Source organism: Lissotriton helveticus, chromosome 10 (assembly GCF_964261635.1).
Source record: "Lissotriton helveticus chromosome 10, aLisHel1.1, whole genome shotgun sequence".
NCBI lineage: Eukaryota > Metazoa > Chordata > Amphibia > Caudata > Salamandridae > Lissotriton > Lissotriton helveticus.
Window position 1 is genome coordinate 302,321,250 of NC_136071.1, and position 144,179 is coordinate 302,465,428.

A 144,179-nucleotide genomic window follows, 5' to 3' on the forward strand; every position below is an offset into this window, starting at 1 on the left:
AGTTCATGCTAGGGCACCCTCTCACATAAAACCAAGCACTCTGCTTCCAGGATTGATAAGGCCTGCCATAGGAGTGACTGATAGGTTACTATGTGCCTATATATAAGGTAGATATAGGTATACTATATCTAAGTAAGGGGTGATTACACCACCTTACTTAGGCTGTGTGAACAGACCTGTGGTGTCAGTTTGGAGGGCCAGCCAGGGATGGCGTAATACATGCTGCAGCCCCTAGTAGGCCTTGGATGCACCTATGCCCTGGGTACCTATGGTACACTATACAGGGACTCACAAAGGTGACCCAATACCCAATCAGGTATGTACCTAAAGTACATGGTATCAATTTAGAGAAAGAACCGCTAGGCTGTGGTCCTGATTAGCAGGGCCACAGCCAGTCTAAAGTCGAAAAGTCAGAGTATCACAGTAAAAAGCGGGGGTGACCATAGGAAGCAGACCCTACTCTCCTACACAATGGAACTGTTCCGTGTCTGATTAAAACATGTGCACTTTTTATTGTTTACAAGGCAGACAAATACATCCCTCTTCTTTGGGCTCACCATACTTGTGATCTTTACGCACTGCTAACAGTGAAACAAGACCATCGATAAAACCCTTCTCCGTCTCTTTCACTTGCCATAAATAACCTTTTAAGAGTGCCACACTTATATGTTGATCTCAGTGCTGCACGTAGTAGACATTTCTATGTGCATCCCTCGCACTCCACACGTGTGTCTAACAGTGTGATGGCTGTCCAGCAATGCCCACCCCCAACCCCATAAATGGTTTCTTTTACAAAGATGTGCTTCATCATATTCAAAAAGTTGAAGATACATTGCCAACATCTTCACTTTTCTACAACATTCATCATTTGATTTCTGTCCATGTTTTCTATTTTTTAATGTTAACCCCACTTTTATGCCTTCCCCTTAAAAACATCACTTCTCTGTAAAAAGCAGGTTCTTTGTTAGACATGCGCTGCAGTCGCTGAATTTGTGCCTGAGAAATGTCGGATTTTTGTCCACCACCCACCTCCTCTCCCCTGCCTCTCACCGACCATTCACCAAATATAACTTCGAGCACGTTCAGTTAATGTGTTTTATTTTGTCTTCCTTGACAAGTACCATCTACGGCTTAACAATAAAGAAAGAGGAGACGTAAACAATTCCCTGTGTGGGAGGAGTTGCGCTTCAGTGATTAAGTTGTTTACTGTGAAACATGGAAACCAGACTTGTAATCCCATGTTCCCACTCGAAAACATTGAGTGATCCTGGGCAAGTTACTTTATCCTCTTTTGCTCATCAGCCTTCTCCCCATTTCCCGTTATTTGATGTACCTAAATATTTAAGATTAACTTACAAACATCCTGAGTTATAATAGCATGCTAAAACCATTTCCTAAGAATGGGTAGAACAGTCTACCAGTGGGTACATAACCCTGTCTTATTGTGGTTTCAAAGGTGTAGTCTGCTGTCTTGCCTTGCTTTATTTGTCTAGTACCACATACCTTGTTAATAGCTTTGGGACCATACTTTTCTAACCACTATACCTCTTTGTAGGTGGAGCTTGTGCTGGCTGCTTTGCGAAGGACTTTTTGGGTTAATTCTAAAAGCCTCCTTCGGAATGCATTCTGCCCATTACTTACAGTTTGCTTCATGTTTTGTAATTCACAGTTGCTTGCTTTCTGTTTGCTGGCTTTATTTATTTTAGGCTGTCCAGCATCTAGCATCTCTTTGTCCCACCCTTGGCTGCTTAACTAAACACTTATAAGGTCCCAAAGAAGAGACCTATTGGCTATGCCAATGCTTGTTTTAAACTTGTTTCACCACCTTTTCATGAACTGGATTCTCACCTAGCAGCATGGCGTTTTTGTTAATTTCTTCCAACTGACTGAATGTCCTGCCCTAGACCGAGGCAGGAGGAGGCCCACCACATGCAGTAAGAGCACAGAGTGGCCCATTGTCATTCTGTATGTGGCAATCAACCGCAGACAGAATGACAATGGGCGGGTTGGGCTGCTCTTGTGCTCACAAGAGTGCGAGGCGGCCCCATCAAGGCACTGAGGCTTCTGGCAGGGGAACAGTGATGTTCCCCAATCACCAAAAATTATGGACCAAAGGCGTCTGTAAAAGGTATTGTCATGGACAACGAACGTGAGATCCAAATTATGGACGGTCCGTGAAATTTACAGATGGTTGGTCACCCTAGCTGGGATGACCAACCGAGGCACGGGCGAGGTCCAAACCAGCGAACTTTGGTTTACAAGACTGATTCAATGAGAAAAGAAAGGACCCCCTGAAAATCCCAGAAGTTCCTAGTACAGGGAAATAATTCTAACTGGAGTAACATTCCTAAGCAACTAGGGACCATGCGGAAATCAATTCCTATACATTACAAGCTGGTGTCTACATAAGCTCAGTGTACTACAAAAATCAGTTAAAAATATATCATTTTATTAATATAAAATGTAAAATTCTGACATAAACAGCAATGATGAGACATACATAGCATGACAGACAATGCAACAATAGACACATTGAAATAATCAATTTGAGCACAACCATAAAACAGATAACTAACAATATCAGGGACAAAATGATTATTCAAGTGGTGTAAACCACGTGTGGCTGGACTTTGTAGATGTTTGTAATTTTCTCTATGCGCGTTTCGGCGTACAGGACGCCTTGTTCAGGAAGAGCCACATAGATATCAATTCAAAGGAAGACCAGAAGCTAAACGATGGATATGGATTGTCAAAAACAGACGATTCTGCAGGCAGCACTAAGTCCAAGTGATATGTAGACAGCTTGTAGATAATGAACAGAAAACAGAACTGATGAAAGGATCTGAAAATATTGCACAGAGTCTCATGGAAATGGAGCACGGTACTGTGGTGATACTTGAGCCCAATTCGCCTGACCGACAGAGTTTCAGGAAGAAACTTCATATTACGAGTGTCTTTGGAAGTTAGGTATATATCTCATTCCATAGGTAAAGTATAATTATCAAGGGAGTCGAATGACGATGTAGTCAAAACAGAAAACCGTTTGCGCTTCGCGTCTTTAGGCAGTGTCCAGGATAGCGTCTGCATGGAGTCCTTCCGATGTGAGACATTTACAAGACTGATGCCTTACGACTGCCCCCGTCTGCTGCTAGTCACAAAGCCAGCTGAGGTCAGTGGGGAAGCGGGTGGGGGAGAGAAGGTTTTCATGAAAATGTAATTGTGCATGAAAGCACCTGGTTAGCCCAGTCTCCCCACCCTGACCGCCCATGTACCCCTGATGTCACCTACAATACAGGACAGGAGACGGCACGGTTTACCCCCTAAGAGCCCGACTCACCTTGTAAACCGACGACCACCGTAATGCACCACAACCGGACAGGTGTACAGAGGGAGACCAAAGAGATCGGCACCTGGGTTGGGCAGGTATAAGTACCTGTACCCCCCCCCCCCCCATGTGTTGTAAATTAAGTTGAAGAGCGCTGGAAGGGAGGGACTCCCTGGTGGGGGTGCTCCAAATGACATTCATCCACATAAACGGTCTTTCTATTTGTGAGGAGAGCTAGAATTACAGAAGAAAATTAATATTTTTTTTAACAGGGAATATGTGGGTAAGGAAAATATAAAATAGCAGTATGATGATACCTGTTTCCAAACTCGCTCTGAAGCCCTTCTTCCCTTCCTCATATGATGAGACTCCGATATTTGGGTTTTATCACCCTGTTCTCTGAAACAAACTTAGGCTAAACTTCATTCACCAGTCAAGGTAACAAAATACTTTCATAAAGAGCTGACAATAGAGCACAAGTCAACTAGTTATACATTGTAGAGGCTGCAACCTGCACCTGCACCTGCCTCAAAAGGCAGCCTGAGCTTTGAGGAACTGGCTTAAATTTAACTAATGACCTCACTTGTCTCAGATGGCTGCCCTGCAGCAAGTAATAGTTCTCTTATTTTTTTTGGTTTTTTTTCGCTCAGTTTAGCCCCACCTCACTGCACCTGTCACAGTTCATCTGCCAAATCACCTTGTTGCATTTTCTTGCCTAATCGTTGCAGTTTTACCACTAAACACATTGACTGTTCAATACTCAGGGCCCATTTCACAAAGGTAAACTAAACCTGAAGTCTAAGTTTAAACCTGAGATCTAAGGACCCGATTCAGAAAGATAAACTTAGCCTTCAGGTTTAAGCTTACATTTGTGATTTGGGACCTTGGTGCTTCTGCTTTATTTCTACGCTATCTTTGACCTAATAAATTAGAAAGCCAAATATTAACACAGAAATGCCACAATTTACACATAGATGTTTATGGCGTAGTTGTTGTCAAGTAAGTTGCTTGTTACTCTGAATTGTTGCATGTTTCGGTAACGTTGCAAATAAGCCAAGCAATGGCCATTTTGGCTGGCATGAGGGCCGTAGATGTTGTGTTAAATGAGGTTTCTATCAGTTTATTCAACTCTGCAATAAAATCTTCTCCTTTGCCATCTTTGTATCCATTGACACTGATCTGTATGCTTGTCTTTAGAGGCAGTGACTGTGGAAAAAAAACAGTCATTGCTCAAATCAATGTGACAGTATGCATTGCACCAACAAATACTGATGTTGCAGGTCTCCTATGTGCTGGCAGTTGGATGATTAACAGAAGTTCAAGTCACAAGTCTTACTTTATTCGATTGGAAACATTAACAATAAATTTACAGGTCAAAACAATACAAATTAATTCATTTACACAATCCTAAAATACATGTATACAACTAAGTAATCATAAAAACATGAGAATCAGTTCAACAGTTTCTGCAATTTGATGACACACAGTAGATATTTCACCACAGCCCAACAGATGTGCAACAAGGGTAGCGACTGAATATAAAACATGGCTTCTTTACAATGCTTAAGATTCGAATCTTCAGATAGGCAGCAAGAAGTGATGTCTAAGAAAGGCATAGTAAGTAAAAAAAAAAAAATTGCAATGTGCATTGTGTAAAATGATCATCACTGGGGCATAATGGTAAAATCACATAACATGAAGTCGGCGACAGAAAGGCCACAATAACGTGCAGAGTGGCATATTCTATTGTGCAGAGAGTTGAATCTCAGACACGTCAACAAGTGCCATGGAAACTATTTGGAAACCCAAACCAAATATGAGTCAACCAAGGGGCTGGTAACGTGCTGAGATTAGTTACTCATGGAGACCTTCCTAAATTCCTTGTGCATTCCTGGTGAATGGCATAAATCAAATAATCTCTCTTTTAGGAAATGCCCCAAAGAGAAAGGCAAACCACTGGGATGATCAAAAGGGTCATGGTATGGTGCAACTTAATTCCTTGATATACACCTGCCAGGGAATTTTATTTGCCAAGTCCGAGTGTAGACAATCTTCTACTACTTGATGAATAAAGTTGTATGAGGGGTTGGAATAACAAAAGTTACCACTTACCAACCTCACCAGGAAAAACGAATTGAAAGACTTGGGGGTTTACCAAAGCAATAACCAGTGCCATGTCTTCCCTGGACCAGAAACAAGCATCCTGGCACTGGTTTTGGCATAACACTCTTCATCTGCCAGGAATGGTTGCATTATTCAGCATTCAGACCATCATTTATTCCTTTTGCATTTGTTGCCCTAAGTGGGAAAAGGTATTCCCAGACATAGGTCCAATGCTCACTACGCCACTGGATACTAGCTAGCCTGGCTGATGAGCGGTGTTACCCGAAACCGATCCCATGATGCTTGTTTCTGGACCAGGGAAGATCTTGTCTGGCAGTTCGGGCTGGATTGTTCCCATAGGGAACAGGGTCAAGACTGATTTGCATATGGCTAGGTCTAATCTGGAAAGGTGTGGCATACACAAAATGATTGATTTAACCGGGATCTGTGACTGGGGTGAATGTTTGAATAATTCAGCCCTCCGTCCGTCATCTGTTCTTTTTGGACTTTGCAACACGGCAGATTGGGAAAGAGAATTGAGAGCTGGGGGCTTCCAATTCCACACCGAGTGATAGAGTGGGCCATTCAAGAGCATGTATCTGACCACCTGGAGCCCTGACTGAGCTTGAAGCTTCAAATGAGCCCACTTTGGGACTTTCAGTGCAGCTTGGAATTCTCAACACTGAGTCAAGGAAGATACATGTTTTGTTTATTTTAAGTATAAAACATCACCAGTGACATTGGCATGGCAAATTTTGCACCACTCATGTACACGTAGTAAATGTCTCACAGGCATAATTTCACACACCCGATTAGTTTTGCACAGCCCCAGTTCTATTCCAGATGCCATGACTACTCAGGCAGTTAGGTGTGCTGATTCGCCCTTGGTGTGGGATATTTGCCTTTTTAGGCAAAGTAGAAATGTTGTTGCACGTGGCCTCTGCAGTGACATGGGTCATACGAGCGAGGCTGTTCATATTTTGTAGACTATTGCAAGGCTGTTAGGACCGCTGTATGTTGACAGATCAGAGTCTTTCAGTTAATAAACAGGGATGGAGAGGAATGGCAGGCTGGCAACCACATGAGAGTCAAGGAAGTGCTACAGGAAGGATCAGATGAGAATTCATGGGGTTAAAAGAACTGGAGCACCATATTTTGAAAGTAAGCAAAACTCTAAATAAAACTCTGGGGAAATGAAGGACGTCAGCATTTTCTGGGATTGCAGGAGGCCTTTAAGAGGGAAATTACTTTTTGCTTGGGGATGAGGTTAGTGAGGGGTTCTATCTCAGCCCCTCCTTGGTGAACAGCAAAAAAGAGGAGAGCTGTTTACAGTCTGCAACAATCTGCACCGGATGCAGGCTGGTTCTTAGGGCAGCATGCATAGCAGTGCATGTTGATTGGGAAGACAGGTAGACAGGTAGGCTCCTGGGTCACCCTCTGAAGAAAGAGAAATGGCAGCTTCCACACCACCATTACAGGAATGTGCAGCTGTTCCCATATAGCCTTCAGGCATCTTAACAAGCAGTATGATACAGACTCCTATAGATGCCTACAAGGAAGCAGCTCAGAAACATAATCCTCCCCTCTTCTGGGGTGTTTCCACAATTCTGTGAATTATTCTTTACCGAGGGGTGAAAGACATCCCCGGCGCATCCCCTTTGCAACACCCGTAGGTGACTATAAAATTGTGGGCTGTAGGCCCACATACTTGAGTAATGACTCACGCAGACACAGCAGTGATGCTTGCTTAACTGGCCACGAGTACGTGCACTTGGGCCCTTTTATTAACAGGCCCAAGTCACTTGTGACACCTGTGGGGGATGGGTGTGGGGTGTGTGTGGAGCTAGCCCTCAAATGAGTGGCTGGTAAAACTGATAACTGCTGAGACAATTGTCCAGCAGCACAGAACATTCCTCCCAAACTTTAATAAAAAACAAAGGGCCAGATGTAGGTGGCCGTTTCAGGCCATTTACCGACCGGTAACGGCCGATTTTGGCCGTTACCGATCGGTAAATGGGTGACAGGTATGTAGGGGGCATTTTTTTACCGAATCAGTAAAATTACCGATTCGGTAATTTTACCGATTCGGTAAAATAAAAATTCGGTAAATTTACCGAATCTGAGGCACCCAGATGTAGGTGGGACTCTTCTGAGTCCCAGAGGCCGTACCGAATCGGTATTTTACCATCAAATCCAATTTGATGGTAAAATACCGATTCCGGTGTGCATGCACATGTGTGCATGCACACCTATGCCATGTGACAGGCAGACCTGCCCTTAGGGCATGTATGCCTGCCACATGGCACCCGAGCCTGTTTTGGGGGGGCCAGACGGTGTCAAAGTGACACCCCCTGCACCCTTGTGAAAATCGGTATTTACTGATTCGGTAAATACCGAATCGGTAATGCCCATTCATTCCTATGGGCTTCAAAGCCCATAGGAATGAATGGGCATTACCGAATCGGTATTTACCGAATCGGTAAATACCGATTTTTTTCCGATTAGTTATTCCAGCACATCTGGAATACCTACATATCCACCCCTCAGAATTACCGAATCGGTAAAATTCGGTAATTTTCGGTAATTAAGAATCAGTAAATCTATTCTACCTACATCTGGCCCAAAGTTCTTACCGTGGGAAATGAATGAAAACAACTAAAACAACACACCCTCACAGCCTCAAAAGGCAGTCTGCAAGACAGCGGTGGACAAGTGCATCTGGGAGCACCCTCACATTTTGGGACGCATTCACCGTTTAACCAGAATACCTCTGGACACGAACGCTATGCTGATGAAATCTGGATCCCTCGGCTTCACATTAGTTGGGTGACAGTCCCCCTATGTGATGTTGATCAGTCTGGTGTGCTCTTGCTGTGATGCATTTAGTGCTAAAAGTTTAAATGTGGGTCACCACAAGCGTAATGGTACCTGCTGTGGAGCTTTCTCCTGTGTGTGTCTTGGTGGTTTGCAGGGTTTAGGCTCCACTTAGGTGTTTTTGGTGATGCCCATGGCACTGATGGATATATTTGCCACATGGATGACCTTGACGACAGGTGCTGATGACTCACCTGGAGTAAGGATGGCTGGAAGGACTTCGCAGCCATGGAGCTCGGTGTCTTTGCTGGTGCTGTTCTTCTCCTATGGTACAAAAGGGGGTGGTGATGGATGGAGCATCTGAACCAATCAAACACTCACACCCAGTCAACAGATCTGGGTTTAATCCATCACCGTTCTTTAGCCCACTCTGCCACCCCAGTTCAGACATGGCCATATGCAAATCAGTCTGATCCTGTGCCTCATGGGAACAGTGCAGCCCGAACTGCCAAGCCATGCCTTCCCTGGACTGGAAACAAGCTTCCGAGGACCGGTTTCTGGCATTTCAGCTGTCTTCAGCCCGGCTTGCTTGAATCCAGTGGCAAAGTGAGCAAGGGACTCACGTCTGAGCTTACCCTGCCAACTTATGGCAAACAAAGTGGTACAAAAGGGAGTGGTGATGGACAGAGCATCTGAACCAATCAAACACTCACACCCAGTCAACTGATCTGGGTTTAATCCATCACCGTTCTTTAGCCCACTCTGCCACCCCAGTTCAGACATAGCCATATGCAAATCAGTCTGACCCTGTGCCTCATGGGAACAGTCCAGCCCGAACTGCCAAGGCGAACAAAGTGGTACAAAAGGGGGTGGTGATGGACGCTTCACCGCCCCCTTTTGTACCATGTTCTTCTCCTATGGCATGTGCGGTCACGAGCAGGGATGCCATCTGACTCAAACAGCCGATGCTCTAGAACTGACGGTCACACTGAGAAGTGCAGGGGGAGAGATGAGGTCTGCGCTTGCTGGCGGCTTACATGTGGTTCTCCAATTGAACTGTCTCCAGGGTCGTGCTCCACCTCAGTGGCAGGTTTGTCACTTGGGGATGTGTGGCTCACCTCATGCCTGCCATGGGACCATGTGTAACACAATCTTAAGGCAGTGTGGTGGGGGCACTACCTGCATAGTCTCTTGCCCACTGTGGGGCTGTGTTATTGCAGTTAAGGTGTGTAGATGCTCTCTTTCTGCATTTGGGCCATGCTAGGCATTACCTCTTCTCTTGTCTCTGTGGAGCATGCAGCTGGCTCTCTGTATTCCTGTTTCTTATCTTTCGAAGTGATAGCGTCCTGCCACCAGGGACACACAATGCTCCCCTCCCCCTTCAGGGAAGGAGTCAGTCAGTTTCTTTTCTCTTGCTAACATAGTTGAGTTGGTGGCCGTTCACTACAAGGGGTGCGCAGCGCTGCCTTCTCGAGCCTGGAGGTGGCAGACAGTGGCTAGGAGGCCCGCAATGAAGTTGCCATGCTGGACTCACCTTCTGCCCAGCCGTTGCTCCTCATGTGGCTTGCTCCTCTCTGTTTGTTAGCGAATTAGCACAGCCTTGCAGTGCTCTGTGTCTTTGCACAAGGCTGGAGTGTTTGTTCCTTTCCATTGGCACTCTTCCTCGGTCAGTATTTCTGAGCGGAGGCATGAGCTACAAACTAGCAGGAAATGCTTAACTGCGTTGGCTCCTTGTGTGGGTTAAACCTTCTTTCACCCCTTGCTGTAACATTGGCCAGTCTCTTTATTCACCGCGTGCCAGTGGGGCAGGCCGCCTTGTATTCTCCAATACTGCAGCACCTGCTTGCGATCTTACGTCTTGGCTTTTGTTGATGGCAGCCTGCCACCAGGGGGCGCACAGCATCAGGCAGCCGCTCTGGAAAACGGTGTGTACGGTGGCACACTTGACACTTCTCACCGCGTTGCTACACTCCACAGGCGAAAGTATGTTATGCGTCACTGCAGGCTATTTACACATGCCAAGTAGCAAGTTCATTTGAAAGTCTTAGCTCCGTCAGGGCTGCTTCTTAAACAGTTTCTGTTGCCAGGTGTGTAGCAAATCGGCCGCTATGTGGCATTGCAGCGGCTTCCTGTGGCCGTGGCAGCTTTCCTCAGGCTGCAGGACTTATTGGGACCGTTGAAGTGCGAGTCCTGTTGCCAGGTGCGGTGCTGCAGGCGACCGCTTGGTGGCGTTCCTGCTACACTTCTACTCAGGCCTCACTCTTGGGTGGTGCCTTCCATGCAGGGACTCAGGCACAGCATGTGAAGGAACATCACTCGGCACAACCAAAACTAATCTCTGAGGGAGTCGACCCTCGGGCACTTCAGTGAAAGGTGCAAAGAGCAACCGCACTCGCAGTGGTATGGCAGTGTTCCTCTGACTGTCAGCAGCATTCTCATGCTGGGCCGCAGCATCTCTTCACACCAGCAGTCCTCCCTCCGTAACTAGAAGTGAGTGATAATGGGGGCAGGGGAATGTTCACAGCTGCGCCAGAGCTTCTCGTGTACCTCACCCTCAGGCTCCTCATGCTGGCAGAAATGCTGTGACCCACATTTCTCTTGCTCAGTGGGGCTGCCTTCCAAGATGCTGCGGGTCACGCCCACCCACTCAGGCAATGCAGGGCATTCAGTGGGTAGGTGGCAGTCACTAAGTGAGGGGGTACAGAATGGGCCGTCTGCAATCTCACCTGCTTGTGCAGAAGAGCTTCGCTGACAGGTGGGCAATGCTGCATGGTTAACTTTCATATCCACATGTGAGTGAGTGTATCTGTACACAGAACAATTTCACAAACTCTAGGCAATGAATGCTAAATATTCAGAAATGCCTTCTAGATACAGATATTCTACAATCCAAACACCTCCTTTAGCAGCCCTTCTGTACACTTAAGTAGAAACCCTGAGTGTGCTTAGTTTTTCAATCAGCAACTCTCAAATTTGAGCTTCAAGGATAAACTAAAGACAGCAACCCTTTAAATGTGGCTTCATCAATGACTCAAATCGTTGAAAGATGTTCAGCCCAACACATATGTGTTTTTTACCACTTCATCCATCTTTCTCGTCATTGTTCTTGCTCGACAAAGGTGAGACCTCCACCAAATAATTTGCTACGTTCGAAAGAAAAGCAGTTTACCATAAAACACCGATATCCTTCGCAATTTTTTATTTTTGTTCCTTCCTTCATATCTGAATAAGAAACTTCATAATTAAATCCAACATTCCTATGTGTCTGTTCAGTGGATGTGCACAGTTTTTGCATTTTCCCCTCTCCAGTCCCTCTACATTGTTTATATAATTATATATGCTTCTGCTGTGTGATGTCTCCCTTGCTTTAAGGACCATGATACAGGTTACTTGTAATTACGATGTGGCGCATCATTCTGGTATCCGCTGTGCTGTATTTACCAGATTCTATTACAGGACAGGAGGCTCCGATTATTGCTTCTCTTTCTTTACTGTCAAATTCACAGCAGCCAATGAAAACATTTCAACATGTAAATAAACGACATCTCCCATGATGCTTTACAACCAATCATGTCCCATCAAACCCTTTAAGAGCAACCATCTCCTTCCCACGAACTTCTTTCTTTGCTGCTCACGGCGGAGATAAGTGCGATTTCATTATATTATTACTCAAACTGTACTATTATGATAATTGGTTTTCAGCTGTTTCCCACACTCATTTGCGCCTGAGGGAACGACCTGCTGGGGAGTGCAATAAGTATTAAATTTATTGATGAACATATCCGCATGGTTGTTTTTTGCTACTTGGTCAATTATGGGAGAGCAGCGCAATACTAGCGAGTGACTCGTGAGCCTCCTGTAACTGGAGAGCATCGATATACACCGGGGTAAGTGGTGTCAATCCAGTGTAATTAGTTCACAGACTCCCTGTGACATTATTGGAGCTTCCCCTCATAAGGTCCGATACCAGGGAAAGGAGCCTTTCCGTGGCCAGACATGCGTAGCCAATTGGGCTATATTTGGGCGGATTTGGGTTACGCACGTCTCATGCTTCATCCAACTGCCGCTGGGGCTCAGAAAGCCCGGAGTTTGGTTGGAAAGTGTTTGTTTTATGAACGCCTGACCGGCTGCCATAATAGTCGGCCCCAGGAGTGAGTGCAAGCTCCAGAAATTCAGTTACACAGCTCTTGATGTCTTGTTGATGGGGGCTGCAATTATTAGAGACTACATCACTGCTGAGGAACTAAGTTCTTTCCTGATATTTTGAGTGCACATGGGTTGGCTCCCCCTTGACTCCTCCACTAAATAGTCTTTGTAAATATATTTTTTCATCCTTAATTGAAACATTTAAATACAAAATGGACGATTGGGTCAGATTTGAGGATGAAGGGGATGAACCCTTTTATTAGGAACTGCAAAACTCTGTATTGGAGGATAACATTGTTGATGCTTTGGATGCCTCAGTCCAGCACTCTGTCAACAGGGCCATTGAGAATACTGTACCCAATACTGAACAACAGGGGCAAGAAGCAGCGCTCAATCCTATCACTAAACAGTTGGAGAGCTTCGCAAAACGTCACAGGTTTCAGAACCCTCCTGCACTTGAACCTCAAACCGATGCCTCATGATACATTAAAGACAAGTCTAAAGCAGTAGCGTGGCCTCATGCAGGTGCCCTAGTTAATTTACCCCAAGGTCCCTCAGACAAGCATGGTTACCCTACTCCAGCTTCCACCGGTGGGGGAAAGGCGAAATGTAAACAGAAAGTGTACATTGACACTGACTCTACCAAGTCAGATGATGACGGACCACCTAAAAAGAAGAAAATGGTCATTCTAGTGCCTGATACAGCACCCCACAATCCAATCACTCCATTTACCATTAATCCTGCAGAAATTATACACCCACACCCTTCAGACTGGGCTCCAGTGCCAGAGGCAGGGGATTACCTGCATGAGAACCTCAGGAAAGGATTCAATAAAGAGATCTGTAACCGGCTGTGGTCGTAGTTCCCTAGACCAGACATTCCAGATAAAGTGGTGGAAACGACAGACATTCAAGGGGACGCTCGCTAGGCTGCCCCTATTATCAAGGTCCCCCCAGAGGAGACTATGGACGAGGTAGAGGTAGAGGTGATTGGGACTCTACAAGAGGCAGCACCTTCTACTCCACACGACAAATATTCAACAAACGCCGCTTCAATAAAGGTGGAAATAGAGCGGGATTCCAATCTCAGAATTCCACAGTTAAGACTAATCGATATCTCACAGTTAACTTTGGTTGGTCGTACCCAGTTCATCCTGCACAATTGGGGGTCGCTGTCACAGGATGCATGGATATTGCAGATAATACAAAGTTTTCATCTTGAATTTTATCAGACACCTCAGGATTTTTATCCAAGGCAACTCAGGTTTTCCCAACAAGAATGTGCTTTTATATGTTCAGAAATAGAGGAATTGTTGCAAAAATGTGCGACAACGAGCCTTGCGGATTTTGCAGCAATATCTTCTTGGTTCAGAAGAAGGATGGTGGAAACAGATTGGCGTTAATTCTAAGAGACTTCAATCACTTCATGGTATACAAGCATTTCAAGATGAAGGGTATCCATCTTTTAACAGATCTACTCAAGAACGGAGATTGGATGGTCCGTTTGGACCTAAAGGATGCATATCTGACAATCCCTATCTTTCCTCCTCATCGGCGTTTCCTGCAGTTCCATTGGAGGAACCAGTGGTTGGAATATTTGGCCCCTCCTTTCGGGCTTTCATTGGCTCAATGGTGTTTCTCCAAAGAGATGAAGCAGGTAATAGCCCTTCTGCAGGAACAGGGCATTCACATGATAGTGTACCTAGACGATATACTTAGCATGGCTCAGACACAAGCCTTAGCCAACTTGCACTTACAAATGACAGTGTCACTCTTGCAGAAATTGGGATTTGTCATCAACGAATCCAAGCCTGTCCTCTGCCCATCTCAGATGATAGACTTCCTAGGTTTCGTCATAGACTCCCAGACAGCTCCACGAGTCTTCCCAGATCAAAATTACGAGATCTCAAAAAAGAACTGACATCAGTGTTAGCCAAACAGAGGGTCTCCATCAGGACAATAGCCAGAATAGTGGAGTTACTGGTGTCTTCAAAACAAGCTATCTTTCCGGGCCCACTTCACTATCGGGCTCTTCAGAGATTGAAAATCCAACACCTCCAGAAAGGTTTGTCGTACACAGATCTGGTCCCGTTGACACAGGAAGTGAAGGAGGAGATTCAATGGTGGTTGGGCTACATAGAAGCGTGGACCGGCAGAGCTATCTTCGGCTCCCAACCAGAGGTCATAATAGAGTCAGATGCCAGCCGATGGGGCTGGGGAGCATGTTGAGGTGATATCTCCACTGGAGGAAGGTTGTCACTCCAAGAACTATCTCTACTCATCAACTGTCTGGAGTTGTTGGCAGGGTTGTTTGCAATACGAACACTCTCCCCCAAACAAGTCTCTTGTTGCATCCTACTTAAGATGGACAATATCTCAGCAATGAGATATATCAACAAGTTGGGAAGGATTGAGGTCATCCCTTCTGGTGGAGATAGCCAAGGATTTTTGGCACAAATGCCTGAATCATCAGGTATCGGTTGTAGTGGAATACATCCCGGGTCAATGCAATACACTTGCGGATTGGAATTCTAGATATCTGAAGGATTACAGCGACTGGCAACTCCAACCTCGTTTGTTCCAATGGTTACAGGCAGTGTGGGGCCCTTGCAAAATAGACCTCTTTTTCTCCAGATTGAATCGAGAACTACAAGCGTTCTTCAGTTGGAGGCCGGACCCATTAGCAAGAGCAACAGACACTTTCTCCCAAGATTGGTCAGTGAATCTGAACATGCATTTCCTCCATTCATTCTAATTCCCAGAGTGACAACCCAGATAGCCCGACAACAGGTGGAGGTGATTTTTGGTGACACCTCTGTGGAAGTCGCAACCCTGGTTCCCGATATTGTTGGAAATGAGCTGCGAGTATCCCAGGATGCTCTCTTGGTCTCGGACGATGCTCCATGTCCCTCACGGAGAACTGCATCCAATGATAATATCAGGGCAGCTGTCCCTGATGGCATGGAGGCTTTCCAGCAACAATGGGAAATGCCAGGCATTTTGGACAAAGCTTTCAAATTTATTCAGCAAGCCTGGGCCCCTTCCACGAGAAAGACATATTCATCAGCTTGGAAATGCTGGGTACATTGGTGCCTAGAGAGGCACCTGGATCCTGTGGGGGCGGAGCTATCCCATGTTGTGAATTTTCTATCAGACAATGCTTCTGAGAGTTTGCCTTATCGATCAGTAAATAATTTCTGATCGGTAATGTGAGCAGGCCATAGCCAGGTGGACGGAAAACCGGTAGGTATGCACCCAGTGGTGTGCAAGTTGCTTAAGGGAATCGGAGTGGCTAACCCTCCTCAGCTAAGTGTTCATATTTATTGGACGTCTCTTTGGTCCTATCCCTCTTTGACAGATGGCCGGATAATGCACATTTATCCAGGCAAGAATTGTCTTCCAAGCTAGCCATGTTTTTGTGTTTATCTGCCTGCAGACGTTCTTTGGATGTGAGAGTTCTGGATCTTACAGGTAGAGTGTTCACTCCAGAAGTCGTTTCTTTTACCATTACTGGCAGGACAAAAACTTTTTTACGTAGCATAGAGTATAATGCTTTTCCCAGTAATGTTAAGTTGGGTGTAGTTCAATGTCTAAAAGCCTACGAAGAATGCTCACCGTCCTTGCAACCAGAGGGCTCAACACAACTGTTAATTGCATTGCAAAAAAACGTTTGAACCAGTATCAGCGGGTACAATAGCCAGAATGTTTAAATCAGTAATGAAGGAAGCAGGTATTGATACCCAGCTTTTGGTGCTTATTCTGTACATGGAGCCATGGCATCCAGCACTTTTATGCTGGGTTCATCCATTCAGGACATTATGAAATCTGCTGATTGATCATCAGAATCTATATTTAAGCAATTTTATTATAAAGCAGTGGGTGATATAACTACTGTGGTATTTGATAAGCATCAAACAAGCAATAATCGGAGCCTCCGGTCCTGTACTAGAATACAAATTTTGCTAGCATTCGCGCCAAGAATTTTCAATTCTATTAAGGACACGGAGGCAAGGATTATCCCACCCGATTGTATTTCAATTTGAAATTGTACTTGTAATAAAAAATGACTCACCCGCATGTAGTATGCATTTGTCCACAGGTATTACGGGTTTCTTCTTTTTGATCTTTTGCAGGTTCAAAAAAGAAAGGAGAGTGATTTTTTCCTCTGGTCGACAATGTTGTACGTCGTTCCAATTCTACGTTAAGAAGTTCTTTTCATGTTGAAGGATCAACGACATTGGTTTTATTTGATGACTAGTTAGGCACTTGGACTAAAAGACTATCGAGCAAAGAAAGAGGCTCTTGGGAAGGAGATGGTGGCTCTTATAGGTTGTGAAGCATCACAGAAAATGCAGCTTATTTACCTGTTGAAACGTTTTCATTGGCTGCTGTGAATTTGACAGTAAAGAAAGAGAAGTAATAATCTGTGCCTCCGTGTCCTTAATTGAATGGAAAATTGTTGGTGCGAATGCTAGCAAATCTTTTATTCTGATTTCTATACTTTTGTGTGGCAGGTATTGAATGCTCAGTATATTACATCAGCGGGAAGTGTAGGGTCGCTGTTTGGCTGGATGAGGTTTATTTGATTACTAGTGGTTCCCAGAAGCTGGTGCTCTCCAGACTCTGCGGATTATCGGCGACCGGGTTTACTAGTGGCATAAGCCAATCAGGAAATGTATTCCTGCCAAGATGCAATGGGCCGTGCTATTGAGATTTTTGGAGCACTGTTGGTACTACAATAACCATGATAATATCCATCTCTTTTAAGAGTATTTATTCTCAACAAGGGATCAATAAATAATTGATAACTATATGATTTGGTCCTGATCGTCTCTGCCATATTATTACTATTACCAAAAATATTATTTTCTGCTTACTAAATGACCCTGTCTGGACGTATGTGCAATTTTCTAAGATGAAAAATTATCACGTCAATTTATTATCCTATAAATCCTAAAATCTTAAACAGCACGGCCTACAGGTTATTATATTATTTGCTGGCCGATATACGCCTTAGCAGTATACAAAATGTTAAGCTATCTAAAAGGTATGGCTACAGTAGCATTAGCAGCAATCTAATTTCATCATGATAAAAACCTGTTGAAATCAAAGTTACCTACACAGGTGTCCCTGAACTATAAAATAACTATGACTAAATTAGCGAGACAGTGGCAGTCCATCTGGATTTTAAAGCAGCATTTAGAAAAGACGCTATCACAAAACATATAAACTGTGATTCCAATTGTTGTAGTACTGCAAGAGCTAATCTATGAGAGCGTAAGGTCAGTTTTTGCAGTATTGGAACAATGAACCTTTTCCTCTCTGTTGTATAGAGAGAACAAACAAGGAAAACGTGAAAAATAGATTAATTTGAATTATCGTCACAAGGACAACAGGAAAGCTGATTTAATGAATATATGTTAAATGGATATCTCAGCATCAAGGGGATATAATTTCGGTGGAATCTTATTAATAGAAAGCGGTAGTGAGTGTTATCTACAAAGGAAAGATAAGAAGAGTGCCCGGACTGGGAGGGGGGCATCGCCTGATACATTATTACTGAACCTTTTCTTTCGTTTTTATTCCATATGTCTAGGTTGGCTTTAGTTATAAAAAGGTCTTTTACTTTAGATTTGGAAACAGTTGCACACTGTGTGGGCGTTTCATAACGGTCCGCCAAACCCAAGGCACAAAAAGACTGTCTTACATAAGTTAGCCAGGGAATGGATGTGGCATGCTCAAGGAACATAATATATTTTATAATAATCTGATTTAGTGGGACCGAAATCCTTTACCTCATAGTTATCCATGAAAATAAAGGGGCCATTTTGATGGTATCCGTGGTATAGGGCAAAGCCAGTTCTTTATGAAAGATAAAATTAGAGCATGACCCAGGCATAGGTAGTAATCTTTTTGTAAATGTATCTTCTATGATTTGCAGTAACTCAACTTGTTCTATGCCTCAAATTGCTGCCCCTTACGTAGCCACAGAGATCGTTTTTGCTAGATAGATCTTTATCATTTCTTAGATTGGTATATTTCCCAGGTTTTTGGCAAACTTAAAAATAGCAGCTATGCTTTTAGACATAAGATTTGCTCTGTTTCTTACCACCTCATTCCAATTTAACTTAGTGTCAAAAAGTATGCCTCAGTACATAAAGCTATCTACTCTTTCCAGCTTTCTTCCATCCAATTGGAATCTCAGTGATTTATACTCCTCACTACCCGCAGCAATAACAAAGGACTTTGAATTATTGACACAAAGACCTAAGTCCGCCATATAGGCCAAGTAAGTCCCTATAGAAGGTTGAAGAGCCATAGGGGTTCTAGCCAATAAGACTGCGTCATCTGCATGAAGCATAATAGGCAAAGGTAACGAATCAGCAGATTTACATTTCCCAGTTAAAACCTCATTGAGCTTCAGCGATTATAAGAAAGGGGCAAGGACACAGCCCTGTCTTATGCTTTTTTCAATTTTGAATGGTTTGGAGTATTCTCCTAGTTTACCATAATGAATCACTGCCCCTGCCTCCGAGTAAAGCTGTTTTAGGAATATAATTATAGCAGGTTCCACACCCATTGTCTCCATGCTCGATCACAGTTTACTGTGGGAGACACAATTGAAGTCTGCTGAAAGATCCATAAAGACCATGTGAAATTGGCCTTTCTGGGCGATGGCATTTTAAGATGTTATTAGGGCTTTCTTGAGTCATTGATCCAGTGTTCCCCTTCCCTTTCTGAAGCCATATTGTGCACAAGCAAGAATATTATTTTCTATCGCCCTTTCCTCCATCCTATTAAGTAAAAGTATGCCTATTAGTTTGGCTGTGCTGTTTATTAGGGCAATTGGACTGTAGTTTGCAGGGTTTGATCCGTCGCCCTTTTTATCAATAGGGAATATTAGAGAATTCTTCCAAGATGACAGAAGGCCTACATTAACTATTGCATTAAAGACTATAGTCAGAAGGGGAACCCACAATGGCTTGTTAGATAGGAAAATGTCCAGTGGGTCACCATCTAGGCCTGCAGCTTTAAGAATAGAAAATTGTGATGGGGAACCCTCAATTTCATCCATATTAAACACCAATGCAAGGATGTTGTTAGTTGTCGCTTCCAAAGCCACCCAAAACGTTTTTCCCTGGGTTTCAAATATGTTCTGAAAATGTGTTAGGCATGTATCTTCATCTATATGAAGGTCCATAGATGGGCCTTCCCCTCCTGCAGGAAAGGAGAGTATACCACTTTCCAGAAGGCTTTACTATTATTACAATTTGAGGCTTGCCTCAGATTCTCCTAGGCCTCTGCTCCAAGCTGCCTTTTCCTAAGTTCTCTTGTTGATTTGTATACGGCCCTAAGGTTTCTAATAAGGTCTGTGTCTCTAGGTTGCATTTTTAATGCTTTTCGGAGGTTCGCTGAGGCTTGCGTACAATTCTTCCCAAACCAACGAGGTGGATGGAGATTGAGTTTTGTCAATGGGCGGATTAGTTGGGATCGTGAATTAGATAGGATTTTACTAAAATCCTCGCTTACCTTATTATCATCAGTTTGCAGGTCTAAGCATAGGCAAAACTCTAAATAATTGGAAGACACAATCTTTGTAAGTAGTGTGTTTGAGTCAACTCTCTCCCATTTTAAAACATAACCATTTTTCCTGGCTAAAATCTGTTTAGGTGCAAACTTATTGCAAACTTTCTTAGGGGCTCGCCATTTAAAAGTATATATGATTATACTATGATCGCTGAACTCCGTTAACTTAACCTTAAACGTCTTATGGCTGCGAGTAGTGTTGAGAAATGTACTGTATTAATAAGTTCTAAACCAAAGGTCTTCAATAAGGTGTTTAGAGTGTTACCATAAGATAAATGGTTAAATTGAATGATTTGTTCACCACTGCAATTTGTTACTCCACATACACGTATGTCAGTTCTTGCACATCTAAGTGTATTAAAATCACCTACCCAAACAATATATAAGGGTTTGGGGTGGTGATGTATCAAGTCTTCCTTGGTTTTGCCTAGGTCTTCTACCACCAGGGCTGGATTATTAAAACTATTATTGTAATAATTTATTATCATTAGATCTTCCCTGTTAAGTCCCTTTACCACTAAAATATGGAAATAGGGTGAATTATTTAAAAAAGATACCTTCTCAAATACAATAGTATTAGCTAACAATGTTAAAATCACTCCTCATGCTTTGCCAATTCTGGAATGAAGTGACAAGGTTAAAAAGGAACAATATTGCCATTTCAGTGAATGCGGCCCACCTCCCTGGTTTCTTGTACGCATATAATTTCATAATTTGACGACTCCCTATGCCAGACAGAACTATTCTTTTTATTCTTATAGCCTGCTATATTCCATGAAATTAGTATATGCTCATCATCGCCAATCATCGGTAAGCTTTCCCTTGATTGAATAACCACCAATTCATCCCGCAAATTGTCAGCACTGCAAGTTATGTGGTCTATTTCATTTGTACCTGCTATGTTATTACCCGAATTATAACAGCGACCATCCGTGTTATTTAAAGAGTTCAATGACTTGCTAGGGGAAGAGAGTCAGTCACAGCTTTCCATGTTCTCCAATAGAGAGAACCTATTCGAGGTGAGTATGACTACATTTTCCCTCCAGATACACAATTAATGTTTCTATTTTCCCTGTGTGAAGTCCCTTGCTTATTAATTATACACGGGAAGGAAGGATTGTAGAAAAAACCCAATGGGACGGCATGTATTTGGGAAGTTGGCAAAGATGATGATGGTAATTGGGATAGGCAATCCCCAACTAATCTTGAATTATAAAAATTCAATAGAATACAGTCCTTATCAGTCATCTTAGGAGCTGGTCTGACACAGGGAAGTTTTCTAGCCATGATCAAATAGTTTTGAATAAAGCCACCTGCTCTAGCTTGTGTCGGTAACCAGTGCCAGGCTTTATCCATCAATTGGCACCTAGATTCTTGTTGGTCTGTTCTTAACACTGGAACATTTACCAGTGTTAGAACAAACGGGCATGCTGCTGGTGGTGGATTCAGATAACATGGCTTTTTTTCCGTCTCAGGAATAGATGTTTGTTGCTGTATATACGGAGCTTAGTTGAATCACTCACAGGGGGATTATTTTTTGAAGACCCCTCCGCTACATTCTAAGATTTGCGCTGCTGTCTGGGGGCAATGAGACCAAAGCGCTTGACAGATACCCATTTTGTAACCATTGTATAGAAGAGAGAAGATTAAAACTACTTTGGGATCTGTTATTTTGTACACCAACATTATCACTGTGAGTTACAATAATTGTGGGTTGTGAGATGGTGTCATTGTCAGGTCCTCTTGCTCCTTCTGGCAGTGAGTTATTAGCTATCAGTCCTTGTTAGAAATGGGATCTCTGATTGGCTAAGGCTTGTGCCAAAGCCAGGCAGAAACCACCACTTTAGTTAGGGCAAGGGGGTTACACTCTGCTCACCCCCTTGGTAGCTTGGCACAAGCAGTCAGGCTTATCCCAGAGGCCATGTGTAAAGCATTTGCGCACGCACACAACAGCAACAACATCCCAGGAACACTAAAAAAGGAACTCCACACAAGGTTATATCAAAAATAGCCTTTGTATTCTCAAAACACATTAGAATAGTAATCACATCATGTACACTGTGGCAACTGGCACGGGGCAATATTTACAAGGGATTATGTACACCTGACAGGACCACATGGAACACTGTCAGAACCATCACAAAGCGAACTTGGTAAAAGTAAAATAGATTCATAAAACGTACAACCAGTAAACACTGGTAATCACTGTACTTTGCAACAGTCTGTGCCATAAACTACATTATGCACAGTATCCCACAAGTCTAAATACAATAGACCCTAACCACCTAAGGATAACTCACACTAGGGGCATAAATCACACAGTGAAGTATAATCTCACTAACACAAACCAAAATAGGCAAACCAACCTCATAATCATAAACCATATTTTAGAGGTATCAAATAGGGTGCCCAAAACATACTATACACAATATATTCCCTAGCACCAAAAGCATTAGCACATAAATCACATTAGGGCCTGGCGCCCTATAAATGGAATAATCCCCCTGGCCAACTGGCCATCTCAGAAAGGGGGCTCAAACGCCGTATGTCCCAAAGTCAGGGCTGCTGCCTAGGCAGCAAAGGTCAAGGGTGCGCCACTGAGCAAAACCTAAACGTTGCAGCTGCCCACTACTTGCTGGGCAGCTGAGAACAATAACTGGGAGGCCTAAACGATGCAGCTGGCACTAAGTGCTGCTCAGCAGTGTAAGGCCTGGCACCACGGTGCCACTTCTGTCCCTCTCAGGGACTCTCACTTGAATTGCGCCTAAACGGTGCAGCTGCCCACTACTTGCTGGGCAGCTGTGAAAGTTAAAATGTGGCCTGGGCTCTCAAAGGCCCTTTAAACAGATTGCGCCACACGTTGGAGCCCTCTAGGCTCTGGAATCCACTAGGCCCCAGGGAGCACACTGGCTCCATAAATAATGAGGCCCTTTACGGGAAAGAACTTGCCCTTGGGCAATAAAGCAGGGGCCCCTCAGGGCCCGGGTACACAAGTAAACAATGGTGGGAGCCACTCGGGCTCTAAAAATCAACTATGCGGGACGTTGGAACCATCTGGTCCTGGGACTAACTCTGCCCCCGTGGAGCACACTGGCTCCCTAGATATTCAGGCCCCCAAATAATGAAGACGCACTTGCCCCCACACTGGGGAATGGAACAAGGGGTCACGGGCCCCTCTGGCCCTCTGTAATAGAAGCTGCCCCCCCCCCCCCGGGCCCTCGATGTGCCACTAGTAGCAAAGGTAGGGCGGCCTGCTCTCTGGAGGGACCGCTCGGGGTCAGGGCCTCGACATGCACCTCCCCGCCCCCTGCGAGCTCTCACTCAATGGCTCTGGGGGCAGGACTCGGGTCTTCTCCTTCTGGATGCGGCGTGGGCAGGCACCAGCAATGTGCCTCGGGCCCCCACCGCCGGATTCCTCAATGGTGACAGCATGCGCCCCGCTTCACCCGCTCCCCCATCTCGGGACTGGGACTTCAAGGGAGGAGCCAGCTCCAGACTGCCGCCTCCTCACTCCACTCCATATGCCCCTCGGACCCCCTACCACGCCATCACCATACTTACGGGGCTCTCCCAGCTCACGGGAGCCCCACGGTCATTTCCGGCCGCACTCCGCTTCCGTCCGGTGGTTCCGCCCACAACCAGGCGGGCCGCTGGCGTGCCATCAACTCCGGCTTGGCAATGAGAGGTAGGCTCCCTCCAGCGTTAAAACAGAGCGGGGTGGGCACCCGCGAGTGCAAATCACGGCCAAGTTGCGGAGTGGGCACCCGCTGGGATCCAAACAGCAACTACAGGCAAAATCATGGGGTGGGCACCCGTGCACTAAAATACAAAGGCGGGCAAGCAAAGATGCAGGGTGGGAACCTGCGCACTATCATCAAAATAAGCGGGGTGGGCACACGCCAGGCTGGCAACAGAGGGGAATCCCCAAGGTGGGGGGGTTCCCTCCCAAAAAGGGGGGTGCTGCAGCTCTGCGCTGCTCAGCCCCAGGCTCTCCCTTTCCTGGGGAAAAGCACAGCGTGCCCAGGGTGCAGAAAGGCTGGAGAAAGTCCTGGAATCAAAATGGAGCAAGGAATTGGAGCAACCAGCTCCTCAGTAAAGGAAAATTCTACAGGCATCCAGGGTCTGGACAGGGCTCAGGAAGTCAAGCCTTTCCCTGAGCCCCAGCAGCAGCACACCCCTGGTAGATTCAAGTAGCAAAACAAGAACATTTTCATGGGGTCACAGCCCCTTATTTATACACCATTTTCCCTTTGTGACACAGCACAGGGCTAGGAGAGAACCAGATACAGCTGGTTCAGGAGCACTTGAGCACTTTGTTTTGCTCAGCTCCTCTCCTCTATTCACGGGACAGGCCAGGGACATCAGACGTACCACAGGGGGTGGAGCCAGCATTGTGGAGGGGAGACCCAGCCCTATTCAGGTCCCAGGTGCCACTCCTCCCTTCCATCTACATGCAGATCTCCCCATTCACCACCGGGCAGACCCATCCTGGCTCCTGGAGCCAAGCACACCAGCCAGCCCCTGTCAATCACAAGCCAGTCATACAATTCAAATTAGGCAGGCAGACACTGCACACAGAAATGCCCACTTATAAAATTCAATCAATAGTTTAAGAAACCCAATATACTCTTGGAGGGTTGGGCAGTGCAATAAAAGGTAAAAGGTGCCTACAAGGGAATTGATTTGAAACAAACTTATATTGGTATACAATTACTTGGAGGGTTAGTCCTTTCAGAATAAACACCAAAGTGTCATTAGACAACACCAATCAATGAAATTTGTTAGCATAGAAAATACGGGAAGACCTAATAGTTTGAAAGTATAAATTTTTATGTATAGTAAGCAATGAAAAAGGAGTACAAACAAATGAAATCATAGAGCAGAATGTCATGGATAAAAGTGGCACTTCTCCACTAGACACAATAAATCTGCGCACACCATTCCACAGCATTTAATCTCACGAGTTCGCACATACCAAACTCGCCCTTGCACTCCTCTCACAACAGGAATTACCATGGACACACATATGCCCCTTGCATTGCTATGGGAGGGTAAGCCAATCTCACCACACGCACTCAGAGAGCTCATGCACTTTACACTGGGCCACTGTGCCAAAGTTTGCAGAGACCTGAAATCACTACCACTATGTCATATTAAAAAGCAAAAAGTTCAGGCGTGAACCTGCCAAAAGGACCAAGTCCAACAGTCCTTTAATTGCAAAGTCAATGGCATCTAGATGTGCTAAAATGAGTTGGAAAAGCAATGTTAATTTGTCATGCGGATCAGCCCAATCCAAAGTCATTGTCACGGAACCCTGCGGTGGACTTCTGTGCTCGGGTTTATCTTGCCCTTTCTGGGCCGTTTACTGGTATTAGGTGGAAGATCTTTTGAAGGCCCTCTTTTCCTTTTGCCAGAAGAGTCAATTGTGGGACCCAAGGTTGGCTGAGAGGGAGCCCCTCAGGGGCGGAAACTTGGCAGACAGCCGCTTCAGTTGGTAATATATGTAACTCATACCCAGCAGACAATAATGACCCGTTTTCGCCTCCCGTGGGACCCAAAGAGAGTCTCCTTTCTGTAAGGGCAATCTCCTTAGATATGGTTGTGGTCACTTTTGCTAGGAAAGAGTCAAGGGATGTTAAGGGTACCTCTTCAGATGCCACATGACTCAACTTCTTCTTCCCCATATTTCTTTTTAATGCCCGATAAGTAGACATTAGAGGGAGGCCCGCCCTTGGCCTGGGTTTTTCCCGGGTGCGTCCCATGCCGTGCTTAAGAGCGCACGGGGGGCGTGTCCTTCCTGACTGCCTGGCTGCTGGGAGTTAGAGTCGTCTCCCCTGGAGCTGGGGTTGGCAGTTACACATACCTCGGGACCACGCCTCGCTTAAGAGTTCATGGGGGCATTTCCTTCCTCATTGGTTGGCTGCTGGGAGTTAAAGTCCTCCCCCCTGGAGCTGGCATTGGCCGTTACACAGACGGTGGGACCATGCCACGCTTAAGAGTGTGTGTCCTTCCTGGCTGCTGGCTGCTGGGAGTTAGAGTCCTTTCCCCTGGAGCTGGCGTTGGCGGTTACACAGACTGCAGGACTACGCCATGCTTAACAGCACGTGGGGGGCGTCTCCTTCCTGGCTGGCTGACTGCACGGAGCAGAACACTCCTCTCAGTGCTGGTCGCTGAAGCCGCAAGGGAAGCCATTGCCCAGCACCAATGGCAGTCTGAGACAATCTAACTGAATTCATTCAGCTGCAGTAGCTGTCAGAGAAGTAATCCAGCCAACTATTCCATTTGGAAACCTCTTACAAGGAATTTGCAGCTATATCATGCTTGGAGATATGCCATACACCTTATGGAGGTGCTTGTTGTTTTGTTTTTTTGCTGCTGCTTTTGGCTATTAAATTTGAGGACTTTTGAAGATATATTCCATTATAGGCTAAGGTTAAGCCACTTTGTCCTTTATATTTTACAGACTGCATTTAACACTCACAACCCTGGCCCCATTGTTGGAGTCAGCAGATACAGCTGTGCAGGTTTGAGGATTTTTTGTATAGAAGATGGGGCTGCTTAATTTTCTTTAAATAATTGCTGGAAATATCCAGGGAGCTGTGTTTGGCAAAGAAGAACACAAAATATGCCTTTTTGCTGACGATCTCCTAATAACGCTAACAGACCCAGTCTGCACTCTCCCGCTCCTCCTAGAGGAATTGTCCAAATTCAGCTGTGTGGCTGGTGCCAAAATGAATCCTCAAAAGTCCCAACTCGTGAATTTATCTCTTCCACAAAATCTTGAAGGGCCTGTACTGGCACAATACCCCTAGCTTGGGCTGAGAAATATATCACTTGTCTAGGGATCAAGATCCATCCCTCCCTGGAATATACAGCCTGCATCAACTATCTGGATTTACTGCAGTCTATGTGGTATTGCCAACTATATGTTGCCTTTGTGGACCTACGCACCGCATTCGACCTGGCACCGAGAGCTAAGTTGTAGAGGGTGCTGGCAGAGAAGGGTAAACCTCATAACCTCCTAGAAATTTAAATTCAGGTGCACTCTTCAAATTCAGCACAAGTTAGGTGGGTGGATAATAATTAACTCACTGAGAAATTTCCTGTTGAATGTGGAGTGCAACAAGGGTGTGTCCTAGGCCCCACATTGTTTTCTCTTTTTTAAAATGGGATGATTGACTACCTAGATAGAGATGGATGTGACGCACCAGAGGTGGGGGAGAGAAGAGCACCAGCCCTACTCTTCGCGGATAACACCCTACTAATCTCTAAATCCCCCCATGGTGCAACAACTGTTGTATAATTGTATGAAATTCTGCAATGAGTATGGCTTGGTACTAAATGAGTCTCAAACTAAAAATATAATCTTCTGGAAGGGGAATTCCAAACCTCAAAAAAAGCAAATGTATGTAGGAATTAGTCCCCTAGAGGAAGTCTATGCCTTTGACTATCTGGGCATCCACCTAACCTCAAAGCTAAACTGGGTCCCACATATCATAAAGGCCGAAATATCACTAGTACAACAAGGGCCACCTAAGCAAAATTCACAAAAAAACAGTCACAAGGAAAATGGCTCCAGCATTAGAAATGTATACCACCAAAATACTGGGGGGAGCCCTCTATGGTGCTGAATTGTGGGGTATTGGAAATACAAACTCACTCACTGTAGTAGAGAATCGGTTCATTCGCTCAGTGTTAAACCTTCCCTCTAGTACCTCCTTGGTTCCCATGTTCCTGGACCTGGGCCAAAAATTGCTATTGCACTAGTTGGGCTATAAGCAGCTAATGTTTTGGCACCACCTGTGGTTGGTAAATTAGCTCACTCCATATAGATCAGAGGTGATGGATCTCCTGAAGCGACCCCAGGTTAACTCTATCCAGTGGTTCAGCTCTGTGAAGAATTTACTGAAGAGCCTTGGGATGGAGGAATATTGGTACACGCCTGAAAGATTGTGTTTTATCCTAAAATGTAGGGTCAAAGAGATATACTGGGATACTATTATGGTGAAGGTGATGGCCAATCCGGTGGGCACCCTGAGCCAGGATTTTATCAATTTTAAATTCGGCCCATTGTACGAGGATTCAATTGACAAAATTGTACCACCACTGGCATGTAAATTGTTTATCCAATTTCGCTTCAAAACCCTACCCACCAAACTGTTTTTCAAAAAATAAAGTAACAAGCCCACCACAGATGATCAGTGTCCTGCATGTAAGATATGCCTAGAATCAATAGTCCACTTGCTATTTTTTTGCCCTCAATGTAGAAGATTGCAGGGCAAATGGATTGTGCCGTTGTGTAAACTGATTGGAATGGAGAATCTTAGCTACCGACACTCGCAGGGTGGTTGTCTTTGGTCTGGCCAAATTTTGGCATGAATTATGGATCCAACGTTTTAAATGTATGACATTGTTTTTACTTTCTGAATATTAAACTTTGGGCCATTTTATGGAAAATGTTTTTTAACCTTCAATTGTTTTAATCATTGTTTTATATTGCAGTTTGTAAATCGTCTCTTTCATTGCTTGTACTGTTTTTTATATTGTATAGCACCTTGCACTTTATAAGATCCGTGTGATCAAAAATAAGGTTGATGGTGATGATGATGATGGTATGACCTACAAGAGTTTCGTAATGAGGTCCATAGTGACTTTGCCACATAGCAGCAGTTAAATTGACGCCTTTATCTAAATTTCTCTAGCTGGCCCAGTGCTTTCCACTGCAAGCACTGAACAGGGCTTTAAAGGGTATTTAAAGTACAATTTTCTCTGGGTGGCAAGAAAGGCAGATTACCCATTTGAGGGGACGCCTGGGAGTCCCACACATAAGCAAGCACTATCACGCAGGCCCTGTCCAATATATGGTGGAGTGGGGAGGACGGCTACAGAAAATACCTGGTGTTTTATGGACCAAGCGATAGCAGTTGACCATATTTGGAAAATCCCTTGGCTGCCCAGATGTTCCCGCTCATGGTGTCTTCACTCCTCCCCAGCTACACAGCCCACATTGCTTCATGGGGCACAGTCAAGCTCAGGAAGGGACTCTCCACTTACCCATCATCCTTCATCCCGAGTAAATGGAATCTAGATTTGTTTCCAGGGACGGCTCATACTAATTTCTAGAATGGCAGAAAACAAAATGCAAGCGTGTAGATGGCTCGTTTGACCTCCAGGTAATTAACCCATTAGTCCAAATTAAAAGGGATTATGGCCTCCCTGAAACAGAGAAGGTGTAATATTTCCAGGTGTGACACTGGACTACTCATAAAGTAGAGAGGTCAGGAGCCTTTCGACTCATGAACCTCTTTGAGAAATGGATCTTCCTCAAGATCAACGACTGATCTCTGACATATACAAGGCCCTTCACTCTGATCACTCCTTTATGCGGCCAGCTGGGGAATTTCTGTTGGAGGCTGAAGTAGAAAGAATGCCCACACACAAAGAGAAGACAGACATGCTAGCAACACTTTGATTAAATGCCACTAGCACATCAATGAGAGAGACGCTTACAAAGATTACAAACTACTCGTATTACACTTCCAGTAGAGTGCATAGCTACGCCCCCCCTCAGAAAGAGTGACCTTTGCTGGAGGAATTGCTGCAATACTCGGACATTACTCCACCTACTCTGGCTTTGCCCTAAACTCCAGAGATATTGCAAAGAAGTTATAGATGACGTAGCTCAAATGTATGGGGATAAAATAATAACATTCCCAGCATATATCATACTGAGGGTGGTGGATCAACTCTTCTATCCACTGAGGCCGCACACAGGCAGCCAAATCACCCTATTGTTGGGAGCAGCTAAACAAGCTGTCTTGAGTCAATGGAGTAAAGAGAATACGACTATATAACCTGACTGTACTGGGTATGGGACATGTTGAGGATGGAAAAGATCTCCTTGGGATTGTTAGGTAGAAGAGACTGATTTGATTGGCTTTGGAAAGCCTGCTTAACCACACTTTCAACTGAATTTACAAAGGTCACTTGTCCCAGATACCTACCAGTTTTTAATATCATCCCTGTGACACGTAGGAGCCCTCACATTCATGAGTCATAGATGCCCATAAATCACCTTAGATGTGTATCATAGTTGGCATTTTCGGATTCTATTGGTCAATATTACCCCTGAGGGTTCCCCTGGTTGTTGGGGGGTTAAGAGTGTCTTCATAGTTCTTGTTATGTTTTATTTTACCTACTACATTCGATTATAGATGAGCGACTTAGGAATAATCTGACATGCTTTATTGTGACTACACATGCTCTTAGCTTCCAGTCAACCCCGTTGGCATTGGGAAGTATATTGATAAAGACACAAGCAGCCCCTAAGGGGTAAGTGTAGCTTTTGACTTCCATGCGATCAATACAAAACCTACATTCAATAGGTTGAACAGTTATTTATAAACACATTTTATTATTATTTTCTTATTAGAAACATATATCAAATTCTCTCCCAAAAGATTTTTCAAAAAATAATTTTCAAAAAAAGGTGCTCCTAAAAGTGTGGTGGTGAAGTGCAGGTGACAAAGTGAATATAAAGTGCACTAGTGCTATATAGAGTGTAGATATACATGCGACTGATATGAATAGGTGGACATGCTTAACAGCACCCTGTATAGGAGTGTTGGAATCCTAAATCAAATATAACTACAGTCCACACTAAAGATTGTCGATGTTTCAACCCGGATAAGGATTATTTACACCAGGGTCAACAACAGGATGGATATATAGCAGACACCAGAGAATGGTGGCCAATAATCACGCAATCGAAGGTGTATGTGATTGTCTTAGTTTAACATCATGGCTTGCGTCAGGATTGACAAGCCCTTAGAGTAAGTGACATACACTGTCGCAAGATCAGTGACGATTAAAAAGAAGTGTCTCATTAGTGGTATTCATGCTAATGAAAGATCATCATGGCTGATGTCTGGATTGGTAAATCGTTGGAATAAGTAACAAACAAACACTGTTGAAAGATCAGTGAAGTCAAAATGTGGCATCTTGTTAGTGGTAATCGTATTAATAAAACATCATCATGGCTGCTGTCTAAATTGACAAACCATTCGAGTAAGTGACCAACACTGTCAAGAGATCAGTGAGATCAAAATGAAACATCTTATTGCCGGTAGAATGGAACAGCCAATCTATCTCCAGTGGCAGAGTTGGAGGAGGTAGGAAACCAACAATGTCATGGGATCAATGAAATTAAACAGAAACCGATCCCATGGTAGCAATTGATCGCGGCACAGTGCATCAGTAAGCTTTAAGGGGAGCATTGCAACCCCTGTGGCTATCAGAAGCGGTGCTACCTCAACTTCAATGTAACTAGAGTACACGATGTGTAAATAAACAGCCAATTGCCATGTTTACAGAAATGATCGGTGTAATTCGGGTTAGTCGACCCTGGCCTGTCACTATTTTCCCTGGATGCTCCCTTCTTTCTTCAGTTTGTCTACGTTTTGTACATGATTGTATAGGTTCCTGTTCATGCTATGTAACTTCTCCATTGCTTTAGGATCTTGGCACAGATAATTTGCAAATGACTGTGTAGTGGCAGTAATCTGGTAGCTGGTGGTGTATGCTTACCAGATTATACTTTCTAACATTTTTGTAAGACAAGCATGCAACATTTATTTTCAGGTCAAGAAAGGTTACCTGTGAGGTTATGTTAGATATTTTTTGGTACTTGTTGGCAGCTGTGGCTCTTCAGTTTTTAGATTCTTTGTTAGGTCAGCTGGCTTCTTCTGCAAGAGGTCAGTTTGCTTAATCTCCAGTCAGATCCCATAAAATGGGTTCACAATATGTTCCTGGATGGATGGGATGCATCTTGCTGTTGGGATTTTTGGAGCACTGTGGGTACCCTCGCAAGTGTCATAATGACATTCATCATTCCAGCATGTCTTTTGGTTGAGAAAATGCTGCAGTAAATATTTGGAGAGTGTCTATAATCTGAATGGTTGTTTTCCTACTCAAGTTAACATAGAGAAAAGGACCAGGAATCCATCCTCACCTTATGCTTTATAATTTGGGCTGATGTTGTACGGTACTAGTTGTACACCGAGCTGGCTCATGGATATGTGATGCTCCAAGGATTAGAATGTGTCTAACTTAGACCCATTCCATCTCCAGGGCATGGCAGGGTTAGGTCAACTTGTTATCTCTAGAGTCACTAGTCAAATAGTCCCTGGGCTGTCCCTGGGGTGACATGTTGAAGATTCAGGTAAGGCTGTGTTTTCTTTTTTATATCTCAGACCATAATAGATTTGCTTTTAAAATTTCAGCAATGTCGAAGCACTTTTTGAATCGACTGTCTCCCAAAAATGGTTGGGTGTTAATTTCAGTGGTCAAAAGTGCTCTGGTTTTGTAATGTCTTGTTGTAAGGCCCGAGTTCTGCTGCTTCTCTTCCTGCAGGTTCTGTGGTTGCTCTTTCTCTGACTCCAGGACTACTAAGCAAGTACCATACAGTGGTACGTTTGTCTAGATTAGAGTCTTTGGGCCTGATTCACAATGGACCTCAGCACTCCTAGCGGAGGCCCCCCAGTCATGGCGGGACCTCCGTACTGCAGTTACCGACTGCAGAGTCCCCGCCCCCGTCATAGCTCATAGCCATTAGTGTGGGTCCCCAACCGCCACGAGTGCAGGGCCTCCGCCAGGAGTGCAGAGGCCCTTCGTGAATCAGCTCGAAAGATTGAAGCTGGTTACCATATGGTTTCTGCTTTATCTAGTTTCTCTATTAGTGTTGGTGCCTCCTTCACAGATTCTTTAGCTCAGCAGTTTCACCGGCATGTGAACACTTCCCACTCTAGTGCTTGGTTAATATTTCTGATCCAGGCTTCCGGCATCAGATCGGCACCCCTCGATCAAGCAGGAGTAACTTTTCCACGGAGCTAGCATTACATTATTTTGTGTAAGCACTTTGTAGTGCTGTTCCTGTATACCCCACAAGGGAAATGGGTTTGGGATCATTCTTAATAATTTCATCACTGGGCGTCTCCTGACCCTGGTACCTCCTATTGTAAAGAGTCTTGGTTGTGATGTATGGAAGCCCTAAGAAGGGATTCTCTTAGTTTATCCATGAAATGTATCTGTTATCTGAGCACAGATTGGTTTATGCTCAAGAAAATAGGGACTGACATGAGGAAGAAGGATAAGGTGATCTAGACTAACTAGTCTTCACTTCAAGTCTTCCCACCACATCCTTTGATTACTTCTTCTTCCAGGAGTCTGAGCTAGTCTCGCCAGTGGAGCACTTGCTTGGTGTCAGTATCAACAACATTTCTAGTCTATATAGTAACAGGAAGGGGAGAAGCTTCAAAAATGGCATAACTGAAATACCAATTCGCTTTACTGACATTAATTAGCTCAGAAATGACGGTGCAATCTTGGAGACCCAGTTAGAGCACATTTCCCTGCAAATTATTATTAAGATAAGAAATAATTGATCTATTGTTTCACTCTCTTCCCATTAGATCCAGCTCCATCCGTGACCCCAAATAAAATCAAAGGGAGGCTTACCTCTATTCTCTTTGTCAAAACCTTACCCACTTCTTGCCAGAACATTTGAACTCCGGGACATTGCCAAAACATGTGTATGTCGTCTGCTCTCTCCAAATCACATTTCGGGCAACACTTGATTTTTTTCTCTTCCAGTTTGGATAATTTCTTGGGGGAGCAGTAAGCCCTGTGTACAGTGAACAGGTGATTTCTTCTAAAGGGTGCATATTTAACAAACGACCAAAGTGATGCCATATATACTTGGCAAAGAGATGTTAAATCTGCTGCTGGTAGATCTTCTTTCCATTTTTCTTCTGGCAGTGTGTTGGGACCGTCTTCTTCTTCACCAACATCCAGTACCACTTGTCCACCTCTTTTTTTTTGCAGGTTACTACTACAAATTGCTTCCTCCTAGCCGGTTATGAGTCCCACGTTTGTTTGCTCTCGGGCCCAGCTAACTAGTTGGAAATATTTAAACTTTGACAGCCAAATATTTGTTTTCTTTCCTGTATAGTACCATGATATTACAGAGTCGTCCTCCATAATCTCACCCCATGTCTCTATTCCCTCGTTCATTAATGGAATATCTAACAAAGGTTGAAGACAGAGTGGAGTACCGGGGGAGTTCCAAATTGGGGCCATTTGTCTGTAAAATGGCATTCCTAGGATTCTCCTAATCTGGATCCATTGTTTATAAGCTGATGTAAGCACTCTTAATAGTACATTTTTTAAACATTTAGGGTGCAAAAATTTAAAAGGGAAATCATTTCCTTGATCTGCCAGATCTTTTGTAAAATCACTGTAATCGGGGTGAGGCTGTTGGTAGTCCTTCATTAGCAGTGATCTAAAGAAAATCATTTGGAAGGCCCAACAGTACAGGTGGAAGTCTGGAAGTGCTATCCCACCATCAAGCTTCTTCTTGTGTAATTTTTTTCAGGTGATTCTTACGCTTTTATTAGCCTATATAAAGCACTCACTTTCCCTTTGACACTAGGGGCCCGATGTAGGTCGGTCGGTAACAGCCGAAAATCGGTATTTTCGGCCGTTTCCGACCGGTATTCAGTAATCGGTATGTAGGGACACATTATTTTACAGATTCGGTAAATTTACCGATCGGTAAATTTACCGAATCTGTAAAATACCGATTCGGTATTAATACCTATTCGGTATTATTGATATGTAGGTGGGACTCTTCTGAGTCCCACAAGCCTTACAGAATCGGTATTTTACCATGAAATCCAACTTCATGGTAAAAAACCGATTCCGGTGTGCATGCACATGTGTGCATGCACACCTGTGCCATATGACAGGCAGACCTGCCCGTAGGGCAGGTATGCCTGCCACATGGCCCCCTAATCTTTTTTGGGGGTGCTAGAGGGTGTCAAAGTGACACCCCCTGCACCCTTGTCAAAATCTGTATTTACCGATTCGGTAAATACCGACCGGTAATGCCCCATTCATTCCTATGGGCTTCAAAGCCCATAGGAATGAATGGGCCATTACCGGTCGGTATTTACCGAATCGGTAAATACAGATTTTTACCGATTCGGTAGCAGGAACATCTGGATGTTCCTACATCTCAACCCCTTAGATTTACCGATTTTTAATTACCGAATCGGTATGATTCGGTAATTTAAAATCGGTAAATCTAATTTACCTACATCTGGGCCTTAGTCTCAAAATATAAGGGAGGTGTGTTGAATAGAAAAGTGAACTTGGGTAAGATCATCATTTTAACCAAGTTCGTTCTATCAATAATGGATGGGGGAGATGAGACCATAACTTTAATAATCTCTTAGTTTCTCTCATTAGTCTTGTATAGTTTACTTCAGCCGTGTCTTCTAGTTTTTTGACCACTTGAACTCCTAGATACCTAATCTCAATTTGTTCACTTAATTCCAAATTTGCATCTACCGATATATTACAGGACATTATCTCTGTCTTCTCTTCATTAACCAGGTATCCTGCTACATTCCCAAAGTCCTTCAGAATATTCAAAATAACTGAGAGGCAACTTTGAGATCTTTTGTGTAAATCAGCAAATCATCCAAATATAAAGCCTCTTTCTTGATCCAACCCTGATATTGAGATCTGCTCGCCCTTAATTCTTCTTGCCAAAGGCTCAATGTACATGTTCAATAATGGGGGGATAGGGGCAACCTTGGCAGGTAACTCTACATATTTTTAGTTGAAGGGTAAGGAAGCCATTGACTAAAATCCTTGCCGAGGGACACCTATATATGTTTTTGATTGCAATTTGAAACTTGTTCCCAAGCCCATTTTGTTAAATGACTGCATACAAAAAGGGCTAACTTACCCTGTCAAAAGCCCTTGCAGCATTGACTGTCATGATTACAAATGGGAGATCTTTGGCTGTTGTTAAGTCTATCGCACACACTAGATCGTTGACTAAGTTGTGTAGCTGTCTATTTTTCATAAACCCTTTCTGGGAGAAATTAATCAATCCTCTGATTACTTTATCAATCTTTTAGCCAAAATAGTTGTGTAGAGTTTATAATCATTATTGAGTAATGATACGGCCAGTATGATTCACATGTTTGGGGGGTTTTGTTTGGTTTTAAAATTAAAGTTATTATAGCATCATTCCAAGTTTGTGGGGCAAGGGCTTAATCTATGTATATGGTATTAAATAATGCGGTCAATACTGTGGTAATTTCCTCTGCCAGCACTTAATATAGCTCATTTGGTATTCTGTCTGGCCCTGGCACTTTCCCTTTTTTAAAACTTTTAATTGCTTTATAGACACTTCTTCAGGGCTGATTTGCTTATTCAGATATTCTTCCTTATCCTCAGCTAACCTTGGTAAGGGATCCTTTTGCAGACAATCATGAATCTGTTCTTTTGTAGCAAAGGAATCTTCCCTATATAGATTTTGGAAAAATCAGATAAACGCATTCCCGATGTCTTGATCATTCTACCATGGTTCACCCTTTTCCTCAGACACAATCTCTATGATTGGACTCCTAATCCTATCACCCCTTGCCTTAGACGCTAGCAATCTGCTGCAGCCCTCACCATATTCATAATGTGCCAATTTACTGCCATTCCATTTTTTTTGTACTATCTCTTCCAAATCTTCAGTTAACTCATTTTTAACTTCAACAATCTGCATTTGTATCTTTCTTCTTATACCGGTACTTTCTGTCTTATGCAGGTATCCATATAATACAGCCTGTTTCATCTCTATCTCTTTCATGTTGTTGATATTTTCTCACTGCCTGTGTGCTGCATAGTTGATCAGCCTCCCTCGGATAAATACGTTTTTAAGCTTCCACTGTTATCTTTCCCGGCGTCAAAGTCTCGATTTATCTAAAAAAATTCTAGAGTATCCCTCTTCAGCTTATTCCTTATATCTTTCTCCTCTAGTAGGGACCTATCCAACATCCATCTAAACTGGCCTATTCCACTATCTAGAGACAGCACCAATTTTACTGCAGAATGGTCTGAAAGATGTGCTGGAATCTAAGTAACTTCCTTAATATTATTCCTCAGTCTAGTGTCTATTAAAAAAGAATCTATGCATGAGGCGTTTCCATATTTCTCATTGCTACGTGTATAGTCTTTATTCTTGCCCGCCTTGTACTGCCAGGGATGTAACAAGCCCATATTTGCAAATACATTCTGGACAGGCTCCCTTATTTTAAGAGTATTAACCGTCGGTCTAAGGGAGGATTTATCCAGTGCAGGGCCCAATACTACATTAAAATCTCCACCCATTATGATAACATTTCCATTATCTAGAATCTATTGGAAGAGCTCTTGTAACAGGGTTTGATCATCAATATTTGGACCATGATAGCTTATAATGGATTATAATATACTATTGATTTTAACCGTGGCAATTTTCCCATCTCCCTTTGGGATCTGCTGTTACTTTTAATAGTTTGGCTTGAGCTGAGCTGTTTAACAAAATTGCCACTCCTTTCACGTTGCAATTTTGAATTGTGCATGCAAATTGACTTATCCATCTGTGCCCCTTTATTATCCCTTCCCATCCCTTCCCATATGAGTACATATATTTTTTTTATTTTCTCCCACTTGCTCCCCACCGTGTGGGTACCTTTCCTACTATTTATATCTAGTATGTGACCCCTCCCCCATGCAAACCTCCCCCATCCCAGGGAACCCTACCTTTAACCAAACTGGGCAGTTCTGCATGCCCATCAGTTCTCGCCTCTCCTGGATCAATGTGTGTCCTTAACTTATTTGCTGGACAACTGATCTAATGATGTGTTTTTATTTGCTTACTTAAACTCTCATCTTCAGTTATATTATGCATTTTATTATTCCACATTATTCTTAATGTGGCAGGGAATTTATGTTGGATGGTGGCTCCTAAAGACTTAAGTTCTTGTATGTGCTTACCTAACTCCCATTGTCGGTTTTGAGTTTCTTTCGCTAAGTCAAATCGAGTACTAAAAGCCCAGTCATCTTTTGTGTATGAGCCTGCCTTCAGGGCTTCCGTAAGTATCAGTTCTTGGATCGAGTAGGTGTTGAAATATATGAGGATTTTTCTTGGCTTATCTCTATTGGGATTTCTTCTAAAAGGGTCTCTGTGTGCTCGTTGTAGATCTTGTTGAAGATCGAATGTGTGAACTGCCGGTATGTATTCTTTTAGCAGATTTACAATGAAATCCTTCAAATTTCCTCCTTCTTTCCCCTCTGGAATATTAAGGACCCTTAAGTTGTTCTATCTTGAGTAGTTTTCTAGAGTTTCATTTTAAGATTCTGGATCTCCACGCTATAATCAACTTCCTCAGCTTTCATCGCTTCTATAGACGTTTCTATATTGCTGATTCTTTCAAGTTCAAGTGTCTCACAGGCTTCTAGGATTTTGGTTTGCTTTGCTTCTGATTTTGCAAATGTGTTCTTGATCTCTTCTGAGAGCGTAAGTAGAAGACCTCCTATATCTTCCTGTATTGCGGGCAGTGTTGGTACGCGGACCTCTACTTGAGGTGGGGTCACCCCCGAGTCCAGTACACTTATCTGGCTTGCTACCTCTCCTGAGAGAACCTGCAAACTATTTGCTTGAGACAAATCATGTTTTCCCCTGCCCTCAGGGTAGTTCATATTGTGGGTACTAGAAGTTGGGCCAGAAGTTATTTCGCTAGGAAGTTTTTCCATCTCCCGCACTTTAAAAAAGGATCTTAATGAGGGTGTGATTTTTGCTTTCCCAATCAGAGTCTGTTGTGTTCTTAAAGTTGTCACCTTTTTTTTATAAGCAGTGAATTGACCTCTATTTGGCCCACTCAGTGCGAGCGTCGAAAACTGTATAGTAGGGACGATTATTGGAGGGGACCCACTCCCTGTTTCAACCCCCTTCCCCCGAACTGCAAAAAATCTAGATCCACTTGGGAGTGCCTCAAAGTATATTTATTTTTACCTTGCGGTCTTACTTCTGTGTTGAATGCAGCCTCCGTACCGTCTAACTTCTTCCTCTGGGCTCTTTTTGTGAAGGGTATTTCCCCTGCACTTTAGGTTTTGCTCCGATCACAGGTAACTTTTAGGGCTCATAGGAGGTCATAGTTTGGCATTTTCCTCTGCTCCACAAACTGTAGCGGCTCGCTTGTACTGACACTGCCGCCTATCCCCCGTCGCTGCCCGCCGATCCTGACGTAGCTGTGTGGCTGCCAGAGAACACAGATCCAGCGGATAACTGGCTGCTTTTCCTGTGGAGTCGGACAATGCAGCTCAACCACCAAGCAACCCCCCACCATGGCGAACAAACCCCTGCCTCAAGACAGAGTTATCAGGTAAAATGTGCTCCCGGAGAGTTGTAGCCGGCTGCCATATTCCCCCGCACTAGAAAAACTCAGAATCTGAAAACAAACATTTTCTTACTATATGAAGGCAAGTATGTTGCCTACTCTGGGATGAAGGCTCATCCTAACAGAGTAGGAACTTCTCATGAGGAAGACCTGCACTCAGGTCTTCAGAGTACTAGTAAGTAATTTTACCAGTAACCATTACCAGTACATCTATTACATTATTTATTTGTTTGGGTATTAATTATGCATTATTTTTTTATTCATTTTTTATCAAATTTATTTATTAAAGTTTATTAGTAAGTAATTATAGCAGTATCCTTTGACTCTGATTGGGATTTAGGAACGTGATGCATGCAGCATGATTTGAGAGAGGTGAAGCTTTAGTTAGCAGTTGTGACTCGAGATCTAATTTGAGTTTTCTTAAAGGACCCAAATCCTTTCATATAAAGAACGCAAAACATCAAAGAGTGAATCCAAAGGTTAAAAATGTATGCTATTTAATTCTTATAGAATGTGTTTAAATACTAGCATGACAAATTCGACAATGACAATCTCTGTCAATAATTGCGGAGGGGCGAGGAAGAAGCCAGGTTTCAGTTATCTCTAAAAAGAGGTACCAAATTCTGAATCTAGCTTGTTACTTTGTGCCAAGCCTTTCTCTCCGATACCATGCTCCCGTAATGATGCCCCCTCCTAGTAACTTCCAAGTCCTTGCCTCCCCAAAAATAAAGCTGGCTGTCTTCAGAATTTAGTATATCTGTCTTTGTAGCTAGCTGTTTTAGTGTGTTTTGTTAATAAAGTTACTAGTAAAAAGTAAGGCAGAGTCTCGTTCATTTACAACCCATATATCCATAAGAGGAGCACTCACTTAGGTTGTCTTTCATCTAGTTGCAAGAGGGTTCTTACAGCAGCAATAAATAAACACCTTTCCTCATGACACTTTTGGTTGAAAGATAAGGTTAGACAAGGCCATAAAATACGAATACTACTTGGCTTGGGATGGGTTTTTTCTTTCTAATGCACCTGTTATTCTGTTATTCTTTGGGCTCAGTAGACAATTTTAGTTGTCAAAAGATGTCTTGAAAGTGAAATGACATTTACATAGGGATAAAACTTTCCCAAAACTCATTATTTATTGGAATGGTTAAGAGCTCAATTTTCCATGGGACTTAAAATCTGTTGCTTTTATAGTTTCATGCCTCCATTGATAAACCATGTTTCTTCTGTTGATAGGTGTGCCTTTCAATGTTAAAGCTTAGAGAAGATGGTCTCACACTTTCCAAAACATATTTATGGTAGGTCGAGGGTACTCCCCTCAGCAGCCCTCAGTGTATGTGAAAGGTAGGACAGGTACTGAGGTGTGTACCTCCTGACAGTGAAATACTCTCAATTTCGTTTTTCACTGTTGAAAGGCCATCTTGCCCATAGGACAGAATGGGGAGTCTGTGTAATATGTTTCCAGCCTATCTTCCCATAGGCTTAATATGGAGAGATGAAGTTTAGTATGCCCGAACTCACAATTTAATAACACATCTTTTTGTGAAGGTGGTTTTTGCATTGTGTATTTAGGAACCACACGTTTAGAAGTGGCTGGATTTTTGTGTTCTATCATTTCTGTGTGTCTCTGCCTGGTTGTGGATTGACTGTCTGGATTTAAATGTAATAGGATCTGGGGTATGTCTTGACCCAGGGGAGGAGGTGAGACAGCAACAGGCTTACCTGCATCTGGAGTGTAGGGGGGAGGAGATATCCCTGGAGGTAAAGATGCCTGGGCTGCCGCCATAAAACAATGGCTCCATCTCCTGCTGAGTGATTTAGGATCCAGACCCCCACTAATCAAAAGAAGAAGGTGTCACTGGCAGGGAGACTCCCAGAACTGGTTTGGACAAGGGTCAGTGCCCTCTAAACACAAATACTTCAAAGACATTTAGGGGTATAACTATGAGAGCTGAAGCCCCTGAACATTGGAATGGAATGGAACTGATCAAGACTGAAAAGGATTAAAACTTCTTTGTGGTCAACAGGAACCTCTGCCAAGGAAGAAACAGCTGAAGAGACTGAAGGAAAGGAGTGTCCCTTGCTGTGTGTTCTGGAGCTGGCCTGCAGTTTGCTGCTTTAACCAAGGAGAGGCTACAGGACTTTGCTGTGTGCTGTGTCCTGAAGTAACTTGTCCCGAAAGGCCCGAGGAGAGCTGGCTTCCTGTTGTGGAAACTTAGGAACTTAAAAGTTCCCAGAGGTCTCTCAGCGACACTACGTGCGTGTGTCGTGCCTGGGGCAGGGTGCAGGCTACGAGAGAAACGCTCTCGGCCTTTCCTCACTTTGCAGTGCGAGCCTCCACTGAAGTCCGGATTGCTGCCCGTACTTGCCGAGGAGTGGCAGTACCGCGCCGGAGTGTGGAGCTACACTTTGTTTTATACCATACCCATGTTGGGGGGCATATTTTGGCAGCCGCTGACTGTGAGTCAGCGGGAGTGGCATAAAGACCGCCCAGTGCACCGTGACTGGTGCCCGAGTACATTATTTTGGTATTATGAACTGCCTGATTGTGCATTACGCATTTCAATATTTCTGCATACCGAACTACCTGATTGTTGCATTACGCATTGCATTATTTTTGCATAATGGACTGCCTGATTGTTGCATTGCGAGTTGCATTATTTTGGCATTACAAACTGCCTGATTGTTGCATAACATATTGCATTATTTTTACATTGCGAAGTGCCAGATTTCTTGCATTACGAACTGCATGGCATTGCATTAGGACTGCATTGGATCATATAGAATTGCTCATTAATACTGCAAGAACCTACAAGAGCTTGCTGGACTAATAACCAGCCAGGTGAAATATTACAAATATGCATATGTTGGATTTTCATTGTATGGTCTCATCGTATATATTTTATATAAACATATACTTGGCTTTTATAAAGCTCATGTGGAGTCCATTTGTGGTGTCATCATTGGGTTACTGAGAGCAGGGTTGCAAATACTTTACACATTTGCCTTGGCGATAAGCCTGGCTGCTCATGCCAAGCTACAGAGGGGGTGAGCAAGGGCTATCTGAGAAGGTGTCCTTCCTTTCCCTGACTTAGAAGCAAGGGTCCCTATTTGGCCTCAGGTACCTATCTCAGCTAACTAGAGACCCCCAGTTCTAACATTGGTGGTCAGCGGTTTGGGATTTGAACCTGTATTTGCAAATGCACGCACAGTAATTGGTGTACAGCACTAGATTTAGTGCAGGCCACGATGCAACCACATATTGTGTTTTGATTTTTTGGTTAAATTTTTGAGCAACCTTTAAGCCACACTTCATGTCTCAGAGGAGTCAAGTAGCCAGTGAGGTTGCAGAATTGGAGTTCGACATTGAGGCATTGCTTACCTACAAAGTTGATCAATTGAGGCAATTCAGCAGCGCTCTGGGATGTCCCATGAAAATTAGCGCCAAGAAAGAGGCGTTGCAAATGGCCTTGAGGGCCTGGTGGGAAGCCAAAGAGGCTCAGGAGACAGGTGATGTTGAGGTGGATGAAGATGACCCAGGGAATGGATTTGATCCACAGGATTTGCCAGTGGAAGGACCAGCCTCAGGGGCTGGTAGTAACCATTCAAGGAGGAGTTTTTCCCCAGAGGAGCTGGAGGAATACCAAAGGGTCAGAGAGCATGAGTTGGAGGTTTTAAAACTTAAAGCTCAAGCAGAAGAGAAGAAGCTGCTCATTGAAAGTGAAAAGCGAGCAGAGGAGAGCAGGAACATCTTGCCTTGGAAGTGAAGAAGAGTCTCTTAGCTCCTGAGTTAAGCATGAGGGAACTGGACATGAAGGTTAAACAGGTGAAGTCCAGTTCGAATGGTGGCAGCACACAGCCAGTGCCAAGTATGGATGAGTACAAGTGTGCACTGGATGATTGGGTGATGGTTAGCATGGCAAATGATTTAAAGGGGTTGCCAAATTTGGCCCCCAGGGAGCCTAGGCTCAGTAATTGTTTTCCAGGATTGCACCACCCCTTGTTAGGGTATGAGCTCTTTGATTCCTGGGAGCTTGCACAATAGCCCAACCCCTGGTCATGGGTCCAAGGGTCTGAGGAGGCCTTGGAGAGGGAAGAGAAGCGAAGTAGAGTAGTTAGGTCCCACAGTAGTGGGGGGGCATGTGGGCTAGCACCTTGTCTCAAAGGAGAGGGAGGGAGTGTGACCAGCATCGCTAGGGGGTTCACCAATGCACCCCAGAGACTGAAGGGTTCCTTAGAAGAGCACCAGGTTGAAGGCCTAGTGCCTACTTGCCCACTGTGTGAGGAAGAACACCTAGCGTCAGGAGGGCGTGGGGGGTCCGTAACCATAGCTCCCGCGGTCCTGAAGTTTGCAGGTGCCATTCCTAAATGGCAGGCACAGAAATCTAAGTGGAAGGTTAAGCGAGGTCGGTGTCCCCTATGGGAAAACCCACGGGACAGTGCCCAGCCAGTAGAGAGGGGTCCCCTTAAAGTGACCAGGGTAAACCCACCTCTAACCAGGAGGGCAGGATAACTGAAAACAGTATCCTGACCGATGGGTCTTCCAGGGGTACCGCTCTCAGTGGGAGTTGACAAGGGACCAGAACCCATGGGGGGCCCCCGGCTGCCAGGAAGTACCCATGGAGCAGCATAGTTGGCCCTGGGAGTAGTGACCAAGGGAACCCCCTGGGGTCAGGAAGGCATAGAACAGCAGGGTGTCCCTGCAGTAGTGGGCCTGCGTCCTTGTTTTATTGCCCCAAGCAGGGAAGTCATCAAGGTAGTTGATTGGTCTACCCTTGCTTTAGTCTGGGAGGGGGTTGTGTTGGACTTGGCCCTTTTGGCTAAAGTTCCCTAAACTTTTTGCCTTCCCCCTAGACCATGGGTACTCACAAACTTTCTCTCAGGCCAAATTTCTAGTGTGGTTTGTGGTCAAGGGCCGCACCGGGGGAGGGGGACGGGTACTAGAGCAAAAAATAAACTGGGACCATGAGGTTGAGCATAGCCCCCTGCAGCGGATGCATTTGTCCACTGAGCCACTAGACATGGCATACACACATCTCTCTATCTCTCTCGATCTCTCTTTCCCTCTCTCTCTCTTTGTCTCCCTCTGTCTCTCTCCCTCCCTCCCTCTCTCCCTCAGTCTGTCTCCCTCCCTCCCTTTCTCTCTACCTCTGTCTGTCTCCCTCTGTTTCCCTCCCTCCGTCTCCCTCCCTCTGTCTCCCTCCCTCTGTCTCCCTGTGTCCGTCTCCCTCTGTCTGTCTCCCTTCTCCCTCTGTTTGTCTCCCTTCCTCTGTCTACCTTCCTCTTTGTCTCCCTCCCTCTCTGTTTCCCTTCCTCTGCCTCATTCCCTCTGTCTCCCTCTCTCTCTGTCTCCCCCTCTCTCTCTCTGACTCCCTCCCCCCTTCTCTCTCAATCTCCCTCCCTCTCTCTCTCTCTCCCTCTGTCTGTCTCCCTCTGCCTGTCTCCCACCTCCATCTGTTTGTCTCCCTCCCTCCATCCCCTCTGTCTGTCTCCCCCCCACAGTCTCCCTGCATTCGTCTCCCTCTGTCTGTCTCCCTCTCTCTTTCTCCCTCTATCTGTCTCACTCTGTATGTCTCCCTCCTCCCTCTGTCTGTCTTCCTCTGTCTCCCTCAGTCTGTCCCCTTCTGTCTGTCTCCCTCCCTCTGTCTCCCTGTGCTCGTCTCCCTCTCCCTCTGTCTCCCTCCGTCTGTCTCCCACCATCTGTCTCCCTCCCTCTGTCTCTATCCCTCTATCTCCCTCCCTCTGACTCCCTCTGCCTGTCTCCCAATGTCTCCCTGCCTCTGCCTCCCTCATCTCCCTGTCTGTCTCTCTGTCTGTCTCTATCTGTCTCTGCCTCTAGCTGTCTGTCCCTGTCTCTGCCTCTATCTCTCGCTGCCTCTATCTCTGTCTCCATCTCTGTCTTTCTCAGTCTGTCTCTGTCTCAGTCTATCTCTGCCTCTATCTGTCTCTGCCTCTATCTGTCTCTGCCTCTATCTGTCTGCCTGTCTCTGTCGCTGCCTCTATCTGTCCCTGCCTCTGTCTGTCTCTGCCTCTGTCTGTCTCTGCCTCTATCTGTCTCTGGCAGTTCCTGTCTCTATCTGTCTTTGCCTCCATCTGTCTTTGCCTCTACCTGTCTCTGCCTCTACCTGTCTCTGCCTGTCTCAAGCTGTCTCTTTCTCTGTCTCTATCTGCCCCTGTCTCTATCTGTCTCTGTCTTTGTCTGTCCCTGTCTCTATCTGTCTCTATCTGGCTCTGTCTCTATCTGTCCCTGTCTCTGTCTGTTCCTTTTCCTAGCTCTGTCTGTCCCTGTGTCTATCTCTGTCTGTCCCTGTCTCTATCTCTGTCTGCCTCTGTCTGTTTCTGTCCTTATGTGTCTCTATCTGTCTCTGTGTCTCTATCTGTCTCTGTTTCTCCGCCTCTATCTGTCACCTATAACTGTCTCTGTGTCTCTATCAGTCTCTGTCCATACAGGAAGCTTCCCAAAACGCCCTTTTAAAAGTCATCTAGGAAAACGCTTACAACTGACTTTTAAAGGGCCTTTTGGGAAGTTTTCTGGAGGTGCCTTTATGTCACAGAGGTGGGAAGTAAACACAGAAGTTGGCCGCAGGAGCATACGTAGTGAATACCTTTTTAATATGTATTCACTGTCTATGCTCCTGCGGTCATCTTCTGTGTTACTGCCGGCCGTGGAAACTGCAAGGCAAGGTCAGTGGGCCACCAGTGAAGGCGTGTCGGGTCGCTGGTGGCCCGCGGACCGTACTATTAGTACCAGTGCCCTAGACCTTTTTTCTGACATGGTGTTGCCAACTTAGATGCTTTGGGCACTTTGCCACTGCTGATCAGTGTCAAAGTGCAAGTGATCCCTGTGTAAAGTGTAATGGTAATTGGTTGTCCATAATTGGTATATTTGTTTTACTAGTAAAGTCCCTAGTAAAGTGCACTATGTGTGCCAGGGCTGGTAATGCAAATGCTACTAGTGGGCCTGCAGCACTAATTGTGCCACCCACACAAGTAGCCTTAAAGAGAGAACTCAGGCCTGCCACTGCAGTGCCTGCGCACAGTTTGTTAAACTGCCTTGTTGCCCTGACAAGTGCACCCACTTGCCAGGCCTTACCCTTCCCTTTTTATGCACAGCAGACACCCCTATGGTAGGTCCAGTGTACCCCCCTAGGCAGGGTACAGTGTATGTGAAAGGTAGGACAGGTACTGAGGTGTGTACCATGTCCAGACAGCGAAATACTCTCCATTTCGTTTTTCACTGTTGAAAGGCCATCTTGCCCATAGGACAAAATAGGGAGGCTGTGTAATATGTTTCCAGCCTAACTTCCAATAGGCTTAAGATGGAGAGGTGAAGGTTAGTATGCCTGAACTCACAATTTAATAACACATCTTTTTGTGAAGGTGGTTTTTGCATTGTGTGTTTAGAAACCACACTTTTAGAAGTGACTGTTTTTTTGTTTGCTGACATTTCTGTGTGTCTCTGCCTGGTTGTGGATTGACTGTCTGGATTTAAATGTGATCGGATCTGGAGAATGTTTTGACCCAGGGGAGGAGGTGAGACAGCAACAGGCTGACATGCATTTGAGTGTAGAGGGGAGAAGTAGCCCATGGAGGTGAAGAGGCCTGGGCTGCCGCCATAACACAATGGCTCCATCTCCTGCTGAGTAATTGAGGATTCAGACCCCCACTAATCAGGAAGGTGTCACTGGCAGGGAGACACCCAGAACGGGTTTGGATAGGGGTCAGTGCCCCCTGAACACAAAGACTTCCAAGACATTTAGGGGTATAACTATGAGAGCTGAAGCCCCTGAACATTGGAATGGAATGGAACTGATCAAGACTGAAAAGGATTGAAACTACTTTGTGGTCAAGAGGAACCTCTGCCCAGGAAGAAACAGGTGAAGAAACTGAAGGAAAGGACTGACCCTTGCTGTGTGTTCTGGGGCTGGCCTGGAGTTTGCTGCTTTAACCAAGGAGAGGCTAAGGGACTTTGCTGTGTGCTGTGTCCCCCTGCTTGAAAAGACTTTGCTGTGGGCTGTGTGTTGAAGTAACTTGTCCCCAAGGGCCAGAGGAGAGCTGGCTCCCTGTTGTGGAAACTCAGGAACATAAAAGTTTCCAGAGGTGTCCAGCGACGCTGTGTGCGTGTGCTTTTTGCAGCCTGAGACCTTCGTGAGGATTGCCATGTGATCATGTAATCCTGGAGTCCAAGTGAGTCTCAGCGACGCTGTGTGCATGTGCTTCATACAGACGAAAACATTTGTGAGGCATGCCCTGTGATAGTGTACACTCCAAAGCTCAAGTGAGTCTCAGCGACGCTGTGTGCGTGTGCTTTGTGCAGCCTTAACGTCGCGAGGAATGCCCTATGATCATGGGCACCCAGAGCTGAAGTGAGTCTCAGCGACGCTTTGTTCATGTGCCCTGTTGCAGCCTGAGACCTTCGTCATTGTCATTGGCCCAGACCGGCATCCCCAGAGGAGCTGTGCCGCTGGTCCGAGCCTGTCTTTGCCAAGGAGGGACCTCAAACTAACCCTATCAGGGGGCCCATTTTCCACTGCCCAAGATCAACGAAGTCGCATCGGAGGCCCATGCCGCGAGGAGAGGAGAGTGCGATGGCACACCCCAGGTAATGCTCAGCGAGCGTGCTCTGTCGCGCCTGGGTTGGGGTGCAGGCTACGAGAGAAACACTCTCGCCCTTTCCTTACTTTGCAGCGCGAGCCTCCGCTCAAGTCCGTATTGCGGCCCGTACTTGCCAAGGAGTGGCAGTACCGGGGCCAGAGTGTGGAGCTACACTTTGTTTTACACCACACCCATGTTGGGGGGCATATTTTGGCAGCAGCTGACCGCGAGTCAGCGGGAGTGGCATAAAGACCGCCTGGAGCACCGTGACCGGTGCTGGAGTACATTATTTTGGTATTACGAACTGCCTGATTGTTGCATTACGCATTGCATTATTTCTGCATAACGAACTGCCTGATTGTTGCATTACGCATTGCATTAGTTTTGCATAACGGACTGCCTGATTGTTGCATTACGAGTTGCATTATTTTGGCATTACAAACTGCCTGATTCTTGCATAACGAACTGCATTATTTTTACATTGCGAAATGCCTGATTCTTGCAGTACGAAATTCATGGCAGTGCATTGGGACTGCTTTGGATCATATAGAATTGCTCATTAATACTGCAAGAACCTACAAGGGCTTGCTGGCCTAATAACCGGCAAGGTGAAATATTATAAATACGCATATGTTGGATTTTTATCGTGTGGTCTCATCGTATATATTTTATATAAACATATACTTGGTTTTTATGAATCTCGTGTGGAGTCCATTTGTGGTGTCATCATTGGGTTACTGAGAGCGTGGTTGCAAATACTTTACACATTTGCGTTGGAGATAAGCCTGGCTGCTCATGCCAAGCTACCGAGGGGGTGAGCAGGGGCTATCTGAGAAGGTGTCCTTCCTTTCCCTGACTTAGAATCAAGGGTCCTAATTTGGCCTAAGGTACCTTCTTCAGCCAACTAGAGACCCCCATTTCTAACAATTACCCTTCAATCTTCCTGCAAAGTCCTTAGATACTATGCTGCTTGTGCTTTGCATATGGCTTATTGGAGGAAAGAAGCACAGGAACAGTATTAACATTCTTAGTCCTAAATAAGGCACAATTTTGACTACTTCAAATTTGCTGTCTTATTTGTTTGAAAGTTATTGTCTTTCCCTTTTGAAGTGGGGTGCTGATAAGCCCTGCTTTGCACCTTTTCTCATTCATTTCTAGCTAATTCACCCTGCAATATGCCTCGGTAAACATTAGTAAATGCCCAATAAGTTCTGTAGTGCTATATAGAAGGGGTCATCTGAATCAAGGAAGATTGGGATTTCTCTTCCTCACTATCTTGGCCATGCAGCCTGCATTACGGCACACAATTTGCTTTTTCTTGCCTCATAATTTACCCCACTCACCCGCATAATTTGGCCCGCGACCGCCCGCGTAATTCCAGTAGCCCTGACAATAAGTGCTTCGCTTCGTGTGGACTCAAGAGCAGAGGGCTTTGGGCTGTATGCACACTTGTAACACTGAAGCCGGTAAATGCTGACATCTGGATTAGCCTGCTTCCGGCACATGTTTTGTAAGGTATAATTCCTGCCATCATTTGCCATGATGAGTCGAGAGGTAGAGAGGCCAGAGTATGAGGGGAAAAAACAAGAACGATTGATGAAACAGAATGGGAGGATGACGTTGACTTGAAAGGTAAACGGAGGGATTGCATTGGGATTGAGAGCGACGAGAGTGGTCACGAGGTAAGAGGAATACCAGGAAAGGTTGAAGAGTCCGATTGTTACAGGTCAGGATGAGAGAGGTGGATGTGGGAGGTAAGTCGGGACCTGGAGTGATGGAGGCGAGACAACAGAGGAAGAATTGCGATGGAAACTGACACTGTCGAAAGATAGAGCCTGATCGAAGAAACCACAAAATGGTAAGGTGAGGGAATGGAAGCTGTAAGTAAGGAGCCGATGCTGTTATGGAGGTAGTAGTGGAGGGCGGGGGGGATGGGGGATAGAAGAGTTACCCCACCCTCTCTATTCTACGTAGGGCCTCTCGGATGGGGCTGGTGTAAGGAAAAGGCAAAGCACATTGCATGCTAGGGTAATTGTTCACACAGCTCTCTGATGGATGTCACATGCGGTTTTTCTGAGTCCCCAGATAGATCAAGCAGTCTGTGTGTTTTCTTTTGTACTGCCAGTCACCGGTGTATTCAACTGTGTAGCTTTTGATCGTGTCATGTATGTGCATGTAAATTGCATGATGGAAGTAACTACTATTAGCAGCAGTACTACATGTCTCTCGGACATCTTTCAAGTGCTCACCGTCCTTTTTCCCCAGCACCCCCCCCCCAGGGGTGGCAATCTGAGGGCTAGCCCCGGGCGCCACAAGCTCTAGCTACGCCCCTGAATAAAAGCCCCTGAGAGCTCCGGTGGAGTGGGAGCCTCGACACATGCTGGGGGCACTTACTTGTGGAGACCCATACTGCTGGTGCTGACCTGCTGTCCTGAGTCTTGGGGCCACTAGCGCTGCTGCCGCCTCACCCGGGGACCATAACTCCCGGCAACACCTGCGGCCTGGACGCCGCCTACGTTCATCTAGCGCCCGGTGGCGCTTAAAAGCCCCTGAGAACTCGCGTGTCGCGGGACGCGCGCGGGTTGCGCACGGGTTGCGCTGTGAGAAGCCCGGGACTGGGGCGGGGGCGGGGCCGTCCTAGGCCGTCACAGGCCGGAGGCCGGGCTGGGCTCATTCTCTTGGCTCTTCGTGCCGTAAAAGGTACGAATATAAGTGGTGAAGTGCCGGTTTGTAATTTGTCCTCTGAAATACAAATTCCAGGTATACTAATATTGTCAATTGTCAATGACATTGGGTTGTGCCGGAGCACACTAAGAACCTTGCAACAAACTGGGCCAATTGTTAGAACTGTCCAGATACCCTCACCCCGAGCTAATTTATTGTAGAGACCCGGCAGATTGGAGATATATGCAATTTATGTCAATTTTATATTGGTTAAATTTGCACAACTAAAACTGACACAATTTTTTACTATATCTCTGCTGAAAGGGTGAAGGTATAGGCATCACCATTACGTTGTAATAATCATAAACATATTGCTGTTGGCCAAGAATATTTTGGTAATTGACATAGTAAGCTCAATAGGAAGATAAATAACCATGAGCAAACGGAAGGGTGCTGCTGAAACATTGGATGATTTCATAATAGGAGCAGAATCTGTATTATGTCACGAAATAGAATTGGCACAAAGAAGGTTATCACTTGACCCCTCAAAACTCCAAACCCATAGGCAATCTGATACATTTTGCCAATTAATTCTTTACAAATAAATGATGCTAGTGAAAATGATACCCCCAAATTGGTTTTATGTAACTCCACAACAGAACCAACCCAAATTATAGAGGGTTCCCCAGACACAAATACGTTAGGAATCCCTGGGATATCTACACGATTAAGGGCCCAAAAAATGGTGGGGTGGGGTAGGCTCGGCAAAAGAGAAAACTAAGAATTTGCAGAAAGGAAAAAAATTGGGTGATAAGAAAGGGAAAACAGGGGGAACAGTGATAAGAAGCAAAGGTGAAAGCAATGTATCGGGAAATGAGGAGGCTACGCATAGATCATTTGGGGTACAAGCTGACGACTACAGCTTCTTAAATCCAAGAAAAGAGGATGAAGTAGTCAAAGCAATAGAACAAAAAGTGGTGTATATTTTTAAAGGTGTCTTGGACTCAGTTGAGACCCAAATAAATTAATGTATGGATGCTAAAATGAGGGTAATGGATAGCAAAATAGACCAGTTAAATTTAACCATAGCCCAATTAGGAAGTATGATTGGGGATGGAGGCAAAATAATAGAAGAAGGGGCTAGATTGCTAATAGATCTTAGAACAACACGAGTGGAAAGTAAGCAAGCTGGTGGAAATGAACAAATTCCCATGCCGCCCAGAAAGGAATTAGCAAATAGTGCTGGGATGGGGAGAGAAACAGAAGAGTTAGAGCAAAATGAGACACAGAGGAAGATAGACACCAGTGTTGGCAGTAGAATGACCCAAGTAGGAAGAAACAGTCCTGTGCAAGCTGTGTACAGTCCAAAGGGGACTGATCTGGTACCCAACTCTGATGTTTTGAAGTTACCCCGCTACATGCCCCTATGTTCTAGTACTAGCTGGTGTACCAGCCCTGAGAAGGGAACAAACCAAGTCATGGTCCAATCTCAGGAATAAAGTGGTAGAGTGGCTCTACAAGTTTTAAAAATTCAATCCCCACAAAATGAACGAAATCCTGATGGTGCGCAGGGTAGGGTGGGTGGGGAATTCTGCAAAAAATGTACAAGGTGATTGTATTGTTATACATTTTAGGCATCCACATATAATCCGTAACTTGTTGAGAGCGCACGAGGAGACACCAACACAAAGTACTAGTATGTGCTTTACCATTAGGTTATTTCTACAAACCTGTTGAGCTGGGAAGATGTCAGAATGCGTCCAACTCTACATTCCCGAGACTCTGAATAGGTTCCAAGAGCTATCATCCCTCTAGGCGGTTGATTGACTACAATCACCAAAAGATATATTAAAAAGCTTCCGGGAGGCATATGTAGAGAAGAATTCAGGGTGAGGTAATAAGGTATTGCTTAATAACTTTCATAAAGAAATGGAAGTAGATGAAGAGAGTGGTGCGGGTGAAACCATATTACCAACACTTATAACAAGTGGAATAAGTGGAAGTATACAGGCAAGGGGGGACAACAACTTAGATACTAGGCCAAAGAATGGGCCCATTGAAGTTATAGGTTCCAAGAGTCCTGCTACACTAAAAATGATTTCATGGAACATCGCTGGTCTAGGAAGGAATGCCAATGACCCTGAGTGGAATGAATACATTGAAAGGAGTGACATTTGTATGTTACAGGAGACATGGGCCTTGCAGATTCCACACAGGGTAGGGTATAACACTTTTCACGTGGCCGCAGTTCCATCTATAAGAGGAAGGCCCTCTGGAGGCCTAGTTATTTGGGTTAAAGTGACCCTCGATGTCAGAGTCGTGCAATTATGCATCAACTCACTAGATATATTGGGAATAAGAATAGTAACTAAGGATAGTAGGGTACTGCATATATACAACATTTATAATAGACCCTCCTGACCTCTAGGGAGTCTATAACTATAGATCAATTAGACTCCATTTTAAAGTCACTTGAAATAAAGACAGGTATAGTAATAGGTGGTGATCTCAACCGTAATTATGAATCAATAACAGGGTTTGATAACATCCTAGAAGATGAAGATATTGCGAATAAGATCCCTAAAATGCACGATCCTAAAGCAGTTCTGTGTACTGTGCTAGCGCTCCAAATTATGAAATTAACGGTTGGGTATGGCCTGAGAGCATGTAATGGACGATTACCATCTAATGTACCCAAGGCCCCAACCTTTTGTAGGGGCAAGTCCCAGAGTAAAATTGATTATATTATTATATCTTTTGATATCTGGTCTCATGCAGTAGATTTAAATATTATTTCAAGAATAGAGAGTGATCACCGTCCACTTGAGTTTGATTTCCACAGTAGACTGTTACTCAGCTCAACTGAGGGCAACAGTATATCCTATGTGAATGTAGATGACATTATAGTTAGCAATAACAGCCGCTCAGTCAAATGGACGTATATGCTGGAACATGGTGAAATATTGGCAAGTGTGTATAATACATTTGCAAATACCTTTTGTAGGTATGCAATTATACCAGTGGAAAGGGAATCTTTTTTTAGATCTACATAAGCGGTTCTTCAAAGAACTTATTCCGCTGGTAACAAAAATGCCAAAAATGATTAGCAGAGATGGAAAACCTCAACTAGCAGGAAAAGCTTGGTATAATAAGGATTGTCGAATAGCTAAGAATGAGTTAGTCTATGCCATTAAAAATAGCGATACGCTGCTAGTTAAAGAAGCCAGACTGAAGTATAGAAGAGTACAAGAACGGGCCAAAATATGATGGGATGAAGAGATGTGGTCTGATCTTCTTACAGCTGCCAAGAATAACGATCAAATGCTATTTTGGAGATTAGTGGCCAAAGGAAATAGGAAAGAAAAGGGATCTAGGGATGTTTATTTAGATGAGACCACCTGGATTGATCATTTTACTAAGTTGTATGAAGCACCGGAGGATGATATGACTCCTTTAAATTATGAGTTTGCGTTAGGTCAAAAAGAAGATATATTAGATTTTAACATACAGGAAACATTATTGGCAATTGACCAAGTCAAAAATGGGAAGGTTCCTGGACTTGATAGAATCCCAGGGAACTTAGCACGAAAATAAAGTCTGGGGCCCCTATATTAACTGTCTGTGTAACGCTATAGATGCCGGTGCAGATTTTCCGGAGACATGAAGGGGGGCGGAAATCATTAACATTTTTAAAAGGGGGACAGAAGTGATCCTGCGAACTATCGCCCCATTAGTTTAATTGATATTTTACAAAAAATATATGCAAGGCATGTTTTAAATCGTATAAATATCTGGTTCGAGGAAAAAGAGGTTCTTACAAAATTTCAGGCGGGATTTAGATCCAAAATAAGTACTATAGATCAAGCCCTAAGGTTCTCCTGCTTGTGTTGGAAGTATGTCAATATAAGAAAAGGTCTTTTATACATAGCCTTTGTAGATCTTAGGGCTGCGTTTGTTCTTATTCCTCAACAGTTGTTGTGGAAAACACTTATCCACCTAGGACTACCAGTAAACCTGTTAGATCGTGACGTTGCACGAAAATATTTATGCAAAGGTTAGGTGGGGCCCGGGTGGAGAACTAACAAGGCAAATCCCAATAAAGAGGGGAGTTCACCAAGGCTGCGTGTTGGCACCTACATTATTTTCTCTATTCGTCAATGATATTCCATCCTTTTTGGAGGGCTGTAAAAATGATGCTCTAAAATTAGGGGAAGAATACTAGCCCTCCTTTTCGCTGACGACACTATACTTATATCGCAAACACCCAAGGGATTGCAATGTTTATTGAATACATTCCAAATATATTGTAGAGAAAAGGGCCTTGAGATCAACACAAATAAGACGAAGTACATGGCTATAAACCTGCACAAAACTTTTAGGGAAAATGTGGTTTTAAACGGACATAAATTGGAACATGTTAAGAATTTTAGTTATTTGGGTGTCTCCTTGGATTCTAAACTAGCCTGGAAAACCCAAATTGAAAAAAGCAAAATGATATTATTGCAAAACATGTTACCTATTATGAAAAGGCATCGAAATAGTCTTAGTAAAGCAGTATCACCTGCACTAGAGGTATTTAAATTCAAAGCCAAATCAGCTGCTTTGTATGGAGCTGAACTATGGGGGCCCTCGTGCAAAAAGGGTTTTGAGGCTGGTGAAAATACATTTTATAGATCCTTACTAAGACTACCTGTCCGAACTCCATTAATACCTGTTTTTCTTGACTTGAATATGAAGCATACTGATCACCATGCTAACTTGAGACCATTAATGCTCTGGGTCAGACTTTGGTCGACACCCGAGCTATTAGACTATAAGGTTGGATTAAAAGAAATCATGGAATTGGACAATAACAATAGTATTTTATGGCTTAATCATGTTCGCAATTGGTTAAAAAAAGATTGGTCTGTCACACTTTTGGGATGATCCATCATCATTAACCCAAAACTCAAAAAAGATGTTAAAGTTATCTTTTTGGGCATATTTGGATCATAGCAGGTTAAACGAAATAGCGATTGGATCTTTACCAAGTAAATTCCTCTTGTTTAAAGATACTGCCTGCTTTGAATATTTTTTAGATGAAGTACATCTACCACTTGCTAAAACATTGTATAGGAAGTAAAGATATGGAGTCTTGATGACTAACACAAGTATAGCAAGGTGGTCAAATGATGGTAATGATCAATGTACTTTATGCACAAGCAAAGCTAAAGATGATGATTCGCACATTTTGTTCTTTTGTTCTGCTTATGCAGTTCCAAGGAAAAGATGGATTAGACCATTGTGCTTAGATATAGGTGTGAGATCTTACAAAGATGCGGAAAGGATTTTTAAGACCGATACTAGCCAAGCTATTATTTTTGGTATTAGTAGGTTTCTTTTAGCCACAAATTTTATAGGAGTAAAATTAGGCCTTAAATTGTAGTGAAATGTTGTTGAAGATGAAAGAGCTCTTATATGGAATGATAATGTTATTGGTGTTATTAATGAATTTAAAATGTATATATATAAAATATTTGTTTATCACAAATGACGGATCGTCGTAGAACAATCATGGACCCAACCTCAAATGTTATATGTTTTTATTGTAATATATGCCTTTTTAATTATTTATATAAAAATTATTTGAAATATAATGATAAATGTCCTTGAAAATGTTTCCATGAAAATAGCCACTGGACTGCACTTTATTCTTATAGATATTTTGTAGTAATGCCATTCAATGTTTTATGTATTGGAGTATGTTTTTTATGTATCTTTTATGGTACTAATGTATCGAAATAAAGATTATGATATGATATAATGATCTCATCTCACTGCCTTATTTCGTGCCTTTTTCCTTTTATCCCTCTTTGCGGTATTTGGCCTCCTCCAGAAGGGAATAAACCATCTAATACTGTAATAAGTAGATCGGTCTTCTACATTCAGGGCCACCCAAGCAGAGATATTTTGGACTTCTGAGCTTAATTCATGATACTTGCCTGGCAGCCCTGCTTAGAGGTGAAGATCTAGTTTTTGGAATGGAGATAAGCTTCACATTTTCCCAAGTATTTCATTGGGGCTGATCGGGAAGGATATAGTTTTGCTCTATTTTGAAAACTTTTGTCTGAGTTCTGCCTTGAAATCCTCTTTTACCTTTAGCAACCCTGTTTTTATTTCATAGCTGAATTTATGGTCCCTTGATAAACACTTGGCTATTTCGTTTCTCATCTTGTCATAACCAATTATCCTCACAGAGAAACTGAGACAGGGGTCTGGTCAACAAGAAATTAACCCCTAGAATGTGTGCATGGAAACAGATCAACTGTAAAGGATGAAGTGCTTGTAAACTCCTAGGGAGTCCTTCTTGGTTTCTGCCAGGTTAAATCGCCATCATAACTCTGGTACAGTGCACCAGGGTGGCAGAGAATGGTCTTTAGTAGAAGAGATAAACAGTCCAACATGACCCTATGCAGAAAGTTCCATGGTGTATTAGGAAGGGTGAAACATTCTGAACCTATGCTAGAACCGAGCTATACTCATTCTTATTTAATATCCCTCAGAAAAGATATTGATGCAAATGTAGTTTTTAAAAATATATGATTAAAAAGGGTAAAATATGGCAGCAAATGACAAGACTGTTCGGTTTTACAGGTGACCACTAAAGAAAGACTGAGGGCTTATTTGAAGTTGTGTTGTAACTTTAAATTCTTTGTTATGGTGGAAGTGGTAATCCTTCTTTTGGAAAATTCCCTGCCAATCAAAAATCTGACAGGGGAAATTGCATCTGCTGTAAGGTTACCATTTGCAGAATGCAGAAATAAAATGTCCATAGACCTCAGCATCTAAATTAGATTTTAGAACCGGTGAGATCCATCGAAATTATATATTTTTTACCAGCTTGCAAAATGTTAAAGTTGGTGCCCCTTATTCTTTGAACAATTCAGGAATTTCACATTTGTAATCCAAAGACACAAAGTGTAGCCACTGGACAGGATACTTCCAGGTTAGTTACACTTAGGGCCAAATTACAAGTCTGGCAGTTAGAGGACCACCAGATCTGTGGTGGTTTGGCGTGGTGGTCCAGCCAACGCCTCACCGGCAGTCCGACTACCCCATTACAAGTTGGGCTGTCAGACTTCCCTGGGACCGCTGTCAGGTAACCGCCATTCCATGGAGTTGGACTGGTGGTCAGAGGACGCAATATAGTAGGTTGGACCGCCACGGTCCCTCCAAGCATATTACGAGTTTCCTCTCCGCCAGCAGTGACATGAAGGTTCTACTCAATACCAACCCAGGTGGAGAGGAACGATTCTGTGCCTCCTACGCTTGTGTTTTCACACAATGGGGCATAACATGCACCCCCCGTGCCCCCCTGTGTGCATGCACAAGAGTTCCTTCATGGCGCAGACTTTTCAGTCCATGCCATTTAGGAACCTTGTGAGGTGTTCCCATTGCGGTGCCTTTTTCAAAGGCTCCGGAGCCTTTGAAAGAGGAACCGCTCAGGGAACGCCATGCTGCCCGGCTGGGGCATGGTGGTGGAGTACCCCGCAATTCGTAATATGGCCCTGAGTAATAGGTAGTATGAAAAAACCCGGTCTAAAAATTATTTGTAATGGGTATCATGTGGGTTTCCCAACCTGATTATTGTATGTGATCGAATACATTGGCAATAATGTGAGCTAATGATGTTTGTGCCTGTTTTGCCCACCTTTTCATTTTTAATAATTTAGCACACTACTTTACAATGTCGATTACCATTTGGTAGGATATACCTAAATGTGCCAATGCAAACACAAAAGAGAGCACATTTTATGCTTTCTACCTAACTGACTGTAATAAATTGCACGCACAATCCATGTGCACACATTTTACAACCAACACTCAAACTAACTGGCCCCATACGTCTTTCTTTCTTTGTTTATTTGTGAGGACCATTGTTGGCTGGGGTGGAGATCAGACTGTGAATAGGATCTTATTTATTGATCCTTGTTGAGGTGTATAGGCTTGTTGTAGGAATCGTTTATTAGTAATTAGATTTTTAAGAAACCTGAGACACTTTGTCCTTACAGGAAATGTGTCAAATACATGAAAGCACATTCACTATGCAATAGTAATAGTCAAATCACTAAAACCATTGAATATTTTTTATACAACCATAAAAAGTCCAGAAAGAGTAGTAGAGGTGTGAAAGCAAAGACAGGGGGAACACTGCCAGCTACGCTTTGCTCCTTGTATAACATTTCAAAGAATAATGTCAGAAAAATTCTTAATGCAAAAATGACCAATCAGAAATACAGTTACCTCTGGGTAGCAGTTTCACCTCTTGCAGTTTTTTGCCCAACTAATGGGCGTATACCAACAAGGGGACTGCGCCACCATAACATTCCCCCAGCTCCAGCTCCAAGGACATCCTACCGTCACAAGAACTATGCGACTCCCTGGCTACATTCTTCCACCACAAGATCACAGACATCTACAACAGCTTTGACACCCAGACACAAACAGCAAACAGCAAACACCAACGCCCCAGAATCCACACCCACCGAACTCACCAACCTTCTGCTCTCCTGGAACATCGTCAACGACGAAGAAATCGTCAAAATCATGAACACCATCCACTCGGGCTCACCTTCCAACCCCTGCCCCACCACATCTTCAACAAGGCAAGCACCATCTTCGCACCCCAACTTCGAAAGATCATCAACAGCTCCTTCGAGACCTCCACCTTCCAGGAGAGCTGGAAACACGCCGAAATCAACACCCTCCTCAAGAAACCCAAGGCGGACCCTAAAGACCTCAAGAACTTCCGACCCATCTCCCTGCTCCCTGTTCCCAGCTAAAGTCATTGAGAAGACTGCCAACAGACAACTGACCCTTTTCCTGGAGAAGAACATCGTACTAGACTCCTCCCAATCTGGCTTCCGCGGTGACCACAGCACCGAGACCGCCCGCATCGCCGCCACTGACGACATCAGGACCATACTAGACAAGGGCGAAACCGCGGCTCTCAACCTCTTGGACCTCTCGGCCACCTTCGACACCGTCTGCCACCACACCCTTCGCACACGCCTCCACGACGCGGGGACGCGAGACATAACCCTGGACTGGATCACCTCCTTCCTCACTGGCAGAACCCGGAGAGTCCGCATCCCCCGTACCGTTCCGAAGCCACCACGATCACCTGCGGCATACCCCAAGGATCATCCCTCAGCCAAACCCTCTTTAACATCTACATGGGTCCGCCCTCCAACATCGCCAGACAACACCACCTCAACATCAGCTCGTACGCCGACGACACGCAGCTGATCCTCTCCCTCACCAAAATCCCGGCCATCGCCAAATCCAACCTCCAAGTGGGAATGAAGGCCGTCTCAAAATGGATGAAGACCAGCCGCCTGAAATTGAATTCGGATAAGATGGAGGTCCTCATTATCAGATCCACCCCCTCCATGTGGGACGACTCCTGGTGGCCTACCGCGCTGGGAGCTCCCCCTACACCCTCAAACCACGCACGTAATCTGTGGTACATCCTGGACTCAACGCTCACCATGACCCAGCAAGTCAACACCATCTCCTCATCCTGCTTCAACACCCTCCGAATGCTCCAGAAAATCTACAAATGGATCCCCACCCAAACCAGGAGAACAGTCACCCAAGCGCTCGTCAGCAGCAGGCTTGACTACTGCAACGCACTCTACGCAGGGACCACGGCTACACTCCAGAAGAGACTCCAGAGCATACAGAACACCTCTGCACGCCTCGTACTCGGACTACCCTGCCACAGCCACATCACCAACCACCTACGAGACCTGCATTGGCTCCCGGTAAACAAGAGGATCACCTTCAGGCTCCCCACCCACGCGCACAAAGCTCTCCACAACGTCGGACCAGCATACTTCAAAGAACGACTGTCCTTCTACACTCCGAACCGCCAACTGCGCTCCACTGACCTCGCCCTTTCGACCATCCCACGTATCCGTCGAACAACCACCGGTGCCAGATCCTTCTCCTACCTCGCCACAAAGACATGGAATACCCCCCCTGCCCATCTATGCAAGGCCCTGCTGACCTTCAGGAGACTCCTCAAGACATGGCTGTTCAACCAGTAGCTGCCGTCCCTCTCCCCTCCCGCCCTTAGCGCCTTGAGACCCTCACAGGTGAGTAGTGCGCTCTACAAATGTATTGAATGATTGATTGAAAAATCAACCCTGCAATGCAGGCACCCTTGCATTATTATGAAAGGGTGTCTGTGTTGGTGCTATGCAGATATTTTTAGCGCTAGCACTAGGGGAAAGACATGGGTGCATGTATCCTTGTAAATGCAGCGCATCCCTGCATTTTGGAATGGCATAGCACAGTGCTGTAAAATTTGGGTCAGCGCTGCACCATTTCCTTGTAAATATGCCCCAAAGTGTGCAAGGTCAGAATAAGGAATAACAAATATTTTATAGCACACCACAACTGCAAATTCGCCTCCTTATTTCTGACTTGATATTGTTGTGTAAACTCCTTCAGGTAATACCTGCAGTGCAAATACTTTGAGTGCAAATTAACTTGGAATCCAAAATCCGGTGCAAACTGTGTTTGTTGCCCAAACTTTCTATTAGGTCTAGTCTCAGGATAGAGAGAGGGTAGACTGTTATTAATAAAAGTATTTGATAAAATTATTATTACTAGTCTTGTGGTACCATTCAAAAATACGATTTCGGGTAGATTTCGTCCAGAATGCAATATATTATCAGTTAAAAGTAAATCGGTAGATTTCCATTTCCTATATATTTTATTCAGATCATCTCCGAAAGGATGGATGTTACGGAACGTCTGTGGTGGAAGGTGATATGCTGCAATCATAAAACTGACTTGCTTTAGTTGCATTTTCATCTCACATACCAAACTACTATTTTTAACCTTCTTAAATAGTTCAATAATATTTTTATTGTGAACTCTAATCTTATCATTACTATACTGGACTCTTGTTTTTTTATGCCTTGTTTTCAAGGATTTTTTTGACAAAATTTTGTTTGCATTAATATTATTTGACACATATATAGGACTATGTATTTCCCTGTGATTTTTTTTCTTGATGCTTTTCTTATATAGTTTTCATGCTAATCTGTCTCTTCTAATCTCTTTTTAACATTAAGCTAAAAAAAAACCTGAAAATTATTGTTCTTCATGTCACAAGTATCCTTATAAAACGTGTTTTGACGATGGATGAATCGGTACTGTATCAAAATGCTATGTTTTAAATATGTCCTCTCAATAAAACCCTTTGAAATAAAAAAAAAGTAAATGCTTGCCTTATCATTTTATTTGCTGTCTCGCTAATTAGTGTATTTTAACTTTTAAAATACTTGGGGGCTCATTAGCATGTCGGCGGTGGCGATCCGCCCAACATTTTTGCCCACCCGCATGCCAATTCCCACCTGCCATATTACTATTGCAGGGGGACCCCGTCGGACGGAAAGACCGTCCACCGTTTTTCCGCCGGTAGGCAATCCACCCGATTGCCTACCGGGCGGAAAAGCTGTTATTATGATGGCGGTGTCTGGTAGACCCCGTCATCCATATTAAGATGCGTGCGGGGTTTTGCCTTCCGCCGTGGAAAGTCAGGCAGTTCTCACCATTGGGGGCCCATAGTCGGCCCCCATGGATTCTGGGGGGTGAAGGCACTGCGCGGTGCCAGCCACGTTTTACTGTCAAATACACAACTTGCAAATCTGGCATAGTGGCGCCGCCACAATATCGGAAATGCGGGATGCGCCCGCCAGTGTAGCGGGCGCATCCTAATGGGAAGTGCGGGACTGCTGCATGCATTGCAGGCGGTCGGATTGACCCACGGGGTATGGCGGGCGGACAAAGGCCGCCTGCCATGCTAATGACCCCCTAAGTTCTTTCTAGTGTGGAAATTGTTCTGCATTTGTCCTGTTTTCTAAAGTATTACTATTTGCAATTTTCTTATAGACAACCTGCTATTCTACTTCTTGGTTAATTACTAAAGCATTTTAAACTTTAACAACAATTAGTGACAGGGTTAGCTATCATTGATGTTTCCTGTATTTTAAGGTAGATTTTAATCTAGAGACGTGAGCAGTCTCCCCGTGCAAAACATCCCTGACATTGAACCTTCTTCCGTCATTGATAAGGAGCAAAGAAAGCGGGCAAGTAGATCATGTTGGCTGTCTGAGCCTCACCCCTTCATTCCCTGACTAATCAAGTGTCAAAACAAGGAAAGTGGTAATGAAAAGCATTACTGGAATGAAGTTAAACCGACCACAGCTGGGCCATTCATCCATAAGACATCAAGGCTTAGGTACCAAGTCTCTGGTTTCCTGCTACTCCTCTGGAACCATCAAATATCATCTCAACTCCCTTGCAGTTCCTGCCTTCACGAAGTCACTTGCCCCTTTCCTCCATTGACATTTGCCCAGTGGTTCCGCCCTTTACCTACTTTTGGTGGCCCAGTATCACATCTTCTTCAACTAGGGCACACCCTATTACCCACATTCAAACTAGGCTCAGAGGAACTCCTAAAAATGTTGCTGGTGGCAAAGTGCACAGCAACGTAAACCTATTTGGATTGAGACATTTAATGACGTGTCAAAGTCATATGACCTTCATTCTGTTTTTTCTTCTCTTTCACTACAGTTGACCCACCAGAGGAATGCACTAAAACAGCAAAATCACTAGCACCATCAAAGTGTCACCTCATCAGAACTGTAATTTAACCCTATCATCTGCTGTTGTTACTACAGACGCACACTTGTAAACTCACTTTCATTTTGGATTTCTCATGTTCCTACTTTTATCTGGGCTCCTCTTTGTTCTGCCTTTTGTGGGATCACTCTATTTGTTACTTAGCTATGCTGCCTCTGCCTATCATTATTTCCTCTCAAAGAAAACCGACCTTACGCCCCAAAGCATTCAAAGTGCACAATCTCTGTGAAGGTAACATCTCACACTAGTTCAGAGACAATTTGCTTCTCATCCCCATTCCAGCCAGCATCTGCCCAGATCGTGCCTGCCATCTCACCGAATACATTGGAGCGTAGCTTTTGCCCCTGAATAATAGATTAGGCTCAGATTGGAAGAGGTCTGTTACTTTGAGATGTAATCCTGCACCAGAAAGTTACTGATACTGCAGTTCGCGATATTTATTGAGTGTGGTATTGCCTCTCCATTTTGGATTCTTCAAATAGTATTTGAAGATAGCATGCTGATACTACAAGCTTCTAAGCTGAAGATCTTGAATTATTGTGTATTTTTACCACAAGAAATCCTCCATGTATCACAGGGTGAAATTTGAATCGGGGAAGGAGTGTTGTTACTTTTCAATTCGTGTAATCCCAATTTGTGTGTAAATTCCTTCTTGGGCTTGAATCAGGATTTGCGCCTCCAGCCGAATGAGGGCCTTCGTAACCAAACCTTTAATACTTGCTAGTACCATACGTTATCACGACATTTCTAAGCCAATTGCATCAGGAATTATCCTTCACATTGTATTCTCATGCTGTCAGTTTACTTAGTTTGAAATTGTTATAAATCATGGCATTCTATTAGCATTGTCATCGTTTTTATACTTTTATAATTTTTTTTATTGGGAAAGCATGGTTATTATTGTGAATATTTCTTTAATTTTGAACACTCTTATTTATTCCCCTTTCCTTTATTTCTTCTTTTTTATCTAAAAATCTCATAGAAAATATTAATCTGTTATTCTTTAGGCATGAAAATACGTAGATTCTGGCCCGCACTTTTTTTATTCAAATGTTTTTCAAAGATATTCTCTTAGGGGGAGCTATCCTGGTATGCGCTTCGTCGCAAACAAATGCTGTCCCGTCCCAGTCCCAGGATGCATCACACCGGTTGCAGATGATGAAAAACATCGTAAACCAAATTTATCCAGTATCCTTTTTAATGTTCATATTATTGTACGATTGTTAAATTGGTAGAACAAGGTAATTCCAATATTCAAGCGCATGTATAATGCCCAATTGCCTTTAATACAGCGTGTTAGATTCCCGGGTTCCATACATGAAAAGCGTTTTAACCCAATGCATTTGGCCCGAATTACCTTGTTCTACCACTTTAACAATCGTACAATATTATGAACATTAAAGAGGATACTGGATAAATTTGGTTTACAATGTTTTCATCATCTGCAACCGGTGTGATGCATCCTTGGACTGGTATTACTCAATATCAGCATTTGATTGCGACTATTGTTCTTGCGCTCTTGAGGACGAAGCGCATACCAGGATAGCTCCCCTAAATGAAAATCTTTGAAAAAAAATTGAATAAAAGGAGTGCGGGACAGAATCTACGTATTTTCATGTTTACTTGGTCATCCCATCTAAATGACCCAGCACACAAGAATTACAATGAAACCGGAGAAAAAAACGGAAAACAGCATAGAACTGAACATTTTTTTTTTCTGGTAGTAGTAGTAGTATTTATTTGTTGATTAATTAAAATCATTACAAACAAAGATAGATAAAAGCAACCAACATAAACAAACATATACTAAGCACAAAGTTATTATCATCTTAAAATGATCATCTAAAAATGTATTAATACAGTCAATTCCATAATAATATTAAAACGTTTACACAGTGATTAAAATACATGTATTAACTAAAGTACAGTATATAATCAGCAATCACTATTATAGCAGCATTTAACTAAAGAGACAGGTGTTAGCAGTAGGAAATACAAGTATAAATACATTTTTTTGCTGTTTTCCATTTGCAAGCTATAATAAAGTGCAGTGTGCATAACTATAGTAAATTATACTAATAGACCCTTCAACTGGCATACATTTTGATTCAAACAATTCTTAAAATAAGTTTCTTTAAGTATTTTATAACACGAAAAATGGTTATTTACTTGTTCTTCGTCTTTGAGTTTCTTCTCAGCAATAATGATGAACTTAACAAAGTGATAAATAAGTTTTATATCTGCCCCACTCAAACAGGTAATAATCGCTTGCCTGCATTTTCTAATTCCTAGTTCATTAAAAATTGGTTTTAGGATCAACTCCCGAGCCTCTGCCAAAGCTGGGCATAAGGTTACTATGTGTGTTAATGTTTCCTCCCTTATTCATATCACATTCCTTGGAAATCAAAGACTTTCAGCTATGAGGACTTACATCTTGGACTTTTCACATACAGTTTTTTTTAGTAAACTTTTTATTGAGTTTGGCATACACAGAGCATTACGGTCAATGAAACCCCACTCCCTCAAACCATGTCATATGACCCAAGTCAATTAAGGACAACAATGAAAAATTCCCCTCTGTGGTCTATACACAGCCATTCAGCCAACAACCCAATGCAGGGCAGGCTGCTGACCCACTAATATCGACTGAGCCGACTTTCAAAGGGGGCACTCGTCTCCTTGACAATGTCCCACTCAATCCCCTTAGCGTGATGCTTGTTGCCCACCATACAGACAGCCACACAGCTCCCCTATTTGTATGGATCCCGGTGTTTCCCACATGTCTCTAGTCCTTTACCAGAGTGACTGCATCATTTCTGCTGCTGAGATAAGCGGGGTACAAACCCCAAAAGTTTTTGGGCCGACTAGTGGGGGGCAGTAACTTGCTGTAATTCACTGCATGCTTACAGCAGTAAAGCATGTCGTGTGCCCAGCGTTTGGGTGTAGGTGCAGGACCTCTCATCCAGCAATACGCAACCACTCTCCTGGCCATGAGCATCCCCATGTCTACTAGTCGACGGGCTGCACCGGGCTGCCTCCTGGTTGGTCCTAGTAGTGCCAGCGCAGGGTCCGGGACAAGGTAAATTTCTACGATGTTACTTATGTCAGCGAAGACCTTCTTCTCCCAAAAAACCTGCTCAGCCGGGCACTGCCATGCTAGGTGTAGAAAGTCTGCGTCCGGAGCGTGGCATCTCTCACATTCTGCAGAGCTCCGAAGGCCATACCTGTGGAGCCTTTCTGGGGTGTAGTACACTCTATTGAGGAACTTGAAGTGCACTAATCTGTGTCTGCCATTCAGAGATATCCTTCTAGTATTAACACAGCAATAACGCCACATGTCATCGTCAATAACAATCTGCAAGTCTCTTTGCCAAGCCAAATGCGCCTTGGTATATTGGTTTTCCCTATGTGGCAGGGATAGCTTATATAGAGTAGACAATAACTTCCGGGGGGGTCTCAGTCTTTATTACGTATGTGAGTTCCGGAACTTCCGGCGGTTCCGCCAAGTCGTCCCCTAATTGCTCCACAAGGGTGCTTCGTACCCTGTGATATTGGAAGCGAGTCAACAGGGGGCGTCCACACCGCTTACAATCACCTGATCCCAGGTTTTGGCCGTACAATCCTGAAATAGGTCCCCTGCAGCTTTGATATTAAGCTTGTGCAATGCGTGTATCACTCCCCTCTCTTTAATTGGGGACAGCCACTGGGTCCATTCTACTGGCATTATGGGTGAATAGAGTAATGCCCCTCCCTGCAACTGCAGAAGGTTGTGCCACGCATGGTTTGTTGCTGCAATGGAATCTAGGATTCCAGTCCTACGATCCACTGATTTAAAGATTGTTGCCGGGAGCGAGAGCGGACTAGCAAATATTGTTTCCATGCGAACATGTGGAATGCGGCTATCACCATGCAACCAGGTGTGCAAATGAGACGCTTGGGCCACTCTGTAATAAAGCTTTAAGTCAGGGGCACCTATCCCGCCCATGCTATAAGGTAGCGTGAGTAGCGACCACTTGGCTCGGGGCTGTTTCCCTGCCCATGCTAATTTGATCATAAGCTGCGTCAGTCTCTGAAATAAAATTTTGGGCAGCACTATCCGGATGGTAGCGAATAGGAACGATAGTTTAGGCAACACAACCATTTTCATGATTGATATTCGTCTTAGGAGCGAGAGCGGGAGTCTGCACCAGGCCTCCACATCGTCCTCAAGTTTGCTGAAAACAGTACCATATTTTCTCTGAACAATATCTGTTAATCAGTATGAAGTTGCACACCCAGGTATCTAACTGAGTCCGTGGTCCACTGTAGTGGGTATTCCATGTCTATGCTCTGAGATACCGGGGTGAGAGGGAAGGCCAAGGACTTCGTCCAATTAACCTTCAAGCCCGAGAGGGCACTGAAACGCACAACCTCTCTTAGCACGGAGGATAAGTTAGTGTCAGGGTCGCGGACATATAACAAAGTGTCGTCCACATACATCGAGACCAGTAATCTGTATGTAGGGAATCCAATGCCCTCGTTGCCATGGTACTCTGGTAGCGCACACGCCAACGGTTCAGCCACTAGGGCATATAGAAGCGGTGACAGCGGGCAGCCCTGTCTAGTCCCCCTGCATATGGGGAAGGAGTCGGTGACCAGGTTACCAAGGCGGATTCTGGCCCGCGGGCTGTTGTACAGAGCCCCTACCATTTGAAGGAACGGCATCCCCAGGCCCATCCTCTGTAGCACCAGGCACATAAACTGCCATTCCACCGAGTCGAAGGCCTTCTCCATGTCTAGGAACACTGCAAGTGCCTTCCGGTCTTGCTTTACATGCTGCATAGTGCCTAGAACTGTGCGAATGTTATATGTTAGATTCCTACTGGGGATGAAGTCAGCTTGTTCCGGTGCGACCAGCTGAGGTGCTAAAAGCGCCAGGCGGTTTGCCAATACCTTGGCATATATTTTGGTGTCACGTTGAGCAGTGATAAAGGTCTATACGAGCTACACTCATCTTGCGCCTTGCCCGTCTTCAGTATTGTAACAAGAAGAGCCTCTCTCATTGATTGCGGCATGCTGCCTTCTACGCAAATATCATCAAATAACGTCGAGATGTGCGGGAGGAGTTTATCCTGAAACACCTTATAAAAACCTACCGTAAGCTCATCGGACCCTGTAGCGCTGCCCGCGCGCATACCTGCCAAGGCTTCAATAATTTCATCTTTTTTTATCGGGAGCATCAGAAATTCCCTGTGCGTGTTAGTCAGTGACGGTAAGGTAATGTGTTCGAGATATTCGAGTATGTCGTCATCAAAGTCACCGCTTTTGGATGTGTACAGCTTAGAGTAAAAGGTCTTGAAGGTCTGTGCTATGTCTGTTTCGTCCATTAAGACGACACCCTCTCCCGTTTTTATTTCTGTCACTTGTTGCCGTCCTCTCTTCCCGTTCAAAATTCTAGTCAGAACTGAGCTAGGTCTCTCCCCCTCCCCGTATGTCCGGCCCGATGCATATTTCCCCAGGTGTTTAACTTCTCTATCAGCTTCCTCATGGTATTCAGTCAGAAGTGACTTTATCTCATCACCTACTGCAGTGTCAGAGTGTCGTCGCTGTCGCTCCTCCAAGAGCGCCAACTGTTGTTCCAATTCCACCAGTCTTTGTCTAATGGACCTGAGTATCCCCGAGTGTTTCGACAACGCTATGCCCCTATGTAGACTTTGAAAGCCTCCCATACCACTTGGAAACTGTCGATGGAGCCTACGTTAATCTCAAAAAAGGTATCGATAGCCTCAGTGAGCTCTCCTCGAAACAGCGGTTCTAGGAGGGATTATGGAGGAAATCGCCACGTGAACTTTGGGATGGTCTTCCCTGGGGCATCCAGTAGCAACAGTACTGGTGAGTGATCAGACAGATTTCGTGGTAGGACCTTACAGTCTCGCACCCGTCCCAACATGGGGGACAACGCCAGCCAGTAGTCTATTCTGGTATGGATATCATAGTAAGCCAAATAATGAGTGTACCCACCCTGTCCGGGGTGCCTCATCCTCCATACATCGTCTAAGTTCAGACTGGTGATCAAACTGTGTAGAGCCAGCGGATCTGTCCAGAGCAGGGTCGAGCACTAAATTGAAGTCCCCCCCGCCCCCCCCCCCACAGTAGGTGTTCTGTGCCATACTCTCTGGCCATCGCGGCTAAAGCCTGGAAAAAATCTGGGGAGTCATAGTTCGGGCCATAGGCGTAAATTATCACAAATTCCATCCCCAGTCCTGTGCATTTGGAGACAACAAATCTACCCGCCGTGTCCGCCCACAGAAGCTAGAGAGTGAGCTTCGATTTTGGGTTCACCCAGGTTAGCACTCCCCTGGCATGCGACGTGAAGCCCGCCGCAGTTATATTGCCCTCAAGGCCCTTGCTGTGTAGCATTCTGCCCGTTAACGGCAGATGGGATTCCTGCAGGAGTGCCAGGTCAATGTGTTGTTGCTGTAGGTAGCTAAGCACCGTCCCAACTTTCCTTTGATCATTCAGCCCAAGAAACATTCCATGTGAGTGCCCTAATTTTGGGTGTCAGTGTAGTGTTATCTTGATCAGCCGTGTTTGCCATAGAGGTAATACCTGAATTTCCTGTAAGTGCGTGTCCTATGTATGTCTGTGATCTGTAGCATGCTCAAAACCAAAAACAGTACCCCCTCTCCCCCAATAAACAATCCCAACTCAAAGCTTTCACCGCCCCCACCCACAGCAGACTGCCCCCAACAAGGCCTCGCTGGAACAACCCCCGCCCTCCCTCCCTCCCTCTCTAGACCCCAACTGTGCGACCTCCCGCTGATCAAGCAGAGTGCATTGCGCGCGGGGGCCGAGGTTGCCAGACAACAAGCAAGTGATTTGGTTACACAACTTGCCAGTTATCCTAGTCCAGTTACTCGTCCTATCTTATTACATGCATCAGCAAAGATCTTGTACTCGACATCTAATCACAATGCCTGCAGTACTGGCTGCCACACCTCTAGTCATTATCCCCCCTCCCCCCTCCACATATCCACCCATCAAACCAAAAAGAGCCAGTCATTTGACAAATGTCCCCGCGTGGCTGTCCACGGCAAATACCATGAGTTCTGCGGATACCTCACCCACGGTCGGTCCTCCTGGGACAGCAGATCATAGTTCTCGGATCTCCGCCAATATCCAGATGCAACTATTCCAAGGGCAAAGCCGGCATGCATTTCACTTCCAAGAACCAGATCACTCTGCTCGCTGTGGCTCAGTCACTCCATAGTCTCGCCAGGTGCGCAAGAAGCTGGTGTCACTCCTGCTCGTCCAGCTGACTGGACTGTTTCTCGCCGTCCGATGGTTTGTTGGCGTCTCTGCAGTGGTCCCTAGACCATTCCTTCAGAGCATGCTGTAAAGCCTTAGGGTCTGTGAAGAGGTGGGAGTGCCCCTGTCGGTTGACGTGCAGTGTTTCTGGATACAGCATGGCATAGTCCAGACCAAGGTCACGGAGCTGTCGCTTGAACGGGGCGAAGTGCCTACGGGCCTCCTGCACCCTTGCAGTGAAGTCAAGATAAAGTGAGATCTCCGATATTGCAGCGATCTCTTGTCCCTGGCCAGCCGGAGTGCCACATCTCTGTCCCTGTATTTGAGGAGCTTGGCGATAATGGGACGCAGCGGGGCTCCCGGACGCGGGTGGGGGCCCAGCGAGCGGTGCGCACGCTCAACTACAAACATCGGAGAGAACAGGTCTTCACCAAGGAGAGTACTCAGGAGCTTCTCAATGAACTTTTCCATATTTCCCGTCTGTGTAGACTCCGGAAGGCCCATGATGCAGAGGTTAGAGCGACGAGAGTGGGCCTCCAAGTCTTCCGTTTTCTCCTGTAGTGATTGCATGAGTTTCTCTATCTTCTTGTGATCCGAGTCCAGCTCTGTTTGTGCTTCCTCAACTTCCGTGAGTCTTCTTTCGGACATGTCTAATCTTTCGGCGTGCTTGTCAATGCGCTCCGCCATGCGGTCCATCCTGTAGGTGAGGGCATCGATCTTGGTGCCTATGGATGAAATGCTATACTGGAGGCCTTTTTCCATGGCTAAGAGCATGGTTTTAATGTCAGAGTGTTCAGTGGTGTCCGCTCCATCAGTCGAGATGGCCTTATCTGCGCCCGAGGCCTCCTGGGACCTAGAGCAGCGTTTGAAAGTGAGCTTGCTCTGAGTCTTGTCGCCCTTCCCCATGGTGCCAGGCGGGTACGAGGAGCCCGGGCAGCACAGCTAATCTGTTGTGTACCACTCTCGTAGGATTACCGCAGACCAAACTCACAGTGTCGCTTAGCGTAGGCCCGAAGTCGTCCCAGTCTCGCCTCTTCAATATGCTGCAAGTCAGAGCTATATATCACCCCCAGGTTCACCACGCGGCTCAGCCTCGCCCATAGGTCAGGGCCTCTTCTAGTTGGCGCTGTCGCTTAGGGCACCCAAGGTACAAGGTCTCATGTCACCGCGGGTTGCCCATGTAGGCCCAGTCTTAGTCCATCAGTGCTTAAAACAAGTATAGTGCCTCCAATTCACACTAGTTGGCCGGTGTCTCTATTCTTAGACTAGCCAGAGGGAGGACCTCTCTTAGTCACCACCCAATAACAGTGTCATCGCCAGTAAGGGTATCCCTCCTGCTCGTTATGTGGCAGATGGTTTATCACCGGGGCTCCGCAGTGCACCCCAGCCCCCAGGCAAGCCTCAATATCAGAGCAGGAAGAGTCCTGTGCCGCTTTGATTACACCGCAGCCTCCAGAAAGCGGGGAAGGCTTCACCTTGTCTGCTAGGAACCAGGCTCCAGGCGCCTCACTCGCGGGTAGGTGTCTGATCGCTCACTGCGCCGCACCACTCCCGGCAGCAGTAGGGTGGGGGGGAGGAAGGCAGAGTCCCCCCACCGCAGGTCCTCACAGCTCGGTTTGGCGACACCAGACTTCCGCCAAGAGCTTTCCGGGTATTTGCGCTCGAAGGATCCGCACGCACATGCACGCAGCACGGTTCTAAGCTGCACTCGAGGACGCGGCTCTGCGGCCTCTCTCGTCACCGGCTGCGCCTCTCGTCCTCTCCGATGTTCCTGTGCCTTGTCTCATGCGTCAGGGCTCCGCAGCTTGCCCACACCATTAACTAGGCAGTGGGGCTTAGTATCCCCAGCAGATGGTCGTACTGATGCAGGATAATGCAGGTTCGAAAAAACAACGAGACGGAGCTATGGGCTCACGCGGCCGCCATGGCTGCCGGCAAGCTCCGCCCCCCCTTTCACATACTGTTATGTCTTAACTATTCGTGTTGACTTCTTATATCATATAGATGTTGATTTTTTCATCGTATCATGTTTGACAATCAAGCTATGGGTAATGAGGGTGTTACATAAGCAATGCATTTTAAACAAAATAGAGAAGGGCAGTGTTTTCGATTTAGTTACCAAGGGCGGTTCCACACTCGAGAATTAATGGGGATAATGAATTTATCTGGGAAGGTTTGACTGACTGATATGATGATTCATGGGAGCTGTATTTCTTTGGGGGACGTCCGAACAGGTGGCTTGAAACAAATGGCTAATTAGGTGGGAGTGGTTATGAAGTTAAAAATTTGACAAATTAAATGTGAGAATGAAATGAACAGCTCACAGGAAAAGAGTGGACATATTGATCGAAGAACAGAGGTATGAGGGATTACCGAACATTATGTAGTTCAGCGGGTTTGTTTAACATCTAATAATCCTGACGTTTCGGCGAATTTGGGCTGAAGTCAGAAATTGTTGACTTGGTAACATAATTTGGTAGCGTTATGTAACGCTCTTTAGAGGGAAAGCATTGTTTATGGGAGGCTTTCACAAGGGAGATATAGACACGTATAATGTTTACTGCAATTGATTAATATCGTTGTGTTGAGGCTTTTAAACCAGTTTAACGGCAAATGTTTTTGATTTTCAATTTTACAGAAAAAAACCCTGACGAAGTGCCTTAAATGAACCGAAATGCATTGGGTTAAAACGCTTTTCATGCATGGAACCGGGAATCTAACACACTGTATTAAAGGCTATTGGGCATTATACATGCGCTTGAATATTGGAATTACCTTGTTCTACCAATTCAACAATCGTACAATATTATGAACATTAAAGAGGATACTGGACAAATTTGGTTTACGGTGTTTTCATCATCTGCAACCGGTGTGATGCAGCCTGGGACTGGTATTACTCAATATCAGCATTTATTCTTTAGACAAACATGATATTCAGTTTTGAATCTGTACTTGAATGTTTAGCTGAGCCTTATTTTAGGCTGCTTACATATATATTGTTGCCACACTCTACATATATAGTTATCTGATAATGCTTAAGAGTAAGGTGTCCTTTTTAAATAATATATCTTAGAAAACGTTCAATCACAAAAAAGAATGAGGTCCTTATAATCCATACACTCAATTCTGCCCTTTTCTTTTCACCCCCCAGAATGTTCTCAGCACACTTTTGCCCAATTTAATTTAAAGTCGCCAAGGGAACAATTTTTTTCTATCATTGCAATAGTTTCTAAAACATACAAGTATGTTGCCTGTTTACACCAATAGGACTGCACCAAAGCCAGTTCATTGAGGGTAACTATACACCAGTGGCCACATTTATCAAACTTTCATGCAGTACAGCAAGCTACCGTGCTGCACTGCGTTAAAGGGATAGGGCCGGAATGTGCTGTATTTATCATTACATGGGGCATTCCTGTTCTTTCCTTGCGCAGGCACCCCTTAAGCTGCCTAGCCCCATGCAGGCACCATGTGCCATGGTGCAAAGGTGCCTGTGTTGTAGGCACAATTGTTTTTGTGCAGGAATGGACAGCTTCCTGCACAAAACAACCCCCAGGGGCATTTTCCTCTTTCTAAGCAGCACACTTAAAAAGAGGAAGCAAAAGGAAGAAATCTAAATATTATCCCTTGTAGTGCCTCTCCTGGGAAGGTGTAGCATTTTGACACATTCCCAGGTTTACCGGTGTTGTTAAATCTGGAAATGCACCAAAATCCATGGGTGGATGCCTGGCCCCTAGCATTGTCATGGGTGACTCAAAATCATTGATAAATATGCCCCGGAGGTTGTGTTGTCTTATAATATACATCTTGGTTGCCTGTATAGTCAACAGGTATTTCTTCAGATGTTTTATCTCAGTGGTGCACTTACCTCTGAATTTGCAGGGTCACAAAGCAAGTCTGCAGTGTTGTTGCCTTTACGAATCACTGTAGTACAATTTTTCACAATCTGCAAGTAATAGACACATTTTATTAATTTATAGTTTGTACATGTAGATTCCATAAAGGGGAAGTATATTTTAGTTAATCAGTGCTTAATTTATAAAACAATAAGTTCCAGGGCCCTCGTCAGCAGGCCACCACAGCTTGTACCACCCTTTACCACTGCCAGCGCTGCCAATGACAGTTCCTACACAGCTACTAACCATCACACTGCTATACTGTGACAATTCCGAGTGTTCAAGGCTGTCATAAATATAAGAATGGCTTGGGCGGCAGGCATTTGTAATTTGTAACGTATATTGAATGTATAAACAACTGTTATTGAGCTCATCGCTAAATTGCACAAATAGAGCCACCATATGCCAGCTGTCATAAGTGTTGACAAAAAGTTTGGCTCAAATTAAGCACATCAGTTAATGTGGGCTTATCAGGTGGGAGTCCTGGCTGTTTAGGTACAGAGATTGTGATGAAAGGAAAAGTAAACGGAAGGCTGCAGACTTCGAGTCCAAATAATTTCAGCTGAGTGGGAGCCTTTCCTTCACATATTAGTACTTTGTTCTGATTTCGGGGGAAAAATGATTGCTTTGGTGTAGGATGGGGTAGAGATGACCATCCTAACAGCTAGATGAGTGTGTTTTTGGTGTGCTGGTTCGTAGGCGATGTTGTAACAATGCTTGCCCTCTGTATTATGGTGAGCTGCTGCACTGAGGGGGCCTTTGACCAGGAATAGTGTGATCTTGGTAGGTGAGTGAACGCTGCATTTCGAGGTTCACCTTGAATAAAATAGTATATGTCCTTTATGCACAAAGTCAAATGAAGCTAAAAGCACCCAGGAAAATATTTTAACACAGGTCTGAAATTGCCCTGAATATTCAGAAAATGCACCTGCGACAACAGACGACATCCGCTCCCTACTTGACAGAGGAGAGACTGTGGCCCTCATCCTCCAGGACCTCTCTACGGCCTTCGACACTGTCTCTCACCATACCGTAGCCCGCAGATTCCACGAAGTGGGTATACGGAACAAGGCCCTCGACTGGATCCTCTCTTTGCTCTCTGGCAGAACTCAATGAGTCAGACTCCACCCATTTCTCTCAGAACCCACTCCAACCACATGCAAAGTCCCACAAGGATCCACCATTAGCCCAACCCTGTTCAACATCTACATGGCACGCCTGCATCCATCGTCAGAGCGCATGAACTGAACATCACCTCGTACGCAGACGATACCCAACTCATCCTCTCCCTCTCCAATGAACCCAACATCGCCAGACACACCTTTCAACATGGAATGGAAGCCGTCGCCAAATGGATGAAGAACAGCTGCCTACAACTCAACACGGACCAAACCGAAGTGCTCATCATAAGCACACACCTGACACCTGAAACAACACTTGGTTGCCCCCGACCTTGGGGACCCCCCTCACCCCTATGGACCATGCATGCAACCTCGGAATCACCCTGGACCCCTATGGACCACCAGGTCAACACCATCACCTCCTCCTGCTACCACATCCTCGCCTACTCCAAAAGACCTTCAACTGGATCCACCCCGAACCCAGGAAAACCATCACACAAGCCATCAGTAGCAGACTGGACAACGGCAACACACCCTATGCCGGGATCAACAAGAACCTCACCGCGAACTCCGGAACGTCCAGTACGCAGCCGCCAGACTAGTCCTCAACCTACTGTGCCACTGTCACATCAACCAACACCTACGGACCCTACACTGGCTCTCTGTTGAGAAGAGAATCCCCTTCAAGCTTCTCACCCACGCACAAAAGGCCCTCCACAACGCCGGACCCGCCAACCTGAACTACCTCCTCACGTGCCACGCTCCCCAGCGCTCCCTCCACTCGGCCTAGCTCTCCCTCGCGAAGGTACCTTGGATCAAGAAAACCAGAGCAGGAGGTCGCTCCTTCTCCCTCCTCACGGCCAAGGCTTTGAACTTCCTCCCTCTCCACCCCCTACAGACTACATCGCTCCCTAAGTTCCTAAGGGACCTGAAGAACTGGCTCTTCGATGGAACTCAGTGACCCTCTAGATTTCAGTGAACCCCCCGCCCTTTCCCTCAGTGCCTTGAGACCTGCCTCCAGGTGAGTAGTCTGCTCTTTATAAGCCCATGATTGATTGATTGATTGATATAATACAGGTAATTTCCGTTTTCTTAAATGAGGCCAGAAATTTCATTTCCAAATATCTTGGCTAAAAGGTCATTGATGTTGCTGGCTGCTCCGGGGAGAAAATCATAAGATATTCCAATGCTTCAGCATCCGGTCTAGGAGCATTATTTCTCTGCAGCAACTTATGTGTATGCTTGCCCAAATAGTTTATGATGTTCTTTCAGGTTTGTTTTTTCGAGCTGGATTAAAATAGTAAAAACTGAAGAGTGGATTCCTTGCAGAATGCCCAGGGGTAAATTTACAAGAAACTGACGCATCTGTAGAGATGAAAGAGAACGGACTTGCACAGCTAGGTACGACCAAAATTGAACAGTGGTAATTTGTGGCGTGCTGCCTGGGAAGAACGCTGTCTGTACCTAAACAGCGTAGAACAGTAACACTAATGCAAAGCTCCCTCCACTGGGAGGAAGACTCCCTGGTGCACAGCGCAAAGAGACACGAAGTGTCTTATAAACAGTTCATCTGATTAAATCCAAATGTTAAATCCAATACTCAAAGAGGTTCCATGATTGTTTAATTCACATCAAATCAATAGTTCATCAATGTTTCGAGGGGACGTATACATTATCCAACTTAAAGGGTCATCCAACAATTAATCCTCCCAATGCATTTCGGGCAGATGACTGGCCCTTCCTCAGGGGACAGCTCTACAAACAAAAAAGAAAATATTCAGATATCATAGGTGTTCAAATATCATAGGTGTTCAACTGCCTTCTCTCTAAAACACCAATAGGTTCTAAATATGGTGTGGTGAACCTTATGCGTGTAAAGTAAACCATGAAAAACTAACCTGTGTCAGCAGAAAAAAACAGCGTGATGCCCGTGCAGGATTTATGGACAGTGAACAAGACTAAACCAAGCATCGTCAAAGCTCAAGACATCACTAAATGCAAAGTGAACGGAAACGAAAAAAAAAGGATAGAGTGCCAGACAGTCTCAAGCCACCAAGGTTACCCAAAAATGCCGAATCATCGAGGGATTCATGAAAACACACAGTTCAGTACTCACGGATCGATTACATCCGTGGTTGATCGTTACGCCAAATCTGCGAATAAACGCATAACCATAAGTATCACATCATTAACGTGAGCGGATTTGTATACATGATAAGTCAGGTCCCCCATGGGGAGTATTTACAGGATAGCCGATATGTGATAAATCTCTATTCAGCGCGGTGACTAGGAACCCCGAGTATACTGGGTCCCGGTGAGTTTAAAGTCGGCGTGTGACGCGCACATGAAGATAGAAAGTGGACTAAGGGTGCAACGCCAAATGGGCGCCATCTTGAGGTAACAAAGAAAGATGAACACTGCTAATGAATAAGCTGAAAAGAAGTTCCAATATCAGATAGAAAGCCAAAATGTAAATGTAATGTATCAAAAACATCACAATAATAAATCTGAAATGTGTCAACGTATTATAAAAAATAAACATAAACAATGAAACTGGAAAGGTGATATCACCATAAATGTAAGCACGCAAATATTCACATCATCAAATCAAAGAGTCACCATGATAAAGCAGGCATATATAAATCACAAATAACACAGAAATTCCATCCGGTCATTTAAACCGTGTGGTTGCATCGTCGCCATGTAGCGGATCCAGAAATTCTCCCTCTTCAGGAGGGTCTGTTTGTTGTTGTGTGTGGGGGTGACTTGTTCCAATACAAGATACTTAAGCTGAGCCACTGTATGTTTTTGTTCAGCAAAGTGTACAGCTATTGTAGATTTGGTGTTTCCAGTCCTTATGTTACTCTTGTGCTCCAGTAAACGGGTTCTGATTTTTCTTTCCGTATGGCCAACGTAACATTTCCCGCAGGGACATTTCAACATGTAGATCAGGTTATTAGAGTTACAGGTGGCGTTCACTCGCAGTTTGATGGGGTAACCCTTCATGGGATGGTTGGTGATATTACCCTGTATACAGTTATTACAATTGCTACAGTTGTAGCAGGGTCTGAGGCCTTTGAAGGTTTCGGGTTCACTCTGTTCACTGGGCTTAGACAGGATCTCCTTGAGATTGCGTCCCCTTGTGTACGCAAACATCGGCGGCTGTGCAAAGATTCCTTCCGGTTTAGGAACATCATTTCTAAACATTGGTCTTTACTCAGTCTAGAACCTGATTTTCAAGGAATCTTTGCACAGCCGCCGATGTTTGCGTACACAAGGGGACGCAATCTCAAGGAGATCCTGTCTAAGCCCAGTGTACAGAGTGCCGGGACCCAGTATACTCGGGGTTCCTAGTCACCGCGCTGAATAGAGACTTATCACATATCGGCTATCCTGTAAATACTCCCCATGGGGGACCTGACTTATCATGTATACAAGTCCGCTCACGTTAATGATGTGATACTTATGGTTATGCGTTTATTCCCAGATTTGGCGTAACGATCAACCACGGATGTAATCGATCCGTGAGTACTGAACTGTGTGTTTTCATGAATCCCTCGGTGATTCGGCATTTTTGGGTAACCTTGGTGGCTTGAGACTGTCTGGCACTCTATCCTTTCTTTTTCGTTTCCGTTCACTTTGCATTTAGTGATGTCTTGAGCTTTGACGATGTTTGGTTTAGTCTTGTTCACTGTCCATAAATCCTGCACGGGCATTCACGCTGTTTTTTTCTGCTGACACAGGTTAGTTTTTCATGGTTTACTTTACACGCATAAGGTTCACCACACCATATTTAGAACCTATTGGTGTTTTAGAGAGAAGGCAGTTGAACACCTATGATATTTGAACACCTATGATATCTGAATATTTTCTTTTTTGTTTGTAGAGCTGTCCCCTGAGGAAGGGCCAGTCATCTGCCCGAAATGCATTGGGAGGATTAATTGTTGGATGACCCTTTAAGTTGGATAATGTATACGTCCCCTCGAAACATTGATGAACTATTGATTTGATGTGAATTAAACAATCATGGAACCTCTTTGAGTATTGGATTTAACATTTGGATTTAATCAGATGAACTGTTTATAAGACACTTCGTGTCTCTTTGCGCTGTGCACCAGGGAGTCTTCCTCCCAGTGGAGGGAGCTTTGCATTAGTGCATCTGTAGAGATGTCTTAGTTTACCTGCACCAGTCCGCGATATCCTTGCACCACCATGGATGCTCCGTATTTACAATACGGTGCACCTTGGCACAAGGATTGACAGCTGCGTCACAAATTCTGACGCATCTGTTGGCCCAAAAGTCACGTATCGCTGGAGTTGTGACGTGCGCACGACAACCCCAGCAATGCATGTTGAGGCCTATACTTATTGTACTGCGTTACTTCTTTTGCTTGCTTCAAACTGGCGTAAGGTTTTGACGCAGTGGCGTCCTAGAAGTGGTGCAGTGAAAGCTTGTAGATTTCACTGCGTCACTTTTACAAGGCTTTCCTGTGTGAGAACAACCACCCTGCATACATTATGCCTGACACAGGTATAATGTGACGCAGGGCTTTACAATGTGACGCATCTCCCTAGATGTGTCACGTTGTAAATTGGCTGCAAAGTTTACACAGCCGCTGCGTCACAAAAGTGACGCAATGCAGCGCAAAATTGTCGCAAGGGGCTTGTGAATCTGCCCCTCCTTCTCTGGCAGGGAGCAAGCATATGCAAATCAGTCTTTGTCCTCCTGCAAAAGGAATGGTCCAGCCCAAACTGCCGGTCAAGTCACCTTTGAACAAGAACACAAGCAACACCAAACTGGTTTAAGACTTGTTGGGTCTCATTAATGAGGGGCAGCCCTCGATCCTATTGCACAACAAGGACAGCTGAGAATCTGCCTGCCTTGCTAATTCTGAAAGCAGCTGGTCCCTCTAACGCTTAAGGCGCTATCTTTGTGCCACGTATAATTATAATTGTGCTACTGGTATGTATGTGAAAATGGCAAGCTTCACAACTGCCCAAAGTTGTAAAGTGTATAGTCTTCTAAAAATTACATTTCGTGAAAAAATAATTTTGTTTTAGATCTTTCCTCCAACTTTATTTCGGAGATAATTTATTTAAGATGTTAAAGTTTATTTACAGCTTTTCCCACTAACCTTTGTGCATGACCCTGCACGTCTTTTTTAAAGTTCGCCATTCTCATATAATTGGATGGGGGAAGGCAGTGTATTTAAATAACAACATTTATGGTTCTGATGAACAAAACCTAATGAACAGCAAAAGGTCATGAACTGCACAGACTCTAATGCAAGAACCTATCATTTTATGAAGTACAATGCAAATTCATTAACTTTTTTGATGACCAGCGGCACATTTACAGCTTGGAGGGCTGGTCCCAAGCCTTTGCCAGCCCTAAGTAACGTGTCTTCCATATTAAAACTTCCCTAGCCGGACCTGACAATCATAGTTTTTCCTTTCCAGGACACCATCTCATGTTTTGCTGATCCGGACAAGGAAACGCATAGTGGACATGGTGGTGGAAGCTCTGCCCTACACAGATAAGGGCTTCCAAGCTTGTGGAGACAGAGGTTTTTTCAGCCACAGCCCATGTTGATAAGGTATTTCTTATGCCAGATCTGGCTGACTTCTACCATCTGAATAGTTCAACGACCACTAAACGGGGAGAGAGAACCGGAGAACCAACAGATGGGCAGATGGGTGAACTATCAATTTACATCAATAGTCACTGTTACCACTTACATTTAAGTGAAGTCCTAAGCAGTGTTCTTCAGAAGATTGTCTACAGCAAATCGGGTAAAGGGTAATCAATCAGAGGCCATTAAAGTATAAATATGTACCCTTTCAAATTTAACTAGTTTGATTTACACCAGACTTCAGAAAAAAATCCCTTATGTAAAGCTGTAAATGCCAAAGTCCTTTTTTTACAAGCCCATTGCGCCACCGGTGTGTCACTTTTTTTGTAACACCGGCGGCGCAATGGGAGTGCCCATAATTACAAGTACACCTAAAGTCACCCTGCATGACTTTTCATGGCCTTGTAAATATGGGCCTCTGTCACAGATTTGTTTGAAAAAGGCATTCCATAGGTTATGCTGTGGGTGTTGCCACGCAACATCCATGTATTTTGACGCATTCCCAGATTTACAACAGTTTGTAAAACTGGGAATGCATCAGAATCCTACGCATCCCCAAGGGAGGCAAAGGAATGGCGCAACGAGGAGAAATTCTTTTTTTTCTCTTCGTTTTCCCTCTTTCTATGCTTTCTCATTCTGCAGCTCGCATAGAAAGAGGAAAATGCCATTAATGATTGTTTTTGTGTAGGAAGGTGTTCCTTTCCGCCCAAAAACAATCATCCCTTAATTGCAGGCAGCCTTGCAAAATGACGCAAGGGTGCCTGGCCTGGCACATGGTAGCCAATTGTGCACATAACAGGGGATAGCACAGGGATGTGTCACATTCTTGTTAATACGACGCATCCCTGTGCTTTGAAAATGACTCAGCATGGCACAGCGCTGCACCATTTTCTTGTAGATGAGGTCCCAAGTTACTAAATGTCAAATTTGAATAGGCCACGTTACAACGTATACGATGCATTGCATGCCATTACAACGTGGTCGTTACAACGACCGCGTTGTTACATCACATACAATTACAGCACAAGTCGTTACAATGACTTGCTGTAGGGGGCGCGCTGGATTTTGAAATAGTATAATTCACTATTCCAACTCCAGTCTTTGCAACAGTAGGGAAGGAGTTGGATTTTAAATCCAACACCTTCTGTCCCCTACAGCAAGTCTATGTAACGACTTGCGTTGTAATGGTTTGCGATGTAACAACACGGTTGTTGTTACAACCGCATTGTAATTGCATGCGATGTATTGCATGCGATATAAACAATGTTCCCGTCAAATTTTCAGAATTGCATCTTAAAATCTGACTTCATCATTAAGGAGGATTTTGAATTATATTTCATTTAAGTGTAAACATACTACCTATCCCCAATCTAAAGTTATCACTTATTAAACATAATAAATGAATCCAGTGTTTGTCAATGAGAGAGATAGGACTAACAGCAATGAAAAAAGACGTTAAGAGTTTTTAGGTCGAGCATTCGAGACCTCTTTTATATACTTTAGTATATACTTATATGTATATGTACTTTGTGGGTTCTGGAGATCAGCCCTAGTACTTGTCTGTTTCCACTTAGGGACTTTTTTTCTGTTCAACTGCCTATATTTAACTGTCTTGATAGAAAACGTCCAGTAGAGGACAGTAAAATACAAGAATTGCTTTCTGCTGAGGGACTTTCTTTTAATTTTTCCGCCAACTGCCTCTATCTAACTTTCTTGATAGAAAACGACCACCAGAGGCAAGTAAAATACCAGAATTGCTTTCTGCTGAGGGACTTTCTTTTTAAATAAATTCTGGCAACTGCCTCTACCTAACTTTCTTGATAAAAAACGACCAGCAGAGGTCAGTAAACTACCAGAATCAATTTAGCATTCTCTAGATTCCAGTCCATTGAGCACCCGTAGACAATAGTTATTTATTTAAATATAGGATTTTCAGTGATATGACCACAGAAGGCCCTGATTTTATATTAAAAACAGAGCTTTGGACTATACCATTTCCCGCTGAAGGGAAATATTTCTCTCCATGTATTCCCATACCTGGCGTGTCATGCAGTTTGGTGCTTACGTTCTCTCCATGTTAAAGAACAGTAGATGTGTCAGCACACAGGCTTATGTACTGCATAGCTAAATACATATAAGGTCCCAAAGGTGAGACCAATTGTATTTCAAATGCTTGTTTTTACTGCTAGTACGTGTAAAACTTCACCACACATGTCCTAATTTTTAAATACAATGCGCCCTGCCCTATGAGTGTGATGGAGCACGGATACAAGAAAATGAAACTTTCTCGGAGTAATCCCTCATTAACAGTACTAATCGGTAAAAATTGTAAAGAAAACAAAATTAATATACACACAAAATGTCATGTGGGGAAAGAGCTTTACCCAGGCTTAATTAATGAAGAATAAAATGCAACGCGACTAAAACCCACTTTAAACTGGAAAATGCTTTTGCGCATGTGTAAACCAGAATTAGGTAGATAACAACGTGACTAACCAGTTTGAGAGGGAAAACTCTCACACATGCGTAGGAGTTACTAACATTAGGTCTTGAGGCACCCGCATGCCTGACATATGCTTGCCTGAATTTAAAGAGAGCTGGTGCTGCTAATGCTTTCGCTTAACGAAAGAGAAAATAACATAGGATAGAGTAGAAGTGGGTGGTGAACAGTGAAAATCACATATTTGAGAAATTAACATCTGTTTATGATTCCTTTATTAATAGTGTACGTTTGGGCCTAATGTGGCATGAAAGAGAAAAAGATGGTGATGAAAATGGAGGCAAGCTAAGCCTGCACAGTGGAATCATCATATGACCCGCTGACTGTGTTGCTGACAGACTGCCAAGAGTCTCACTCACTCACTGAATGCCGGGGTCAGTTTTGACTCACCTGATGGCTTCCTGACTGTTTCCCTGTTGGTGCGAGAGGTTGCAAGTGCGGGTTTCCCTGTCCCTAGGTCTCACGTCCTGGCTGCCACGTGCTGCCACGTGGGACAGCCGTGCTGCCCGAGGCTGCGGGGTCTGCCATGATTGAGTGGGCCTCTCTGCAGCAGTGGTGTCACAGAGCCGCGGGAACCACTTGACAGGCCGAAGCCACGAAAATCCCCTCACAGCGGCTGAAGCCGCGAAAAGTCACCTCACAGCGGCCGAAGCCGCGATAGTCATCCCGCAGCGGCAGGAGCTGCAAAAAGCCTCCCGGCGGCAGCAGGGGCCGCGGCGGTGGTTCGAGAGGCAGCCGGTGCTGGTGCCTTTTTTCCTTGCTGACGCGAGGGGGCCGCCAGAGGCTCCCTGAGGCCGCCGGGGAGCCGAGAGTGCCTCTCCACCTGTGGTGGCGAGAAACGGGGGAGAGGGGCAAGAGGCGTCTGGCTGCCTGACAATTGTCTTCCTTTGGGTAAAGCCCACAGTATTTTGCCGCATTTCGCAGTGAGACAGAGCGCAGGTTGAGCAACAGGTTGAACAGAGTAGGGCGGAGGTCAGGACAAGATCGGGTGTGACCTGCGAGACCTGTGAGATATCGGTGGCTGGAGGTACAGGGGGTCAAGCAGTGCCAGCTGATAAGCCTGATAAGCTGGGTTGAGTCGGGTGGATCAAGTTGGATTGGCAGCCGTGCACATTTCCTGCTCTCCGCTCCTCCGCTCCCCCGCTCCCTCGCTCCTTTGCCACCACACCACTGGGGTTCTCCTTCTCCCGCTTGCTCTCCTGCTCCCCGAGATCCCCTCCCCCGGGGTCTGAGGGGGATTAAGAAGCGGCACCTCATGCACTAGATCGCTGGCAGTAGAGTGTGGAGTGCGGATCTGGTGCGGAGTTTCGCAGCAGCAGCACCAGGCAATTTCCGCCCTGCCTTGGGCTTGGTTGTTTTTATTTATTTTATTTATTTATTTATTTAATGCGTTTTTATATAGCACAGACTTTACCTGAAGGTGTCAGAGCGCTTTACAATAGGAACAGTAGTGAAACATGAGGAGAAATTACAAGTCAGCATGTTACAGAAGCAAATGTTAGGTTACATAAGGCAATAGTGACAATTGTGCATGTATCAAGAGCAAACAAAATACAAGAGGTAGCAAACGATACGTTACAAGAGGAAAAAAAAGTGACGTGTGTATGTTACAAAAGCGTACAAAGTACAAATAGAGGTACAATACTGCACAAAATGGCAGATACTCAAAACACAAGAACAAACGTTATGTTACATGAGGCAATGGTGGCAATTGTGCATGTATCAAAAGCAAACAAAATACAAGACGTAGCAAACTATACATTGCAAGAGGGAAAGTGACATGTGCATGTTGCAAAGGAGAACACAAGACAAGTAGAAGTATAATTCTGCAATAAATGGTAGACTCTCAAACCACAAGAACACATCAGGAAGGCACTTCTATAGTCATGTAGAACAGAATTTCCTATAATGGAAGGACTTCCTTCTGATAATAGAGAGGGAGTGAATTAAATTTGGAAGTGTCTTTGAAGGAGGAGAGCTTTGAGGTCAGATTTGAAGCCCTGGGAAGAGGTGGTGGTCCGGAGCTGAGGCGGAAGTGAGTTCCAGATTCTCACTGCATTGGCTCAAAAAGGATTGGGCCATCGACCTTTCCTTCTTGAAAGTGGGAGGTTCAAGCAATAGATTTTCTGCATTACGTGATGGTTTAGAGCCTCCAGAGAGTTTCAGTTTATTCGCCAGGTTGCGAGGAGAGGAGGAGAGCAAGGCTTTGTGGGTGAGACAGGCAGTCTTGTAGATAGATCTTACCTCGATGGGAAGCCAACGGAGGGTGGATAAAATGGATGTGATGTGGTCGCTTCTTTTGGCCCCATATATAAAACGAGCTGCTGAATGGAAAACAGATTTAAAGGGGGAGAGGTGGTATTTGGGGAGGCCAGTGAGAAGAGAGTTGCAGTAGTCCAATCTGGAGAGAACAAGAGATTGGACCAGGGTTTTAAGGTCATGCTCCGTCGTTCTTCAGCGCTATCCACTTTGGGGTGATTGGCTGCCCAGCCTCGCCTTGCTCGTGGCGTCAGGACTGGAGACGGCGGCTGGAGACGGCGGCAACAGCAAAGGGAAGCTGCACAACAGTAAAACAGTAAACAACAAACGATAAAGTCTGTAGGACAGGGTTCCTGTCTGTGGCAGCCCTGACAGCTAGTACGGGGAAAAGCAGAGAGGCAAGGGGGGAAAGGTGCAAGCGCCTCCATCTTTAGCAGATGGCGCTAGACTGCATGCCCCTAGAAGCAACCTAACTAAGGGGGTCATTAGTATGGCGGACGGGCTTTGTCCGTCCGCCATCCTCTCGTGGGCAGGGACCGTCCACCATAAGGGCGGAGGTCCCGTGCCTCGAATTAGGATGCACCCGCCACAGTGGCGGGTGCATTCCGCATTTTTAACATTGTGGCGGGCGGTGCTGAAAGCACCGTCCGCCACAATGCCAAAAATGCACGTCGTGCGTTTCAAAGCACAACATGACAGGCACCGCACGGTGCCTGCCATGTTGTACTTCGAAACGCAGGGGGTACCATAGGTACCCCCCCATGTGCACCCCCCATGCCCCCCTTCACCATGGGGGCCCGCAACGCCCCCCAAAGCAAAGACCGTATGCCTTTCCGTGGCGGCACATTCCCCAAGGCACATCCTAATATGGCTGGCGGTGTCTGATAGACACCGCCACCATATTACACCTTTTCCTCCACGGTCGGAAGGCGACCGCGGTGGAAAAGCGGTGGGCGGTCTTCCCGTCCGCCGCGGACCCCCCCGCCATCCTAATGTGGCGGGGGGTCATTTCTGTGAGGATGGCGGACGGATTGCCCCCACCGGGCCGGCGATGGCTACCGCCAGCCCGGCGGGGGCAATCGGTCCACCATCCTAATCGACCCCTAGGTTGGGCATAGCTTACGGGGGTCCGACTGTGAGCCCTGCTCGTACCCCCTCTCTCCACCCTTTGCAATCCCTGTGACTGTATCACACAAGGCCCTGTTACATCAACAGAGCAGGTCATTGCAGCCACCTTAGCCAACAGCCCCCAGGAGGTCAGGGGGCCAAGTAGGTCTCAGCAGGACCAAGCAGAACTAAGCACTTAAGGTCATCTCAAGGCTACCAATTTTAAAAAAATCGAGGAGACCTTAGGAGACCTAAAGAGACTTAAGGATTACAATAGCAATGAGGTCAGGGAAAGAGAGGCGGTCAGTTACAGCTATACTCAGCAAGAGGAAAAAGAAGAGTAAAGGCCTCAGTGAGATCTCAAGCAACGAAAAGCAGGCTATGGAGGAGAATACATCCCATGGCAGCCTGGTGGCACTGAATGACAACCAGAGGCAGAACCGCGCTATGTGCAGGGGCGGCTTTCAGCCCAAGATCTATTCAAAGGTTTCATTTCTGAAGGACACAGGGGTAGTGTTGGCTCTCAATAATGAAAGCTTGAGCAACCTTCCTTCCCCCTCTGCCCAGAGACAGTACCCTACTCCAATCAAGAGCAGATCGAAAAAAGAGAAGATAAAGAGGGCGAGGGTGAGGGTGAGGCTAAGAAAGAAGAATGGGCCTCCTTGTGCCTAGAGGTTCATCTTGAAGAAGGGCCAATTTTAACTACACCAATGGCAGCCTCACCCAACAAAGACTTTCTGACTCCCACGAAATCCATCGTGGGAGGAACATTGGTCGGTTCAATTCAAGCTGCGCCAAGAGTCTATGGGGCGCCATCTGAATCAAGAACAGTCCAACCACTTGAACCCTTGGTCACAGTAGTGAAAGGAAGAGAAGATTCAAACTCCAAGCATTCGCAAAATATCAAGGAGGGGCAAACGACTACTGCTACGGACATTTCTTCTTTATATTCAACTACGGAGGCCACTAACACTGCGAGTAATCATAACTCTGAGGCAGCGCTGAAAACATATTACTCCCCAGAGGAGTTGTAGAGGAGCGCAATGACGAGAAATACCTTTATTTCTCAGCGCAACAGGAAGGCCCGTGGTGCTGCCCAATGGTAACATCTCATAAAGGAAGTGTTGTGCCCTTAACCCTGTAACCACAGTTGAACGTTTCTAGCCCCAGTTACCCATCTCATCACCATCTTAGGAACTTCTAGTTGTCCAACTGGATAACTGCACAAAGGATGGTTTAGATCTAATGCCAAACCTCTTTCACATCTGTGTAGGTCACTAAGATAATGCATTTAAACGATTTTGGACTGTTTAATAAATTGAGATTCTTCCATCTTTGCTTTACGGCCAAAGGAGCCTTTGCTCAGGGGGCAGAGCAGGCTAATGACAGGCAGGGTGGTGCTGCCTACTATCCTTTCCCCATTTACTAGATTGGGGTATGTTAGTGGCCGGGCTCCACCTACATCCCCTACCGAATCTGCACCTGATTTTATTGGCTGGCTTTTATGGCTACTAAAATTGATAGGATTTCTCGTGATTGGGCAGAGCTGTATCCCACCCAGATATTCCATTCCGCCCAACTCCTGGTTGGGCCCTAGATAGGTCCTTGATGTGCTCACTGAATTTCTTCTTTTAGATTCCAGCCTTTTAATTTCATGGATATGTGACCTATTGCTCTTGTGTATGGCAAACACTTTTCTTTTACATTTTAGTCTGGGAGTCCAAGACTCTAAGTCATCGTGCACCTGAGCAAGGGATATATCTGTTTTATTATACAGATCTGCAGGTTTACTTGCACAAGTTTCTGAACTGGCTGCTTCAGGAGAAGCTGATGGAGTGTTTGTGAAGTTGTGTATTCACCTCTGTAAATGAGGAGACAAACGCTGTAGGTCGCGGGGAATCTATTTATTCAAATTATTCACCATTGCAAGAAGAGCGCCGAGCGTCTTACTATGTTCGCGCTCTGGTCGCTCACACATGCGCATATCGCGTCTCGCGCATGCGCACCTCCTTTGCTCTCACGTTCTTGCGTGTCGCGTCATAAGCAACCGCAAGGACTAGAGCGCGAAACTACATATCCCCCCTTTTTATACATATACAAAAGAATGCTTGAGTCCACAGGTTTAACATCCCCCCAGTTTAAAGTCTCTGAAATGAGCAGGCCTGATCACCGCTCTTCCAGCACATGTACGTCTTACCGGTGTGGAAGCTTCTCGCGCACCCTCTTCTGCAGGGCTCTCCATTCTGTCCCTCTGCTGACTCAGTTCATCTTTCTTGGGTGTCATGCCCTTCTCGGCCTGCGCTTCCCCCACACCCGGCACTTCCAGATCTTCTCCTTCTACGTGTGATTCTCCTTCTACTTGGCTTCCGCTTCTTTCACCCATTCGTTCTTCGCTGTCTCTCGGTCCTTGATCTTGTCGGTCTTTCTCTTCCTCCACGGGCCATTGTAGGATCGTGTTGATTTTAGCCATGCGGTCTTGGGACCACACATTACCGTCACTGAGTAACGCAGCTCTATCATATACATCTTCCACTTGCATGGGCGGGCTATACTTGCTTTCTCCTTTCCTTCTCAGCACTGCCAGCTTGACTCTCACCCATTCCCCTCTTTTAAGAGCTGCTTCCTTCACGTTTCTCCTCTTGTTATAGTGTTCCGTGTATACTCTCTAGGCCTTCTCAAGGTTATGCTGGACAACTGCAGGTGACCATTTGCTGGTGACGGTCTTTTCCCTCCAGACCACGTTGTCCTTAGTAAATGGGTGCCTGCCTCTTAATATCTGGAATGGGCTGTACCCTGTAGAGGTGGGGGTAATCCTGTAAACCCATATCATACTCTGGACTTCCTTCTCCCAGTCCTTGCCCTTCATGATGGTAGCTTGTATGGACCCCATGAGGACCCGATTTAATCTTTCCACCTGTCTGTTGCTCGATGGGTGGTACACTGAGGTGTGTTTGGTTTTGATCCCATTCCTCTCTGTGTACTTGCACCACTTCTCGGACGTGAATTGCAGTCCATTGTCACTCAGGATTGTTCTCGGGATCCCTTCCCTCAGGAACACTGAGGTGAGAAACTTTATCACTGTGTCGGAGTCCATTTCTTCCTACACATGGACTTCCGGCCATTTAGAGTATTTATCCACCAAAACACACAAGTACTTTGGCATACCTTGGTTATCCAATACCGGTCCCAGAATATCAACCGATACGTCCTCCCAGGGGTTGAGAGGCTGCTCTAATCTTCCCAACGCTGGCCTTAGCGGTTTGAATATCTTGTCCGCTCCTTGGCACTGGTCACAGTCTCTCACGTGCCTCTCCACTTGACCGTCCAGTCCCGGCCACCAGCACATTTGCTTCACCTGCAGTTTGGTTTTCACAATGCCGAGGTGTCCTTCGTGTAGCTGGCTCAGCAGGAGCGGGATCAATCTCGTGGGGGGCACCACTTTATCACCTCGATACAAAAAGATTCCGGAGTCGCTCATCGATAGTTCCTCCCGTACCTCATAAAATTTCCTGAGCACCTCTTTCAACCGCCTCTTCTCGGGCCAACCGCTGATTAGGCATTCTTTGACTTCTTTTATGTCCTCGTCCTCCTCATACGCCTGTGCCCATTCTTGCTTGCTGATCACTCTTTCTGAGTCTTCCATTATTGCTACCATCTCTTCATTCTCCAACGATGGAGTGGGCGCTTCTTCCATAGCTGAGGCTCGACTGAGGTAGTCAGCCACTTTGTTGCGCCTCCCCGGTATGTATTCGACATCGTACGTGTACTCCAACAGCTTCAGCGTCATCTTGGCTATGCGTGGGGTGGCGGTCGCATGCCCACTCGAGGTGAGTACCTTGACACGCGGTTTGTGGTCTGTCTGTAGACGAAATCTCGTACCCCACAGGAACTGCCTGAACTTCCCCATGGCCCATACCGCCGCCAGCATTTCCTTCTCAATCACACTGAACTTTTGTTCTGTGGGAGATAACACTCTGGATGCGAAGCTGAGAGTCTCCACATTCAGCAGTCAGGCCCTTCTCTTGTAGCACGCTCACCACTTTGTTCAGCTTCCTGTCGTGGTCCTCTCGGTCCATCCCCATCACTAAGATGTCATCTTGAAAATATTGGATGCCTTCCACATCCTTGAACAGGTGGTGCATTAGCTTTTGGAACACCGCTGCGGCCGATGCTAGCCCAAAAGGTATTCTGCGGAACTGATAGCATCCGAAGGGTGTTATAAAGGACGTGAATTTCCGGCTTGATGGGTGCAGGTCTATCTGATGATAGGCGGACGCAAGGTCAATGGTGGAGAACCACTTTACTCCCCTCGTTCTGGCTAGCATTTCTTCTATTCGGAGCAACGGGAATTTCTCCACTATGAGGCACTTGTTAAGCTCTCGAAGGTCGACACACAGACGCACCTTGCCGTTGGGTTTTCTTGCCACAACTAAGGGCGCCAGCCACTCCGAGCTGTCTATGGGTTCAATTATTCCTTGCTCTTCCAATCTGTGTAATTACTGCTGCACGGCGTCCTTCACCGCTATGGGTATATTCTGGACTTTGTGGGACACTGGATGGGAGTTTTCTTTGAGTAGGATTTTGTGCGTGAATTTCTCCAGTTTGCCAACCTTCCCACCGAACACTTTCAGGAAGCCTTTTTTTACTTTCTCCGGGTCTGGCCAGCATTCGCAGTCCGTCAGCAGCACTTGCACGTCACCTCCTGGGTCCAGTTTTATCCCTAGGTCTCCTTGGTCCATCCACCCCAACACCGAGGGGCCCTTCTCTGCCACGTACAGTTTGCACTCTGCTGTTCTTCCCCTGAATTCAAACTTCAGGGTCCTGTAGCCTACCATGGGGATCGGATTGCTCGTGTACGACACCGGCCATATGTCAGGTGATTCCAATTTGGGTCCTAGGCTGGGCTGGAACTCTTCTTCCCACACTGATCTTTGGACTATGGTGTACGGGGATCCTGAGTCTATCGCGATCCTGATCTTCACTCCCCCTATCAGCATGTCAGCTCGCGGTTTACTAGAGTGCTTGTTTTCTATTCCCAACACTTGTTCCTCGATAAACAACACTAGGTCCTCTTCATTCAGTTCCTCTTCTTCTCCTCCTGGTTGGTGTTGTGCTATGTACTTCACTACCGACCTCTTCCCTTTCCTGCGACATACTTTCTCGTAGTGTCCTATTAGGCCACAGAACATGCATTTCGCCCGGAATGCCGGGCAGCGTTTATCTTGAGCCGCACCTGTAGCACGTGGTTTTGCTATCCACAGACTGTTTCCCCGCTTGTCCTGGCTTTCCTACCCATCTGTTGGTTCCTTTATTGTCTCCGGGCGTTGTTCTATTTCTTCCTGAGTGCTCTGCCTCATCCACCCTGTTCACCATGGCTCTCTGAGTGTTCTCCCTTTTCGCTGCGTCGCACATAGTTTCGACAGCTCCGCCTTCTTAACCATTGCTATAACTTCTTTCAGCGTCGCTTCTCCGTGTGCCCACAGCTTATCCTGTACTGTCTTGTTGGTGGTGTGCATAACGATTTGGTCCTTTATGAAGTCGTCTTGAAGTGCCCCATACTTGCATGTAATGGCCAACCTTCTCAATGCTGCGACGTAGTCGTCTATGGATTCTCCCGCTTCTTGCTATCTCTGCTGGAAGTTGAAACGATCAATGGAGACACATACTGCTGGACGGTAGTGATTGTCCAGATCCTCTAAGGCGTGCTTGAAAACGTCGTCGTCCGCTGCCGGTCTGGTCATGGGTACTAGATTTGTGAACACTCTTATCCCCTCCGGGCCTAGGTTATGTAAGAGTATCCTTCTCCTCCTCGCGCTGGGAAAGGCTTCCCCCGCGTCATCCTCCAAGGCTTCGAGATAATTTTTGAAGTATTCCCTCCAGTCTTCCCACTTCATCTGGGGTTTGCCTGGCTTGGGTAGGAATGGAATCGGCGCGGTGAGCGATGATACTTGGGCACTCATTCTGGCCTGTTCTTCCGGTTCTCCTCCTTGGCTTCTGGTGCTGCCTGGCGCGCTTGCATTCCCGCCTTGTGCCGTGTTGGGTCGGGGTTCTCTTTCTCCCCCTTCTCTGTGGTCTCCCCGTTCTGCCAGGGCCTCTGCGGGGGTAGTGACACCCTCCTACCGTGCTCCTCCTCTTTGGGCGCCTCGGTTTCGGGCTCTGGTGCACGTGATGGGAGCTTCCCGCTTCTTGCGCCTCTGCCAAGCTCCTCTTGCGATCTCACTGTCACTGCGCTTCTGCTCCCCCTTCCAGCTAACTTGTGCAGTGACTTGTGCAGTGCGGCGTTCTTAGGTTCCTGCTGCTCCTCAGTGTATTTAGTTCTCTGTATTTTATTTTTTTTTCTTTGTGGGGAATCCCACTCCTCGTCACCACTGTGAAGTTGTGTATTCACCTCTGTAAATGAGGAGACAAACGCTGTAGGTCGCGGGGAATCTATTTAATCAAATTATTCACCATCGCAAGAAGAGCGCAGAGCGTCTTACTATGTTCGCGCTCTGGTCGCTCACACATGCGCATATCGCGTCTCGCGCATGCGCACCTCCTTTGCTCTCACATCCTTGCGTGTCGCGTCATACGCAACCGCAAGGACTAGAGCGCAACACTACAGTGTTGTGTCAAAAGTAAACTGCTTTTTTCCCCCGAGGTTTATGTAGCGCAAACTAGACTCGAAGATATCAGAGTGCTTTACATGAGCACCAGTTGCGTTACAGATGGACACATTCATTTTGTTAGGCATGGGGAGATTAAGTGATATGCCCTTAATCACAGGATGTTGAGCGAGACCTGACCCCGGTTTCCCAGCTTGGGGGTTTGACCGCTCAAGCCCACAGGCTACATCTTTCCCCACCCAAAGGGTAAAGTGAGGCAGCTTCTCCTTTACACATCACTCCCTATTTCGACCTGCATTTGCCCACAGCACACCAGATGGATGTTACCTAACAGCCACAGAATGCTGCCTTAGTAGGCCTGTAGCATTTAGTATATCCAGTAAAAGGAACAATCTGATCGGCCGACCAGCTCCCACTGTTTCACTCCAGGTCACTCCAGGTGGGCAAAAAAATGACTTGTAACTGTAATAAAGCGTTGCGAGCCAAAGCAGGGAGTCATTCTTTTGCACTGTATGGTTGAACCGTGGAACTCATTACAGCTGCTACTCATGACTTGAGGTTGTTTCGTTAGTTCGGTAAGGTACCAGTTCTGAGTCCACCATCTTCTGGATGCTTACATCACTCACCTGTGCAATCTAGGATTGTTTTTGTGGTATAAAATGAATGATGATGACAAGGATTGCATGATTGCTCATATTTCGTGATTAGAAAATTACAGGATCATAGAATTTTCAGCCTGGAATATTGAGTGCAGGAAGATTGCGATATCTTAATATATATATACTTACCAGTTGATATTTTTGTTCTGAATATTTTGGCTACAAAATTAGGGTACAATAATATTTCCTACTCGATATTAAGGATGCACACATTTTCTTTTGAAACAATTCAAAGAGAAGGGAAATCTTAGTGACTTTAGTTAAGTCACCTTGGTTCTTGTGGAAACTAAAGACTTACACCACCATCCTTGAAATCACACTCTTCTGGTTTTTTATCTTCTGACTCCTGGCACACAGTTTCTTGGATTGTGAAAGTCAGCTGAGCAACGCTGTTAGATGTGTTCTGCAAAGATACAAACACATGGGAACATCACACATAGCCATGGGACTGCCACAAAACGTGAGGTCAACACAATAAATACAGCTACCTTCCCAGACCCTTGAAGCCTAAATTATCACTGGCTAGGTTTAATTGGACCATAAAATGAAGACCTATTTCAGCTGGGAGGGGATCTTGGCAATGAGAGACCTACTAGTGAATCTTTTCGGAGGCATAAGGCCTCCAAGAAAAGAAGTGCCATCCTCTTCCATCTGTTGGTTGATGCTCACAGAGAACAAGGTGAGGATTTAGAGTTTAGCTTCTGAAAACTTTACATCCCTCCTCTTCTGGGCATTAACAAATATTTAACTTTCTTTGCTCTGTTATTTATGTGTACCTGAGCATTAAATGCTGCCATATTCACTACATTCATCGTTACCAAGGGTGTGGCCATTTCTTCTCACACCCCCACACAAATCCAGTACTTAACAATATTGTCATTGATGTTCCATTCTTTGATTTTGTTTGATATTGCATTACATAGGCTTAACTAACTTGTTACTCACATAACGTGAGTGATATCACATTTTAATGAATGATGTTTCTGCGCGGATTCGAACGATCTCTTTAGTTACCCCAGCACAGTAGCTTTGGGTTTGGTCACTAATTTTAATTGTGCTCTGTCATAGCCAGGGCCATTGGAATATGTTAATCTTTGGCCATGGATTGTTTCGCATAATTATGGATTTTCCGCATTTGCCACATAATCCATCACCTGCGTAATCTGCAAGTTTTAACATGGATCCAGACACTTGTACATTTAGCCCCATTTTTTTACCATCAACAGTTTTGATCATCTTGCACAACTGGAACGGTTGGCCAAAAATTACTCAGGACCTGTCTGAAGCATATTGCTGATTGTCAGATTTAAAACCATTCACAATGAAGCCTAAATGAGGGATACATTACTGTTTGTGTATGAAAGGGAAGTCATTTCCCCTGTGGTAAATGTACCAAATATGAGCAGAGAGAGGGGTTGTGTGCAATGAGATGCACATCGACTCCCATATTAATATTCATGTATCAGAGTATGGCTGTGCAAAGCAGCTGTCAGTAGATGAATGGAGACCTCCAAGAGTCCTTGCATACATGCAGTGAGCAGCCATATCTTTCTAAATGTTTTGGAAGACAAAGGTCCTAAGCAAATTAAACAATTTTACAAAACCAAATATTATATAGAACGCAATGGAAACTATATAATTCTCCTGTCAGCCGGACCAGGGATTTATTGTCAATGAATAACACAATAAACAAGAATGCAACAATTAGCCATAAAAGAAAGGGCACAATCCTGTGCCGTACTGAAAAGATAGAGATAGATAAAAAGAGAGAAAGATTCCACAAGCAAAAAGAAAACACAGAGCAGCCTGGACACTAGTAATATCAGTGCGAAAAAGTGTTCTCCAGAGTAGAACATACACAATATATACACAGTGGTTTGCATGTATGTCTACTATCAGTACATTCAGAGAGTAAAACACCACTCAAGCACACAAGAGCAGACAAAGTATTATTGGGCCACCTGGCACACTTTATGCAACCTAGCTACAGGTCTATTTTAAAGTTATGGCATTGTGAATCCTATCCTATGAGAAGACAGTAAAGACAGAAAATTGTTATTGCTTGAGGCAAACAATGTTTTACTCTCTACTTTGCACATTGCTTTCTATTTTTGGTATGTGTGGAGGCAATTGTCAATGCTGACGGGTTTCAGGTCAGTGCCTATAGCCATTGCTTCCTAGAGTGTTCAGTACATTGTGAATCAGTCAACAGTGCAGCATCCATAGAATGGGGCAATAGGGCAGCCCCTTTCAGTCATCAACACTGTTGCCATTGTTGTTTATGTTTGTATCAGCTCTCTGGGCTTCCATTCGCTTGTTGGAGTGTTTGTCATCTTGAGTGACTGCATTTCACTTGTTGACTGTTGTACTTCATAACCAACCAAGGGGCATATTAACATCGGCCAGCAATAGTTATCGCTGGCCGTGCTTAGCGATAATTATATTATCACAGGCTATCTCTGGAATTTATCACCCTGGTAGCGCGTTATAAACAACGCGTTACTCCAGGGCAATAAAAATTCCAGAGATAGCAAGGTTATCGCCGTTTTGCAGGGAACATTGCTGGTTTTCCAGCGATGTTCCCTGCAAAACGGCGATAACCTTGCTGATACGACCCACGCGGTCGTATCAGCATAATCCACCCCAATGTTGGGGATAGGTAAGTCTGCATTTTAGCAGACGTTAGTTTTTGGGGAAAACAGTTATTTTCTACAAAAATTAACGTCTGCTAAAATGCTGGGGCAGCCTTGTAAATATCGCGATGTGAACATCAGCGATATTTGCAAGGTAGTCCAAACGGGGTACGCCCAGTGATGCCCACTTTGCATCTCATTAGAGATGCAAAGGGAGGCGTTGGGAAAATGGGTGCTAACATGCGATTATGCATGTTTGCACCCTCTTGTAAATAGGGCGATAGTTTTATCTCCGTTTTTTTGGCTTTTTAAGCCAAAAAAGCGGAGATAAAGCCCTAGTAAATATGCCCCAAACATGGAAAGAAGGGGCCGCTGTAGAGCTGCCTGGTGATAGGCGTCCTGTTTTTATTTGCAGGCCAACGCTGGTCCCATGAAAAGGAGCTTCTAGTGACAGGTCGCCAATCTATGTGTGTTCTCTGTAGTAGTGAGGAACATAGCGCTCATTTTAGGATTGGAATTTCCAGTTACATACAGTGAGGAACTCACATGCTAAGATGGCATCCATTTATCCATATAGACGTAAGGCTCACATTGCCGAGACAGAGAGAGAGGGGATGTTATGAGATGTCACTGGTGCTTTCTTATGGCTCTGTAGGGCTGATTGAAGACCTACAGTTCATTGCGTTGTCTATCCCTGCTGCTGCCATAAACCTCTAGCTTCTCAGGCCTGCGGCCTGCTGTTGCCTGGAAAACAGTGTCCTTACAGTTGCCTACCACACTTTGCTTGATTTCTTTGTTGCCCATTTAAAAAAAAACAAAAAAAACTGTTATTTTAAATTAACTTCTCAGGAAATCAGGAGCCAGACATTTCTTCTGATCCAAAATATTCCAGTTTTTAGCATTTCTGCTGCTGGGTGGCATACCTCACTTACAATTTATTAGCAAATGCTTTCTCTAGGTGTGTGCAGAGCAGTCCTTATATGAATTACGGATAACATCCTTTCCACTAGAGTGGAGTGTAATACGGCGCCCCATGTGTAGTGGCTCGTACACTGTTGAGTACAGTCTGTTCCATAGCACTGAGGGAGGATCAAGGGTTGAGCCAGATAGCCAGCTGCACTCCTTGTTTTTCAATGGTGCTAAGGACATGGGGGCATATGTACAAGAACTTAACGCCGCTGTAGCGTAAATGATTTGATGTTACAGCAGCTTTTTTTTATTGCTGGATGTGCAAGTTGCCGCTAACTGCAGTTAGCGGCACTTTTCTGGTGTAAACGTGAATTTTCAGGATCCCCACTTCTGTTAGTGGGACTTAACAAAAATGAGATGCAAGGTGGGCGTTCCCGTGCAAAAACAGCCGCTAACCCCACTTCGTGATATTTACAATGAAATTCCCATCCAGGGATAACCCCCAAAACTGCTGCTAAGTCAAGTTAGTGGCAGTTTTTTAAGACCAGAAAATAGCTGGTCGTAAATTGGTGCAAACACTTGGGAGCTCATTTCAGAGATTTTGGTGCTGGACCGTGCTGCAAGGAATGTTGCTGCACTGCCCTGCGACAAAACAAAAGGGCAGGAATGCGCACTATCAATAAGATAGGTTGCATTCCTGGGCCTCATTCATGAAAAGTGATGCATCGCTGTGACAAAACAGTGTTGCAACACTTTTCACTGTGCCTTCCTTGTGCCACCATGAATGCGCCGTATTCAATGTACGGTGCTCCATGTCGCAATCAATGACAGATACATATGGAATACTGACATATCTGGCAGCACTAAAGTCACAAATTGCTACAGTTTTGTTGCAAGCATGATGCAATTCCAGCAATGCATGGGCCAGCCTATCCCTATGGCACTACGTCACCCTAACGTCTGCCATGAGGCAGGCATAAGGTTTAGATGCAGTGGTGTCTTAGAAGTGTCGCAGTGAAATCTGAGAGACTTTACTGCGCCAATCCTACAAGGCTTTGTTGCGTGAGAACTCCCACCCTGCATACATCATACCAGACGCAGGTATAATGTGGGACATGGCTTCACAAGCTCACGCATATGTCTAGATGCGTTACTTTGTAAATACGGTGCAACGTGGTGCAAGATTCATGCTGCAAGTACGTCAAGAATTGTCATACCGAAGAACCTCTGCCAGCAGATGGTAATGCTCGCCCATCAAGGGCATCAAGGCACTGCCACGACCAAAGCCAGGCTGAGGGCGAATGTGTGGTTCCCCGGCATGGACGACATGGTGGACGAGGAAGTCTGACGCTGCCACCCGTGCACCATCACCGGAGGTGACCCTGCTCCAGGGCCAATAATCACAGAGGAACCATGCTATTTGCCCTGGACGAAAATAAGTCTTGATTTTGGGAGCTTTCCTGACGGGAGGTACACCATCGTCGTCATGGACTCTTTCTCAAAATTCCCAGTGGTAGAGCTGGTGCCCTTCATGGCATTCATCTATGTTTGACCGGCCCTGGAAAGGATTCTCGCCATGTTCGGGCTGCCTGACATAATAAAACAACAAATCACCATTCCAGGGGCAGGAATTCCATGATTTTCGTTGTATCACCTCGCAGTGGCCTCAAGCCAACGGTGAGGTAGATCGGTTCATAAGAACCCTCAACTGACCTTTGCGAATCAGCGTGGACTAGCACCAAGTTCCCGAGGCATGTCTGCAACTATTCTTGCTCGTACAAACACCACACTCGAGAACCGGATGCACTCGAGCCTCGCTCCTGCTAAAGCACTCGCCACGAGATCTAATCCCAGAAGACCCCGAGTGGATGCTGCCTGGTCTGGATGCCAAAAGAGCGGAAAACAACCATCGAAAAGACGACTGCAAGCCGGGAGGGCAAAAGCTCCACCTTGAGCATAGGATCTAAGGTAGTCTTCAAGGATTGTTATCCAGGCTGCAAGTTTTGTATGCTTTATGAACCGGAGGTGTGGACAGTCACTCGAGTGGACGCAGCATGATCATGGCGCAAAGAGGCCGCCATAAGGTGGTGAGGAACATATCCTGGTTCAAAGCAGACCAAGGTATCCCGATTGCCGAGCAATCGTCTCAGGACGAAGGTGCCGGCCGGCAGGCTTGCCGGAAAAAGACACTACAGACATCCCCACAGGCCACGTGCCTGTCCCTGTGTAGGGTGACCAACCGTCCGTAAATTTCACGGACAGTCCGTAATTTCGGTCGTCTGTCCGTTGTCCGTGAAGGATTCTTTAACGGACGCCATTTGTCCGTCATTTTAACAGGGCACCGGTTGCCCCACCCTAAAGCCGGCACAGCTTGCACCCACCTCCCTTCTTCACTCCGATGCTGCACCAAAGCTCCTTAGATACTCAGCAGCATTGGAGAGGCACAGCGGAATGGCAACCCTCACACCTCCAGCCCTTGATGACCTGTTAAGAGGTGCTTGAAGGTGACTGAGAGGGAGGGGCTGCAGGTTCAGGAGCAGCTACATCTATTGTAAACAGCCCTGAATGCATCATGTCTCTGCTATTTAGAGGGGGGCTCACACATTCCATTTCTACCCAAGGCCCCAAACATCCTAGACTCGGCCAGATTACACCGAGGCCGCATGTGCTTCTCCTCACCGAGCTTAATTACTGTCACTAAATTGTAAACAAACCTCGGTTCTTCAAACATGCACTCTATAATGTAACACAATAAAGAAATGGCACAATCGCTCCCACAATGATTAACAAAGTATGGAGGAAAATCAGTTCAATCAGTTCTCTTAGAGTATCTCCTGTAAGTACTGTACATCACAGTGGGGGGTGGCATTTTGGACAGAGAGCCTGTCTTCTCGTTGTCTTGTGCAGGAGGGGGCGAGGAACCCAAGATGATACTAGAATACTGCATGCCCACCCCTGTGCCCACCCTGGTGGATCCTGTTCCCTCTCCTGTGATGGCTCCTGCCCTCCCCTCAGTGATGGCTCCTGTCCCCCATGTGGTGGCTCCAGTCCACCCCCGCCTGTGATGGCTCCTGTCCCCCCATGTTGTGGCTCCAGTCCACCCCCGCCTGTGATGGCTCCTGTCCCCCCATGTGGTGGCTCCAGTCCACCCCCGCCTGTGATGGCTCCTGTCCCCCCATGTTGTGGCTCCAGTCCACCCCCGCCTGTGATGGCTCCTGTACCCCCATGTTGTGGCTCCAGTCCACCCCCACCTGTGATGGCTCCTGTCCCCCCATGTTGTGGCTCCAGTCCACCCCCGCCTGTGATGGCTCCTGTCCCCCCATGTTGTGGCTCCAGTCCACCCCCGCCTGTGATGGCTCTTGTCCCTCCCTGTGGTGGATCCTGTCTCCGCCCTGGGTGGCTTCTGTCCCAGTCCTGGAACGGCCCATGCAGCGAGGGTGAAGTTCTTGATGGGCCTCTTCTCAAAAGGGCCCAGCTCAAAATTAATATGGAAAGGTGGGCGAGTAAGTAAATGAAGTGATGGGTGGCTGGATGAATTAGTGAAAGGGTGAATGGATGAATGAAAGATTGAATAAATGGATAATGAGAGAGGATGGATGGATTGATGAGTGAGGGGAAGGATGGAGAGAAAATGTAAATAGCTGGATGTATGGGTGGAAGGGTAGCTGGATGATGGATGAGGGGAAAGATGGATGAGGGGGAGGATGATGGATGAGGAGATGGATGGATGGATGGATGGATGGAGGGGAAGGATGGATGGATGATGAGGGGAAGGGTGGATGGATGGATGGATGATGAGGGGTGGGTGAAAGGATGGATAGATGGATGGATGGATGGATGATGAGGGGAAGGATGGATGGATGATAAGGGGAAGGATGGATGGATGATGAGGGGAAGGGTGGATGGATGGATGGATGATGAGGGGGTGGGTGAAAGGATGGATGATGAGGGGAAGGGTGGATGGATGGATGATGAGGGGGTGGGTGAAAGGATGGATGGATGATGAGGGGAAGGGTGGATGGATGATGAGTGGGTGGGTAGAAGGATGGATGGATGGATGATGAGGGAAAAGGATGGATTGATGATGAGGGAAAAGGATGGATGGATGATGAGGGGAAGGACGGATGGATGGATGGATGATGGGTGGGTGAAAGGATGGATGGAGAGTGGGTGGGTGAAATGATGGATGGATGCATGAGTGGGTGGGTGAAAGGATGGATCAGTGGATTGGATGGTGGGTGGGTGAAAGGATGGATCAGTGGATTGGATGGTGGGTGGGTGAAAGGATGGATGAGTGGATGGTTGGGTGGATGATGGGTGGGTAGGTGGATGAGTGAAATGATGGATGGATTGATGGATTGATAAGTGCAAGGGTGAATGAATGGACATATGAGTGAAAGGGTGGATGTAAGGATGGATGAGTGAGTGAAAGGGAGGGTAGATGGACAAAAGGATGAATAGATGTGCGAAGGAGTGAAATGATAGATGGATGAATGATAGGGTCAATGGATGGATTCATGAGTGGATGAGTAGATGGATGGATGGGTGAGTGGATGGATGGATGGAAGGAAGGATGGCTAAGTGAAAGGGTCAATGGAGAGAGAAAGGGAGGATAGACGGATGACTAAAAGAGTGGATGGGTGGAAGGATTAGTAAGTGAAAAGATGGCTGGATTGGTGAAAGGGTAAATGGCTGAATGGATGGATGGGATGAAGAGTGGATGGATAAGTGTACAGATGGATAGGGTGAAAGGTTGGATGGATGGATAATGGAGGATGAGTGAAAGGATGGATGAGGGGATGGATGAAGGGATGGATGAGTGAAATGATAGATGGAAGGATACATGATGGATAGGTTTGCAAATGGTTGAATATGTTTGGAAATGGCTGGGCTTACTTATATACTATTGCGCGACCTCTGATGTGTCTGTAAAACATACCTATTGTCCTGAAGTTTGTCCTGAATTTTGACCTCCTGTCCTGAATTTGTGTCCTGAATTTTGACCCTTTGTCCTGAATTTTTACACTCACCGTCCTGAATTTGCACCAATGCCAGTTGGTCACCCTATCCCTGTGCCATGCAGAGTGGGCGCAAGCCCGGAGAGCCCTGAGGGTCAATCCATGACAGGGGCATCAGCGAGGTCGTCGGAGAACACCGCTGGGAACTCGCAGCAAGAGCCCTCCCAAAGTCAACGGTGCCCAGCCAAAGGTTGAAGGACTATGTGTGCTGAACGAGCTGTGTACCTGCCGGCTCCTTTTGCTATGGACTGCAACACAACCATGTTCTAATGTGCGATTTACTTTTGTTCTTTTGCTCCTATCCTCTCGTTTCTGTTTTCCTCTCCTGCTGACTTTTCATCTAAAGGAAAGGAGAGATGTAGAAGGGCCACCCGACCGATACCAAACAAGGTTGCAGTGCACGCACCACCCCTCGTACCGGGTTTGGTTCGAGGGTATAAATAAATGGGTCCGAAGTCGCAAGTGAACTTCGGCCGAGAGTGTAAGCCTATCGTGTGTCCTTCTTGCTGCATGCTGCTAGGCCTAGCCGTGTATATGCCCAGCGCGTCGCACATGGCACCAATGATATGTGGAAGAGGTGTGGCGCCGCGACCAGGGCGACTGACTCCGGAATCTGGGGATCAAGGTTCGATCCCCGGCATCGGCAGCATATTAGCCCAGCACCATGTGACTCTGGGTAATAGCTCGCTTAATCTTCCCGACGGCCCCCAGCGCCTAGAGACCCTTACGGGTGAGTGTGCGCTTTACAAATGTGGATTATTTATATCATCATCATCCACTGTGACGTTCTGTACTCCATGTAAGGGATAGGCCAGGATTGTCACTTCGTCCCAGAAAGAGAGTTTGATCCAAGAGAGGAGCAGTGTAGGATACTTGCTGGAGGCTGCAAGGCAGTAAAAGGCCACTAGAGGGCAACGAGGCACCATTGAAGAAAGACTGAATGAGGGAAAAATAAGATTGCGACTACATTTGTACCAACAGTGTAGGCCCTACACAAGATGCGTCATGGCGACTGGTGCACTGAGCAGTAGAAACGTCTATCATCAGAGATGGCGACAGGCACACCGAGTGTTTTTCAGACCTGTCAAGAAGTATGTTGGCAAGTGGAGAGCCTGGAATTATGTTAGGCCAACTGCTGAAATGTAACATTCCTTCTACAACTCCATTTTAATTAAGAAAGGAAACACCAACACACCAATAGATTTTTCAAAGCATTTTCTATATGTTGAATTTTAGTGGATGTTTCTGCTGCCCACGGTCATTTTTGTTCCAAGTACTATAGTTTAAAAGCAAATTATGTCACGGTCATTTTTGTTCCAAGTACTATAGTTTAAAAGCAAATTATGTTGAGAATACTTGCTGGTGAACAAAACACAATTTACCTTGTAACTTTCTTCCAGCTCCCGAGAAACCTAGCATAGCTTGAGAGCAGTGCCTACATTATTTTCAGAACTAAATTGGCCACTGATGGTGAAGGTTACTCTGCAAGGGGGGTGTTTGAGGTACTGTACAACTGTTTGGGCAAGAAGGACAAAAGCTATTTGATCACCCTCACTAGATCATGCCTAAGGCACGTGAGTTTGGGAGATGAAATAACTACATTGAAGTTGTGAGTTGTGTGTGATTTTTTTTTTCTGAAGAACCTGGGGTCTCATTTACAAGGATTGATGTATCACTGCGTTGAAGCAGGGACGCGTAAAAAGAAGTTGTGCTGCGTAATACAGGTTATGATGCCATGAATGTGTTGTATTAACAATACATGGCACCATGGTGCAAGGACCCAAGGATGCGTCAGAAATACTAATGCATCAGTGGTAACTCTGCCATGACGCGTCATCCTCAAAAGTGGCCCATTGCTGAAATTGGCCTCACAACTGACGCAACTTCAGCGATGCATCAAAAATCTGAATTGACGCGTCAGTTCTGAGTGATACAAGTAGCCTAATGTGTTGGGACAAACGTAAAAGACTGTAAAATGGTGGTCCTGCATGTAGTGTAAGCAGTATGGCTATGTGTCACATTACAGTGGGCTTAGTCTACAAATGTGTATGTGGAGACCTGAGTATGTGTGAGCACAAGTATATGGTTAAAGTAAAGTGGCAATATATGTATTGCCTTCCCTGCTGAAACCCTGGCCTGCACCAAGAGGATTGCACTCTGAATGACTGCACCTGCTGTACACTTTGGAACCACAGCCCTAAGGACTTTGCCTTGCTTTGAAATGTGAAGGAATGGGCTCCCTGAATGCAACAGGTTAAAAGAGCTAAGTCTGCTTTATCTGCAGCAAGAAGAAACCAACTAACAACTTTCAGCTGGACTGTAAAGGATTTGTTAGGTGCACTGTGGGAGACGTAGTCCCAACCTTCCAAGGAGCAACTCAGAGCTTCTGAAACCTTGGACTGGTGTTGTGAATGCTTTGAAACCCCAAAATGGACCTTCTGGAAGAAGATCCAGAAGTTAGAGAAGATATAGAGAATTTGTGTCAAAAAGCGGCACAAGTTTACTGACCGTCTTCGAGAGTCAGTCCGGTGACATTTAACCGCGACTCAGCATAATATTCAGTTTTGTCCCACTGAAGTTCCAGAGCTTTTTGTTGTTGATGAGACTTCCAGCAGGTGACAGAGGCATTGCACTGAGCCAAGCTGCTGTCTTCAAACCCAAACCCGGCCCTAGCTCGAAGTCGAGAGAAAAAGCTCCAAATAAGTGACTAGGGGCCCGATGTAGGTCGGTCGGTAACGGCCGAAAATCGGTATTTTCGGCCGTTACCGACCGGTATTCAGTAAATGGTATGTAGGGCCACATATTTCACAGAATCGGTAAATTTACCGATCGGTAAATTTACCGATTCTGTGAAATACCGAATCGGTATTTATACCTATTCGGTAATTTTGATATGTAGGGGGGACTCTTCTGAGTCCCACAACCCTTACCGAATCTGTATTTTACCATCAAATATATTTGATGGTAAAATACCGATTCCGGTGTGCATGCACATGTGTGCATGCACACCTGTGCCATATGACAGGCAGACCTGCCCTTAGGGCAGGTATGCCTGCCACATGGCCCCCGAATCTTTTTTGGGGGTGCTAGAGGGTGTCAAAGTGACACCCCCTGCACCCTTGTCAAAATCTGTATTTACCGATTCGGTAAATACCGACCGGTAATGCCCCATTCATTCCTATGGGCTTCAAAGCCCATAGGAATGAATGGGGCTTTACCGGTCGGTATTTACCGAATCGGTAAATACAGATATTTACCGAATCGGTAAAAGGAACATCTGGATGTTCCTACATATCCATCCCTTAGATTTACCGATTTTTAATTACTGATTCGGTAAAATTCGGTAATTAAAAATCGGTAAATCTATTTTACCTTCATCGGGGCCTAAGTCAGAAGGTAAAAACTGGGCCCTACTGGAAAGTGTATCTGCTCCGTGCTTCACTGCGGATGGCCTTAACTTTGACTTTGTCCCAGTCAAGCGTGACCAGATGTCACAGGGTGGCGATTTTGGCTTGTAGGCACTAGAAAGTGTTTATTCTTCAAAAATTCATATCTCCAATTTCCTATATTGGACTTTTGTCTTTTTGGTGTCATTTTATTCATATAAATATAGGTCTGTGCCTAAAATCATCTTCTTCTGCTCCCCATGCCATTCCAGTTTATACAAAGCCATACGCAAATCAGTCTTGACCCTGTTTCCCATGGGAACAGTCCAGCCTGAACTGCTTAAGCAGGAAAGGCTATGGTGCATTGACTTAGCACCATCAGGCAGAGAACTGCATTAAAAATTCTTCAAAGTATATAAAGCAGCTATCATGGAGGAAAAGGGAAGGTATTATTTAAAAATCTCAGAGTCAATCAAATCCTCCAAAGAGCTCTTTAACATTGTCAACTCCCTTATTTCTCCCCCGGTTACTGACCCTGCGGAGTGTTCACAGGAGCTCTGTGATAGGCTTTCAGCTTTCTTTTGTACTAAAATCTCAGATATCTATGCCCAGCTGGGAGCATTAAATACAAAAAAGGGGGCAGATGTCCAGCCTGTAATCCATCTAACTGAAAGCTTCAGCAGGAATTTGACACCTAGTTTACTTACTTTTCCTAGTATGTCACTAGAGATTACAGACCATTTATTAGAAGGAGTTAAGTCCGGATCCCCCATGGATCCCTGTTCCCTGAAGGTCCTAAAATGTGCTAGAGAAGCTATCATACATCATCTCACTACTGTCCTAAATTTAGCCATCTCAGAGGGGCAAATCCCCCTGGCATGGAAGGCTGCAGTGGTTAGGCCACTCTTAAAAAAGCCCTCATTGGACCATATGGAACTGACAAATTATCGTCCTATTTCTCTCTTGCCTGTCCCAGCTAAGATTTTAGAATCCCACTTAAATACCCACCTGAGTGCCTATTTAAGGAACCATCAAATCCTTGATGGCTCACAACACAGGTGTAAAAGCTGTCATAGCACAGAAACGGCTCTCACTGCGGTTTTTAACAACATCCGTACCCAGGGGGACTCAGGCCATACCACCCTACTGATTTTACTTGATCTTACCGCAGCTTTTGATACCCTATCTCCACTGAGACTTGTGGAGCATCTCAGGGAGATAGGAATTGGTGGCTCGGTTCTAGGGCTTCTCACCTCTTTCCTTAGTGAGCGGACTCAAACAGTGAAATTGCGAAATTTCTACTCGGATCCAAATCTTCTACTATGTGGAGTGCCTCAGGGCTCATCCCTGAGCCCTACGTTATTTATTATCTATGTTGCCCTGCTGGCAAAGTAGGTAAGATCTTTTGGTTTGGATGTGTTGTCTTCTGCAATCGACACACAAATAATGGTTTCCATCACTCATAACATCAGTGACTCCGCCATCAATTAAAAAAATTGCATGCAAGCCGTCTCCTCATGGATGGTGCAAAACTATCTGAAGTTAAACGCAGAGAAAGAAGACTGAGGTTCTTATACTCGGGGACAAGTTGGACATTTGGTCCAGGGATTGGTGGCCTGACTCTATGGGCACTTGCCCAAGTCCTGTCTCCCATAGAAAAAACTTAGGAGTTTTGGTGGACAATTCCCTTTCTTTGAATCTCCAGATTAGCGGGATGGTGGCTACCTGTTTTGGGCTAATCAGGATTATAAGGAAGATTTCTCAGTACCTCTCATTTGCCTCACACAAACAAGTTGTCATTGCGCTAGTTTTGTCCAGATTGGACTATTGCAATGCCCTTTATTTGGGCATTAACAAGGGACTGGTGCGGCCCCTGCAGCTGGTGCAGAACGCCGCTGTCAGGCTGGTGATGGACTTGCCTAAATACCACTCAGTTTTGTCCTCTCTTCTTTCATTGCATTGGCTTCCTGTGGACTGCAGAATTATGTTCAAAACTCTTTGTCTCACTCACAATGCTTACTATGGCCTGGGTCCTGATGGCATCAAACCTTTATTTCAGCACTATGCTCCCATTAGGAAGCTCAGGTCAGCAAGTAAACACCTCCTCATTGTCCCTGGGTTTAAAAAGGTGAGATGGGGAGGTAGAGCCTTTTGAACTGTTGCGGCTAAATTGTGAAATTCCCTCCCGGAGGAAATCTCGGGGCAACTGTCACACACCCTTTTTCGAAAGGCGTTAAAGACTTGGCTGTTTCCAACGATGTCTGTTTGAGTGTGTCCTCTCCTGCTTGCATATTGTTCTGTTTATAGCGCCTTGACGCCCTTGGGCTAAGTTAGCGCTTTATACATTTTATATTCATTCAACTGCCAGCCCCGGCTGTTTACACAATGGGCTATATGTGGCATCTGGAACTGGTTTTATTATGTCAGGTTTTATGGGTGATGTGTACTGGCTTGCACAGCCCTTTCTTCTCTGCTTTTTCCACTTTGTCATACACCATAAAACTCCCTATGCTCTCATCATAGCCTTTGGAGTTAGGGGCCAGTTTGAGAGGATCCATTATGTAACCATATGTTTCTACTTGGTGACCTTTAAGACTCTGTGCTACAGCATTTCCATACCCGACATGTGAAATAAAGGGCAGATTTGAGTGCTGCCTGCATAACAATGTGCATGTCTTGGTATTTAATGCCCATTTTTCCTTTGATAAATTTCTGCTGGTTTGACCTGCAAAATATGACTGGAGAAAATTGCAGAGGTGGGGGTGGGGTGGGCTGAAGGTTCTAGGTGGAAAGAACTCACAATTCCAGCTGTGCAGTAACTGGAGTTATGGCAAGTACCTGAATTAAATGAGCAGCCCAAAATGAGGCCTTAGTTGCAGTGAACCTCATGTGCTAATCTTTGGATGAATCCTTAAGTCTTTCTAAGCCACACCATTTTTTACACTCCCATTGCCAGGTCTTGTGACCAAATATTCTCCTGTAAGATTAATTTGATCCTTGTATTGCACTGAATTTAATAATGACATTTTACATTGGTTTACATTTGTTTTATCGAAATAAACAAATATGTTATTGGATAATTGATCATGACAGGTCTTTGTACCATATCCAAGTCTTACATTCTTACACTGGCACAATACAGTCACAAGAGGATCATTTAACAAGAATCAGAAATGGCATTCCCCACAAAATCGGAGTGTAAGTTAGTACCAAAAAGTTGTACGTTCAGAAGCACGCATGGCTAACCACTGGTATTGCACCACCTGTCCATAGATAATAATGGAGTTAGGGAAATGAAACCCCATAGGACATAATGTAAAATTAAAATATTTAAAATAGTTAAAAATATAAATAAATATAATGTAATCCCATAAAATATGTAAAAGCAGTTCATATTTATTATTTTATAATAAATCATGTGACTACCATATTCTGAAACTAATTAATTCTACTCATCACTTTTAATAATTAGTTTTGCATATTAAAAAATAGATTTTAGGGAAGAAATTAGATTTTGTTATTTAAACTTCTAAAATTGTACTTTAATGCTTCCAAAATTAAGTTAATAGTGCTGTACCATTTTTTATTTTGCTCCACATTTAAAGGTAATATATTCAACATAAATTGACATTAATATTTGGTATATGATTTTTTTTAAATATTTATTTTCGATGCAAATACGTTTTAAAACTTCACCATAGGAAGACTCTGACGTCAAGGCCTCTGCATGGCAAAGTACAGGGAAGAATAAAAATGTTGATTTTATTTTTTAACAGTAAACCAAACTCAGATTTTGTTAACGAACAATAAGTAGTACACTAATTCAAAAGGGCAAATTATTCAAACGTGTAATTACGGTTGTGAAAAGCTTAAAGTAGTAAAGTTACTCAATGGTGTTAGTTATCTTTGTGAATCAGGCCCTCACACTTTACAGATGTTTTCTCACGTTGTCAGCTCGCAGCAGATCATATCACTTAGATAAATATTTTCTAGTTTTGAAAACAGAAACTAAGGAGGTGATTCAGTTATAATCACCAGAGCAACATTCCTTGTCGTCACGCAACAAAATCTTATTATACTAAATGCCCTTAAGCAGTGCAAAAGGATGAGGGTGTTTACAGAGTATCACCTGCATCTAAACTAACAAATAGCTTTGTCTGTGTGACTGGGGTGGAATACTGCCGCACATTTATGGGCGTTGTTTTTTCTGTGAACATTCTATACTTGTTGGTTGCTTTTCTTCAGCTGTTGCAAAAACTGGCAGCTCATGCAGTTGTGGATAAAACTGTCTTTGGGAGCACTTATAAACATGCATTGCATGGAAGTAGGTGCTGTATAAACAATGACTGGCAATGCCAAGATGACTGGTGTTGGTTCTAGGCTTCTAGGCTTAAGTCAATGCTTGTTTTGTTTTGTCACTGTTGTGGTAAAACCTTTTTGTTGGGGGAGCTGACCGCCGCTTAATATTAAAAACAAAAACTTTAGCTGAAAACCAAAATATTTCTAGTCTCAAAAGTACACATTGCCATTGTAGTGCCAGACACCGAAGGGAAATATTTTGTGTGCAAGTGTGCTCTTTGGGAAAAACAGAATGCTGTCAGTCACTTATAGTGAAGTTAGCCAATAGCCGAAGTGGTCTGACCCATTGGCCCTTGCTGTAGTCAGGTACAGAATAACATGAATGGCACAACAACAGACAAATGAATGAAAAGGTTTTGCTGAAATCCCTTATACCTATGTTATAAATATGTACGTTTAGTGAATGAAAAGGTCTTGGTTAACACCAGCCCTAAAAATAGGATGTTTAAATCAATTTGAAGTTGGTTATCCTGTTGTACACTGTTTTGTCTCTTGGTAGGAGATGGTGCACAGCAAAGTATGAGACTACTGTCGTATCGAGTAATGACATGGGTTTCATGGTAGGAGAAATGTTGGCAGTCCTCTATTCTACAAATTTCTGGTCTTTTGCAAATTTCCACAACCCTCAAAAACATCAGAAACTTACCATTTGCAGAGTTAAAGTAGATACAAAAGATCTGATACAAGTTGGATTTTCTAAAGAAAAATCTTACTCAACCCTACATTATCAACAAAAAGAAAACTGGCTGGCAAAACATTTTTGGGGGCCGTCCTTGCAGGTGAAGTTGTGCAAAGGTCACAACTTGTCAGCTCCAAATAATGGAAAATGTGTTTTGTCACTTTCACTGAACATCATACCTTTCCCGCAGAATCTAATTTTTAGGTCTCGGCTGGACAGCGTGAGCGCTGTCTTGCAGAGACCTGTTGGGTTTAATCTGCGGGCTTCACCCCGCTCATAGGCTTTTCATTTACTCGTTCCATTGTCTCTCTAACATCATATGTGCCCATTTGTCCTTGACATGCATGCGACCTGCCTCATCTTGTGTTTACCCGTGCCCAAGAGCTTAGACCAAGACTTGTGTCCATCCAGTGCTCCCATTTTAGGACCTACTTTTTCGTTTGCGTTTGAGCACTCCACACAAGTGCTCTTGCTTCTACAAGCTCCTTATTTTCCTCCCACCCGGGCTTCATTTCAAAGTATGTGTAGATTGCTGAACTACACTAACTGCAAAGCAGCAAAATTGCAAGCTGTTGTTAATTTTTTTTTTGCAGATTTATATAGCATGATCTCAACCCAAAGGTGTCGGAGAACTTTCCACGAGCACCAGTAGCATTACAGATGGACAGATTCATTTTTCGGCACAGAGAGATTAAGTTATTTGCTTAGAATGACAGGATATTGAGTCTCCCATTGGTTCCCCAGCTTCAAAGTTGGCCACTCTTTCGTTACCTGCGCTGCATCGCCAAATGTGATGCAGCGCGGGCAACAAAATTAGTTTTTTGTTTTTTTTCGGTACTTACCTGTAATGGTCCATATCCCGCATTTTACAACCCCCCACCCTGACCCTCCCCTACCTGACGTCACCGCCCCGGTATAACGCCCTGCATGGGCCGTGCCTGGCGTTATCCTTACAACAGAAAGGGCAGTGAAAGTGTCTGTGGCCACATCTGTAATACCATATTGCCCCAGTAGGCAAATGAGTGTTGTGCTTCTAGGGCACTATTTTTATTTCAAAGCCACACAGACTGCATCATTATGGGCTGCAGGACAGGTAATCTCCCTCCTTTGGGGTTACAGCAAGGTATGAAAAAACAGCAATCAACTATAAAGATAGTTACTTGTTCCCTGGCAGAAATGTAATCACATGGACAATGGAAATGAATATGTCATGCTGTTTTAATCAGCCTTATAAGCACCAGTGTGACAGTGTAGGCCCTTGTAGCCCACCATCTTGTGAAAAGCTGTTGTGCTTGAACTTCTTTATTCATATGCAAAGGCTGCGACTTAGTCTGCTCTAAGGATACAGAACCTAATGTGAAAGACTTTCATTTTTCAAGTATATTAATTGTGCATTTCTGCATAGTGCTAGGGTCTGCATTTCTTTCTTTCTCTTTTTTAACTGGCTTTCTTTTTCGCCACCTCTGCAGTTTCATATTTCCTTCTCTGCTCATTTATTTGTCTGTTTCTCATCTTCTTCTGCTCCTTTCCTTCTCACCATTTCTCATTTCATTCTCTCCTCTCCTCTACCCTCCCCTCCCCTTCCCTGCCCTCCCCTCCCCTTCCCTGCCCTCCCCTCCCCTCTCCTCTCCTCTCCTCTCCTCTCCTTTTTCTTCTCTTCTGCTTTATTATGCCTTCCCTTTCCCCTTTCTATCTCACACTCTACTCCTCTCACTTTTTCCTTTACTTTCCTTCTCTTCTCTCCTTTCCCTTCTCTCAATTTCTCATTTGCTTCTTTCTGCTCCATTTTTTCCTTCTCTTTCTCCATACTGTCTCTCATTTTTTTCATCCTCGCAAACGCTTTCCCAGCGCACATTTTCTAATTTCGTCCGCTTTCCATCTCCTTGGTTTCATACCCTTCTTTCCATCTATACCTCTTCATCTTTCCTTCTGGCCTTCTCATCTCTCTTTCTCAATTTTCTCCTTTCCCCTTTCATTTTCTCCTTTCATTAACATTTTTGACCTTTAATTCTTTACTTTCCTCCATCCACCTCTCCTTTCCTCCATTCCCTTTTTCCTTCTCATTTTCTTTCCTTCTGTTACTTCTTCTTTCTTTTACTCTCCTCTTCTTATCTTCTCTTGGCATTACTACTACTACTACTACTCTCCTTCTCTTCTCCGTTTCTTGTCTCCTTCTTCTCGTTTTCCTTCTCTCTGCTGCCCTCATTCCCACCTTCGCTTTTTCCTTTGTTTCTTCCTGCTATAGTTATCATCCGTGCTAATTTCTCCTGCTTCTCCATTCTTTCTCCCGTTTTTCCTCTACTTTGCCCCTTTTTAGGTTGAGCCTAGGCAACGCTTGCGCTGTCTCTTCAAGACATGTTGTGTAGACTTTGTGGGATTACAGCCCACCCATTGCTTTTTTTATTGATGGTTTGATTGTACTTTATAAAGGCTTGCTAGTGCTTAATCTTTCCTCTTTGTCCCTCCTTGTTGTCCTTTGTTTCCTCCCATGGAGCAGCACCTAACTACTGGTATGTTACGCTTATGTGTTCATGTCTGGGCACTATTTTTTTCTTTGTTCCTGCTTGTCTTTGTCAAAGCTTCCCTTTTTGTGTATCCCTCGTGGCACCTTAAAGGCACTGTGAATCTCCTTTGTATTGTTTTGTTACATTGTAATGTGAGTGTGTGCTTGAGAAGCATTTAAAAAAAGCTTTGTTTCCTATAGATCACCATCTCCGTAATGCTGCCTTCTTTCATTTTTTGCATTGCAATTGTTTATTTTAGGGTTGTAGCTAGTGATTATGTTTCCGCTTTTTGAAGACTGTTTCTCAAATGCACGTCCATGTTTCATTCGCAGCCCCATCTTGCCTTATTTACCTTGTCTGCATTCTTGCCTTCTAATGACAGGCTGTGGCTGATCCATAACTCAGTGCGCCCAGTCAGTAGATGCCTTTACCCTTGTGATTTGGCTGGCCTTAACGCTCAAACAGCGAAGGAATGTAGAGCCGCACCGAAAGCAGTAGCTGCTCCCAACAGCGCTGTCTCCCCACCCCCTTCCATTGGTCAGCCTCTGCCTTCCTCCTGGTTTTACCTTGTGGTTTGTGATGCTGAATCCTTCAAAGTGCAGACTGGCATCTATCACATTGGGACCCTGTTAAATGTTTGTTCTTCTAACCTATGTATGAAACCCAATATCGAATCTGTGCTACTGTATGACATGTATGATTGTAAGCTACACAGTTTAGGGGACTCTCATTCCATATCTGACTGTGCAATTCATGTGCCTGTGTAAAGAGTGTGAAACTCTCTGTAGCCTGTGACTGTAAAAAGCCACATTTGTGTTAAGCACATTATCCTGTATCTGGCTCAGATGCTTCAGGGGAGCAGTGGTTTATGAGCCATTGAGGTTTGCATTAGGGTTACGTTGCCAAAACAATTGCTGCTTAGGTTTGACTTCACGGGCAAACATAGTTGTAATGGTGTATTTATGGGGCCTGCTTCAAGTCATCTAATCTTCATGGCCATTGCCAAGGCAAATCTAAGTACTGGTGGTATGTGTTACTCCGTGTGCGCCTCCCCATAACTGCTGTTGCATTAAGGAGTTTGTGTGTGTGAGAGAGATTATTGTTGCCTAACTACCCTGTCCTTTAACTGGTACAGCCTGCTCAAACAGTGAGCACCACTACAACTCTGGTCTGGTAATGCAGTACTACAAGGGCACAGCTTTTAAACTGTACAGCTACAGCAAATCTACAACACAAGAATTGCAGTGCAGCTACAACACCACAAATGTATAACTGCACATCTACAACGACAGTTAAGTGTAGTACTGTACAGTTGCACTTCTACCACACATCCAAAAAGTCTTAAGTATACAACTGCACATCAACAACGACACCAGTGCATAGCAGCAACATATTATGATGCTCATCAACACAACACTTATTGATATATAGCAATTCTATGCATGTACAACCACAAAAAGAAGCATCCACCTTAGTTGCACATTTCTAAAATTGCACATCTTCAACAACACTGCATATGCACACCACCACAGCTGTATATCATCAATGGTGAAACTCTACAAATGTGCATCTCATACCAATGCACTGATAAGCAGCTTCCCACATGCAATAGAACTATACAGCAATCAGTAATACTAGAAATGTGCACCAACAACACGACAGTACTGTTTTCTGGCTAAATCATTCTATAGCTGCACACATACAACAGCACTGCAACCTACAACTGCATACATATGGCACTAATTCAACTCTTCAAAGAAACATGTACAGCACTTGATCTGCACATCTTTGATTTTGCTGAATTCCGGAACTGTGTATCCACTACAAAAATCCTTCGCTTTTCTCCTCCAGCCTCTCCTTTTGCGCCTTTCCTTCTCTTCTGCCTTTTCAATTCAATCCTTTCCTCATTCCTAGCCTCCCTCCCTTCCTTGCTCTATCTTCCACCCTTTCTTTGTCTCTCCTTCCTTCCTTTCTGTCCTGCATTTATCTTCCTCTCTTTCTTCTTTTTTGTTTCTTTCCTTCCTTTCTGGAAGACACTTTGCTTCCTAAAGCAATCTCTTCACTTCATGCATATTGTTTGCTTCATAATTGCCTAACAGTTGTTCCAATGAGCATGGAGGTGGCTCCAGGGGTATGCTTACTTGTACAGACCTGTGAAACCTGCATTTAATGTATTATTGCCAATGCGACTGGTTAAGGGTGCTGTGTATATGTCAATGAAAAACGTTCTGATTTGCTTGCTTGTGAACATAAAACAATAGACTCCAGTAAAATGTTGGAGCGCCAGTGGAGGTCATCCTATGCTACTGACACAAAATTTAAATATAAACTGGCCCTCAAAGAATACCGTAGGAAAATAATTGAGCATAAAAAACGTTACCTGGAGGAGAAAATTAATAGAGCGCATGGCTCGGCCAGGGAATTTTTTAACACAGTGAAGACTTTCACAGATCCCTTGGCTCTTAAACAGTGTCTTCCAGTCTCTCAGGCCCTTTGCTCCCGCCTCTCTGACTTCTTTGAAGATCGCGAAGATCTATGACACCTTCCCCAAGAATAATGATCTAGGGAGTGCTACGTCTTTACCTGACTGCATCGAGTCTTCCTCCACCTTTTCAGACTTTGAGGCAATCTCACTGGAACACTCACTGATGGAATTGTCTAGATGCCGCTCCGGCTCACCACTTGACCCTTGGCCAGCCAAGCAATATAAATCATTGGCCCCTTTTCTTAATCCCTTCCTCAACTACATCTGGAATGACTCGCTCAAAACTGGAATTTTCCCGGAGTCTTGGAAACATGCCCAACTGGTCCCGATCTTAAAGAAAGCTAATACAGATCCTAATGAGCCGGTGAACTATCGACCCATCTCTCTGCTCCCAGCCCCTGCCAAGGTCCTTGAAACGCTAGCGCAGCAACAACTGGCAGGTTTTCTTGAATCCCACGACCTACTTCATTAATCCCAACATGGTTTTAGAAAGTGCCATAGTACTGAGTCGGCCCTTATAGAAATGGCCGACTCTGTGCGGTGGAAACTGGATGGGGGTTCCAGAGCGGTGCTGGTGCTGCTCGACTTGTCGGCCGCATACGACACCGTCTCTCACCCCATCCTGATTGACCGTCTTCGGTCGAAGGGCATTCAGGGGAAGGCCCTGGAGTGGCTAACCTCTTTTTTGTCTAATCGCACCCAGGCAGTCTATACTCACCCTTTTACTTCTGTTAGCCGTACCCTGAAATGGGGTGTCCCTCAAGGCTCGGCTTTGAGCCCACTATTGTTCAATGTTTATTTTTCTCCTCTTGCCGAACTCATTGCTAGGTCGGGCATTATAGCTACTTCCTATGCAGATGATATTCAGCTGCTTTTCTCCTATGAGAGTGCCACACAGACTACTTTTGATCCTTTGAAGGATTGTCTGCGGGACATTTCAAAATGGATGGACCATAACTGCCTCCGCATGAATGCGGCGAAAACGGAGGTTCTCTTTTTCCATCAACCCTCCCCTCTTGATGCAACTCTCTGGTGGCCACAGGAACTCAGCCTTCCCCCTGTCCCTAAGGACTCTGTAAAAAATCTAGGGGTCAAGTGGGACTCAAATCTTTCCTTTAGTAACCAAATACAGACCGTTTCTGCCGCTTGTTTTTCCAAGATCAGGATGATTAGGAAATTCATCACCTATCTCCCCAGTGACACCAGGAAAACCATAGTCCAGGCATTGATTACATCTCACCTGGACTATGCGAACGGCCTGTATTTAGGGTTGCCCGCGGGCCTCCTACATCGGCTCCAGACAGTCCAGAATGCGGCGGTTCGGCTGGTCTGTGGGGTTTCCCTACGCACCCATATTTCGCCACATCGCAGAGCATTACATTGGCTACCAATCCATCAAAGAGCTGCATTCAAAGCCATGACCATAGCCCATCGAGCAACTAGGGGTAGGGGATCGGCCTACCTCTCTGTTAGCATCCGTTCTTACTGTAACTCTCGGAACCTCCGTTCCAACTCCCAACATCTGCTTTCCATACCAAGATTCAGGAAAGCACGTTCTGGAGGTAAAACCTTCCAGGTCTGTGCCACAACTCTCTGGAACAAACTCCTGATCGCAATTAGGATGATCCAGGAAGAATTACCCTTCCGTAAGGCACTAAAAACTTTCCTCTTTTGTTAACCCCCCCAGGATTATCACTATGCTTTCACTCAGAAGCGCCGGGACACCCCGTTGGGGTAGATGCGCGCTATATAAAATACACAATAATAATAATAAAATAGCTGTCACTTGAAGTCTTCTGGCACTGAGGACTTATAAAGAGACCATTGCCATTCTGTTCATTGTGTGAAAAAAAAAAAACAGGTTTAAGTCAGATAAAAGGCAAAACATGAGGAATTTGGGGTGTGAAAAACTGATGCCATAAGGTTTGCTCCATTTTGCTTTTAAAATCTCAGAATTAGAGCTATTGACCACACGTGGTAAATACTTCACCCTGGGGAAAGGTGTTTACCATGTTTGGTAAAACCTCCACCCTATTCTGACGTACTCATAATGAGGGTCTTACTATGCAAAAAGGTCCTTACTTCCTGAAACAATGGTATTGCACTTCAGCTATACTTACAGCATCCAGTCCCTGTATCCAATAATTCTTTATCCGGAAGACCGAGCTTGTGTTGTGGTGGCTGTTGTAGCTGTTGACAGCTGCTGCAATGGCGCTGCCCAGGTCCACCTGTTCACCATTCTCATACGACGCAGGGTTTGCTCCTGCTACCAGGCCGAGCACTAGCGCCACTTGCAACCACATCTCCACCCTGTACTGGATTGTTTTCTTGCACTCAGTGGGAGCTGAGAAGTCTCTGTTGCTCTGGAACCTCCTCCGTCTGTTTCCACTTCCTTGGCATGGGTTGTGGTTTTCCCAGATTTAAACAGGCCAAAGCAAACGTGAGTCACGCATCATGGAAACATCCCAGGCTGAAAGCATGCCCGGACTAGAAGATGGATATTGGCAATTGGCAAACCCAACAGGTTGAAGCACTCCCAAAAATAAACTAAGTTCCGGATTGCTCATTGTTGCAGTTACGTATGTGTGATCTCTTGAGTTTCGTCTGCCAAGCTCATGGCATACATGCCAACACTCCCAACGTAAGAACCCCTCTTTATGAAGCAGAAAATGAATTCATTTTAGCTTTCTTCTACTTAGTTTTACCTCTAACACCAAAGCAAGGTAAGGGGAAATTTATATCCTTTTCGATGTATTCATTTTGTTAATAAATGTTGGCTTTCATATTTTAGATGCATATAAATGAAGAGAATGTTATCTACTCAGAAAGCATAATAAGAAAAAGCACAGTTGGGTGAAAGCTTAAGTAAGTGAGGACCATGAACAGTTCATACAGGAAAAACTACACAAGGAAAGAAGTAACAGGCAACAAAATAGTAGGCGCCATCACTCAAAATCAAGCAAAAGGAAGGTGTGAAAATCTTCACAATAATGTGAAGGACCACCTATGAATACCTGAGTGCTGTACTACAGAAAACAAATGAGTGTGCTCTTCAGACATCATATACAGCATCATCAAGATGCCTAAACTTAGGAACCAGCAGTTGTAAATGTTCATTTTATATTCTATTCAATTAGTGTAACTCAGGATCACTACATGAAAGGGTTTAATATGAAATTGGTTTCTGACCGCATTTCTTTTTCACTTGGGGTCCAATTCTCAAAGTTTTTGTATGTAGGCGAGCAATCAAAGCTTATTCTTGAATGGCAGCGTGGGCTAAAATAGTTACTCCAAAATAGATATTAATAAGAATAAAACAAAAGCAAAGTGATAATTTGACTATCCCACACTCACTAGCAATACCTGCAGGTGCCACGTTAGGACCTTAATTACAAGGTATTCATATTTAATTGTTATTTTTCGCATCGAATAAAAATAATGATACCCTGAGGTTCTTTATTTATCAGATTTGTTTGTTAATTATGAGTTTTGGCCACAAAATGGGGCATGATGTGCAGCTTTTAGTGCTTACCACGTGAAAGTCTGCATGGCCCATTATTTACTGTTTTTTCCACCCATTACATTTTGGCAAGTTTGACATTTATTGGGCGAAAAAACAAACTGTGGGATATTTCCGACATACTCGTAAATCTGCCACATGTGCAAACACAAGCTCGCATGGATGTCGGACACTTGTGATTGAGGCCAAAGTGCACTACTTGAGGTAGGCAGGGGTGGTATCTGCTCGGCAGGAAACAGTCAGATAGTTCTGTGCAGACATTTTGCAAATTCTTACTCTCTTTGTAGGTGGACGCGCTTACTCGTTTCTCCTGAGGCCGAAGGGACTAGGTGCATGCTGTCAGAGTTCTCTCCTCAGGTTGTCACAGCGTCATTGCGTCTTAAGGCCATGACTAGAGCGTAGTGTCGCGGCCATCCTAACATTTATGCCACCCGGTCCTGAAATGCAGGCGCTCATGATAAGATACCAAGAAGAGAGAGTGTGCATAGCCTCAGAGAAGTGATGCAAACTTCATGGTTGAGTGAGCCGGCCTCAGGGAAACCATACAGTGAATGCAATAAAGTTCTCCACTTCTCAGTCAGCACACAAAATAACATGCCAGTCTCAGGAGAAATCTCACAGTGAGCAAGGCACACAATTCAATGGTTGACTTAGAAGGTATTTGAGCACAGGGCAAGGGACTATGGGGCATATTACCAAGGGCCTTATCGCCGCTTTAGCGGGAATTTTTCCCACTAAAGCGGCGATAATTTTAACGCTCTATTACCTAGCTGTCGCTAACACCAGTTAGAGACAGCTAATAGGCGATAGCGGGCATTTAGGGGCCCACTATGCATGTCAGCGATAATTATCGCTAATGACATGCAAAGTGGGCGTACCCAAGATGTTAGCGACTGGAAACAGTCACTAACATCGCTATCCCCTATTACCAACTTTTGGAAATAATCACGCTAAGCGCGATTATCTCCAAAAGCTAACGCCTGCCCAGAGCAGTTCTTAGCCATGTTATCCAATGGAAGGTGGATAACTTTGCTAAGAGCATTGTCACGATAATGCATGAATATCGCTGATTTTACAGCGATATCCATGCATTTCCCACGATTTTTACCGCTTTTGAGATAAACCTTAATAATATCAAGGTATCTCAGCGGTAAAAATCGTCGGAGCGCGGCGATATTATTTTACCCGCTAACCAAACTTAGCGATAATTATCGCTATAGCTTGGTAATATGCCCCTATGTTTTTGGTCTTGTCTGTACACGCTGCTTCAAGCGGCGATATTCGTCCTAGCACTCAGGCAACCGAGCCTCGGGTTCTTGAGCTGATAAAGCAGGTTCTGAGTATGTAGGATGGTCTATCTTCCTTTTCATTTAGGTTTCAGTAATTTAAGTCTTTTCCTCAGTCTTTGGAGTCTGCTCTTGATTCGAGTAGGTGTAGGTGGGTCAGGGGCAATTATTTTCAATGTCCCTTGATTGAAACTATTCAATAGGAAACCAAAGGTGAGTGCAATTTCCTGGCTAACAGTGCCAGCTTATGTACCCATATGATGGGAGTTGACTTAGGACAACTGGGGAGTGTACCTCCCAGTTGGGTAGTACACTCTGGAACTCATGATGCTCAATGATCAATTTTGAATTCTTTTTAACCCCTTCGGGGCTGATGACGAGCTGGGCTCGTCATGGAGCAGGGCGCTCGCACGCTGATGACGAGCCCAGCTCGTCATGAGCCCTACCCTCGGGGGAAGCGCCAGCGCTCCCCCGAGTCTGCCCGATTTTCTACTTTTCTGCCGGGATGGCAGGGGAAGACCTTCCCCTGCCTCCCCCCGCCCTCCCCGCCCGCGTCATCAATGACGTCAGCGTGCGAGGCGCGCTGACGTCACTGGAGGTTCCTTTTGTTTACCGACGCGCAGGGAAGCCATTTGCTTCCTGCGCGTCAGATTGCAAAGAGGTTTGTTTTGGGGCAGGGGGGAATTTGCTGAAACGTACATCGAGGGGAAGGAAAGGCCTTTCCTTTCCCTCGATGCAACTTTAGAGCATTCCTGCTGCACGATCGTGCGATCGTGCAGCTGGAATGGTAAGGATTTAAATTTTTTTTTTTGTTGCCATTTTCGTTGTTCGGGGAGCGGCCCCTTGGGGAAGGGTCGCTCCCCTTTTTGGGGGATCATTAATTTGGATGTCTTTGTGTGCCTCCTATGTTGAGGAATGGTCGATTTTTCAAAATAAAATGCTTATGGGGGACATTTTGAAAATAGTATTATTGTGCTAATATTTATCAAGGATGCAAGTGCCTCTGTCCTTCATTTCTATTACTTTGTGTTTATCTGAAGTGGCTAAAAAACTTACCTGTCCTGCCTAGGCAAAGCACACTAGTGTTTTTGGGCTGTTTTTTTTTTTTTTTTAATTTGTGCTGCAATTCGAACACATGCTTTGTCTCCAGTGACCATGTGTGTGTTACTATGCCATCGCAGCGATGTGCGAAGGGGTCCCTTGAGTGAGCTGTCCATCATAGTGGGAAGCTCACAAATGTTTTTGGGCTGATGATTGTTTTCCTGAATTTGTGCTGCAACTCGAGCGCCATCTTTGTCTCCAGTGACCATGTGTGCGTTTCTATGCAATCGCACAGATGTGCGCAGGGGTCCCTTGTGTGAGCTGTCCATCATAGTGGAAAGGCCAGAAATGTTTTTGGGCTGATGAATGTTTTCCTGAATTTGTGCTGCAACTCGATCACCTGCTTTGTCTCTAGTGACCTTTTTGTGTGTTATTATGCCATTGCACCGATGTGCGCAGGGGTCCCTTGAGTGAGCTGTCCATCATAGTGGGAAGCTCACAAATGTTTTTGGGCTGATGATTGTTTTCCTGAATTTGTGCTGCAACTCGAGCGCCATCTTTGTCTCCAGTGTCCATGTGTGCGTTACTATGCAATTGCACAGATGTGCGCAGGGGTCCCTTGTGTGAGCTGTCCATCATAGTGGGAAGGTCACAAATGTTTTTGGGCTGATGAATGTTTTCCTGAATTTGTGCTGCAACTCGAGCGCTTGCTTTGTCTCCAGTGACCGTGTGTGTTACTATGCCATCGCACCGATGTGTGCACAGGTCCCTTGAGTGAGCTGTCCATCATAGTGGGAAGCTCACAAATGTTTTTGGGCTGATGATTGTTTTCCTGAATTTGTGTTGCAATTCGAGCGCCATCTTTGTCTCCAGTGTCCATGTGTGCGTTACTATGCAATTGCACAGATGTGCGCAGGGGTCCCTTGTGTGAGCTGTCCATCATAGTGGGAAGGTCACAAATGTTTTTGGGCTGATGATTGTTTTCCTGAATTTGTGCTGCAACTCGAGCGCTTGCTTTGTCTCCCGTGACCGTGTGTGTTACTATGCCATCGCACCAATGTGTGCACAGGTCCCTTGAGTGAGCTGTCCATCATAGTGGGTAAATTTAGGAAAGATGGTGCACTCCGCTAGTTGGTGGGCGTTGCCAAACGGGGATCTTCAGTGTGAGTTCACATGCCTCTTATGTGTATAAATGGTCAGAGTCTGATGAGAGCAGCAGATGGGGAGAAAGAAGCTCCTGGTCATAGGAATTGTTTTTGGATTGCGCTTGTGAAAATCAAGGATGCAAGTGCCTCTGTCCAGCATCACAGTTAACCACAGTAATTCTGTTGTCCCCCTCCCCATGAGAATCCCTGATGACGTCAGCGCGCACAGCACGCGCCAACATCTTCAGGGATTCCCAGGCGGTCGGGAAGCCATTTGCTTCCTGCGCCTGGAGGTGTTAGGTTGGTTTTGAGATATTTGGGGGGGTTTGGGGCTGCAAAGAGGCATCAGGGGAGAGGTAAGTGAATTTCCTCTCTTTTGATGTCTCTTTGCAGGGCATTTCTGCCTCACGGTCGCGCACAGCATTGCGATTGTGCGGTGGAAATGCCCCCACTAGCACCAGGGATCTTATTTTAGATTGTAGGAAGTGACCCATTGGGCAAGGGTCGCTTCCAGGTGGGTCGGATTTTAAATTTAGATTTTCTGCCCCCCCCGGTGGGCAAATCAACCCGTACTTTTGTCCGTTTTGCCCTTTTTGATGGCCCATCTGTGTGGATGTGATTTTGGGGGTAAATTTGTGTGTTGTTTATTCATTTGTTATGTTGTTTGTGAAATGTAGTATTAATTTTTTTTTTTTCTTCTTTGTTTTTGATCCAGGCTTTTGCTGTTTGTATTGGTGTAGGTTGTGGTTCAGTTAATGCTGGTTTTGCAGCTTGTGTAGTTGCATGTGCTTGGTAAGTAAATGTTTTTTGTACTACTTTTCCTAGATGAATGTGTTTTTATGAAAAGTGAAGTTATTGCTGTTTGTGTGGCTTTGTGTTTCATGATTGTTAACTTTTTTTTTGTATTGCTGCTTGATGTGTACTTTGTCTAATCTATACTTTTTTTTTCTTTCCAGTGGGATTTCCTTTCTTTTTGCTGTGTTTCAGCAGAGTAGGTGCTGGTGAGTGTTCTTATATTTGGTTAGATTTGAATTGTTTTTGAGTGTATTGATTTTTGTGTGAAGACTCTACCTTGTTTACTTCTTACTTTGCACAGTGTAGGTTGTTGTTCACTTGTGTGTGTAGTCTTCTTGCTTTGTAAGGATAATGGCTGCTCGCAGGATGACTGCTAGGCAGGCTGTTAGTCTGCTTTTTGAGTCTTCCTCTGACCATGGTCCAGACACTGACTCCGATTCGGAGCATGAGGTAGGTGCAGAAGATTCAGGCAGTGAGTTTTCTCTTCGCATTGTATCATCGGATGATGATTCTTCTTCTAGTGCTGATGAAGTGCCTGTGGTAGAGAGGGACATTGATGTGCCAGTAGAGAGGCAAGAGCCATGTGAGCGGCAGCCTAGGTCCTCAAGGTTTCCCTTTTTTTCTCGTCGGGAAGAGGCAAGTGTGGTAAAGGCTGCGCCCAAAAGGTTTCACATTGCTGTGGTGCGCCAAAGGTTATCTGGTGCTGCTAGTCTTCCTGTTGTAGAGCAGCATGAGGCATCTGGTGCTGCTAGTCTTTCTGTTGTTGTTGAGCAGCAAGTGGCATCTGGGGATGCGAGTTCTTCTGTTGATGTTGAGATGCAAGAGGCAGCTGGGGATGTGAGTTCTCCTGTTGGTGTAGAGATGCAAAATGTATCTGGGGATGCTAGTATTCCTGTTGGTGTAGTGATGCAAGAGGCATCTGGGGATGCTAGTGTTCCCGTTGATGTAGTGCAGCAAGAGGCATCTGGCCTGCAGGCTAGGGTGGCTTCTTCTCCTGATGTTAGTGATGACGTCTGGGTTGCCCCTGGCATGGTGCAGCCGGAATTGCCAGACTTCACTGGTGTTCCAGGGTGTAGAGTGAATACTGACAATTTTTTGCCAATTCAATTTTTTCAGTTGTTTTTTGACGATGAGTTTTTGCAGGAGATTGTGGAGCAAACTAATTTGTATGCAGAGCAGTATTTGAGGGACCACAGTGCCAGCCTTAAGCCCCATTCTAGAGCTACCCATTGGTCTCCCACATATGTTGAAGAGATGAAGAAGTTTTTGGGATTAACTTTTTTGACGGGCTTGCTAAGGAAGCCATCAATGTCTTCTTATTGGTCCACTAGTCCCTTGATGGCAACATCTATATTTCCAGCAGTTATGACTCGTGATCGATATATGCTTCTTCTTCCCATGATGCATTTTGTTGATAATGATTTAGCGTTGCCACGCGATCACCCTGATTGTGACCGTCTTTTTAAGATTCGGCCTGTCCTTGATCACTTTGTTGATCGTTTTCCTGAGATCTTTGCACCTGGAAAAGAAATAGCTGTGGACGAGTCTTTGGTATTGTTCAAGGGCCGCTTGGTTTTTAGGCAATACATTCCTAGTAAGAGGGCACGCTATGGAATCAAACTGTATATGCTGTGTGACAGTGATACTGGATATGTTTATAATTTCAGGGTGTACACCGGTAAGGATTCCAGCATTAACACTTCTGCTTGTCCGTCCACTTTTGGAGTGACTGAGAAAATTGTGTGGGAACTAGGTAGACGATTATTTAACAAAGGCCACCATTTATATGTAGATAACTTCTACACTAGTGTGCGTTTGTTCAAGGAGTTGGCTAAAGTGGGCACTGTTGCATGTGGCACGATGCGCAGTAACCGGAAAGGTTTCCCAATAGAACTTGTTTGCAAAAGGCTTGTGCGGGGACAGTCTACTGCATTGCGATGTGGGAAGCTTCTAGCTGTGAAGTTTTCAGACAGGAGAGATGTTTACATGCTGACTACTATCCATGACGAAAGCACTGAAGCTCTGCCAGTTCGGGGTGAGACTGCTGAAGTGCGTAAACCTGTGTGCATTTTAGACTATAATAGGCACATGGGTGGTGTTGACAGAGTAGATCAGAGGTTGGAACCTTATGCTGCTCTTCGAAAGGCTTACGTTTGGTACAAGAAGTTGGCTATCCATCTTTTCCACTTGGCATCCTTTAATGCTTTTGTTGTTTTCCAGAAATCTTGTCCTGAGTCAAAGATGCCTTTTGTTAAGTTTCAGGAGACTATAATAGGCAGCCTTGTACTAGTGGAACAGGCAAGTGTGGCAAGATTTGGAGTGGTGGAGGAAGTGGCTAGACTGAAAGATCGCCACTTTCCAGAATACATTCCTCCCACAACTGCAAAAGACAATCCCACTAAAAGATGTAGAGTCTGTTGGCGAAGAGAAGTGCGGAGGGTATCTCGTATGCACTGTCCTGACTGTCCTTCAAATCCTGGATTGTGTGTGCCAGCTTGTTTTAAATCGTACCACACACAAAATAAGTTTTGGGAGTTTCATTGAGCTTGTAAGTGTACTGTCTGGTCTGTTTTCTGTAATATGTTTTAGTCTGCTTTAAGGTTTGCATTAGTGCAAAGCATTTAGTTTTTGAATTTGTGTTAGCAGATTTGTAGGTTTCTACATTTGAATTGTGGTATTTCTTTAAAAAATTCTAATTTCGATGGTGGTGTGTGCAGGATTGTGCTTGGATTGTTGGTGTGCGTGGACTGGCGCTTGGCTGGTGGTGTGCGTGGTCTGGTGCTTGGCTGGCATAGTGCATGGATTGGAGTTGTGCTGGGGGGTGCGTGGATTTTTGCTTGGTTGGCGGAGTGCATGGTTAGGTGCTTGGCTGGCGGTATGAGTGGAGTGGTGCTTGGCTGGCGGTGTGTGTGGAGTGGTGCTTGGCTGGCGGTGTGTGTGGAGTGGTGCTTGGATGGTGGTGTTTGTGGAGTGGTGCTTGGCTGGTGGTGTGCGTGGAGTGATGCTTGGCTGGCGGTGTGTGTGGAGTGGTGCTTGGATGGTGTTGTGTTTGTGGAGTGGCGCTTGGCTGGTGGTGTGCGTGGAGTGATGCTTGGCTGGCGGTGTGTGTGGAGTGGTGCTTGGCTGGTGTTGTGTTTGTGGAGTGGCGCTGGACTGGTGGTGTGCGTGGAGTGATGCTTGGCTGGTGGTGTGTGTGGAGTGGTACTTGGCTGTCGGTGTGCGCTGAATGGTGTTTGGCTGACAGTGTGCATGGTCTGGTGCTTGGATGGTGGTGTGGGTGGACTGGCGCTCGGCAGGCGGTGTGTGAGTAGTTACTTTCTGTTGGTCACTACACACACTGCTAGTTGAGTGACACTCCACACAGTCCATCATTTTGTGTAGTTGCAGTGTCAGAAATGTGGGCGTGTGAAAGTGATGGGCCCTTGAATGGTGCTGTTTGCTGGTGTGAGTGTTGAAATGTGATGGGTCCGCGGCTGGTGGTGTGAATGTTATGTATGTGTCACGCGTACGAAAGGTGTATGAATGGCCTGTAAAGAGGTTGGTGCCTTGACGTGGCTTTACAGCTCACGAGCTGTGAGTCAGTGGTTCAGTTTATCATACTTTCAATTATACGCAGTGTATTTCATTTTTGATGAAATTACTTGCGTATCCAATTGTATGTACTGAATCATCACTCACCCTCGTGCCAAATCCAACCAGTATGTGTGTGTGCTTGCGGATTAGATTGGTGTGCAGTAATAGTGTTTTTTTTTCTCTTTCTGCATTAGGGTGTACCTTGTCCCTTATTGTGATTGTTGTAATGTGTTGCTTTTCCATTCGGATGCTGTCAATGGTCTGGTTTGCATCAGGTATGAAAGGTGCGTGAATGGCCTGTAAAACGGTTGGTGCCTTGTCATGGCTTTACAGCTCACGAGTTGCGAGTCACTGGTTCGGTTTTTATGCATTTATTTATTGACAGACCATTTCATTTTTTTGAAATATCTTGTTAATAAAATTTTATGTACTGAACCATCACTCGCCCTCGTGCCAAATCCAACCTGTATGTGTGTGTCTTTGAGGAACAATGGTGAAAATGTTAAGTTCACCAACTTTTGCAAGAAGGGTTACCTGGGTTTTTGGCCCCGTGCGAGACAGCCATCTAGGGAAACCTACCAAACCCACACATTTCTGAAAAGTAGACACCCGGGGGCTTCCAAGGAGGTATGGCTTGCGAGGATCCTCCAACGTTCCTTTACCCAGAATCCCTTGCAACCCTCATTTTGTGCTTGGAAAAAATCAGTTTTTTCACACGTTTTAGTGTGGGAAAGCGTGGCATCACTGGGCTCACACAAATTACCTCCCACCCAGCGTTCCCCAAGGTCTCCTGATAAAAATGGTACCTCACTTGCCTGGGTAGGCATAGTGGCTGCTTTAGGAAAAGGCCCAATTCATACTGTGGCGACCAAAACATTACCTTTAGCCAAATAATCTTATTTTTTGAGGGGGTCACCTGAGCTTTTGGCCCGGGGCTTGGCAGGCATCGTTGGAAACTACCAAACCCAAACAGTTCTGAAAACTAGACACCCGGGGGAGTCCAGGGAGGTATGGCATGCGTGGGTCCCCCAATGTTTTCCTACCCAGAAACCCCTGCAAACCTGAAATTTTGGTCAAAAAACCCACTTTTCCATACTTTTTTGGGTGGGATCTCGCTGCCGGAACAAATGTCCTACCACCCAGCGTTCCCCTTGTTCTCCCGAGTAAAATGATACCTCACTTGTGTCGGTGGGCCAAAGGCATGTGACTCAGGCTGGGGGGCTTAATTTGTAAAACTTAAATATGACTAAAAACTACTTTTTTCAAAATTCATTTTTGGGGTGTTCTGCTTTGGGGCACCCACACAAGTGAGGTATCCTTTTACTCGGGAGAATAAGGGGAACGCAGGGTGGTAGGACTTTTTTGCGATCCCACGCCAAAAAGTTTGGAAAAGTGCTATTTTTACCTAATTTTAAGGTTTGTAAGGAGTTCTTGGTAAGAAAACATTGGGGGACCCCCGCATGCCATACCTCCCTGGACTCCCCCGGGTGTCTAGTTTTCAGAACTGTTTGGGTTTGCTACTTTCCAAAGAATACCACCGAGCCCCGGGCCACTAACTCAGATGCCCCCCCCCCAAATCAAGGTAGTTTTGCAATAAGGTAATGTAAATTCACCACCATACGATTTGAACCGTTTCCTGTTACAGCCACTATGTCTATCCACGCAAGTGAGGTACCATTTTTTTAAGGAGACCTGGGGGCACGCTGGGTGGGTGGAATTTTGTGGATCCACGCAGATTCCAGAACTTTCCACCACAGAAATGTGAGGAAAATGTGTATTTTTTGTCAAATTTTTAGGTTTGCAAGGGATTCTGGGTAACAAAACCTGGGGCTAGGCAGACGAGTCACCGCATCCTGAATTGCCCTGGGTGTCTAGTTTTCAAAAATGTATAGGTTTGCTAGGTTTCCCTAGGTGCTGGCAGAGCTACGGTGCAAAAACAAAAGGTAGTCTTTTTGTCCGAAAAGTGCTAAATTTCACTGGGAAATTGAGGTGCGACCATGATGCGTTTTGCGCTGTTTCATGTCGCAGCCACTATGCCTACCCACGCAAGTGAGGTACCATTTTTTTCAGGAGACCTGGGGGCACGCTGCGTGGGTGGAAATTTGTTGATCCACGCAGATTCCAGAACTTTCCACCACAGAAATGTGAGGAAAATGTGTATTTTTTGTCAAATGTTTAGGTTTGCAAGGGATTCTGGGTAACAAAACCTGGGGGTAGGCAGACGAGTCACCCCATCCTGAATTGCCCTGGGTGTCTAGTTTTCAAAAATGTATAGGTTTGCTAGGTTTCCCTAGGTGCTGGCAGAGCTACGGTGCAAAAACAAAAGGTAGTCTTTTTGTCCGAAAAGTGCTAAATTTCACTGGGAAATTGAGGTGCGACCATGCTGCGTTTTGCGCTGTTTCATGTCGCAGCCACTATGCCTACCCACGCAAGTGAGGTGCCATTTTTTTTGGAAGACCTGGGGGCACGCTGGGTGGGTGGAAATTTGTTGATCCACGCAGATTCCAGAACTTTCTACCACAGAAATGTGAGGAAAATGTTTTTATTTTGGCAAATTTTTAAGTTTGCAAGGGATTCTGGGTAACAAAACCTGGGGGTAGGCAGATGAGTCACCCCATCCTGAATTGCCCTGGGTGTCTAGTTTTCAAAAATGTATAGGTTTGCTAGGTTTCCCTAGGTGCTGGCAGAGCTACGGCGCAAAAACAAAAGGTAGTCTTTTTGTCCGAAACGTGCTAAATTTCACTGGGAAATTGAGGTGCGACCATGCTGCGTTTTGCGCTGCTTCATGTCGCAGCCACTATGCCTACCCACGCAAGTGAGGTACCATTTTTTTCGGGAGACCTGGGGGCACACTGGGTGGGTGGAAATTTGTTGATCCACGCAGATTCCAGAACTTTCCACCACAGAAATGTGAGGAAAATGTGCTTTTTTTGGTCAAATTTTTAGGTTTGCAAGGGATTCTGGGTAACAAAACCTGGGGGTAGGCAGACGAGTCACCGCATCCTGAATTGCCCTGGGTGTCTAGTTTTCAAAAATGTATAGGTTTGCTAGGTTTCCCTAGGTTTCCCTAGGTGCTGGCAGAGCTACGGTGCAAAAACAAAAGGTAGTCTTTTTGTCCGAAAAGTGCTAAATTTCACTGGGAAATTGAGGTGCGACCATGATGCGTTTTGCGCTGTTTCATGTCGCAGCCACTATGCCTACCCACGCAAGTGAGGTACCATTTTTTTCGGGAGACCTGGGGGCACGCTGCGTGGGTGGAAATTTGTTGATCCACGCAGATTCCAGAACTTTCCACCACAGAAATGTGAGGAAAATGTGTATTGTTTGTCAAATGTTTAGGTTTGCAAGGGATTCTGGGTAACAAAACCTGGGGGTAGGCAGACGAGTCACCCCATCCTGAATTGCCCTGGGTGTCTAGTTTTCAAAAATGTATAGGTTTGCTAGGTTTCCCTAGGTGCTGGCAGAGCTACGGTGCAAAAACAAAAGGTAGTCTTTTTGTCCGAAAAGTGCTAAATTTCACTGGGAAATTGAGGTGCGACCATGCTGCGTTTTGCGCTGTTTCATGTCGCAGCCACTATGCCTACCCACGCAAGTGAGGCGCCATTTTTTTTGGAAGACCTGGGGGCACGCTGGGTGGGTGGAAATTTGTTGATCCATGCAGATTCCAGAACTTTCTACCACAGAAATGTGAGGAAAATGTTTTTTTGGGCAAATTTTTAGGTTTGCAAGGGATTCTGGGTAACAAAACCTGGGGGTAGGCAGACGAGTCACCCCATCCTGAATTGCCCTGGGTGTCTAGTTTTCAAAAATGTATAGGTTTGCTAGGTTTCCCTAGGTGCTGGCAGAGCTACGGCGCAAAAACAAAAGGTAGTCTTTTTGTCCGAAACGTGCTAAATTTCACTGGGAAATTGAGGTGCGACCATGCTGCGTTTTGCGCTGTTTCATGTCGCAGCCACTATGCCTACCCACGCAAGTGAGGTACCATTTTTTTTGGGAGACCTGGGGGCACGCTGGGTGGGTGGAAATTTGTTGATCCACGCAGATTCCAGAACTTTCCACCACAGAAATGTGAGGAAAATGTGCTTTTTTTGTCAAATTTTTAGGTTTGTAAGGGATTCTGGGTAACAAAACCTGGGGGTAGGCAGACGAGTCACCCCATCCTGAATTGCCCTCGGTGTCTAGTTTTCAAAAATGTATAGGTTTGCTAGGTTTCCCTAGGTGCTGGCAGAGCTACGGCGCAAAAACAAAAGGTAGTCTTTTTGTCCAAAACGTGCTAAATTTCACTGGGAAATTGAGGTGCGACCATGCTGCATTTTGCGCTGCTTCATGTCGCAGCCACTATGCCTACCCACGCAAGTGAGGTACCATTTTTATCGGGAGACCTGGGGGCACGCTGGGTGGGTGGAAATTTGTTGATCCATGCAGGTTCCAGAACTTTCCACCACAGAAATGTGAGAAAAATGTGTTTTTTTTGTCAAATTTTTAGGTTTGCAAGGGATTCTGGGTAACAAAACCTGGGCGTAGGCAGATGAGTCACCCCATCCTGAATTGCCCTGGGTGTCTAGTTTTAAAAAATGTATAGGTTTGCTAGGTTTCCCTAGGTGCTGGCAGAGCTATGGCGCAAAAAAAAAGATAGTCTTTTTGTCCGAAACGTGCTAAATTTCACTGGGAAATTGAGGTGCAACCATGCTGCGTTTTGCGCTGTTTCATGTCGCAGCCACTATGCCTACCCACGCAAGTGAGGTACCATTTTTTTCGGGAGACCTGGGGGCACACTGGGTGGGTGGAAATTTGTTGATCCACGCAGATTCCAGAACTTTCCACCACAGAAATGTGAGGAAAATGTGCTTTTTTTGGTCAAATTTTTAGGTTTGCAAGGGATTCTGGGTAACAAAACCTGGGGGTAGACAGACGAGTCACCCCATCCTGAATTGCCCTGGGTGTTTAGTTTTCAAAAATGTATAGGTTTGCTAGGTTTCCCTAGGTGCTGGCAGAGCTACGGCGCAAAAACAAAAGGTAGTCTTTTTGTCCGAAACGTGCTAAATTTCACTGGGAAATTGAGGTGCGACCATGCTGCGTTTTGCGCTGCTTCATGTCGCAGCCACTATGCCTACCCACGCAAGTGAGGTACCATTTTTATTGGGAGACCTGGGGGCACGCTGGGAGGGTGGAAATATGTTGATCCACGCAGATTCCAGAACTTTCCACCACAGAAATGTGAGGAAAATGTGTTTTTTTTGTCAAATTTTTAGGTTTGCAAGGGATTCTGGGTAACAAAACCTGGGGGTAGGCAGACGAGTCACCCCAACCTGAATTGCCCTGTGTGTCTAGTTTTCAAAAATTTATAGGTTTGCTAGGTTTCCCTAGGTGCTGGCAGAGCTACGGCGCAAAAACAAAAGGTAGTCTTTTTGTCCGAAACGTGCTAAATTTCACTGGGAAATTGAGGTGCGACCATGCTGCGTTTTGCGCTGTTTCATGTCGCAGCCACTATGCCTACCCACGCAAGTGAGGTACCATTTTTTTCGGGAGACCTGGGGGCACGCTGGGTGGGTGGAAATTTGTTGATCCACGCAGATTCCAGAACTTTCCACCACAGAAATGTGAGGAAAATGTGTTTTTTTTGTCAAATTTTTAGGTTTGCAAGGGATTCTGGGTAAAAAAACCTGGGGGTAGGCAGACGAGTCACCCCATCCTGAATTGCCCTGGGTGTCTAGTTTTCAAAAATGTATAGGTTTGCTAGGTTTCCCTAGGTGCTGGCAGAGCAACGGCGCAAAAACAAAAGGTAATCTTTTTGTCCGAAACGTGCAAAATTTCACTGGGAAATTGAGGTGCGACCATGCTGCGTTTTGCGCTGTTTCATGTCGCAGCCACTATGCCTACCCACTCAAGTGTGGTACCATTTTTTTCGGGAGACCTGGGGGCATGCTGGGTGGGTGGAAATTTGTTGATCCACGCAGATTCCAGAACTTTCCACCACAGAAATGTGAGGAAAATGTGTTTTTTTTGTCAAATTTTTAGGTTTGCAAGGGATTCTGGGTAACAAAACCTGGGGGTAGGCAGACGAGTCACCCCATCCTGAATTGCCCTGGGTGTCTAGTTTTCAAAAATGTATAGGTTTGCTAGGTTTCCCTAGGTGCTGGCAGAGCAACGGCGCAAAAACAAAAGGTAATCTTTTTGTCCGAAACGTGCTAAATTTCACTGGGAAATTGAGGTGCGACCATGCTGCGTTTTGCTCTGTTTCATGTCGCAGCCACTATGCCTACCCAAGCAAGTGAGGTACCATTTTTTTTGGGAGACCTGGGGGCACGCTGGGTGGGTGGAAATTTGTTGATCCACACAGATTCCAGAACTTTCCACCACAGAAATGTGAGGAAAATGTGTTTTTTGGGTCAAATTTTTAGGTTTGCAAGGGATTCTGGGTAACAAAACCTGGGGGTAGGCAGACGAGTCACCCCATCCTGAATTCCCTTGGGTGTCTAGTTTTAAAAAATGTATAGGTTTGCTAGGTTTCCCTAGGTGCTGGCTGAGCTACGGCTCAAAAACAAAAGGTAGTCTCTTTGTCCAAAGAGCTTAAGATTTCACTGGGAAATTGAGGTGCGACCACGTTGCATTTTGTGCCGTTTCCTGTTGTAGGCACAAGGCCGACCCACACAAGTGAGGTACCATTTTTTTCGGGAGACCTGGGGGCACGCTGGGTGGGTGGAAATTTGTTGATCCACGCAGATTCCAGAACTTTCCACCACAGAAATGTGAGGAAAATGTGTTTCTTTTGTCAAAATCTTAGCTTTGCAAGGGATTCTGGGTAACAAAACCTGGTGGTAGGCAGTCGAGTCATCCCATCCTGAATTCCCCTGGGTGTCTACTTTTCAAAAATGTATAGGTTTGCTAGGTTTCTCTAGGTGCCGGCAGAGCTAGGGTGCAAAAACTACAGGTAGGCACTTTGCCAAAAAAGGGTCAATTTGTAACTGTAAAATTTAGGTGTGACCACGTTGCATTTTGCGCCGTTTCCTGTCGCAGGCACAAGGCCGACCCACACAAGTGAGGTACCGTTTTTATCGGGACACTTGGGGTAATTCAGATTTGTAAATCAACTGTTATTACCAATTGAGCTTTCATGCATTTATCCCTTTGAATGAAAGACATTGTGTAAAAAAAAAATCTTTATGAAAAATGACCAATAATTCTCATGCTAGTATGAGTATTCCCAACTTTGAAAATGTGCAATTACATACTGTTTCTGAACTCTATAATTCGTACCCAATTCATAAATACATAGGTGTCTTTCATACAGATTATTCCATGTATACATTTTCCAAGACAAAGTACACTATACCCAGTAAATGAAAAAATACCATTGCAAGTTGCTGCTCAGTTTTTGGATCTGGGTTCGTCGGGTTCTTGGTGAAACTACAAGTCCTATATATCCCCACAACCAGGAAGGTCTATCGGATGGAACGGTATATTGCTTTCCAAGAGCTGTCAAAATTAGAAAAAGTTATAGGTGAAAACGTTGAGACAAAAGGCTGTTTTTTTCAACAATTTTTCAATTATTCCAAAATATAAATGTTAGTTTCTATAACGAAACCTTCATGGATTTAGACAAATGACCCCTTTCTGAATTCAGAATGTTGTCTACTTTTCGAAAATGTAAAGCTTTCCAGGATCCATTATTGCTTTCAAACTCATTTCTACCATTAACTGGAAGGAGGTGGAAAGCTCTAAAAATAGCAAAAATAGACTATGTCCCAGAAACATGCCAAAATTGAGTGAAAAATTTCGGTTCTCTGACAAATGACTGTCATTCCCTGAAAGCTGAGAAAATGGAGATTTCAGCCCCACAAACCCTTTTGTGATACCATTTTCAGGGAAAAACCCAGAGGCTTTCATTTGCAGCCCGTTTTTCCCATTTTTCTGAAAAAAACAAAAAAATCACTATATTTTGGTTAATTTCTGGGACCCCTCCAAGGGAATCCACAAACCCTGGGCGCCTTTAGAATCCACATGATGTTGGAAGAAAAGGACGCAAATTTGGCGTGGATACCTTATGTGGTCAAAAAGTTACAAGGGCCTAAGCGCGCACTACTCCAAAACGCCAAAAAAAGCCTCAGCACAGGAGGGGAAAAGGCCTAGCAGCGAAGGGGTTAAAGAACATCCCATCATTTTCTCAGAATTCATGTTAAATGGTAATGACAGATATCCTATATTAGTCCCAGATACTGTAATTGCTACTTAGGCAGTTGTAGAACTGATTGGATACTTGTGTTTACATTTAAAGCCAGGGTGAGTATAGACGCTCAGCACATTGTTTTTGTTCAGTTGTTAGCAGACGCCATGCCCTCAGCTACAGTCTTAGTCAAGGTGATGCTTCCTATGAGACCAAAATGCATACTAGTCTCACACATTTAAGTGAGCACTACGTTTCTTTCTCTGGTCATTTTTGTTGTTATTCATCTCGAACCTGGCTACAAAAGCTAGAGAACCCAGGAGAGGAGTGAGTAGATGAAAGGGTAGACAGATATTTCAAATTTGTGAAGTGTAACGTGACAATCTATGTGCCTAAGGCTCCATATATCTACGTGATGTGCCTTAGCAGATACAATGAAGTATTTAACTGCATTATCAATATACATTCTCTGTAGGAATTAAAGACTTATAGGCATGTGTAGGTTAAACTTTAGTCTAACTGTGAAGACATGTAATTCTCATTCGCATTTACACAGTTATTTTCAAATATAGTGTGTTTATTAACATTCATTGCATGTGTAATCTTGAACCCATTCATTCACGTGTGCATTTGTTCTGAAGTTACCCATGCAAGTATAATCATATATTCAAAATGCACATTGAAGTATTTGACTAAAGTTCTTGACTTTAAAATGTATTTTGCTTACCTTGCGTGTACTTTCCTTTGCAGATGTATTCTCATGATTTAATAGCTAGTGGACGGAGTATTGTTGATTTACTGATAGTGAGGCCCGAGAAGAGTAATCTTGGCAAGGACATGACGAACTAATGAGCAGAAGAAGCCTCCTATTCATCGCGTTTTAGGAACAAGAAGATACTCAAGGTTGCAAAAACTGTCCAATTTTGTGGGATGGAAAAGTTTGAGAATGTTGCCGATACCTACTGTGGGGAGGAGAAATAATTGGGTTTCTGGTGACTTGTGGAAAGATATTTTGTTCTTAAAACTTCTTGGTTATGAGTAGTCTTACGTTGTTATAGTTCAGTTCAGATCCTTCTTGACTCTGAGGGGTACAGACATCTCAATTTCCCTTGCAAGTGTGTAGCTTTATGCTAAGACCTTATTCTCTTTTAGATGACTCCTACCAGAGTTTTTACTTTGCTGACACCTTCCTGCACTTCTGAATTCCCTTGAGGCCATTTCTCAAAGTCTCACTTGCATCTTAGACTTAGAACTTGGGTTAGAAGACTTTATAATCTGTTCATGTTTAGGAAGGAGTATCAGAGTTTCTTTAAGGAACACCAATTTCTATTTCTCAGTATCTGTATTGTTGTGACTTTGTTCATTGCATTTCTTATGCTATTGAATCTGAATCCCTTCCGGTGCTTCAGCTTGGCTGCTGTAAATCTGTACCATTAAAGTATGTTTTTGATTTGCATGTATATTGGATTAATTATTAACTTGTAACATACCCACTTAACTTAACTTACCGATTTCTGGTCCTCTGTTTGTCCACATGGGCTACATGGAAGTTAGATAGTTTTCATTAATATGGACTCCCTTAGCCTCTCAGTCAACTAAAAAGATTAATCTGATGAGAAATGATAATCACTTTCCTTCGTGCCTACAATATAATTTAGACGTTAGTTTAGGATTTTCCAATTTCAAGCTACCACAGGACATAACAGAATCATACATTGCTGCATGCACGTACACAATGTAACAGCTTGTGTCCAGAATAAAGTACATTTAGCTAGTTGCAGTCTTAATGTTATGTCAGCTATTTATACATCAACTACAAACAGTATACATTGACAAGACTATGCAGGAGGGACAGTCAAGGGGCCGATGTTTACCATCTCAGTGTGATCCTCTGTTACCGCACCCCCTCATCACAGTCAGATGATAGTAGATGTGTCCTGAAAGAATCTTAGATGTCTCATGGCTTAGCAGTGGGATGCATTAATCCTGAGTATGAGTCCATCATTAAATTGCAAAAGACCATGCCTTGTTCCCACTTTTTCAGTGTAGGCATTGCCCCCTTCAACCATAGCATTGTTACGCGCCATTTAGCTAGAAGGAAAGAAAAAAGCAACAAATCGGTGGCGGCTCTTCGGAACGTTTCCGATGTTGCTCAGTAGAGCAAGGTTCGGAGATAGTTGTAGACCAGTAATCTCACTTAGGGCCCGATTACGGGTTTGGCAGTGTGGGAGCGGACATCCATGCTGGCAGCCCACACCCGAACCTGTGGTTGAACCGCTCGCCAGATTACAAGTTTCATCATGTCTATTGGGCTTTGTTTGGCAGTCCCAGGACGGTGCCTCTGAAAATGGGCAACACAATTGGAACACCCCAAAAAATCCTGCACAGCATGCACTGTAAGGGTCATGCCATGCAGGAACTGGGGCACTTGCACCCGGGGGGGGGCACATGTTGTGCCTCACTGTGTGCATCGCCATTCACATTGGAAACAGGGGGCGTTGAAACTGGTCCCAGGATGCTTGTTCTCGGTCCAGGGAGGACCTGGCTTGGCAATTCGGACTGGACTGTTCCCACAAGGAACAGGTTCAAGACTGATTTACATATGGCTGGGTCCAAACTGGGGTGGGGTGGTGTGGTGAGCAAAATATTGATGAATTTAACCCAGATCCTTGTGACTGGGGGTGAATGTTTGCTTTGTCCAGCATTCCCTCCATCAATTGTTTCTTTTGCATATGTCACGCTAAGTGGGAAGGGTGTGCCCAGACAAGGGTCCTGTGCTCACTACACCACTGAATTCAAGTGAGCCTGGCTGATGAAGTGTGATGCCCCGAAACTGGTCCCAGGATGCTTGTTTTCGGTCCAGGGAGGACCAGGCTTGGCAGTTCGGGCTGGACTGTTCCCACAAGGAACAGGGTCAAGACTGATTTGCATTTGACTGGGTCCAAACTGGGGTGGTGGTAAGCAGAAGCATGGTAGATTTAACCCAGATCCTTGTGACTTGGGGTGAATGTTTGCATTGTCCAGCATTCCGTCCATCAACTGTTTCTTTTGCATTTGTTTCAGGAACGCCAGCCTTTTTATGGAGGAAAGACCTCCATGACACTGCTGGCTGTCCTGAAACTCGTAATATGCAAGGCTGTGCGGCTGCGGCACCACCAGCATATTATGAGGTCCTCACCGCCTGCTGGCTTTACTTTATACTTGTTCAAAGTGTAGCTTTTTTAGATAAAAACCTCTAAAAGTTCGGATGTCCCTTTTTTCTGTTTATTTTGGTAGATTCTTTAATATCTGTAATAATGCAAAAACTTTGAACATCAAAGTTTTCAGTTACTTAAGAAGTTGAAAATCAAAGCTCCATCATATTACTAACGTGATCACTCCCTCTAAATTATCCATTAATTAGTAGATTTCTTTATTAAGCCCACATTTAAAAAGTGCTTCTCCATAAGACTGTGGTGTGTAAGGCTATCCTCTTTCTGCTTGACAATATGAAGTTTAAACCATGATCTGACCCTTTCCCTCTTTCTTGAATTGCCACTGGAGTCACTCTATCTCTGTGTAGTTTTGCTCCTATATGTAGCTCCACTGCTTCATAGATCAGGACACCGGGGTCGGACTGGCCTATAGGGCAATCTGGCAGTGCCAGAAGAGCTGGTCTGATAGGTTAGTCTGTGGACTGTTTTTCTTATTCCACGGTTTGTCTGATAATCTGATAGGCCGGATGTTACTGTTGATTTCCCTGACATTGTATCCAGCAAGCATAAATACATGCTGTCTCCCAAACTTCACAAAAATCTATATATCGTGTCTGTACAAGTTTAAAACTGCCCAGGTTTGTAAATGTGGCCCACTTTTTTACCTATATGATGCGCTAATGGGAAGACATTTCTTTTGGTGTCCGGGCCTATTTTCTGTCCCAATCTGACCCTACAGCACATCAGCCTTTGGCATTTAAATTACAAGAAGCTAGGACACAGAGGTGATTTCCTGTGACTAATCAGCAGGGATCTGTACGAAAGACTAGGTGGGGATGTGCATAGTTGTATGGGTATGTCACTTGCTTATGTAACTATCTACCTTTGTTGCCCAATACTTGTGTATTTGTGGCCTCTACCTATATCCCTTAGCCTCCTTCGTCTTTTTGTGTCAGAAATCCTGGAATGGAATGGGGAAATATCTGTGCTCCTTAATCTCCATCGTGTACCCAATGGGCATGAAACACAGAACCTGCTGCATAGAGCATACATTCATCGGACGTCTCAATGGACAACCATCAAGCAGACAGCAATGGGCCCTAGATGCCTCGTCCTTGATGTACTAGGCTAGGACTATGCCAGCCTTGTCACCTAGCATCGAGAGACTTATTCTCCTGAGACGATGAGGTCTCTGTCATCAACTGCTTAAGTGGCAAAAAATAAGTTGAGGGGCCCAAAGTTTTTTTTAGTGGCACAATGCTGAATGCTGGGATTGCCGAATACCAAGGCTGCATAATCTTGATTCCACCTCATGACTTTTTCTTCCACTACCTCACATTTCCTATATCGTGTGATCACTCTTGCAGGTTCTTTTTCATCCTTTCTTTGTCACCATTGTCTCATTCTTTTTATGTTTTCTGCCTTTCTCTCTCTTTCTCTTGGTCAAAGTCTGATGATGAAACATAAGTCCTGGTCTCCAAAAATGAGTGCCCGTGCCCACCACCTGCAGCTGCTGACACAAAGTAAGCACTTTTTTTGGTCTTCCCACCTGCCCTGGAAACCAACAGAAATGAGGCTGTGATTACCTGGAGCCCCCAAGCCCCTTTCTTCAGTCTCTCTCCTCAACTCTGATTTCTGTATGAAAATATTATGATTAACTAGCGGGCGTATAAAGGATCGGCCTGCACGCATTTCGTGGGGAACCGGGAGTGACCATAAACTGCCTCTTTTGAACCTTTATCAGGCCAAGTTCATCTTCCCTGATTCTTTACTTCCAAATTCACTGTCAGGCCCTGGTTTCTCACTTCAGCATCCTCCCGAGATCCCCCCAGTCTTACTCCACAAACGCCGAAACTGACCTGGTTGCTGCCGGAGTCTACCAGTCTGCCCTTGCCCCATGAGGGATCGGCCGCCTCCGTGCCTCCGCAGCTGCTTGCCGCACCCGCTTCGTGGGTGCCGCTGTGCGTGTTGTGGCGAGGGGTAGAGGCTGCCAGGGCGCTTGGAGCCCACAGTTGACTGGAGGAGGAGTCGTAACCCAGCAGAGGGAGCGCGCCAGCAGGGACTCTCAAGACCAGGAGTCCCTGCGCTGCACAGGTGTGCACGGCCACGCCCCCACCGAGACACGCCCCCCGCCCGACCTGGATTGAAAGGCAGGAGCTTCTCTGTTGTTAGCGGGACTCCACAAACGCCGAAACTGACCTGGGTGCTGCCGGAGTCTAACAGTCTGCCCTTGCCCCGTGAGGGATCCGCCGCCTCCGTGCCTCCGCCGCTGCTTGCCGCACCCGCTTCGCGGGTGCCGCTGTGCGTGTTGTGGCGAGGGGTAGAGGCTGCCAGGGTGCTTGGAGCCCACAGTTGACTGGAGGAGGAGTCGTAACCCAGCAGAGGGAGCGCGCCAGCAGGGACTCTCAAGACCAGGAGTCCCTGCGCTGCACAGGTGTGCATGGCCGCGCCCCCACCGAGACACGCCCACCCGCCTGCAATGCCCTTATTTATTCTTAGACCTGTCGCTCAGCGGGACGCGAGCGGGACGCTGAGCGAAGCCCGGGAAAGGGCGGGCAGTCTGTGGCAGTCAGGGGCTGTCAGAGGCTGGGCTGGGCCACCCCCCTGTCATCTACCATCATTGTCCGAGAGTTAATAATCTCCTTGGGAGTCTAGAGGCCCACATGTCTACCCGCTCAGGAAAAGCTCTGAGAGGTGGGGGGGAGGGCGCGGCAGGGTGTTCTATGATTGGCACGATGGACACATTCATCACAAGGGTAGCTGCTGTCATCGAAAAGGAGATTGTGATGACGGAACGCCGCCTCTCACAAGATTCTTTCCCGGCCAGACGCTCCTCGTTAGGAGCGGTGGCACATGCCCTGTCTCCATCACCCACCCAGCCTGCATCCATTCTACCTGGGATACTGCCTGAGCAGCCACGGATCTTAGCAATAGGGGCAAGCATTGATAGGTTGGAAATATGGTAGTACAACCCTTACCCACAAACCTTAGCCCAGTGACTATAGGACTCCGACCTACTACACCAACTACATCCCCAGGTACTGCTGTCGGTCAGGCATTTCAACCGCTCCCCCAGGCCCCTTCACAGGTTCCCTCATATTCGTGCTTGGCACGAGCTCCCCTGGTTCGTTCCAAGAGAAAAAGGGCTACTTGCACACAGAAGGGTAGCATTGTATAACGCCACAAGCGCCCGAGGAAGTATGTTCCAAGAGGTCCAGCCTTACCAAATAGTCGTGGACTTGCCAAAACGACCACTGATTCACCCGGAGGAAACGCCCCTCTGGTAACTGTGGTCGAAACCACACAGGCAAATTCCGTCATTTACCCACCTCCACCATCTTCCCATGAAGCGCTTACCCCTAAGCTCCTTGAGAATCTGTTCAAGTCTCTACTGGTCCCGCTTATTGACCAAGTCAAGAGCTTGGGGGATAGACTTGATAGGTTCGAACAGACCACCCGGGACAACTTCTTTTCCCTGAAAACTCTCATCAAACTTCAGGCTAAATCTAGGGAGGACATCGCGGGTGGGAACATTGGGAAGGGGGAGCTCGGGGGCCCAACCCAGTCAATATTACTAACAACATCTGAAAAAGCCCTAGCGGTAGGGAAAGTCTCTGTAACTGCTTCTGAGACCCCTGCTATTGTAAAACCAGGACCCATAACTCATACTGTCCAGGTCCACGCTAGTACCCCCCCGATAGTGAGGAATGTAAAGCCCAAATTAGACCAAAAAAAGGTGCAAACGGGAGGGATCCTTACTAACCCAAAACAACTGGCTCACCCAACAGATGACGCCAGGGTAGCTGCCTCGGCCCCAAAGGTAAAAGCAGCATTGAGCCATCATGTAGTCCCTCCTCCAGGGAATATACCGCAGAAGGCGGTTCGAGAATGTCCCCCAGTTAATCTCCCCCCAGAGTGCCACCCATACGTTGCCGTCCTCACTAATGTTCCTGTCCTGAAGGACACTCAGCCAGAAAACCACCAAACCCTGAAGAACAAAATCATCCACTGGCTGAAAGCTAATAGACCACTTCCTACGGGAGTGGATGGGGTAATTCTTGGAGTGCGCAGGGTGGGTTGGATTGGACAGGGAAAGAAACAGTTTGAGGGTGATTGCGTGGTAGTCAACTTTCAAGATATGAGAGTTGCTCGCGCAATATGCAAAACCGAGCAGGCTTCGGTCGGACCAGGTATTGATGTGGTCGACTTAACATACTTTTACCCACGGCCAGCCATGATATGTCCTGATCAAATCCCTGGGGCCACTTTTCACAACATCGTTGAGAGTCAATGGCATCCTGCAATACCTCTGCTCCAGCGGCATGCCGCGTGGCCGAGGCCGAGTTGGGGCCCCAGGGGGTACTGACTTCCTGACTCTCTTGGGGAGGTTTGGGGGGATTTAAAAACTGACGGAGTCTCCCACTCACCCCCAAAATTAACTGGTTCACCCACCGCAACAGGGAAGCAGGTAGCCCTAATGGCTAACCGGGAACTAGGCGTGGGGCAGGTCCCTACTGAAGTTGCTATCGTTCAACCCTCCTTGGGAGAGGTAGAGTTGGTCGGCACTGCCACGTCCAGTAGCGCTTCAGCTGTGACGGACTCAATCCTTAGGGTTTTCAGCTGGAACGTGTCTGGACTGGTTAGGAAGTTGGCCTTGCCTGACTGGAATGCTCTTGTGGAGGAATACTCCATTTGCGTGTTCCAGGAGACCTGGAGTAGGGAGCCCCTGCACAAGGCGGGTTATTCATCCCATTTTACACCTGCTGTTTACTCGGAATTGGGCAGGGGGAGCCCCTCGGGAGGCCTCCTTATCTGGGTATCTTCTTCCCTTAATTGCAGGGTAGAGGAGCATCCAACAAACTGTCCGGATCTCCTTAATATTACTTTAAAAAATACCAGGGGTCGAGTCATTCTCAATATTTTTAACATCTATGCGCGGGGCACAAAAGGAGGCAGACAATCGCCCACTATAGCTCTCCTAGAGGGCCTGCTTAGATCGTCCCCGTATAAGCTATGTACCCTGGTCGCGGGTGACTTCAACTGCACCTTTGAGCCTCTTCGCTCAGAAATCACCCAAGATCAGGAGGAGGATGACTATAGGAGGGGATACCGGCTCTAGAGCTTAGCCCAATTAAGAGATGGACCGAGGTGGCACTCCAGGTCAACTCGCTCACCATGGAGTTTGACCTGAGGGCCCTCAATGGAAGG

At 45.2% G+C, this 144,179-nt stretch overlaps 1 protein-coding gene across 1 annotated transcript; it reads right to left on the reverse strand.

Annotated features, from left to right (window-relative positions):
* Positions 1–2,428: 2,428 nt before the first annotated feature.
* On the reverse strand, positions 2,429–118,624 carry LOC144785168 (cathelicidin antimicrobial peptide-like). The gene is made up of 4 exons (XM_078664231.1): positions 118,374–118,624; positions 94,579–94,683; positions 74,369–74,446; positions 2,429–4,531 (listed from the first exon to the last, which is right to left on the reverse strand). Exons 1-4 carry the CDS (start codon positions 118,554–118,556, stop codon positions 4,337–4,339), a joined length of 561 nt encoding a protein of 186 aa, XP_078520357.1. The 5' UTR covers positions 118,557–118,624; the 3' UTR covers positions 2,429–4,336.
* Positions 118,625–144,179: the final 25,555 nt, after the last annotated feature.

What these genes read in the sequence shown, in the direction of transcription:
- LOC144785168 (XM_078664231.1), bottom strand. Translation starts at nt 118,556, where the DNA reads ATGTGGTTGCAAGTGGCGCTAGTGCTCGGCCTGGTAGCAGGAGCAAAC. An exon ending in GGATACAGGGACTGGATGCT is followed by an intron (nt 94,684 to 118,373) that starts GTAAGTATAGCT and finishes GTATCTTTGCAG; the next exon opens with AACACATCTAACAGCGTTGC. An exon ending in GTGATTTCAAGGATGGTGGT is followed by an intron (nt 74,447 to 94,578) that starts GTAAGTCTTTAG and finishes TATTACTTGCAG; the next exon opens with ATTGTGAAAAATTGTACTAC.